This window comes from Bubalus bubalis, chromosome 16 (assembly GCF_019923935.1).
Source record: "Bubalus bubalis isolate 160015118507 breed Murrah chromosome 16, NDDB_SH_1, whole genome shotgun sequence".
Taxonomy (NCBI): Eukaryota; Metazoa; Chordata; class Mammalia; order Artiodactyla; family Bovidae; genus Bubalus; species Bubalus bubalis.
In genome coordinates, this window is record NC_059172.1 from 898,499 (window position 1) to 1,025,775 (window position 127,277).

Here is a 127,277-nt window from a genome sequence, read left to right on the forward strand (position 1 = left end):
TATACTCCATGGGGTCGCAAAGAGTCAGACACAGCATAGCGACTGAAGGGCAACAACAACCTTATCGGATAGAAAGTATCTAATGAATATTTTTTCTCCCATTCTCTAGGCTGCCTCCTTATTTTGCTGATGATTTCCTTTGCTATGCAGAAGCTTCTCCGTTTGATATAGTGCTGCTTGTTTATTTTTCTTTTTACTATTTATGCTCTTGGTGTCATATCCAAAAAGATCACTGCCAAGACAAATGTCAAGGAGCCTCTTCCTCCCTGTGTCTCGTGTACATCCGCCAGGGCTGTTTACCGGTTTCATTTGGTGCTGTCGTGTTTGCTGGCTTCTTTGGAAGCTCAAGTCCGTTTCCTTTGGTTTGCTTTCTCAACACAGCCCTCCTCAAGGACTCCACTGGGGTTTTACAACATCCCACCTGAAACCTAAAGTTTTCAGGTGGGAACTTTTGTCCATGAATGACTGCTAAGATTACTATTTCTGTGGGGGGATATATCGGAGAGTTTGTATTCCACCACCTTGCTGACCCTGAGCAAACATTTTAAAGCCAGAGTATTCATTAATAGTTTTTGGACATTTCTTACACGTAGCATGTAGCATCCTTCCTGGCACACTCAAATTCCACATCTGATGTATATCTCAATGTTTTCCTCCTGGGCCAGAAAACTCTCAGGGAAAACTCTTGGGGAAAAAAAGAAATCTTAGGTCAAAAACCACTATGCCTAAAATTTAAAAAAAAAAAAAAAACTATGCCAAAGACCTTCCCATGTGCCAAGCTCCCCCATCCTGCCTGCTCCAACTTCAGAATTACAACTTCTGCTTCCATTTGTATATGTTGTAAGTCCTGCCCCCATCACATTTAATCTCTTAGGAAACATAATTTGCTTATACATCTAGAGTGAAATGGGAAAGAGGGAACATTACTGAAAAGAGTCATTCACATAATTTATTCTCATTGGACTGAAGGGAATTTGAACCCTAATGGTTTAAGATGGGAAACAAAGAAATATTATTTCCTCATTCTCCCTAGCCATATCTTTCAAGTCTTCCCAGTTTATTACGTTATTTGGGCAAATGCACCTGACCACACCTCCTGACATTACTCAATATTTGCTTGAGTAAAAGAGACTGAGGCAAACGGAAGGAGGAGCTCCCAGTACCCTCTGTCCATCACCCATAAAGAGCCAGCCCAGCCTCACCATTCCTGAGCACGGCTGGAGAGATGAGACCATCACGCCACCTCCCCCTAACGGGGCTGCTATTCTTTTCTCTTATTCCAAGTCAACTATGCCAGATCTGTGGTGAGTATGCTTTGAGCTAAAATTGCTCTAAACTTTGAGCATTTTGAGCTATGAGCTAAACACAGCACGGCAGTCTCCTGGAGGCTACCGTGTACTTACCTGAGAAAAAGACCCGGTTCCAACGCTGGATGTCGTTGGATTCTGTGAGTAACCTACAGGGTGGCGGGAGATGCGGAGGACAGTTCTACGATGCATGTTGTTCTAAGAGGGCTCAGAGATTCAGTATTAACTTGTTTCACTCTTCTTCCTAGGCTAAGATCCTTTCTACCACAACAGCCCTGTCAAGAAACTGTCTTTTCTCGTTCATTTTTAAGAACAAAAAATTCATGATCTCAGAAAAGTTTTCAGATCATGGAAAGATACTTTGTGACTTTGAGATACAATCTATTTTTAGGAAGTTCAACACAGAGGTTTTGGGTTAACTCCTTTGTAACCACACAGAAAAAAGTAATGTTAATAACGTCTTTCACATAATGAAGATTGCTCTCTTGTCCTTACTGAGTTTAGATATTCTATGCTGTACATCTTCCTCTTTTCAACTCTTCCCCACAGGACACAGGTAAAAACCCATCATCTCTCCTTTGGGTAGAGGCTCCAGAGAGTGTGTGATTCTATTAAAAAATACTAAGTGAAAAAGGAAAAGCTGGTCTCAGGTCTAGTGTGACCCCTTAGTAACTGAATGAACCAATGCTTTTTTAACGTTTATTTATTTGTTTATTTGGCTGTGCTGGGTCTTAGTTGTGGCATGTGGGATCTAGTTCCCTAGCCAGGAATCGAACCTGGACTCCCTGCTTTGGAAGCACAGAATTTTAACCACTGGACCAACAGGGAAGTCCCATGAATCATTTTAGCTTCATCCATAAATGAAGAATAACCAGAGAAGGTTGTTGAAACAGGTGCTTTTTTAAAGTATTATATAGCTCACAGGTTCATGATTTCTCTATTAGAATTCTTTACCATGGAATTGAGCTTCAAACCAGGCCAAAGGTGATGCTACTCTGTGGTACCAGCTGCGGCTACATCTCCCTGGTCTCTCTAGCCTACAAGAAGAAATCCATCCCACAGCGGAAAGATGAAAGCTTAGAACCTGCCAACTCTTAATTCTTTCTCCTGGCCTGTCATTTCCTCAGTTGTGGCATAAGAACAGGGGTTCTCCATCGAGCTTTTGAGGTTTCATTCACAGTGCAAAATAATTAACTTTGCTTTTAGTAGTTAAGGAAGTTGACCTGAGTTGTTCCTTTACCAGGAACTAAAGAAGTCTATTTCAGTGCCAAAAAATCTGCTGAGCCGAATCTCAGAGGTGACTCACAATTGTCCAATTATGCCCGTAACAAACCATGACCTTTCTCAATCACGCCATTCAGATCTTCCTGACTCTATTAAAGGCAGGTGGGCAAGAAAAACAACATTTCCTGGAGTCGCTAAGGATAGTGACAGAAATTTGAGTTGAGCTAGAAGTAATAATACAAACAATATCTTATAGCTTATTTGGTGGTTACTTGTCCATTATCTTTGGCTATTTCTTGACTTCTTGAAGTCAGGAAAGTTACATAACTTACCCCCAGTTGTAAGCTAAGGAATGAAGACCCCAGGAAAGATCTTCCTGAGCCCAAGGTTCACATTCTTTCCACTATTCCCCAAGCCCATGAGACAATCTGAAGATGGGAAGGATTTTCTTAGGTGATGGTCAAAGTATGCTGAGAAATATTTTCAGTGATGGTTAACTCTTCTCCTCCTCCAGGTTTCTTGGGAGCTCTGGATTCTCTTTTTAATTCCACAGTGTAGAAGGACTCCCTCCATCCTTGCCCCTGGGACTTGGACACACTGAGGGCTAAAACTGGAAGGTTTTTCAAAGGGTCCTCCCTGCTGAATAATGCCTTGATCTTGATGCCCGGCCAGTTGGGCAATCAGACAATGCAGCTCTGGGGTCAATCACTAGTGACACGTAGAACTTTTGCCTTCTTCCTCTTCTCTCTCCTTCTTGTCAGCATTAACCCAGCTGAATAAGAAGAAGATGGAGGAGAAAATGACTGAATCCAGAAAGCAGACTAGGTTACAGGCGGGGACTTGGAAGATGTGCATTGCAGTCTCAGTTAAAGCTCCAATTACCAAGGCCCCTTAAGGACACCCTCTGGGCCTTAGTGGCTAACACACATGCACACACGCACACACGCACACGCACACACACACTAGAGCTACCAGGCAGGACACAATGGTAAGGCTGATCCAGTTGTTTAAATATTTAACACTTCCATGCTGGCTGGCAAAAAAATAATACATGGCAGAGTGGGGCTCCAGACCGCCCTTGTATCATTCCAGCAACATTGCCAGGGGCTACCAAGTGGGTCTGTGTCTGTGCCAGATCTGTTACTAAATATTTTAATATCATTCTTGTTCTTAGCCCTAATATTCTATGCGTTTCTTATGTCCTCTCTCCCCTCCATAGTGGTAAATGAAACGAACTTCTGGCGTCTAGAACCTCTGATAAACAGGATGCTAAATGCAAACTACCCCAAAGGAACCCTAGGTCTCAATGTTCTGTTGACCTTCAGACTTGTTGGGATTAAGAATCAAAGCCTAGAACAACAGCTGAGGCAACAAATCAAAGAAGACATAAACAGCGGAGGTGAGTGCCTGTATTCCCCGGAATATTTAGGGAAAGACTTACCCATCTATAAAGATGATCTCCAGTGAGTCCTAGAAATTGTGTGTCCAAGTCATCCCTGGTACATCCATCTTAGCTGTAGAAAACTTGAGATGAACAGAAGTAGAAATAAAATATTGTACACGTGAAACTTATATAATGTTATAAACCAATGTTACCTAAATTAAAAAAAAAAACTAGTTCAAGTATGTAGTGGTGTTTTTTAAAAATAAAGTTCACATAAAATTTTTTTTAATTGAGGTGACAAAAAGGTACCTCAAATCCTCAACCCCCTGCCACTTACTGTAGAGTGAAGCTTTCCTTCTTTGGGCCCTGAAAATAGGAAAAGCAAAAGAAATCATACACTCTCATCCATTAAGATTTACATCATTGAGTTGAGTTCATGACCAGACAAGAGCGTGGGCCACAACCAAGAAAGCTGACGGCAGAGAGGTGACCATAGCGTTGTGGAGACATGGACTGGAATCGAGACCAGATTCCACACTGAAACTTTCATTTCAACACTGAGCTTTCTAATGAGTATAAGGGGAAAATACAGCCACCCCTACCTACCCAACAATATTATTGTGAGGATAGGAGGAGCCTGAGAATTTGGATATTTTAAATACAAGTCGATTATTCCTATCCTGGTGAGATGGTGCCCTCAAGGAGGAAGATCCCAGGGATTTATTATTTATCTATCTCTATTCTTTGTTTAAGGATTTCTTGATTCCAGAAAGAGCCTGCAGCTTCATGGGAAAGACCAAGGTCTAGGTTGCACTCATACAGTACCGCTAGAAAAGGCTCTGTTTCCAGGGACGAAGAAGAGGACAAGAAAACATTAATAAAGAGTAGAACAGGACAACAAAGTGACAGCAATATAAATCGCAAGGGAGACAAGAGGCAAAAAAATCGTACGCATGTACCTTGTTTAACTTGAATACTTTTCTTTTCAGAGATGGAGTTAACCTTGGGAGAGCTTGCCTTGGGTATTCTGGGTTTGGGAGCATGTGAAAATCAGGATGAAGAGTTTATACATGGTGCTCGTCTGGTTAGCAAACTTGAAGCCAAATTCCAAGCAGAAATTCAGAATATGGGTGAGAATCACATGCTCAGAGGCCCTGGATGTCTTTGTCTCTCCTCCACTGATTCATAACTGTATGAAGTTTCTACCTACTCGTTCCTTCTCTTTTTCACTCCACTCATCTCACTATACCTTTGAAGACCACTTTCCCTTCTTCTTTCTTTCAGATGCGTCTTGAGTTTTCTTTTCCAATATGTTCAATTAAGCATTGACCCTACATCAAGCTTACCTTGCACTGGATGATAAATACACACACCCACACGCAAACACACAGGTCACAGGTCTCTAGTCCTTCAGAAGCTTGGCTTTTGGACAGATTACACCAGAAATAGCTGATCAAGATGAGACATTGTGTCATAAGCACCAAAGTGCACACTTAATGATTGTAGTACAAGAACAAAGATGGCAAAAGCACTGAAACATAGGTTGATCATCACGGCTACTAGTGAGATACATTTCTGGGTTCTAGTTCTAGCTCTGTAACCATCTGAACATCAGGATAGTATTTTTTTCATTTTTATTGGAGTGTGGTTGACTTATAATATTGTATTAGTTTCTGGTGTACAGCAAAGTGAATCGATTATATATTAGTAGCCATCTGCCCACTCTTTTTTTAGATTCTTTTCCTCTAGAGGCCATTCCAGAGTGTTGAGTAGGCTTTCCCGTGCTATACAGCAGGTTCGCATTAGTTATCTATTTTATATACAGGAGTGTGTATATGGGCTTCCCTGGTAGCTCATATGGCAAAGAATCTGCCTGCAATGCAGGAGACCCGCCTTAATCTTGGAGAAGGAAATGGCAACCCACTCCAGTATTCTTGCCTAGAAAATCCCAAGGACAGAGGAGCCTGGAGGGCTACAGTCCAGGGGGTCCTGAAGAGTCAGACACGACTGAGCGACTGGGCACATACCATGTGCCAGGCCCGGGTGCAATCTTGCTGCTGCTGCTCCATATGCTTGCCTGGAGAATTCCACGGACAGAGGCTACAGTCCATGGGGTTGCAAGGAGTTGGACGTGACTGTCTATATGTCAATCCCAGTCTCCAATTTATCCCTCCCCACCCACTTATCCCTTGGTATAGCCATAAGTTTGTTTTCTACATCTATGACTCTACTTCTGCTCTGTAAGTAAGTTCATTTGTACCTTTTCCTCAGATTCCACACATAAGTGATATGATAATGCTGTTTGTCTCTCTGTGTCTGACTTAACTCAGTATGATAATCTCTAGGTCCATCCACGTTGTTGCAAATGGCATTATTCTGCTCCTTTTGATGGCTTAGTAATATTCCATCATATGTGTGTGCCGCATCTTCGTTATGCACTCCTCTGTCAGCTTGCTTCTTGTCCTGGCTGTTGTAAATAGTGCTGCAACGAACACTGGGGTGCACAGATCTTTTTGAATTAGTGTTTTCTCAGGATACATGCCCAGGAGTGGGATTGCTGGGAGAACAGTATTTTTATCTCTTTAATGCCGAATTGCCTCAGGCATAAAACAAAAGGAGTTGAGTTGAATTTGGTGGCCCTAGAAAGTGAAAGTGTTAGTTGTTCAGTCGTGTCTGACACTGCGAGCCCGTGGACTGTAGCCCGCCAGGCTCCTCTGTCCATGGGATTCTCCAGGCCAGAATACTTGAGTGGGTAACAGTTCCCTTCTCCAGGGGATCTTCCTGACCCAGGGATCGAACCTAGGTCTCTTGCATTGCAGGCAGATTCTGTACTGTCTGAGCCACCAGGGAGCCCTTGGTGGACCTTAAAAGCCTTTAAGTGCCTCAAGTTTGCAGTTTCTCTGAACAATCTCTCCCCTCTCTTATTCACCTCTCTTTAAATGTAAAGAAATGGAGACAGAGTAAGTAGAAATAAGCTTTAAATGTACTGTTCCAGGACCACCTGTGTCAATAAGGTGTCGCTTCCCTCCCTGACAGAGGCGCACGACGGCAACCCACTGACCAACTACTACCAGCTCAGCCTGGCCCTGTTGGCCTTGTGTCTGTTCAACGGCAGCTACTCAATCACCAGTGTTACTGATTACTTCACTCCTGAAAATAAGAACTATTATTTTGAGGACCAGTTCTCAGTAGGTAAGTCATTAAACCCAATTCCCTTGGTTTCAAGGACATGGGCACCAGGAGGCCTTGTCTTTTATATTTTTCTACCAATAAGTACGTGAGTTTTTTCTTTCCTCACTACCCTAGTCTTCTCAGAAGAGGATTTTTTTAGAAGAATGGATATTGGATGGTTTCTAGGCCTCTTTGTAGATGTGCAGTACAGGAAAAGGGCCCAGTTCCTTCTCCCCCTTTTCTCTGAGTAGCCAATGGATGTTAGCTCTCAAGTTTAATTTTCCCACTTGTAAAATGAGGATAGATCATGGGGATTATCAGATAAGACATCTTAGGAAGCATAAATGTTACAGAAAGGGAATGTGGTGGAATTCACCTATCTCAACCCTGCATCTTTCTCTAACCCACTGGGATCATTTGGATGTGTGAGCTCACTTGAACAGTACACTCTCTCCAGGGGTAAGATGCAATATTTTGGTCAATAAAGTGTGTATCCATCATGGGAAAGGACCAGAAATTTCCCACTGGATCAGCTTACACGTCCAAAAAGAAGGCCCTTTTTGATAGATCCACAAACTCATTTTTCTCCAAGAAGCTCTAAGAAAGTCACCATCCAGTGTCTCAGAGTAAAAAGGAGAATGTGAATTTCCTGTATTTCTCTTTCTATGAGAGGGAAGGCACCAGACCTAAAGAAAACAGAAGGAACCAAGAAATGAGCCAGAAAAACAGGTCTTATCCTCATTCTTCTAATATCTCACCATATCCCCCCCATTAAGGATGTTTCTTGAATAAACAGTTCTCCTAAGTGCTATTTTCAAATCAGTCTAATGAAAAACTTGGAAATTTAGAGACATTTTTGTTTGGTATATTATCCTCGGTTTTCTCATTTTCTTTGCCAACGTGGCTGAAAGACAAAAAAGATGAGAACACCCACGACGTAAAAGCAGACTGTTTCTGCGTTTGCACCGACAAATCGATATGTGTTTCTATGACCAAGATGTGAGTTCTTGCAAAGCTCGTGATTATCACATAAGGAAGGAATCTCAACATACTTGAGAGGTCAGGGCGAGAGGATGGCTACTGTATCTGGAAATTCTTCTCTTGCATCATTAACTAGCATGACCAAGCACCCTGTTCTGCCTGGAGTTCTCCTATTGTTAATTTTTAAAGTCCCACATACCAGGAAACCACTCAGTCCAGGGGGAACCCAGGAGGATTAGTCACTCGGTCACCAGTGTTTTACTTCCTGACAGATACTGGAGCGATGGCTGTTCTTGCTCTAACATGTGTGCAGAGGAATACACAAAAGAAGATGGATGTGAATACAGAGGGTAAAATCAGTAATTACGTGGCATCACTGGCAAACAAGATCCAGGCTGAGGGAAAACAGGGTCTCTTTGGAAACATATTTAGCACGGGAGACGCTATGCAGGTAAGTCAGAAGGCAAACCAGGAGACAGAGAACGGGGTCATGGCAGAAAGCAGCATCTTCCTCCTTCCCTCTTGGTCTCCTGAGGACTTACGATCCACCTGACTTTGTTTTAATCACGTGATTCCCTCCCTGCCTGAAATGTACCCCCTCTGCTTTACCCTCCACATCCAGTGTTTCTGCGCAGCTTTTCCTGCCTGCACTAAGAAATTCTGGTGCCTACTGCAATCTATTTTGTTGTTCTTTAACATGTCATTTCCTGCTTTACCACATACCACTGTTCAGTGTTTCTTCTAACCTCCCAAAGTAGGTTGTTGTTATGAAAATATGAAGTAGCAGCGGCAGTAACAGCAGCTGATAGTTATTGACATTAAGTCACTAAAGCACAACCACCCAATGGAGAAAGAATTATTACCTCCATTTCCTGGAATAAGAGCATGAATCACAGAGTACCAGTCAATCGCCTAATAGAACAAAGCCAAAGAGTGATGGAGAGGCGATGGGTCCAGAATAGTTGGTGTCAAAACTCACACTCAGTGCTTGCACTGTCCTATATATGCTCTTTGAAGACCAAGAATTTATTCCTGAGTTTAGTCACTGATCAGCTCAACTCTAAGGCGTAGATACAAGAAGAGATGAGGAAAAGCACATGGGGGAAAAAGGGATTTCACCAAGTCTTTGGTATGATTGGGGTCTGCCAGGCTGACCCGGGATGAGAGGATTTTCACAGGGAGAGAAGCAGCAAGGACAAAAACGCAGAGGTGCGTCCCGCAATTCAGGAAGATCAGCGTGTTCAGCCCAGCTGGCACAGGGCTCCTGAGGAAAACAACAAGACGATGACCACGTAAATAAGGGTCCAGTCTTAAAGACTGTCCGTGTTGCTGTTCCTCTTTATACTTGCTATGCTAGACATTAATATAAAGCAGTGGTTTCCTGTTCTGGGTGCCCATCTGATTTACCTAGAGGAGAGGAGCTTTTAGAAAATGCTAATGTTTACATCCCACACCAACTGGTTAATATACAAGTTCGGGTGCAGAGCATGGGCTTGGTCTCGGTCAGCCTACAGGTGGTATTCATTCATGGCAGGATCAAGAGCTGCTTACCCACCACATTGTTTATAAAAGAAGATATAATGTGATGAGTGTTTTTAGGATGACCTTTTTAATTTTTATTTATTTTTTGGCCATGTCCTAAAGTATGTGGGATCTTAATTCCCAGACCAGGGATCAAACCTGTGCCCCATGCATTGAGAGCATGGAAGTTCAACCACTCCACCCCATGGAGTTTTAACCCCTGGACCACCAGAGAAGTCCCTAATGAGTTTTCTTTGTGTGTTGTTTTTAATAACTCACGAAAAAAAATTAATAAATAAACCTGATTGACCACTTGGTTACCTTTAAGAGTCTTCAAGAAAAGATGGAAAGGGGAACTGTCCTTCCTCGAGAAACTACAGAACAATATCTTCAAGTTCAGTCCATCTGAGTCCTTGTCTTACTCTTGTTGTTTTTGTCTAGTCATTGAATCCTGTCCAACTCTTTTTCGACCCCATGGACTGTAACCCCCAGGCTCCTCCGTCCATGGGATTTCCCAGGAAATTAATTAATACCCTCTTAAATGTTCCTACCCTGTAATGCTGCCCCTTGAGTCCAGTTTACACCCGCTGCCTGGAGCGTTTCTGTTCAAGAACCTCTTAGACTTCCCACTGTCCAGAAACCACCCCAGGACCTTCCAGGGCTGCCAACCCGGCTCCAGCCCTCTTCTCCAGGCTGGCTCCCGCCATGCTCTGCATGTCCTCTCTACACCGGTCCTCCGAAGCCAGGAGGCATCCTCTGGGGGTCTTACTGAAACTCAGACACTCTCACCACAAAGAGGCCTGGCCCTGGCCATTCCTACGTTGTCCCCTTCAGTCACATGCTCACCTCCGCATGTTCCTACTGAGATGCCATCGTAGTTCCGAGCCCTGTTTACCTATCACCTTCTCTGCCGAACCTTCCTCTGTCTCACTAATGTTTAAGAGCTCTTCCCCTTCAGAAAGACCATGCTGCTAGACGATTCTCTTAGGCTTGTGCTGTGCTTAGTTGCTCAGTCGTGTCTGACTCTGCAACCCCATGGACGGTAGCCTGCCAGGCTCCTCTGTCCATGGAATTCTCCAGGCCAGTGGGTTGCCATGCCCTCCTCCAGGGGATCTTCCTGACCCAGGGATCAAACCCAGGTCTCCCACATTGCGGGCAGATTCTTTACCAGCTGAGCCACCAGGGAAGCCCAAGAATACTGGAGTGGGTCGCCTATCCCTTCGCCAGGGGATCTTCCCAACCCAGGAATCGAACCAGGGTCTCCTGCATTGCAGGCGAATTTTTTACCAGCTGAGCTACCAGGGAAGCCCTTCTCTTAAGGCAGAGGTCCCCAACCTTTTTGGCACCAGGGGTCAGTTTCATGAAAGACAATTCCATTTTTCCATGGAAGAGGGTGGGGGAACAGTTCAGACAGTAACCCAAATGGAGGTTCAGGAGGTAAGGTGGGTGATGGGGAGGGGTAAGGGAAGCTTCCCTGATTTGCCTGCTGCTCACCCCCTGCTGTGCAGTCCCCAGGGTGGGACTGGGGATTGGAGACACTGGTCTTAGGGCCTTCATCTTAGGGACTCCTTTACAAGAATCTGTTAACACTATTTGGTTAACACTATCTCATAGTTAAGACTCTCGTATGGTTTCAGTGTCAGCAATAAAATAAAGAGTAAATATGGTAGAGAAAGACTGTTCTCATTGATGCTGTGAAAGCTTGAATGATTAAACAATCCCCACCTCCCCACCCAAACTAGCTTATAAGCTTCTTAAAAGGTACCTTAGTGGTCTAAGGTGGTTCCCATGTAGTCAATGTCCAAGAAAGATTTACTAAATTAGATTCAAGCTTTCCCATGATGTGAAGTCTCTCCCATTCATTCTCATTTTCTCCCCTTCTCTCTCTCTCTCTCTCTCTCTCTCTCTCTCTCTCTCTCTCTCATACACACACACACACACACACACACACACACTAGGCTCTCTTTGTCTCATCGGACTATTACAAAAATGAAGCAAATTGCAGAGAAACTCTACGTGCAGTATTTGACAACATTTCTCGGGGAGCATTTTACTCACCGATTTCTGCAGCCCAGATCTTACCTGCCTTGATGGGAAAGACCTATCTGGATGTCACCAACCCTTCTTGCGGCCACAATTCAGGTATAGCACTAATGAACAAACTGTTCTGCCTTTCAGCATAACACCCAAAGTGTGTAAGACTGAGATGTCCTCAGGAACCAGTTAAACATGTCTGGGAACAGTATAACAGGTCCCAGACAGAGCTCAGTCCTCCATGCCATCAGGGACCATAACTGCCAGAGGACTTGTCCTTATTAGGGTAGTAGACGCTGTTCTTGGTTCAAACACTGACAGGGCAGCGTTGATTAACGGATAAGCATGCTTGCTGAGTCGTGTCCCACCCTCTGGGACCACCTGGACTGTCCCAGCAGGCTCCTCTGTTCATGTCATCTCCCAGGCAAGAATGCTGGAGTGAGTTGCCATTTCCTGCTCCAGGGGATCTTCCCTGCCCAGGGATTAAACCAGCGTCTCCTGCGTCTCCTGCATTGGCAGGTGGATTCTTTGCCATGAAGCCAGCTGGAAAGTGACTAAAGGGTGTCAGTCTCTCAAGCGGAGCTTTCTGATTGCTGGATGCAGAGAGATTTTCTGAGCACCATTCCCAACCCAAAAAGTATAACGTCTCTGGCTTTTCATTAGGCTCGATGCATGAGCACCCAGAGACGTGACGTTAATGGGGAAAGAATGTGGCAGTGTTATAAGAAAATTACACCTTGAACCATTAATCAAACCACTAATTTTGCAACAGGTATAAAGAGAGGAGACTTTTCCTTCTGTCTTGGTCATTTCTGGTTCAGCCACATATAGGTTTAGGGAACTTGGACAAAACCCTAAGCTTAAAAGTTTTCTACTATAAGAAATGCCAATGATAATGGTATGTAGCAGGCACTAACAAGGACTGAAGAGGATAATTCATGCAAAATAGTTAGCGCACAGTGCCTGGCACGTAATGTTCTCCATAAATGCTAATAAATAAAAGGGCAGGGGTTGGGAAAAATAGGGGAAGGATGCTAAGAGAGACAAACTTCCTGTCATAAAACAAATACTTCATGGCAATATAGTGTACAGCGTCCAGAACATAGTCAACAACATTGTCGTAGCTTTGTATGCGGACAGATGGTTACTAGAGTCACAGTGCTGATCAATTCCTCACGCAGATAAATGGTGAATCGTGTTTTACATGTGAAACTAACATAAGGTTGTGTGTCAATACTTCAGTAAAAAATTAAAAGGCCCAGGGGCTTCTCTGGTGGCTCAGTCATATGGGATCCACCTGCCAGTGCAGGAGACACGGGTTCAATCCCCAACCCGGGACGATCCCACGTGCTGAGGAGCACCCACGTACCGCGACTCCTGAGCCTGCGCTCTCGAGCCCGGGAGCCGCAACTCCTGCAGCCCGCACGCCCTGGAGCCCGCGCACCCTGCAGCCCGCGCGCCCTGGAGCCTGTGTCCACAACCGGAGGAGCCACAGCAAGGAGCAGGGCGCGGTCTCACCTGCGACTGGAGGCAGCCACCCCACTCACCGCACCTAGAGGAAGGCCCGCAGGAGCAAAGACCCAGCACAGCCAAAAACAAGCACATTAATAAAAATGACTTATCTTTTAAGACCACAAAAAGGAAAAAAATCAAAAAGCACACAAAAAAAAGAAAAGAAAAGGGGGAAGCATTATTGTATGCTGCACCAATGCAAAAAAAAAAAGAGAGAGAACAATCAGGAGCCTCTGTGAGAAATGGGAAATGGGGCAACTGATTTGCCGCAACAGCTGGAAGTTGAGGCAAACACAAGCCTTCACAAGCCGGCGAGTATCTGGTTTTAATTTGTACTTTCGTCGTCTGCGAGATACCCACTCACCCCCACCCCCCGATTGCTGATCCGGGCTTCTGGTATAAACCCTCTTCCTCATTAACGGGGAAAGAGTCGTTGCATAGCCTTGGAGAGGTGTGCAGACTCGGACATAGTTTTTATTCTTCTGAATAATATTTCTCCTCTACTTTTCTGTCTCTGCCAGTCAAATTCAACACCTGCACTGAAAAGCCAGGTACTGTGGCACCCACAAGTGCACCCGGGAACATCTTAGTCAAATACTCCGTGCGAATCAATGAGACGAGTCACACCGAAGTCACCGTGAGAAAGGGTTCCGTCTTCCTCGACGTGATGAAGGCTGCTCAGGAGAAAAATGAGACCCTATTTCGGTATGTCTATATAGTCCATGGAATTCTCCAGGCCAGAACACTGGAATGGGGAGCCTTTGCCTTCTCCAGGGCATCTTCCCAACCCAGGAATAGAACCCAGGTCTCTTGCATTGCAGGCAGGTTCTTTACCACCTGAGCTATGAGGGAAGCCCAATAGCTAACCTAAGGTTGAGGAATTTAATGTGATTATGACTCAGCAGGAATACATCTGCACCAGAGTGCAATGTACATTTAAAACACTTCTCAGTTAGTAGCTTTGCTGCTCATCCTCATGGCACAGCATGGATTTTAAAAAGGGAGGTGAAATGCTTCCTCTTCCAGCACATAGCAGATATTAATAGATAGACAGTAAATACCAGGGATCTCTCTTCTGTCAGTAGAACTCCTTCAATTAACAGAATCTAAGTCAGACATTTTGTGTCCAGAATAGTGGTTTTTAATTGGTTTTTAATCACTGACCCCTTTGAAAGTCAGATGAATGGAATTCTCATCCCAGAAAATGAACAAATGCATAAAATGTGTCATTTGTTGTTTTTTATTTTATATTGGCGTACAGTTGATTAACAGTGATGTGTTAGTTACAGGTATACAGCGAAGTGATTCAGATACCCATAAAAGTATTTACTTTTTTTCAAACTCTTCTCCCATTTGGGCTCTTCTAGACTGTCGAGCAGAGTCCCCTCTGCTGCACAGCAGGTCCCTGTCGGGTGTCTGTTTCACATACAGCAGCATGTACTTGTCGATTGCAAACTCGCAGTCTATGCCGCCCACCTCCACCAGCCACCATTTCCCCCTGGTAACCATGAGTTCATTCTCTAAATCTGTGAGTGCAAGACTTGTCATTTAAATCTGAGGTTTCACAGAGACTGGGGAGCTTCTCCGGGCCGCTTCCACCTTAGAGGAGATTCGGGGACTCAGTCAAGGCTCCCTGGCCTAGAGAGGTTAAATATTAAAATGAAAATATTGACTTCACCTCTGAAAAATATGGCTTAAATGGGTCCTTAAGCCTAACTGGCATTTATTGTGTCTAATAACATGCTCTAAGATGCAACAGAGAAAATCATATACAAGAAAATATGTATCTGTGTGTATATATCATTATAAAGCCTGTTTTCAAGTGTTTCCAGGAAGGTAGAAAAATCTGACTGAAGAATATGAAACAAATATCAATTATGTCACTTCTTAATCAGTAAACATGAACCATTAAATGAGCCTTTCCTTTTTTCTGAGAACCTCTAGGACAACCGGTTAACACTTTCTAGTACTGTTAGCGTCTTCAAACCGTTACTGTCTTGGGTAGAAGATTAGGAACCATTGATAGCAAAGTGTCTACTATGGCAGGAGAGAGGGCAGAAACCTGCCGGGGTCCAGCCCCAGCTGATCCAGGGTATTCGAAGGAGAGACGGCATAGGCGAGGGTCAGGGAACAACTGCTTAATTAAACGTTAATTAAGGATATAAAGAGTAATAGAATGAGGATAGCTCAGTAGGAAAATTCAGTGGAGAAAAGAGGCTGAGTAGCTTGGTTTACGCGGGGGACCAATAAAACTTCAAGACAAGAAGCTTGCACCACTTACGTAGGCCGCAGGCGTCCTTCCGTTCTCCCGAAGGAGAGGAGACACTGAGGCCTCCCCGGTCGGATCTTAGAAGCCCAGGCATAATTAGTAAGCATGGTGGGTTCCGCGCTCCAGATGGAGACTCAACCAGAGTGAGAGAGAGAGAGACATGGGGAGACCAGTCTTTCGAGAAACTGATCCCAATTCTTTATTTTCCATGGTCTACTTTTATACACTGAGATGTTATGCAAAAGTCACGCAGGGTCAGCAGTCCTGACTTTTATCAAAGTCAGGTGCTTCATACAAATGTATACAGAGGTCTTAGGGGTGTTACATCATCTTCTGGCCGGGGGGCCTGCTGACAATTTATGACCCTCTCCTTGTGACAGCGGTCAGTCAACCAGGACACTTATTTCTCCAGGGGTGATTATTCTTAAAACAGACGCCACCCAAATAAAGTTACATTCCTATAGGGTGAGGGTGTAGTGGGTTTTAGTTAAGGAAAGAATTTACTTAGCCTAAGGTCTAACGTGATTTATATCAAAGGTTAATACTTATTTCTTTTATATATTCATTAATGTGTGTAAGGGCAGGGGATATGGAGACTTAGCAACAAACATTGGCTCAACAAATGAAAAACCCTTCACCAATACAATTTCTAATCAGCCCACTATACTTATACTAATGGTTTTCTAACTTCTCTAAAGAACCTGTTTTTAGAAGGTTTAAAGCATCTCGTGCCTCTCACAGTTGGGAGGCTGTGAGCAATCACATGTGGCCGGACAAGCCTGTCAGGCAGGCTAGAGAACCTTCAGAGGAGTTTGTAGGTTGAAACATTCCTATCACACCCAGGAATTATTATTAACTGGAGCTCTAGGTTAACTCCTTCTCCGAAAGAGGTGGTGGGGGACAGCCCCCCGTAAAGTCAGAGGTGTAGGTAAGAGCACAAAGTAGTAAAGTAGGCAGGCTCTGGTTATGGGGGTAGATGCTCGAGGATTTCCAGGGGGACTCCTGAGGCTCGATCCCGCCTTTGCGTATGTCGAGCCTCCTTCCTCATGACCTTTGCCATGGGCGGAGTGCCTCACGCTGGCCCCCAACAGAAACCACCGGCACTGTTCCTGTAATTTGCATGGATTGTAGACTGCCTGCCTCAGAATGACCTAGAATGTTGATAAAACATGCAGATTCCTGGTTCCAGCCCAGATCTCCAGAATCAAGGAATCTGGGAAGAAGGCCAGGCGGTCTGTGTAATGTCTTCCAGTGATTCTTAGGTGCATAAAAGAAGTGCCCATGGGAGAGCTGCCTTTGAACATCCTGAATCCATGTACCAACTCGCTGTTCCCCACAGCTTCACAGTGGAGGAGACCATGTGGGGCCCCTACGTCACCTCTGTTCAGGGCATAAGGGCCAACAATAATGACAGAACCTATTGGAAACTTCTGAGCAATGGCCAGCCACTGAGCCAAGGTAAGGAGGAGGACGAGATACAGCCTTGCAGAGTGAGGCGCCTGGAGCGATCACGTGTGAGTGTGCGCTTCGGGGGGGAATGCGCCAAGGGTATGAGAGCGTACTCAGTCTCGCAGTCATGTCTGACTCTCTGTGGCCCCATGGCTGTAGTCTGCCAGGCTCCTCTGTCCGTGGGACCTCCCAGGCAAGAACACGTGGTGGAGGGGGTTGCCTTTTCCTTCTCCAAGGGTCTGGGAGAGCCAAATCCATTATTTGATGATTTGATGATCAAATCATTGGACCCACATCTCCTTCTTCCTTTTCAGGAGCTGGGAGTCATGTTGTCCAAAATGGAGACAATTTGGAGGTTCGTTGGAGCAAATACTAATAATTCAAACCTTCCTCAGCTGGGTCTGAGCCTTTTGTGGTACAGTTCTATGTGGAAATTGATCTTACACGCTCCTTTTCATTTATATCTCAATCCTCACAGCACATCAATAACCTCTACTTCTCTCTTTGAGTGTCCAATAAAAGACCAACAGCTACACAAAAAGAGCACGTTCTAATCACTTAATACCAAAGGGAATTACTATTAGAGGGAAGACTACCTCAGGAAGAAGCGAAGTGGAAAAGCTTAGACCCACCTGTCTAAGAAGTTGAGTTCTGCTCACGGTTCCCCTGCTCGCTCTCTGGGTGACCTTGGGCAACTGGGGGAGGTGGAGAGAAGGTTCTAAGTCAAATGGTGCAGCAGCAACCAGCGAGGTCCAGCAGGCGTCTCTGGGGAGACTGAGCTCTCTGAGCCCCGGGGGCAAGGGAGGAACTGAGGAGGCACATTGGCCTCATATAGGCAGCGGGTGGGTAGAGAAAAATACTGCCCTAGACGAAGTAAAATGGGAAGCCTATCCATAAAAGTCAGCACACAAGGTTTGAGGAAGCGTTTCATCCCCATCACCAGCTGCCTCCCGGAGGTCCCACCTCTCTTATTTCACCATGAAAATCACTCTCATAGGCACATTACCAAATCCATATGCAAAAAAAGAAATGACTTCAATGTTCAGTTCAGCAGAGCTCACCTAAAAAAAAAAGTTGAATGATGTCTAAGCATGAACTGGATTACACCGTATACTGAGTACCTGAGCTATGGGCACATCCAGGTACGAACCAGAGACGCCTTCGAGATGCCAAAGGTGCTTCAGATGAAGCACAAAGCAACCCACTTAAAGTCACCTGCACGGGACGTCCCTGGCGGGCCGAGGCTGAGACGTCACCTCCCAGCGCCGCGGTGCAGACTCGATCTCTGGGTGGGACCTAAGGCCGCCCATGTCTCACGGCCAAACAGCAAAAACAGAAGCGGCATTATAACAGATTTAATAAAGACCTTACAAACGGTCCACATCAAAAAAAAAAAAAAAATCTTTAAAAAATGTGATAATAGCCTCCAAGAGGAAGAGGCCTGCAGGTCGAAATGTGAACTCGGTGCGGCAACATCTCCCTCATTTCTCCTTGTGTTTTCAAGATTCTCTTCTTTCCTCCCCCTGACCAGCAACCCTGCTTCACAGTCAGGGGCTGAACACTCCTCCCGCTCACTGCTTGCGGGCACTGATCGTCGACTCTCAGGTCCAACCCTGCCCTGGTCTTCACAAACCAGATGTGAAAGAGTTCTTCTCAGCTGGACAGCAATGGATTCCATCCTCTGGGGTCTGCGTGACATCCTGAAAACTCAGTTAGAGGCAGGGGGACTTCCACAGTTCTGTGACCAGGTGCCCGCTGTCAGATACCTTTATAGACTATACAGTCTACGTGAAATTGGAGAATAATGGCTTAAGATTGTTGTTGTTCAGTGGCTCAGTCGTGTCTGACTCTTTGCAACCCCACAGACTGCAGGACACCAGGCTTCCCTGTCCTTCACTCCCTCCCTGAGCTTGCTCAAACTCATCTCTGTTGAACCATCTTATCCTCTGTCATCCCCTTCTCCTCCTGCCTTCAATCTTTCCCAAGATTCAGGGTCTTTTCTGATGAGTCAGTTCTTTGCATCAGGTGGCCAAAGTACTGGAGCTTTAGCTTCAGCATCAGTCCTTCCAATGAATATTCAGGACTGATCTCCCAGGACAGATTGGTTTGATCTCCTTGCAGTCCAAAGGACTCTCAAGAGTCTTCTCCAACACCACAGTTCAAAAGCATCAATTCTTTGGCGCTCAGCTTTCTTTATAGTCCAACTCGCACATCCATACATGACTACTGGAAAAACCATAGCTTTGACTAGACGAACCTTTGTTGGCAAAGTAATGTCTCTGTTTTTCAATATGCTATCTCAGTTGGTCAAAGCTTTTCTTCCAAGGAGTAAGCGTCTTTTAATTTCATGGCTGCAGTCACCATCTGCAGTGATTTTGGAGCCCAAAAAAATGAAGTCTGACACTGTTTCCACTGTTTCCCCATCTATTTGCCATCAAGTGATGGGACCAGATGCCATGATCTTCATTTTCTGAATGTTGAACTTTAAGCCAACTTTTTCACTCTCCACTTTCACTTTCATCAAGAGGTCCTTTAGTTCTTCTTCACTTTCTGCCATAAGGGTGGTGTCATCTGCATATCTGAGGTTATTGATATTTCTCCCAGCAATCTTGATTCCAGCTGTGCTTCTTCCAGCCCAATGTTTCTCATGATGTACTCTGCATATAAGTTAAATAAGCAGGGTGCCAATATACAGCCTTGATGTACTCCTTTTCCTATTTGGAACCAGTCTGTTGTTCCATGTCCAGTTCTAAGTGTTGCTTCCTGACCGGCATATAGGTTTATCAAGAGGCAGGTTAGGTGGTCTGGTATTCCCATCTCTTTCAGAATTTTCCAGTGTGTTGTAATCCACACAGTCAAATACTTTGGCGTAGTCAATAAAGCAGAAGTAGATGTTTTTCTGGAACTCTCTTGCTTTCTCAATGATCCAACAGATGTTGGCAATTTGATCTCTGGTTCCTCTGCCTTTTCTAAAACCAGCTTGAACATCTGGAACTACATGGTTCAAGTACTGTTGAAGCCTGATTTGGAGAATTTTGAGCATTACTTTGCTAGCTTGTGAGATGAGTGCAATTGTGAGGTAGTTTGAACATTCTTTGGCATTGCCTTTCTTTGGGATTGGAATGAAAACTGACCTTTCCCAGTCCTGTGGCCATTGCTGAGTTTTCCAAATTCGCTAGCATATTGAGTGTAGCACTTTCACAGCATCATCTTTCAGGATTTGAAATAGCTCAACTGGAATTCCATCACCTCCACTAGCTTTGTTTGCAGTGAAGCTTCCTAAGGCCCACTTGACTTCACATTCCAGGATGTCTGGCTCTAGGTGAGTGATCACACCGTCATGGTTATGTGAGTCATGAAGATCTGTTTTGTACAGTTCTTCTATGTATTCTTGCCACCTCTTCTTAAGATCTTCTGCTTCTATTAGGTCCCTACCATTTCCATCCTTTATCGAGCCCATCTTTGCATGATATGTTCCCTTGGTATCTCTAATTTTCTTGAAGAGATCTCTAGCCTTTCGCATTCTATTGTTTTCCTCTATTTCTTTGCATTGATCACTGAGGAAAGCTTTCTTGTCTCTCCTTGCTATTCTTTGGAACTCATCATTCAAATGGTATCTTTCCTTTCCTCCTTTGCCTTTCACTTCTCTTCCTTCCTCAACTATTTGTAAGGCCTCATCAGACAACCATTTTGCCTTTTTGCATTTCTTTTTCTTGGGGATGGTCTTGATCACTGCCTCCTGTACAATGTCACAAACCTCCATCCATAGTTCTTCAGGCACTCTGTCTATCAGATCTAAACCCTCGAATATATTTCTCACTTCCACTGTATAGTCATAAGGGATTTGACTGAGGTTATACCTGAATGGTCTAGTGGTTTTCCCTACTTTCTTCAATTTAAGTCTGAATTTGGCAATAAGGAGTTCATGATCTGAGCCACAGTCAGCTCCCAATCTTGTTTTTGCTGACTGTATAGAGCTTCTCCATCTTTGGCTGCAAAGAATATAATCAATCTGATTTCAGTACTGACCATCTGGTGATGTCCATGTGTAGAGTCTTCTCTTGGGTTGTTGGAAGAGGGTGTTTGCTATGACCAGTGTGTTCTCTTGGCAAAACTCTGTTAGACTTTGCCCTGCTTCGTTTTGTACTCCACGGCCAAGTTTTCCTGTTACCCAATTTCTTTAGACTGATTTTTCCGAAAGTGGCATAAGAAATTAATCTCCTCAGTATATCAACATGGAATCAAATACTATGCCGTCACAGCACGAAAGCCATTTTCTTTGCAGTTCTCTTTTAGTTCTGCGTGGGTGAAGTGTCAGACCTCGCCTCACACACTCTGCTTTCCAACACTTCCCTGGAGCACAGCTGGCCTCGGTTTCTGGCAGATAAAGATGCGTTTCTTCCAGTCAGTGGTCTCCAAGTAGAAGGCAGTAACACTGCTGTCTAATAGAAACGGCCTCAGTCTCAGAAACAGACAAGAAGGTCAGTGGAATAACATTCCTTTAGCATTTCACTAATATTGGTAAGTGAAACCTAATTCTGGCCACACTTGCATTCTGAGAAGCTCTTATAGTTTGGGATTATATCAGAACCTAGATTGAGTCTGAAGGCAGAAATTTATGCCTGCAAAGAAGTAATTAACACAAATAAACCTTTCAGATATCCAGAGAGACCCTGGGTACTTTGATACCAAAAAATGAGGCACAGGAAAAAACAAAGAAAGAAAGAAGTCCAGTCAAGAGTTAGCCAAAGACTGTCAAAACATGCTGCTGAAGAAACTGTAGACTCTGTGGTTCCTGTTTTGGAAGTTATTTGCAAATGGAAACAATTGTGGCAACATGAAGCAACCATGGCTGTAAGAGGTAATGTACAAGAAAGTGGATGTTCAAAGAGAAGATGCATCAAGGGTGCATGGGTTATCTCAGGATGGTTATGGCAGGCTCTGGGACCCAAGGTCAGCATCTTGCTGGCTCCCAATCCTGTATGAGATTCTTACTGCTGCTGTTACAAATTACCACAACTGTTCTGGCTTGCTCCTGCTGCTGCTGCTAAGTCGCTTCAGTCGTGTCCAACTCTGTGTGACCCCATAGACGGCAGCCCACCAGGCTCCCCCATCCCTGGGATTCTCCAGGCAAGAACACTGGAGTGGGCTGCCATCTCCTTATCCAGTGCATGAAAGTGAAAAGTGAAAGCGAAGTCGCTCAGTCGTGTCGGACTCTTCACGACCCAATGGACTGCAGCCTACCAGGCTCCTCCATCCATGGGATTTTCCAGGCAAGAGTACTGGCTTAAGACAGTATTATTCTCACAATTCTGGAGGTCAGAAGTCTGAACTGGGACTCTCTGAGCTGAAATCTAAGTGTCAAAAAGGGCTGTGTTCTTCTAGAGCTTCTAGGGGGGAATCACTTTCCCAGTGTGTTCCAGCTCCCACAGGAATCCTGCGTTCCTAGGCTCTCAGCCCCACCATCTTCAAAGTCAGCAATCGTATCATGCTGACCTCTGCGTCCTTCATCACTTCCCCAACTCTAAGTCTCCTGCCTCCCTCTTCCACTTACAAGGACCCCTGTGATGATTCTGCGCCCATCAAGATAGTCCACAATAAAAATAAGGAAGCTCAAGCAAAAAATACAAAGAAAATATAAATAATTACTAACCAGGGTTCTTGGTCTCTTTAATCAAAAGAAGTTGATCAGAGGCCAGAAAAGAAATGCAGACAAGGCTTTACTGGGACTCCTGCAACAGCAGGGGCAACGGGAACAAAGAATAGAGTCCCCCGCTAGCTGGCACCCCCAGCAGAGGCGAGCTGGTTCCTTACGTGGGGGTGAAGGTGGTGGTGTGTGCCCACGGGCCAGGCGGGAGGGGCAGCGCAGGTGTTTGGCCCACCTCCTTGTGGAGGGGCACAGAGGGGCCTACACAGTGCCCTGCTTTTGCTCCCAGCTCTTTAGAAGTGCGAGCTGAGCTTTTTTGATCTTTATGTATCTTTCGTCCAGAATTTGTCCCAGTTGTGCGTGCACACAGCTATTTTCAGTCCTTTACAGTTTCTTTGTATTTTGTGGCTTGAGGAGACTTTGTCCAGGCTCAGACATCGCAGCAAAGGGTCCCAGGGCCCAGGCTGTCTCACCTTTACCACCTGACCTAATCCATTCACAGGTTCCAGGATTAGGACGGACACATGCTAAAGGTGTGAGGACGACTACTCCCTCACATGGCGGACACGGCTCTCCACCATGCAGCCCAAAACTGCTTCATCACCACCAAATGCTGTGCATTGGTTATATATCGCTGTATGACAAGTCACCCTAAAACTTCATGGCTTAAAACAACAACACGTTATCTCACAGTTTCTCTGGGTGAGGAGTGGAGGGACGGGTTGCCTGGGTCCTCTGGCTTTCATGACCCTGCATCAAGATGTCAGCTGGAGAGACTTTTGGGCCCAGTGGCTGGGTCTCCGAGCTTCCACTGCAGGGGCCACGGTTTTGGTCCCTGATTAGGGAACTGGGATTTAGCATGCTGTGAGGCAGGAAAAAAAAAAAAAAAAACTTGAACTGAATAAAAATTAAAATATAACATATCAACTTTAAAAAATAAACTAAAAAAATAAAATTAGAAAATATACTGGCTAGGTCTGCCTTCATCTCAAAGCTCAGCTGGGAAAGGATCTGCTTTCAAGCTCTTTCATGTGACTGTTGCCCTGCCTGGCTGTGGGCTGGAAGATGCTCTCAGCTCTTCCCCACACAGGCTCTTCCATAAGGAAGCTCACAACACAGCAGCTGCTTCATCAGAGCAAGAAGCAAGAAGAGCCAGGGACTGCAAGCCAGATGGAGCTGGTCTTCTGCAACCTCATCCCATCACTTCTGCTGTATTATAATTATCAGAAGCAAGGTCAACTCATACGCTAGAGAAGTTCAGTTCTGTTCAGTCGCTCAGTCGTATCTGACTCTTTGCGACCCCATGGACTGCAGCCCACCAGGCCTCCCTGTCCATCACCGACTCCCAGAGTTTACCCAAACTCATGTCCATTGAGTCGGTGAAACCATCCAACCATCTCAAGAGGACTGATTATATAAGGGCATGAATGCCAGGAGGTGGAAACATAAGATGATGTTAGACATGTATCACACCCTAATACGTGTCCTGTGTTCTCACCCCACACCACCACCGACATTCTCCAAGAAAGAAAAGAAAATGCTTTATCACCTATGCTATATTTTTGTTCTTAATTCACTCATTCAAAAAGTGTTCATTTGATAATGCTGTTTGTAGCAACATGGAGAGATCTAGAGATGATCACACTAAGTCACAAAGACAAATAGCTCGTGAGATCACTTATGTGTGGAATCTAAAATGTGATACAAATAAACTTATTTACAAAACATTAACAGATTCACCGACTTAGGGAACAAAAGTACTATTACCAAAGGGGGATAAGGGGTAGGGGAGGGACAATTTAGGAGCTTGGGATTAGCAGATGCACACTGCTATAGATAAAACAGATACAGGTCCTGTCGTGTAGCCAGGGAGCTGTATTCAACATCCTGTAACAAATCAATGGAAAAGAATACGAAAAAGAACACACATACGTCTAAGCTCTGCCCTGCACCAGGAACTAACACGATATCGTTAATCAACTACATTTCAACAAAAAGACAAAACTAAAGAATTGTAAAGGGTCCCTTTGATTCCGACTAGGAGCTAGGTAGCATCTCACGTACCTGCGACACAGCAGTGGACAGAACGGAGGAAGCCCCTGGCACTAGGGAGCCGACACTCCCGTGGGGAGGGAGGCAGACAGGAAGCGAGGCGCACAGTGTGACGGAGGGTAGGACCTGCGGCAGACGGGCGGCGGGTGTCGGGGGAGGCCGCCTCTCACGCAGGGGTCTGGGAAGGCGTCTCTGAGAGCTGACCTTTGACAGGGAACTCCACTCAGAGCTCCGTGGTGACCTGTGGAAGGAGACCCCAGGGTGGGATGTATGCACACACGTGGCTGATTCGCTTTGCAGTACAGCAGGAACGAGCGCCTTGTAAAGCAACTATACTCCAATTCAAAGTTTAACATTAAAGGAATAAAAAATGAAACGGAAACAGGAAAACAAATAAAAGCTGGCCTTCGGGCTTCCCTGGTGGCTCAGTGGTATAGAATTCGCCTGCCAACGCAGGGGACACGGGTTCAATTCCTGATCCGGGAAGATCCCCCACATCACAGAGCAACTAAGCCCACAAGCACTGAGCCCGCGTGCCCCAGAGCCCGCCCTCCACAAGAGGAGCCGCCACAGCGAGGGGTCCACACGCCAGGAGCAGCGAGCTCCCCCACCTGACGCAACAAGAGAAAAGCCCACACATCAACGAAGATCCAGCACCGTCAAAAGTAAAAAAATAAATAAAATTAAAACCAAAAAAACCTGACCTCTGAGCAGAGTAATGAAAGAAGTGAGGAGCCACCGTGCCAGTATTTGGAGTAAAGATGTCCCGGGCAGAGGGGACAGCAAGAGCTAAGGGGACCGACAGGTTCGAGGAACAAGAGGTGCTGCAGAAGCTGCCAGGGCAAGGGAGACAGTGGGTGGAGGTGAGGTCCAGAAGGCAGCCAGGGGACAGATCTCACAGGGCGGGAGGTTGTTTGAAGGCCTTTGAATCTTAGTTTAAGTTGGGAGTCACTGGAGAATAGCCTCCTAAAAGAAGCTACTTAAAAATAGGTCATTAGAAAAAAAAAAAGGTAGCTCCCTCCTCCATAACAACAGACTGGTTCCAAACAGGAAAAGGAGTACGTCAAGGCTGTATATTGTCACCCTGCTTATTTAACTTCTATGCAGAGTACATTATGAGAAACGCTGGGCTGGAAGAAGCACAAGCTGGAATCAAGATTGCCGGGAGAAACATCAATAACCTCAGATAGGCAGATGACACCACCCTTATGGTAGAAAGTGAAGAGGAACTCAAAAGCCTCTTGATGAAAGTGAAAGTGGAGAGTGAAAAAGTTGGCTTAAAGCTCAACATTCAGAAAACAAATATCATGGCATCCGGTCCCATCACTTCATGGGAAATAGATGGGGAAACAATGGAAACAGTGTCAGACTTTATTTTTGGGGGCTCCAAAATCACTGCAGATGATGACTGCAGCCATGAAATTAAAAGACGCTTGCTCCTTGGAAGGAAAGTTATGACCAACCTAGATAGCATATTCAAAAGCGGAGACATTACTTTGCCAACAAAGGTCCGTCTAGTCAAGGCTATGGTTTTTCCTGTGGTCATGTATGGATGTGAGAGTTGGACTGTGAAGAAAGCTGAGCGCTGAAGAATTGATGCTTTTGAACTGTGATGTTGGAGAAGACTCTTGAGAGTCCCTTGGACTGCAAGGAGATCCAACCAGTCCATTCTGAAGGAGATCAGCCCTGGGATTTCTTTGGAAGGAATGATGCTAAAGCTGAAACTCCAGTACTTTGGCCACCTCATGTGAAGAGTTGACTCATTGGAAAAGACTCTGATGCTGGGAGGGATTGGGGGCAGGAGAAGAAGGGGATGACAGAGGATGAGATGGCTGGATGGCGTCACTGATTCGATGGACGTGAGTCTGAGTGAACTCTGGGAGTTGGTGATGGACAGGGAGGCCTGGTGTGCTGTGATTCATGGGGTCGCAAAGAGTCGGACATGACTGAGCGGCTGAACTGAACTGAACTCTTTCATAATCTCATCATTTTCAGTTCTCCATGATAGGGAGGCTTACTTTGCTTTATTATACAGCCACAATCCTAAAAAAATTAATATATACATATTGCTTAATATAATTCATTGATCCCACGTTTTCCAATTACTTACTTTAAAAGACAATATCTGAAATCCTTGGTTGTTTGAAACTGCTTTCTTCCCTAGGTAGGAAAGAGAAATTAAAAAATAAAAAATTCTGGGGAACTGCAGTCTGTTGTTTGCCCATGGGCTGGAACCCAAGTCGTGACAGCTTAGTTCACTGCATAAAGCCAGCCCTCACCTGGCCGATGCTACCTGAGAGCCTCAGACCACTTCTCGTAAAACAAGTGCCTCCGACTGTAAGTGGGGTGTTGCTGTTCATCACCAAGTTGTGTCTGACTCTTTGCAACCCCATGGACTGCAGCGCGCCAGGCCTCCCTGTCCCTCACCACCTCCCAGAGTTTGCCCAGGTTTCCCCTCCGTGGATTACTGCCTCGTTGTGACGAAGGGGCTTGCATAACTCAATGAAGCCACGCTGTGCAGGGCCACCCAAGACGGATGGGTGATAGAGGAGAGTTCTGACAAAATCTGGTCCACTGGAGGAGGGAATGTCTAACCACTCCAGTGTTCTTGCCATGAGAACCCCATGAACTGTGAGGTGGGGCCTTAGGAACCACCCCAACCTCAATGAAGTGGTTGCTGAAAAATAGCCAAGAGGTTTCTGGGTATGAAAAGGCTTAGGAGAAAGTTCCCTTAAGACTCGCACACTAGCCAGCCTCCCGGGACTTTAGTAAAGGACACTTGGCCTTCATCGCATACGAAGTCCTGAGTGTCTCCTCTGACCGTGCTGCCAAGACATGACCTTCAGATGTCTTGGAGGCTCTGGAGTAGGCAAGCTTGCATCAGCAAATGGAAATCAGGATAAGCACTCAGGAGTGGCTGGGCTGGGGAGCAGGCAGACTGCTTTACAAAGAGCCGCATATATAAGGGGAAGCAGGAAAACACGAAGCCTGCACACGTCGGGACTCGGGAACAGGGGCCGGGGACACACCAGGAGACAGAGGCATGGCCCGGGCTGCCCTCCAGCTCCTGACCCTTCTCTGGGCTGTGACGAGGACCAGCACCCAGACCCGAAGCTCGTGCTGTGAGTAGGGCATTTTTTTCCAAGGAGGTCAAGGAAGCGGTTACCCTGGGGACAGGCAGAAAGCTCAGACACTGGCGTCTAATGATGAGAGGCCTGAAAGCAGCAGTCGTTGACAGGGGCTCCCGTACAGGGCGTGAGTCTGTACGGTTCATCGCTCCTGACCTAATGGCATGAGTTCTTGGGGAGGCAAGTCTCTGCACTTTACATTAAGAGAGATTGAAATACTGTTGCGGGAATGATGGTTGATGATTCGGGGGGAGACCCTCAGTGACTGTTCTGACCATGTGCCCCTGGTGGTGAGAAGGTTGGGTACCTGCTGAGGATAGGTCGTAGCCCAGATCCTTCTTACATCTCATGCAAAAGTGAGAAGAGATGGACGCAAGGCGATCAGTGATCTCTGGGAACATGCTAGAAACAGCACAAAATGTCTGTGAGCGCAGCGTGTGATGTCGCTAAGTAAAAAATCACTTTCTTAAAGATCAGAGTTCTTTGGAAAGATGTAGGGACTAACTGGGGTTCCCTGAGGGCTCAGATGGTAAAGAATCCGCCTGCAATGCAAGAAACCCAGGTTCGATCCCTGGGTCGGGAAGATCCCCTGGAGGAGGACATGGCTGCCCACCCCAGTCTTCTTGCCTGGAGAATCCCATGGACAGAGGAGCCTGGTGGGCTACAAGCCATGGGGTCACAGTCAGACACGACTGCGTGACTGAGCATGCGTGCAGGGACTAACTGGCCTCAAAAGGAAATCTCAGCGTTTTCTCCATTTCTCTTTAATAATCACCCCAATGGGGGCATCCCCAAGGATCCCCAAAGCTAAGAGATGCAAACGTTTCTGAGAAGAGAGCATGAGGATGAGGGGTTTAGCAAATGGCTTTGCCCTTCGCAGCCGTTCCCTCAGCAGAGCAGCCCTGGGTCGATGGCATCCAAGTGATCATGGAGAACTCGGTGATCAACTCCACCTTCCCAAATCCCAGTGTCCTGATCGCCATGAACCTGGCAGGAGCCTACAACGTGGAGGCCCAGAAGCTCCTGACTTTCGATCTCATGGCCAGCGACACAGCCGGTGAGAAACCAGAGCCCCTTAGCGGGCTCCCTGAATCTCCACTCCCAGACCCCCTCCCCAAGTCCCTCCACCTCAGCGCTACCTGTGACGGTGCCTGAGTCACCCAAACACCTTTCCCTGCATCCCCGGAAGGACGGGACTGCGGGTCGGCGCATTCACATAGGAGGGCAGTAAAGCAGAAACAGCTCTAGATTAAACGTAAATGAGCAGGCTTCCAGGTCTGACTCCGCCACCTACTAACTCTGTGACCCTGAAGGGCTCACAGATTCCCACCAACCTCACCTCTGTCATTCACAAAATGCAGGTCACTCGAGTAACAATAACACTAATAGCAGGATTTCCTTGATGGTCCAGTGGTTAAGACCAAACTTCCAATGCAAGATGATGCAAGTTCAATCCCCGGTTGGGGACGAACCGAAGACCCCATATTCCATATGGCATGACCAAAAAGAATAGATACATTAAACAGGAACAGCAATAATAACAAAAGCAATAAAATCTGTTCTGCCTACCTCACAGGAGTTGCCTGAGGTCCAAGTTAGAGAAACTTGAGTAGAGTTAAAAGTGTCTTGTAACTAGACATGTTTCCATATGAACTTGCAGAGGTATTCTTGCTGCTTTTCTAAACAGATACCAGGAAATCCAAAAGAGGTGTTCAAACCACATAGAGGTCACCAGGTTAAACATTCCTGCAGTGTCTTCCAACACTTCTTTCCCTAAGAAAGGTCAAAAAACTATCTGATCACATTATTTAAAAAAAAATCAAAATGATCTGGAAAGAAGCACAGAGCTCAGCCTGACCGCTGGAGCTCTCCCCTCTGAGAATGCCTTTGTTTAATGGTACTGTTCTCTCCTCCACAGACCTGACTGCTGGTCAGCTCGCCCTCACTATCATGGCCCTCACCTCCTCCTGCCGAGGCCCTGGGGACAAAGTATCGACTCTGCGGACCCAAATGGAGAACTGGACACCTTCCAGTAAGACCTCATCAGAAGGGAGTGGGGAAGTGAGGCAAATGGCCCTTCCTGAGAATTCTAAATCTGTAAAGAGAAGGAGGGGAGGGTGGATGTGGAGGGAAGAGACCCGGTGTTCCTCCACTCAGGTCACTCTGTTAATCCCCACGTGAGATCTCCACTTCTGGTCCAACAAACTGGAAAAGACCGCCCTCCTGGGAGGACACGATTGCATGCCTTCCCCTGAAGACAGCAGCCTCCCTTTGATTCCGTTCCCCTGCCAGATGCCATTCTTGTTCTGAGACACAGGAAGTTATCTCTTGCCAATACAGTATCTCTCTCTTTGGACAGGATTTCTAGCCGTGTCCATTTCCAAGCTCTGGCTTTTCCTTTTTCACAAATGTCTTCCTTATGGAGAACGTTAGTCTTACGCAGGCTCCTGTCCCCTCTCAAGGCCTCGATTCCTACGCTTCCACCTTCTACGGGCCCAGTCTGGCCATCCTGGCTTTGTGCCAGAACAACCCAGAGACGACCTTACCCATAGCAGCCCGCTTCGCCAAGACCCTGCTGGCCAACTCCTCTCCCTTTGACGTGGGTAAGTCACTGGTTTCAAACGCTGCTCTGAGCTTGGAACACCAAGGTCACTAACGGGTAGAGCTGGGGGGACTGTGGCAGGGGGTGCTTTCCATGGAGGAGGGGAGGGCCAGGAAGATGTCAGCAGGTGAGAGATGCTGGGCAGACACTTGGTGGACATGCGAGGGATAAATGAAACGTAAGGTGCACATGAAAGAGAGAAGGAAAACAGAAAACCAGGACAAACCTTGACGTGCCTGGCAGTTCCAGAATCTCCACTGGAACCAATAAGCATGTCATCCAAGTCACGAGTCGTTCCCAAACAGCAGTTAAATTATTAAACCAATGTCTAGACTCAGCCCCACCAAGCCTCCTCTTTAATCCCTACTGAACTCCAGGAGTTGGTGATGGACAGGGAGGCCTGGCGTGCTGTGGTTTATGGGGTTGCAAAGAGTTGGACACGACTGAGCGACTGAACTGAACTGATGCGTCCACGCTCTATTCTTCTCAGTGCTTCTCTTCACAACGTCCAAACATTCTCTTGATGTTAAACAGCTCCTCTCTGAACCTTAAAGCCATGATGCTCTCTTTCAAGGAGGCACTGGAACCTTCTTCTTCCTGCATCCTGCGAGGCTGTCTGTGAATGGACACTCTCTCCTCCACCCCATCACACATAATGACCACTTTTCGGCACGATGCCCTCTGTGAGGTCCCTCATTTGTGGTCACCTTTTCTCCTCCGCCACTGTCTAAGCAACAGCATCAGCTCACGTTTTTACCCCTTAAGAATGCAGCTTCAGTAACCTCTCTCATTTCAGTCCCTACTAAGCCAACACTCAGGTCAATATTCGCTCAGGTATCTTCCCTGCGGGTCAAACACAGACTAGCTTCTGTTTCTCATCAGGGGCCTTCTCGTGGCTGGGGTGTCTCTGCCACTTCAGGAAATTGGGGCTTCTTGGCCAACACTGTCATCCTCAGCAAGATGATGCAACTTTGGGGTGGAGATTAGGGTGGAAAGGAAAAGATTAGTGAGAAAAAAAAATGCCATCCGGTGAGTCTCTGGTTTGTTCTGGTCTCACTGTGCCAGAGTTTGCCCATTTAGATCACACATAATAAGAAGGAAAGGGCTGAGGACCCCTGTACGGGGTACCCAGGAGGAGACAGGCCCCACCCGCCCCCTCATCCAAGAGCTCCCCGCCGAGGACCCCTGTACCAGGTACCCCGGAGGAGGCAGGCTCCTCTTCCCCCTCATCCGAGAGCTCCCCACCGAGGACCCCTGTACTAGGTACTCCAGAGGAGGCAGGCCCACCCGCCCCCTCATCCGAGAACTCCCCAAAAAGGACCCCTGTACCAGGTACCCTGGAGGAGGCAGGCTCCTCTTCCCCCTCATCTGAGAGCTCCCCGCCGAGGACGCCTGTACCGGGTACCCTGGAGGAGGCAGGCCCCACCCGCCCCCTCATCTGAGAGCTCCCCAGCAGGGTGACAGGAGAGAGGGCAGAGAGGGCAAAGCAGGCACAAACACCGGGTGCTGGAGGAGCTCAGAAAAGAGGCCGCGCCTGCTGGGTGGGATGAAGAGGAGGCTTCGCTGAGAAGTGACGACGGCTGGGACTTCACCAAGCGCTGACTTTTGACAGATAAACGCTGGGACATGTGAAGTGGGGTTGAAAACGCTGCCAGTCAGCTTTCATTTGAGGCGTGAGCCTTGGCGTCCTGCGGAGCCGCTCTCAGGTCCTTGCTCCTTACTAGCAATGCCTCCCTGGGCAGTTCTCTAAGTCTCCATACCCTCATCCCTGAAATGGACACAATCAGAGGTCCTGTCTCACAGGCTGTCCTGAAGGGTCAGAGAGGTTACTGAACGCAGTAAAGTGAAAAACTGAACTTAGCCCCACCGTCGTGTCCGACTCTGCGATTCCATGGACTGCAGCCTGTCCCTCTCCTCTGTCCATGGAATTCTCCAGCAAGATTGCCAGAGTGGGTTGCCATTTCCTTCTCCAGGGGATCTTCCTGACCAGGGACTCAAGCCCGGGTCTCCTGCACTGCAGGCAGATTCTTTACCAACTGAGCCACTAGGAAAGCCCCCATTGAACGCAGCAATCCAACAGTAAAATGTTGGTTGTTCATACTGTGGAGGGGGTGGTCTTACCCTCTGCTGTGATTCACAGACGCAGGAGCAGTGGCGACCTTGGCTCTGACCTGTATGTACAACAGGATCCCCATAGGTTCGGAGGAAGGGTACCGCGCCCTGTTCACTCAGTTGCTAAAGAAGATCGTGGAGGATATCAGCACAAGGATCCAAGGCAATGGCCTCATCGGAGACATCTACAGCACCGGCCTCGCGATGCAGGTAAACGCGCCCCGCAGGAGAGGCAGGTTCAGTCCCTGGTCAGGAAAAAAGACCGTGCATGCCGCACAGCCTGCCCCCCCGCCAAATGCAGGTAAGCCTTAACTCCCCTCTACTTCACAGGCAAAGTAGAAAAACAAATATACATGAACTCGGTTTCCTTGGGGAAAAATAATAAATCCAAGAAATGTATTCATTTACTATTAATAATGATCAGTTTGTTCATAAAAATTCCCAGGTGGCCCTAGTGGTAAAGAACCCACCTGCTAATGCAGGAGACATAGGGGACCCAGGTTCAATCCCTGGCTTGGGAAGATCCCCTGGAGGAGGGCATAGCAGCCCACTCCAGTATTCTTGCCTGGAGAATCCCATGGACAGAGGAGCCTGGTAGGCTCGGTGCATGGGGTCGACAAGTGTCTCGGACACAGTTGAAGTGACTTTGCACAGGAGTTTGGTATATTTTTTAAAATAAGATTATTTGAGTAAGTCCTCAAATAACACTGACTTTTCTGATTCCATCTTGCCAATCAAATCTTCTTTTATCAGCCTTGTATCATGATCCAAAAAAAATGTGGGATCATATTCAAAAGGATTAATGAAAATAAGTCAAAGCTGCCTAGACATCTAATCTTTGTCAAGCTGTTTTACTCTCTCGATGTCAATTCAGCCTCACAAAGATCCCTACATGGCAAGGCCAGATGCGTCTGGTCATCCAGTCTATAGTCTGTGCAGTGTTCCCCTGGGTAGAGTCTCAGGCTCGGATGCTGTAAGATGCTGCTTGATAGAGCTCCAAATACAACCACACACACACACACACACACCTCCCTCCACTGATTAGAGCAGCAGCCTCCTATAGAAAACACACCAATAAAATAGCAGGGAGAGAGAGAACCAACTAGAATCAGAAATTAAAGGGTCACCTGCAGCCAAATCATCTCAAAATGCCCTATAAAGTGAAGTGAGGTTGCTTCAGTTGTGTCTGACTTTTTGTGACCCCATGGACCCCATGGAGCCCCCTGCCAGGCTCCTCTGTCCATGGGATTCTCCAAGCAAGAATACTGAAGTGGCTAGCCATTTCCTTCTCCAGGGGATCTTCCCAACCCAGGGATCAAATCTGGTTCTCCCGCATTGCAGGCAGATTCTTTACCGTCTGAGCCCTATAGGAGTAATAGAAAAACTACATCATGACCTTGCCAACATGGAATGGCCAAGAACCAGAGACTCATAATATTATGCTTAATGAAATTAAACAGGCAGAAAAAGACAAATGCTATACGATATCACTTACATGGAGAATCTAAAAAATAATACAATGAAGGTATATGCAAAACAGAAACATTCGCGTAGATATAGAAAGCAAACTTGTGGTTACCAAAAGGGAGAGAGAAGTGGGAGGACAAATTAGGGGCATGGGGTCAGCAGATACAAACTACTAGGCATAAAACAGATAAGCAACAGGATGTGCTGTGTCCACAGGGCTTTATAGCCATTATCTGGTAATAACCTCTCGTGGAGTATAATCTGCAAAAACACTGAAGTACTATCCTATATGCCTGAAACTAAAATAATACTATACAGTCCATGGAATTCTCCAGGCCAGAATACTAGAGTGGGTAGCCTTTCCCTTCCCCAGGGGATCTTTCCAACCCAGGGATCTAACCCAGGTCTCCCACATTGCAGGCAGATTCCTTACCAGCTGGGCCATCTGGAAAGCCCATAAATCAACTATACATCAATAAAAAATAAAGAAACAGAATCATGGTGTTAGGATGCCAGCCCTAAATCTAATTTAGTTCTGGATTACTGCTGTAGGATGTACAGAACGGTTTGGTGTTCTGCATGCTAAATTAACAATGCAGTGTATAGCATGGTGACTATAGTTAATAATACTATATTATATATTGAAAAGTTACTAAGAGAGTGAATCTTAACTTTTCATCACAGTATAAAAACTGTGAAACTATGTGTGGCAATGGGTGGCTAGACTAGACTGCAATCATTTGACAGTATACACAAGCATAAAATTAACAGTACACCTGAAACGAATATAATGTTCCATGTCAGTTACATCTCAATTTTTAAAATATTTTAAAAATTAAGATAAAAAAATCGCAAAGGGCATAAATAGACTAGAAGTCTTTCATGTTACACATAAGAGTGGATAAAAATCCCCAGTGTGCCATGGAATAAAATGAAAATAAAATCAGTTTCTACATCATGTTGCGGTCAGTGGAATTTTGCCAGAGAACTTTGTTTTACTGTAAAAACAGAACACTGTTTTACTGGCTGAATCACACAAGAGTATTCCCAGGGCTCTGGTCTAGAAAGCTTTGTAGTGGAACAAAGGAAGCCTGGAAGAAATCCATGGTGTTTTGTTCATGACTCACTGAAAATAACCTTGCTGTCCTTAGTGCCAGAGAGAGAGGTGTTTGCTTTTGCTAATTTGGTTTGTCAGTTCTGCAAGGTACACTGTGATAAGCTGTACCTGAGAATTAAAGTTTTCCTTGGAAAAAGGCAGGGCCTCATTCATATCCAAATATCAAAGGCCAGGTGGATTTCTCACCTCTCCTTATCCAATCATGCCAGAGTTTCTTACCCAGGCAATCTGAAGTCTGAAATCACCAGGTATCTACTATATAAACTTGTTCTAATCTAAAATATTCTGGTGTCGAAAGCCAAGTGTTTCTGTTGCTGTTCAGTCCAACACCATGGACTGCAGCACGCCAGGCTTCCCTGTCCTTCACCAACTCCCGGAGCTTGCTCAAACTCATGTCCGTTGAGTCGGTGATGCCATCCAACCATCTCATCCTCTGTTGTCCCCTTCTCCTCCTGGCTTCAGTCTTTCCCAGCATCAGGGTCTTTTTCAATGAGTCAGTTCTGCGCTTCAGGTGGCCAAAGTATTGGAGCTTCAGCATCAAGGTTTCTAAGGCTCTAACAACTTGAGCTTGAATCCCAGATTGACCACAATCTTGGGCAAATATGGGAAAATGACTCTCTTGGGATTTCATTTTCCCCATCATAGCAAACGTATAAAAGAATCACAGATAAAGGTGCATTTTAATAATTGTGGTCTCTCCCAAGGGAATAAGGTGAATTAAGCTTCCTCTGCAGCCTTCACTCACCTCTGCTTGCTATCATTGCCCTTCAAGTGACTTAGGCCACTCACACTGCTTCCCAGGGGCACTCATGGGGCCTTCCCTCTGTTCCTGAATCCCTGATCTTTCTTCCATCAACATGCCAATGCTTTCAAGGTTCCTCTGGCAAGCACTTAACTTGGAGAGGTAAACTTCTGCCAAGCTATTACTGACTTATAACAATTAACGGATCAATGTTGCTGTTCAGTCACTGAGCCGTGTCGGACTCTGCAACCCCACGGACTGCAGCACCATGCAATGCAGCAGGCTCCTCTGTCCTCCACTATCTTCCTGAGATTGTTCAAATTCGTGTCCACTGAGTCAGTGATGTTATCTCACCATCTCATCCTCTGCCACCCCCTTCTCTTTTTGCTTAATGCATCACTCCTTTCTAAAGAGTTGGTGTTTGCGATGTTTTACCCCAAAGGGATACAGATCGCTTAGCGGGGTCTGGGAGGGGAACATGGCTAGTGGACAAGATGTGGTTGCTGGGAAAACCTAACTGATGGCCTTTAACCAAAGAGCCCAGTAAAGTGGACTCTGGGAAGAGCCACTGTCATGGTTGTGGAGGTCAACAGTGCCTGTCAGAACTGTCTGTTTGCTCACACTGTTCTCTCCAGCTCACATCCATGTCTGGCTCCCCTCTCCCATCTCCCATTTTTCATTTGAAGCTTCAGGTGAATCAGTTGTCAGCAACCCCAGCACATTAACACACTCTGGTGGCTGAGGTCAGTACAACCCTAAAGAGAGGGAGATGGAAGGACAGCTTCCGCATCATACATTACAAAATGCTGTTGCAGGGACTTCCTCAATAGGCCTGTGGTTAAAACTCTGCGCTTCCACTGCAGGGGGCACCGATCCCATCTCTGGTTGGGGAACTAAGATCCCAGGTTGCTGCTGCTGCTAAGTCGCTTCAGTCGTGTCCGACTCTGTGCGATCCCATAGATGGAAGCCAACCAGGTTCCCCCACCCCTGGGATTCTCCAGGCAATAGTATTGGAGTGGGCTGCCATTTCCTTCTCCAATGCATGAAAGTGAAAAGTGAAAGTGAAGTCACTCAGCCATGTCCGACTCTTAACAACCCCATGGACTGCAGCCCACCAGGCTCCGCCACCCATGGGATTTTCCAGGCAAGAGTACTGGAGTGGGGTGCCATTGCCTTCTCCCAAGATCCCAGGAGACTTGGTCAAAAAAAAATTTTTTTTTATAAAAAAAAAAAAAAGCTTTTGCATAGCATCCCAACTGAACCTCCAATGACCACTCCAAAGGTAGGGCAGGAGCTATGGTTTCTATTTTACCCATAAGATAGAAAACTCAGTAGCGTGACTTGCACAGTGTATTCATCAAGAATCATTATGCAAATAACAGAAACTCCAACAGTTTTTGCTTAAGGAAAAAAGCAAAACAAAACTGAGATTTACTATTTCACATAAACTAGAGGATCCAGGTGATTTTAGAATTAATCAGAATAAAGGTCTCAAATAAGATATCAGGGATCACTCTATCATCATCTCTCAGTCCTGATTTTTCTGCTTCTCTCCTGCTTCTTCAAAGTGTCTGAGAAAGATGGTCACCAGCGCCTTCAGTTCAGTTCAGTTCAGGTGCTCAGTCGTGTCCGACTCTTTGTGACCCCATGGACTGCAGCACGCCAGGCCTCCCTGTCCATCACCAACTCCCAGAGCTTACTCAAACTCATGTCCATCAAGTTGGTGATGCCATCCAACCATCTCATATTCTGTTGTCCCCTTCTCCTCCTGCCTTCAATCTTTCCCAGCATCACGCACGGTCTTTTCCAATGAGTTGCTTCTTATCAGGTGGCCAAAGTATTGGAGTTTCAGCTTCAGCATCAGTCCTTCCAGTGAATATTCAGGACTGATCTCCTTTAGGATGGACTGGTTGGATCTCCTTGAAGTCCAAGGGACTCCCAAGAGTCTTCTCCAACACCACAGTTCAAAAGCATCAATTCTTCGGCCCTCAGCTTTCTTTATGGTCCAACTCTCACATCCATACATGACAACTGGAAAAACCATATCTTTGACTAGACAGACCTTTGTTGGCAAATGTTGGTAATGTCTCTGCGTTTTGATATGCTGTCTAGGTTGGTCATAACTTTCCTTCCAAGGAGTAAGCGTCTTTTAATTTCATGGCTGCAGTCACCATCTGCAGTGATTTTGGAAACCAAAAAGTTAAGTCTGTCACTGTTTCCACTGTCTCTCCATCTATTTGCCATGAAGTGATGGGACTGGATGCCGTGATCTTAGTTTTCTGAATGCTGAGTTTTAGGCCAGCTTTCTCGGTGTCCTGTTTCACTAGCGCCTTAGTGATTACTAACCCGGAAGGGGAAGAGAAGAGGCTTCTCCCTCCGGGTGTCTGTATGTCAGGGAAGGACTCTGATTGGCGCGTGCGTCCACCAATCACCGACACCAAGAGGACGCACGCGGCGATTAACCCCACCCCTGCATCCTCCGCTGTGGCCCGGGCCACGGAACCTCTGGCTGGCGGTCCTGTGTGATCAAATGAGGGACCAGTCCCCCGAAGGGTGTGCAGAGCAGAGAGCGGAAGAGGTCTCCCACGGTGAGACGGCCAGGTTGTCCTAGACGAGAGGTCCCCAGAGGCTTGCTTTGCCAGCTCTCCTCTCACTTCTACATCTAAGAACTGTGAGCAAGTGCAGCCGCCCTGATAGCACTCCCTGGATAAGGACTCCCTGGAAGTCGTGTCCAGCTCAATGTGACCCCATGGACTACAGCCCACCAGGCTCCTCTGTCCATGGGATTCTCCAGGCAAGGATACTGGAGTGGGTTGCCATGTCCTCCTCCAGGGGATCTTCCCGACCCAGGAATTGAACCTGCGTCTCCTAACTCTCCTGCATAGGCAGGCAGGTTTTTTACCTCTGAGCCACCTGGGAAGCCTCAGTCTCAGTGTAGCTCAGATATTTATTGAGGGACTGCTCTGTGACAGGCACTGCACTGAGCAGTGGGGACATGGCTGTGAATGAGACAGACACTGTCTGGAACCTCTGGTTGATCACAACGATTAGTGATCGAGTCTAACCCTTACAGGACTTATAAAGGCCAACTCTCAGCTATACCTAACCTGTGTGTGTTTGTGTCTCTTCCCGCTGGCCCCAGGCTCTCTCCGTGACACCTGAGAGACCTAACAAGCAGTGGGATTGCCAGCAGACCATGGATACTGTACTGGACGAGATCAAGGAGGGGAAATTCCAAAACTCCATGTCCATTGCCCAAATCCTCCCTTCACTGAAAGGCAAGACCTACCTAGATGTGCCCCAAGTGTCTTGCAGCCCTGGTAAGGACTCTGAACATCTGTCTCTCCCTATAACGTGGTGTCTTATGCCAGGAGTGACAGGTGGCCCTAAGTGGTATACATAGTGACAGGTGGCCCTAAGTGGACCAATTGTGAGGGGCATAAGGGCTTGTCACACCTGTGACTTCCAGGCGGGCAGAGCACAGCTGGCGTCCAGTCCCCCAGAGCTGTGTGTTAGCATGCAGCCATGCTGTCCTCCCTTGGAATTCAGTCCCATGTCCACTTTATTCAGCACACGTTTATTGAGCACCTGCTACAGGTAAGGCATTTTGTGGGATGGCTGGTGGAGAGAGAAGGTCCATGGTCCTAACAAATTAACATGACTTCATTCATCCATTTGACAAGTGCACCAAACATGATGCAACGCCTTGTCACATCTGCTCTTTACAAAGCAGGAGACGAAAGGCACACAGAAACCACAGTATTTGGAAGAGTGAAATAAATACTAAGTAGGGACTTCCTGGCACTCCAGTGGTTATGATTCCATCTTCCAATGAAGGGGGTGAAGGGTCGATCTCTGATTAAGGGACTAAGACCTCATATGTGTTCAGTCACTCAGTCATGTCCGACTCTTTGCAACCCTCTGGGCTGTAGCATGCCAGGCTTCCCTGTCCTTCACACCTAGCAGCCAAAAAACATAAAATGAAAGCAAAATTGTAACAAATTCAGCAAAACCTTTAAACAATGGTCCACATCAAAAAAATCTTTAAAAAGAAAGAAGTATTGAGTAGAAATAGAAGCATCACACGGTGCAAAAGCAAAGAAAGTCTGACCAATCATTGAGTTTTCCCAGGAAGCTCAGGAGAGGAACAAAGTTGACTTTACAGTCAAGGCTTAGAGATACAAAAATACGCTCACAGTGCACCACAGGGATGGGGTGAAAACCTGGCCCCGAGATATTATATATTTCTTTCTAATCACATACTAACATAAAATATGGTTCTTCTTACATTGCATGGACTTCCTGGCACAAGCAGTGATTAGCAAGCTCCTTGTCAGCCTCAGTACAGAATCTACAGAGACCACAGTAAAGCAATCCAGTCCCAATTGTACCAAACACAGCCACACTCACCTAACGCCTTAGGCTGCTTACCGAAGATTTCCCAACTTGAACAAGGTGGCCAGAGAGTCCTTCCTAGGACTCCACACTGGTTACCCAGGTATTCTGTTAAATGGTCTGAAACATATTACCTTTGCTTCCAGATTCTTCGGGTTAACAGAAAGCCCCAAGTGAACATGGAGTGCCATGTACAATATGTGACTTAGGGCTCACAATCCTCCCTTCAGCTTAAAAATTCTTTTAACAAAAGAAATGTTCATTATTAAGGGAGCTGTTGGTTCTTCAGCTGTGACCATTTCTCTAGGATGGGAAACAGCTTCATAGATCACACCAGTTTCTCAGAACATCTCACAAACGACACAGAATCATTGTTATTTCTTGAAATCCTTTCTGGGATGCTCTGCCAATAACAGAGATTTTGCACCTAGACTGTGAACTCCGTAATCTTTAATGAGTTTGACCCCTGTGGTCTTCGCAGATCAAGAGGTACAACCAACTCAGCCCAACTTTCCCAGCCCTGTCCCCACCTCAGCCTCCAACATCACTGTCGTCTACACCATAAGTAACCAGCTGAGGGGCGTGGAGCTGCTCTTCAACGTGACCATCAGTGTTAGTGTGAAGAAAGGATCCGTGCTGCTTGTTGTCCTAGAGGAAGCACAGCGCCGAAACCCCAAGTTCAAGTGAGTGCTCCAGTGACGTTTGCCGCTCCTTCCAAGTTCAGTCTGAATTCCCATTCTCTCTCCTTTGTGTTCTTGCTTTTTTCCCTTCTTACAAAGTAACCCATCTTTATCGAATAGCCCCTATTCAATAGGGGTGCCTATGATCTGGTAAGGAGGCAAGGCCCTCATAAAAATTAAATAGATGATGATGGAGTTTTCAAAACAGGAATTCAAAGGAGAGAGAGCACAGAGTGGATTAGAAGGGTCAAGGAAGTCCCATGGCTTTTGGATCCCCTCAAAGAAGAGGCCTCATACAGCAAGATATGAAAAGATGGTATTCCAAGAAGAGGGGATTTTATCACCCCAAAGTTAACAAGTGTTGGGTATAAATTCCTCTAACTCTTAGAGGAGGACAAAGTATTTGAGAGAGAACTGAGCAAGGAATTTAGGGTCAATGAATAAACCAGCTTGACTAGGGACAGAATACAGGACTGAACTAAGTGAATGGTGCCTGAAGGGATAGACTGAGTGATACCGCAGACAGCCTGAAATCCCAGGCTGAGGAAATGGGACTTCAGTTTGTGGTGAAGCATTGCAAGTTTTTGAGAAAGAAAAATGTTGCAAAATATAAATTGGGATGCAGAATGAATGACTAGGAGGAAAGCCAGGGTGTGACCACAGAAACAGAGCTGTTATACAATGTGAGGAGGACTTTATCTAGGAGAAACGCACTCAGGCCAAGGAAGATGCCTCAGGGCTTGTGGAGGGGCAAGAGAAAGAAGCTTCAGAACTATTGATGGGACTGTCAGGAAGAAAGAAGATCCTTCAGAGAAAAACAATCCCTTTAGACAAGTTCAGTTGCCTGAGTTTGAAACAGAATCATCAGGAAGTTTTTGGAGGTATAGAAGAAGTCCTAAAAAAAGAGGGCAGGGTAAGCAAAGGAGACTGGGTTTTCATCTGACAGAGGCGATGACGGAAGTTAAGGACAGTGTCGTAGGTGGCAGATACAATGCCTCCACTAAAACCTGAGACAGATAGAATTACTCCCATTTAACAGATAGAACCACTTAGATCCAACATTGTTAAGTAATGTTCTAAAGATCACAAAACATGTCACCAGTAGAGTTGAGATCTGAAGCCACATTTGACTGATTCCAAAGCCCATGTTCTTTCCACTGCCCAACTGGGGGAAAAAAAAATAAATAAAAAGGAGAACATTAAGCTTTGGGGAATGCTTATAGTTTGCAAAAAAGAAAACAGTAGGGAAATATGGAGAAGCTAAGCTGTAAGAGGAGGAAGGGGAAGATGCTAAGTCGTGGGAAGGAAAAGATGAGTTACTTTCAAAGGAAAGATGACATAATCCAAATTCTGCAGAGAGACGTGCGGGAGAAAGACTGACAAAGGCCAAGGAATTGATGAATGAGTGACACAGCAGCGGTTGCGCAGGGTTAGGATAAGTACACGTGTCTGCAGCCCGCAGACCAGCTCCAGAACTTCTCCAGCTTCTGTAGAATGGGTCGGGATAAAGATCACATTTCTAGAATACTTAATTTGCCAACAATCTTCTGAATATACTTTACTTCCTCTCCAATCTTAGCTTTAATTTTGCCTGAATTTTATTTTTCTAACTATAATGTAGTAAATATACATAGGAGAAATTTTGAGGGGGGAAAAGCATAAAGAAGAAGACAAAGCATCCATAGTCTATCCAGAACATAATCACTGTTGATATTTTTTATAATTTTACAGGTATTTTCTCCACGTGTATTACAAATAGTTGTGATCCATATATACACGAGATAGATAAATATTTCTCATCTGATGTGTACCCCACATTTTCACTTAATATTATTGCATGAGCATTTTTCCATGTCACGGAAAAGTATTGAGAAATACGAATTTTATAACTGCCAAAGAGTCAATCTTGGATATTTATTCCATCACGCACCTAATTTTTTGGCCCATTGTTGGACATCAGCATTTTTTAATTTGCTTATTGATAAGTTTTTTAAAACCCATTCATATTTTTATTTAATTCCAAGTGAAGTAAATGATTCGTTCATTAGTCATTTGCACTTTCTCTTTTAGACATCTTTTTCTGATTTTTGAAGCATTTAGAAGGTCTCTGGCCCTTCATCTTTTCTTATTGCCTGACTTGGAGTGAGGCATTAATCACGTATGATATTATTCTCACAGGTTTGAAACCAGAATGACATCCTGGGGACTTGAGGTCTCTTCAATTAACAATATCGCTGGAAATGTTAATGACAAGACATATTGGCAATTCCTGAGTGGGAAAACACCTTTAATAGAAGGTGAGTGAAGAAAAGGAATGTAGGCACTTTTTCCACTGTGTGAAGTCTAAATTCTTTCATTTCCATATTTAATTCATTCATTTATTTAGTCAATAAATAATTGTGAGAGTACGTGTATATACAATAGTTGTATATTTAACAGCTTTGTATGTACATATGCACATATATCATGAATATACAGTAATGTTAGACAAATAGATAACAAATGAGTAGTTATTTAAAATAGTGTTTTTAAAAAATCAAGAATCCTGGGACGTCTCTGGTAGTCCAGCAATTAAGACTCCACACTTCCACTACAGGGGCTGAGAGTTTGATCCCTGATCAGTGAACTAAGATCCCATATGCTATGTGGCTCAGAAAAAAAAACAAAAAAAAAATCAAGAATTCTAACACCACTCTGAGCTAGTGGAAAAAAATATTCAGTGAAGAAAAGTGGATTGACCTAAAGTAATAAGAGCTAAAGAAAGAAAAAGCAAATGTGAGAAAGACTTAAACAAAAAAGAACAAAAAAAACAAGTGTGTGATCTAAGAAGATGGTCACTTTGGGGTTAAAAGACACGTATGCGTGAAACGAAAGAACAGCAAACTCACAGCCAGAGCAGATCCATGAGAGGGATAAAAATAACAGCTATCAATGTCCTGACATTATTTTATTTCCTGTTCACATCAACTCTGTAGGTATTAGTGACTCTCCTTTTAAACAGAAAAAACTATCTCAGAAAGAAAAAGAGACTTCCCCCAGGCACATATGTAGTATGTGATGGAGCAGGAATCAAGTCCACAGCTTCCCTCAGAGTCCATTTTTCACCTTCTTTCATAGTGGTGTTTTTTAAAATCTCCAAAATGAAGGATGCTTGCTTGGAGAAATTGCGAAGAATGAAACTCAGACTCAGCAAAAACCTTAACTATCTCCAAAGTGTTTGCACAAATGCTAAAATGTTATCTGCCTTAAAGAGCACTCGTCTACTTTGTGTAAGGATGATGCTACGTTAACCCGACGTCCACAGACACGTGGCCATCCCTTCACACAGTGGTGAAGTCAGTAGACTCATAGCAGAGTCAGACTGAAGCTTTGTCAAGATGCTTCATTGTCCAGGATAATAACGAGAGAGAGCTTTCCTAGCCCCTGTCATGAATTTAACAAAATCTGGCCCGTCAGAATTTGTGGAATTGCAGCCAAGCATATAAGAAAGATTTTAGAGTCACATAAGCCTTGGTTTGAAACCCCTTCTCTCTCTCTCTTTTAGCCACGTAGCCCAGCTTGTGGGATTTTAGTTTCCTGACCAGGGATCAAACCTGGGCCCTGGCAGAGCACTGAGTCCTAACCACGGGGCCACCAGGCAATTCCTAAAGCCCCTTTTCTTATTTTCTAGCTACGCTAGGTGGATAATGACTCTTCTCTGAGCCACAGTGCCCACAGCTATCAATTGGAAATAGCACTACCCTTTAGGTTATTGTGAGGATTAGAAATGAGTAAGTTCACTGCCTTTTGCATGGTGTTTGTTCAAAAATGTGTATCACTATTGTCATTATTTCTCTTACAATTTTCATCTCATTAATTGCCCTCGAAACTTAAGTCAGGCTTATTCTCCTGTCTGCTAGTTACTTCTCTTCTCTTGGGAGGAAAAATGTCCTCTGAGATCCAAAACAATTTGGGCCTGGAATTGTCAAGCTTTCTGACGCCTGGTTACTTCAAACTTAATCATCAATTACGTCATAATCTGTGTGTTCCCTGCCCAGAAAGACAAAATTCTCAACCAACGGCCCTTCCTTAAGTCCTCCAAAATGTATGAGTTCCCAACTTGAATGCTCTAAATTTGGCTTACGTACGCCATTTTAATAGTAACAACTTTCCTGCACATTTATTATGTGTTAGATATTGTATTAGGCACTTTGCAGTCATTATTTCTAATACTGGAAATAATTCTTCAGCATAAATACTAGTGTCCAATTGTGTATAGGAGGGAAGGAGGCTGGCACAATCTAAGGCTTGGCCAAAGATTTGCTCCACATGGCAGCTGAGAGCCTGAGAAAAAAGACCTCAAAGTCTCAACTCCATGCTTCCTTCATACTAGTCAACTCAATCTTGTTCCCCTCAGTTCAGTTCCGTTCAGTCGCTCAGTCATGTCCGACTCTTTGCGACCCCATGAATCGCAGCACGCCAGGCCTCCCTGTCCATCACCAACTCCCGAAGTTCACTCAAACTCATGTCCATCGAGTCAGTGATGCCATTCAGCCATCTCATCCTCTGTCATCCCCTTCTCCTCCTGCCCCCAATCCCTCCCAGCCTCAGAGTCTTTTCCAATGAGTCAACTCTTCGCATGAGGTGGCCAAAGTATTGGAGTTTCAGCTTTAGCATCATTCCTTCCAAAGAACACCCAGGGCTGATCTCCTTTAGAATGGACTGGTTGGATCTCCTTGCAGTCCAACGGACTCTCAAGAGTCTTCTCCAACACCGCAGTTCAAAAGCATCAATTCTTCGGGGCTCAGCTTCCCCTAACCCTACCCAATTTAATGGGCTTCCCAGGTGGCGCTAGTGGTAAAGAACCTACCTGCCAATGTAGGAGACGTAAGAGACGCAGTTTCCGTCCAGTCCCCGGGTGGGGAAGGTCCCCTGGAGAAGGAAATGGCAACCCACTCCAGTGTTCTTGCCTGGAGAATCCATGGACAAAGGAGCCTGGTGGGCTACATACAGTCCGTGGGGTCACAAAGAGTTGGACACGACTGAAGCGAGTCAGCAGCCCACTGGCAACCAATGTAAGGGTGGACCCTGCGGGAGGCGGGCGTGGCCACGAGCACCGCGGTCACTTCCGATTGTTCTCTCCCTGTTTCCAGGAGTCGCTGACTACATACCCTTCAACCACGAGCACATCACAGCCAACTTCACACAGTACTAAGAGAAGGTGGACTGAGCTTCTATCAAATGTCCCCAAAGGATGGCTGGAATTGTTTTTTCACATCGTTTGAAATCTATGCCAAAAAAAAGTGGGTATTTTCAATGCTACCATACTACTGGTTAAAATATGGAAACCACAATGTAAAATAAATGATGCAAATCGCTGGAGTCTCAACGTCTGTGACCCATGAAAGAAGTCTGGTTTTTCACGACCATGATGGTGAGACAGCATTTAAATGTAGGGTGAGGGAAAAGGGGCCCCTGGCTGATATATTGGAAGGTCATTCCGATCTTTTTTTGATTGTTTAACTGACACAGTCTTTTATTCTATAAAGGAAATCTTAAAAAAAACACTGTTTTTATATCTTATACCAAGTACTCCTTTTCAAATCACCTATTATAAACACTGCTGCTGCTAAGTCGCTTCAGTCGTGTCCGACTCTGTGCGACCCCATAGATGGCAGCCCACCAGGCTCCCCCGTCCCTGGGATTCTCCAGGCAAGAACACTGGAGTGGGTTGCCATTTCCTTCTCCAGTGCATGAAAGTGAGAAGTGAAAGTGAAGTCGTTCAGTCGCGTCCGACTCTTAGCGACCCCATGGACTGCAGCCTACCAGGCTCCTCTGTCCATGGGATTTTCCAGGCAAGAGTACTGGAGTGGGGTGCCATTGCCTTCTCTGATAAACACACACACACACACAAATACATTCATCCATACATGTGACAAAAATTATTCCATATGAAACTCCCAGAAGGTTCAGAACTAGATCAATGATGTTATATCACAACTCTCCCCTTCCATTTCCAATATTTATTCTGGGTGAATCACATTTCAAATATATTTGATATAATTTATGCATAATTATATTTAATATTAATATAAATTTAGCATATAATATGTTTCATATATTAAAGGTAGATATATATCTGTAACTGTGCTCCATAAATAATACATATAATATTTTGCATGTAAAATATAGGTATATATCGATAACCTCACCCTATTCTACATATGTATATATATGTACACACATACACACACACGCACACATGAAAAGTGAAAGTGAAAGTCGCTCAGTCGTGTCTGACTCTTTGCAATCCCATGGGCTATACAGTCCATGGAATTCTCCAGGCCAGGACACTGGAGTAGTTACAGATCTTTGGGAGGAAAATTTAAGACAATGAAACTGTAAACTCTGCTTGTTGGAGTCAATATTGGTACAAACTTTCTAGAGAAGAATATGAAAACGTGTATCAGAAATCCTAAGATATACTCAACTTTGACCCCCAAAATTCCCAATTCTGAAATTTATAGGAAGGGGAAAAGCATAAGAGGACACAGATATATAAGAATCAAAACATCAGCTGGGTGTGACTCAGGGAACTCAAACCCGATTCTGTAACAACCTAGGGGGTGGAATGAGGAGAGAGTTGGGACGTTCAAGAGGAAGGGGACAGGTGTATACCTATGGCTGATTCATCTTGATGTTTGGCAGAAACCAACACAATTCTGGAAAGCAATTATCCTTCAATTTAAAAATAAACTTTTTAAAAAGGCAGCTGGGACTATTAGAGAATAAGCCTTAGATGTGCACCCTCAATAGACTTCCTAAGACTGAACCCAGACGTGGACAGACTTAACTGCCGCATCACAGGCCACCCCTCCTGGCATCTCAGAGCAAGCACCTGCCCTCTGGCAACAGTCTGGCCCCCAGGAGAGAAGCGTGGCCCACAGGCCAGGTCCCCACCCCCTCACAGCTGTAAAGTTGTAAGCCAGGACCGGCACCGTCATGGAAGAAGCCTTCAGGGAGTGGCGAAAAAATGCACTTCCCAGCTGGCGCTGGTGGTAAAGGACCCGGAAGATCCCCTGGAGTAGGAAACGGCAACCTGCTCCAGTATCTTGCCTGGAGAACCGCATGACAGAGGAGCCTGTTGGGCTACAGACCATGGGGTTGCGGAGTCAGACAACTGACAGGACCTAACGCGCATGCACATTTCTTCTACACTTAATTTTATGAGTTTGATCCTTAGGTCGGGAAGATCCCCTGGAGTAGGAAACGGCAACCCACCCCAGTGTTCTTGCTTAGAAAATTCCATGGACAGAGAAGCCTGGCAGACTGTGGGGTCTCAGAGAGTCGGATACAATTGAGTGCGCCCACACACACGACATATCATAGCATTTGTAGCGTGGGGAAGTGGAAGCCCTCTGTATATCCAACAATAGAGCAAAGTAGGCAAACCCTGTGGATCTATATGACGGGATTCTAAAAGTCACTAAAGTTCATGTTGAAGATAAATGCTTGATAACATGAAAAGACATCCATGCATAGCCAAGGGAAGAAATTAGACTACACAACACCCCAATATCATCCATCCCAGGGTGTGATAGTGGTTACCTCTGCATGATAGAATGATTAGTGATCAATTTTTGTCTGTTTGTTTCTCTGTTTTCTAAGTTTTCTCCATTCAACACATAATAGTTGAGCAGTGAAAAATGGGGGAAAATTTTAAACAAAGATGACTTTGGGACTTCCTTGGTGGTTCAGCAGTTAAGACTGCATACCACCAATGCAGAGACCACAGGTTCAATCCCTGGTCGAAGAACCATTAGTAAGATACCACATGTTGCATGGCACAGCCAAAAAATAAAAGTCAGAGCAAGATGATTTTTTCTCAACAATTGCACGCACACACAAAGGAAAGAGTGTGTGTGTGTGTGTATGTGTGTGAGAGAGAGAGAGTCCCGCATCCAACATTTGCTCTAATGATTGACATTAAAGGAAAAAGAGGGGCATGGAAGGCAAAAAGCAGGGATCCTAGGCTGGTTTCACGTATGAAAACCTCATTTTAACTACCTGCCTAGTAATTGAGTGGGCTTCCTAGGTGGCACTAGGGGTAAAGTGCCTGCCTGCCAATGCAGGAGACATAAAAGATGTGGGTTCGTATGGACACCTTATCTTTGACAAAGGAGGCAAGAATATACAATGGATTAAAGACAATCTCTTTAACAAGTGGTGCTGGGAACTCTGGTCAACCACTTGTAAAAGAATGAAACTAGAACACTTTCTAACACCATACACAAAAATAAACTCAAAATGGATTAAAGATCTAAACGTAAGACCAGAAACTATAAAACTCCTAGAGGAGAACATAGGCAAAACACTCTCTGACATACATCACAGCAGGATCCTCTATGACCCACCTCCCAGAATATTGGAAATAAAAGCAAAAATAAACAAATGGGACCTAATTAACCTTAAAAGCTTTTGTACATCAAAGGAAACTATTAGCAAGGTGAAAAGACAGCCTTCAGAATGGGAGAAGATAATAGCAAATGAAGCAACTGACAAACAACTAATCTCGAGAATATACAAGCAACTCCTACAGCTCAACTCCAGAAAAATAAATGACCCAATCAAAAAATGGGCCAAAGAACTAGACATTTCTCCAAAGAAGACATACAGATGGCTAACAAACACATGAAAAGATGCTCAACATCACTCATTATCAGAGAAATGCAAATCAAAACCACTATGAGGTACCATTTCACACCAGTCAGAATGGCTGCGATCCAAAAGTCTACAAGTAATAAATGCTGGAGAGGGTGTGGAGAAAAGGGAACCCTCTTACACTGTTGGTGGGAATGCAAACTAGTACAGCCACTATGGAGAACAGTGTGGAGATTCCTTAAAAAACTGGAAATAGACCTGCCTTATGATCCAGCAATCCCACTGCTGGGCATACACACTGAGGAAACCAGAAGGGAAAGAGACACGTGTACCCCAATGTTCATCGCAGCACTGTTTATAATAGCCAGGACATGGAAGCAACCTAGATGTCCATCAGCAGATGAATGGATAAGAAAGCTGTGGTACATATACACAATGGAGTATTATTCAGCCTTTAAAAAGAATACATTTGAATCAGTTCTAATGAGGTGGATGAAACTGGAGCCTATTATACAGAGTGAAGTAAGCCAGAAAGAAAAACACCAATACAGTATACTAACGCATATATATGGAATTTAGAAAGATGGTAACAATAACCCTGTGTACGAGACAGCAAAAGAGACACTGATGTATAGAAGAGTCTTATGGACTCTGTGAGAGAGGGAGAAGGTGGGAAGATTTGGGAGAATGGCATTGAAACATGTAAAATATCATGTATGAAATGAGTTGCCAGTCCAGGTTCGATGCACGATACTGGATGCTTTGGGCTGGTGCACTGGGACGACCCAGATGGATGGAATGGGGAGGGAGGAGGGAGGAGGGTTCAGGATGGGGAACACATGTATACCTGTGGCGGATTCATTTTGATATTTGGCAAAACTAATACAATTATGTAAAGTTTAAAAATAAAATAAAATTTAAAAAATAAATAAATTTCACAAGTAAAAAAATAAAAAAATAAATAAAAAATACATGCAAAAAAAAAAAAAAAAAAAAGATGTGGGTTCGATCCCTGGGTTGGGAAGACCCCCTGGAGGAGGGCATGGCGACCCACTCCAGTATCCTTGCCTGGAGAACCCCACGGACAGAGGAGCCTGGTGGCTACAGTCCATAGAGTCACAAAGAGTTGACATGACTGATGCTACTCAGCACACTAGTGATTAACTGTGTTCATCTGTATTGGCAGGGGTAGGGGACAGGGGAGTGAGGGTGACGATGGGTCTGCTATGAGGAATCACAATTCCACTTTGAGAAAATACCTTAATTAAATGCAATCTATATGGGTTTATTTTTGCATAACCGCTAATGCTCCAGACTGCATTCCGGTGTTTCAGTGACTATATTAAGTGCTTTTGTGACCTCTAGTGGTCATGGCTGGTAAAGGCTGAGCTTGCTTCCCACAGGAAGTGGTCAGTTCAGTTCAGTCGCTCAGTCATGTCCAACTCTGCGACCCCATGGACTGCAGCACGCTAGGCTTCCCTGTCCATCACCAACTCCCAGAGTTTACTCAAACTTATGTCCATCAAGTTGGTGATGCCATCCAACCATCTCATCCTCTGTTGTACCCTTCTCCTCCTGCCTTGAATCTTTCCCAGCATCAGGGTCTTTTCAAATGAGTCAGCTCTTCGCATCAGGTGGCCAAAGTATTGGAGCTTCAGCTTCAGCATCAGTCCTTCCAATGAATATTCAGAGTTGATTTATTTTAGGATTAACTGGTTTAATCTCCTTGCTGTCCAAGGGACTCTCAAGGGTCTTCTCCAACACCACAGTTCAAAAGTAAGTCAGGAAGGGGTCAGTTGTGCCTAACTACTTTTGTGAAGATGCAAGGGAAAAAAGAAGGAAGATTAGTGCCAAATACTACCCCCGATTTTAAAATAATATGGAATCAACAAAGTGGAAATAAGGGAATATACCTCAATATGATGAAGGCTATATATGACAGTCCTACAGCCAACATCTTACTCAACCATGAAAAGCTAAAAGCATTTCCTCCAAGCTCAGAAAGACAAGGATGCCCATCCTCGTCCCTTTCATTCAACGTAGTACTGGAATCTCTAGGCAGAGCAACACTGTAAAGCAATTACCCTCCACTTAAAAATAAGTAAACTTGTTTTAAAAAGAAAAATAAATAAAAAACCTACCCTTTCATGTTTTCGAAGGACCTAACAATATACCTGGAGGAATAAAACAAATGCGAAATAAAAAAAAAGAAAAGGACAGTCTTAAATTTTATCTTGAAGACCAAGCATGCAAAATGTGCCATAATATTTTTTTGCAGAGTAAAGTGCAAAAGTGAAGAACTTGACCGGATGTATGTAAAAATGTGTAATAAATAACAATAATTAAAACTGCAGCACTGGTCTCAGAACAGAGAGACTATGGGAGTGGAGTGAAATGTTAGAAGGAACCCAAAAAAGTAAAATGTGGGAAGTTTAGTACATTATAAAGTCACATATCAAATGAGGATTTTTCAACTTGGAAAAGAATTATGTTAGAGCCTTACAATCTGTCCCTTATAGTCATATGATCAGTCTCAAAAACTCTTAAAATTACTGGTAGATTTTACTGCTTAAAAAATTATAATCATCATGCCTCAAAAAAAATTAAAGGACGTACTGAAAGATGAAAAAAATCAAAACACATACCCCTGAACAGGAGTTAATATACACAAGAAGCAGCTTTGAATCTGGAAGGAAAAAAATGCACAGTGTGATTGAAACTCAAAACACACAAGAAAGCAAATCACACATACAGAAAAACAGACAAAAAGACATGAAACCAAAAAGATGAGAAAAGTTCATCATCTCTAGTAACTTTTTAAATTACAAACTAGGGACTTCCCTGGTGGTTGAGTGTTTAAGACTCTGCGCTTCCCAGGCAGGGGGCCCAGGTTCAGTCCCTGGTCAGGGAACCCCCGAACGCAGCAGGGTGCAGCCAAAAATAATATGCAAAGTGTGTAACCAGGATGCAAGCAAGGCCACTACGCAGAGCTCAGAGAATGCTATGGGAAATCAGCTACAGCGTAGCCTGCTACTGCTGATCCAGACTCACGCTGGAAGGCTGTTTTGTTGCACTTTCTCCTCACTCCTTGATTAAAAACAAAAGTTATGTTGTCACTTCCAGTCCCAGAAAACATATTGACTTCAGTAACTAAAATGTCCAAAACTGTGTAATAACTGAAACTTGGAATCGCATTTAAAAGTAAGGCTGCTCCCCTCTTCCAGTTTCAGCCAGAGAGAGAGCGGTGAAAACAAAAATGGAGGCAAGGGGAGGGGTCTTTAGTTCTCATTTCTGCACATTTACCAACACTGAAGACCTTTCCTGCCCCGACCCCTCACCTCTGATCCCTTTGGGATGGCTTACAGTCATGGCACCTGCTAGGAGCTGACCTGTACCCTCCTCTCCCCCTAGTAAAGGTAAGCGGGAGTCCTAACCAGCAATACCTAAAAATGCCTTATTTGCAGTGAGGATCTTCACAGAGGAAATCAAGTTAAAGTGAGGTAACCAAGGTTATGCCCCAATCCAATAAGATTAGAGTCCTTATAAAAGGTGGGGATTTGGACACATGACAGACCAACGTAGAGGGAAAAGGATATGAGGAGACACAGGGAGAAGACGGCCATCTACCAGCCAACAGAGATGCTTAGAGCAGACCCTTCCCCACAGCTCAGGAGAAACCCATGTGCTGACACCTTGACTTCACACTTGGGCCCCCAGAACAGCCCGGCAGTAACCTTCTATTGTTTCTGCCACCATCTGGGATACTTTGTTACAGCACCCCACTGGGTCCGAGATAGTTGTTTCAAGATTTTTTTTTTTTTTTTTAATGTGGATCATTTTCAAAGTCTTTACTGAATTTGTTACAATATTACTTCCATTTTGTGTTTGGTTTTTTGGCCCGGGTCACATGTGGGATCTTCCCCCCCCCCCCCCCCCCCGACCAGGGATCAAACCCACACCCCTGGCATTGGAAGGCAAAGTCTTAACCACTGGGCCACCAGGGAAGTCACCCAGGGTACATTTTAAAGCATCCTCTTTCTCCTCCGGGAGCTTCATGGGGTTTTCAGGGGACACACATACTCACTGCAGAGGACATCGCAGGTGCCTTGATGCGGGCACATCCATCTCTGCTGAACAGTTGACTGTTGCCTGTAACTCTTCTCGCCGGCCCTGGCCATCCATCGGTACAACTCCTCTGGCTTCTTTCGCCTCGCCTCTCCAAGGGGTCCTGCTGGCCAGGACACGAGAAAACTGCGCCCTGCACGGGGGTCCACTTCCGGTCACCAGCAAAGTCACACCTTTGACTTGACATCAGTGCAAACGTGGCTACTTCCTTCTACTCTGAAGCCACAGGCTGCTTTGGTCAGCCTCCACACACAGACTTCCCCAGTCCTGTGTCAACGAGATGACCTTGAACTGCCTCTCACTGAGCCTCACGGAGCACTTCATCCCTGACCAGCCAGGAGGAAAGTGAAACTCACAGAATATCAACTCTGTCCAAAGAAACCCTTATTGTCATCACCAGTTTCCCCTGTCTTTTTTAATTTTTCCAGTGCTTCTTACAGACTGGGGCTTCCCTCGTGGCTCAAGTGGTAAAGACCCTCCCTGACTGCAATGCGAGAGACCAGGGTTTGATCCCTGGGTTGGGGAGATCCCCTGGAGAAGAAAAGGGCAACCCGTTCCAGTGTTCTCACCTGAAGAATCCCATGGACAGAGGAGCCTGGCGGACTACAGTCCATGGGGTCCCAAAGAGCTGGACACAACTGAGTAACGAACCGCACACTAGAGGAGAGTGGGTAGCTGAGAATAGCAAAGCCAATCCCTATCAGCTCCTTTATATTAATAAGTCCAGGTTAGGAAGCTCAACTCCTCAATCTGAATTACAGCAATTATCAGGCCAAACTGAGCCAGAAGCAATTCTGTGTTAAAGTCCTGTTATAAAGATAACATTGGATGTGGTTTTTCACCTGTCATATTGGCAAAGCTCTAAAAGAACTTTCATATCCTTTCTCAGAAAGGGTGTGTATAACAGTCATGCTCATACATTGTTGGTGAAGGCTAGTTTTATGCAATTTTATGAGGCAAAATGATTTTAAATAAATATCCCTTTGATCCAGTGATTTTTCTTTGGAATTTGCCCAATAGAAATACCAAAACAGTACCAAAATTGTATGAATAAGGATGTTTATTATAGCATGGTCTATAATAACAGGCTTGTAAATAACTTGACTAAGCCACAATAGGGATTCATTCACTATGGTGAAACCATTCATAGAAACACCATGGATCTCGCCTGTAAATTCCAAGACAAAAGCAAGAACAGTACTTGTCATTGTACCCTCTTGTTGGTCCAACAATTAGAAGTTGATCCATTCTTTGTGCCTGTTGACTCACTCCATGAGAAATGCTGGAAATAACTCCTTTGTAAAACTCTAGTAACCCCCCAAGAGTCTGACTGACTCTAATTTAGCTGGAGAGCTCTGGGACATGTGGAGACACTCTCATGCCTCTCAGGGCAGTAAGGGAGATACTCAGTAGATACACATGCAATGAAGGGAGACTTCTCTGAGCCTTGTTTCCACCATCATCTACAGAAAAAAAGGACTCCAATACGATAACCTATGTGTGTGTGAGAGCGCTTGGTAAACAGCAGGTCTCTCCAGTTATGTTCATTATTAATACTGTGTTAGAGCACAGCGTGTCTTTAACCTACCTACTTGTTTTTGGCTGCGCTGGGTCTTCCTTGCCGCACACGGGCTTTCTCTGCTCACAGGGAACAGGGGCTGCTCCTGGTTGCGTGCGCAGGCTTCTCACTGAGGTGGTCCTCGCGTTGCAGAGCACGGGCTCTAGAAGTTCAGGCTGTAGCAGCTGGGGTGTGATGGCGCAGATGCAGCTCGCGGGCTCTAGAGCACAGACTCAATAGTTGTGGCGAACGGGCCCAGCTGCTCCGAGGCGTGTGGGATTCTCCCAGGCCAGGGATCAAACCTGTGTCACCTGCATCAGCAGGCGGATTTTTAACTCCTGGATCACCAGGGAAGTCGCCAGTACGTTGTTTTTGTTGTGGAAAAAACTAGGGTACCACTGCCCTTTTGGAAATGCTCTACACCATATGGAAGCTAAATGGGTTTATTTTTAAAAAGCTGATATTAACTACCCCTTGAGAAGGTTCTGTGGGCTTCCTGAAGTGGAGACTGCATGGTTATTTATTACATTATGATATTCTGATTAGAATCTGATAAGCAAAAATTCAATATTTTTATTAAAATGAGAGCATGTGCGTGCACACGTGTGTGTGTGTGTGTTCCGTGTGCCATGCATGTTGTGTCCAGTCAACACCTGGACCTGGGACTGGGCTACAGATCTGTCATCTTCATCTCTGGAGTTTAAAATAAGACATTAAAAACTGAGGTGTTAGATAATTTTTATACAGATAGGAAAATTATAAATCTCAGTGCATACTGGCCTGGAGAATCCAGAAACAATACCTTGTGCCTATACTCTACTCTTTAAACTTTCGAAGTGCTCGCAGAGCACAGATTCCCAAACTTGATTAGGTATCAGAATCACTGGGAGGGCTAGTTCATGACAGGAATTCCTGAACCTCATCTTTAGAGTTTCTTAATAAGTAGGAACCAGATATTTACATGTTTAACGAAGGCCTGAGGAAAGTCTGAAAACCAACTTTTGGGAGATGCTAGCAAACATTCCAACAAAACTAAGTCTGTCAAGATTCCCTATTTTGCACCATACTAGCTGTATAGTAAATCATTTAATCCCTGAACCTCATTTTCCTACAAACAATTAGCCCTGAACTATCAGAAGAGAAGTGTAAATAAACTGCTGTGAAAATTTTGAGGGGAAAAATCATTTTCTGTGATCCGGGAAGACCTCAGGTCCATGATTCCATTTTTCACACCCTTTATTTATTCTTCTCATATCTCCATGTTAGCTGTTTATATTCCCATCATATCCTCTCTACATAAATTCATAAAGATAGGATCACTGGATTTTCATATTTGTAGCCTCCATTGTACTTAACTCTTACAAAGAAAAAATAGATATTACAGTTACTACTTAAATGCAGAAATATGAGTTAATGTTTAGTTCTTTTAAAATAAGTAATGAGGTAGACGTTTCAGGGCACCAAAAGACTTAAGAGTCCAATCAACGAGTGCCTGTACTGCAGGTTTATTCTCCACCCAAAACAATATTATACAGCATTCAGCTTGAGACTTTTAAATGCCTGAGCACGTGGGAATCGCCTACTTTTTGTGGAGAGGCAAGGAGAGCACAGAAGAGCTGCCCAAAATCTGACCCAGGCCAGGCAGCTGGGGGTGGGGGGCAGTTTAACCCTTTCAGAGCTGTTCTTGGGACAGAAATGAGTGGCTGCAATAAAACCCACTAACTCATCTGATACAGATTCAGCGTGCAAACAGTCAAGAAGTATATAAAACTGTGGGAAGGGAGGGTTCTCCCAACAGCTCTGCGAGATTACAGGTTTTACTGTTGCCATTTACGAAATTAATCCTTGGAGAAAAGACCACGCGTGGATTTAGCAGGACTTAAGTACAGTAGACTTGGAAAGAAAGTTATGACCAACCTAGATAGCATATTGGGAGAAGGCAATGGCACCCCACTCCAGTACTGTTGCTTGGAAAATCCCATGGATGGAGGAGCCTGGTAGGCTGCAGTCCATGGGGTCGCACAGAGTCAGACACAACTGAAGCAACTTAGCAGCAGCAGCAGATAGCATATTAAAATGCAAACATTACTTTGCCAACAAAGGTCCGTCTAGTCAAGGCTATGTTTTTTCCAGTGGTCATGTATGGATGTGAGAGTTGGACTGGGAAGAAAGCTGAGCACCGAAGAATTGATGCTTTTGAACTGTGGTGTTGGAGAAGACTCTTGAGAGTCCCATGGACTGCAAGGAGATCCAACCAGTCCATTCTAAAGGAGATCAGTCCTGGGTGTTCTTTGGAAGGATTGATGCTAAAGCTGAAACTCCAGTACTTTGGCCACCTCATGTGAAGAGTTGGCTCATTGGAAAAGACTCTGATACTGGGAGGGATTGGAGGCAGGAGGAAAAGGGGACGACAGAGGATGAGATGGCTGGGTGGCATCACCGACTCGAGGGACGTGAGTTTAAGGAACTCCGGGGGTTGGTGATGGACGGGGAGGCCTGGCGTGCTGCAATTCATGGGGTCGCAAAGAATCGGACACGACTGAGCAACTGAACTGCACTGAACTGAAGTACAGTAGACATCAGCCTCAACTGGTAATCCCATTTTCCGTCTAGAAGCTTGGGGAAAGAGCCTCTTTCTAAATATGAAAAAGCTTCGGGCGCATAAAGATGACTTGCCCAACCTTCTCCCAGAATAATCACACCGTTTTTCATTTTAACTGGATACCGGGTTTTGACATTGTGCGTTCTGTGGGTTTTGGAATCACAGACTAAGCTCAAAATCGGGTTGCACCACTTTCCCGGTGTGGGACTTGGGGAAAGTTAAACCTTTGGCCTTGGAGAAAGTTAAACCTTTGGCCTTGGAGATGGAATCTGCGAAGTGGGTGTAAGGACGCGCTTGTCGCAGAGATTTGTTGAGGGCTCAATGCCAGGACGTGGCACCCCACTCCAGTACTCTTGCCTGGAAAACCCCATGGACGGAGGAGCCTGGTGGGCTGCAGTCCATGGGGTCGCTAAGAGTCGGACACGACTGAGCGACTTCACTTTCACTTTTCACTTTCATGCACTGGAGAAGGAAATGGCAACCCACTCCAGTGTTCTTGCCTGGAGAATCCCAGGGACAGGGGAGCCTGGTGAGCTGCCGTCTATGGGATCGCGCAGAGTCGGACACGACTGACGCGACTTAGCAGCAGCAGCAGCAGCAAAGCCAGGACGAGGCGCAGTTTCCCGGGAAACGTTAAGGTAATCATGCGTCCGTCGCTTTTTCCCACTGTCCCGGGAGAGAGGAGGGACGAGAGGCGGTGGGTTGCAGTGAACCGCACGGCAGCACCTCGCCACGCGCGCCCGGCCCTCTCCGCGCGGTCCTCCGCGAAGACAGCGTCCGTCCCCGCCGGACCCATATCGGGACGGACCGCCAGCCCCCGCGGGCGCCAGGCCGGAATCCAGGTGCCGAGCCTCCGGTTTTCTCCACTTCCACCCGGGACTCTCTGCGGCCTGGACCGGCGCGAACGCAACTTCCGGCCCTACGGCCCGGCGGCTGGAGCAGCTTGGGACTGGGCTCCCGGGCGTCGCCTTCGGCGGCCCCGCGCGCGGACCATGTGGCGGCTGCTGAGTGGCGCCCGCGCCCCCCTCCTGCGAGCGACCCTGTCAGGTCAGCTGTCCCCTGTCCCCCAGGCTTCACCCCCACGCCCCCCGTCGGGTGTCTGGCATCGCCTGAGGCCCCCTCGCGGGTGCTGAAGGGCAAGCGAGCCTGCCGCGCCCTTCGCCCCTCACGCGGAGAGACTCGTGCAGAAGCGTCCGCGCAACGTGGGGTCGCCCCCGAGTCCCCGGCCGGTCCTTCTCGGGGGCCGAGCGCCTAGGGTCTCCCAGAGTGGAGCCCGCGGCCCACAGGACAGCTCTGTCAGGAGCGTCAGGCGCAGAGCGCGTCAGGCCCTGGGCCTGTCGCCTTCGGGGTTTAATCTGACCTTTCTTTGTAGATTCGTGGGCAGCGCCGCCCGCCAGTGCCGGCCTGAAGACGCTGCTCCCGGTGCCAACGTTTGAAGGTGAGAGCTTATCTGGCTTCTGGTTTATAAGCCTTTCCGGTGATGGAACCTAGCGGGGGGTGGGTGAAGAGCCGGCGTTTCCTTGTGCCCCCATTCCCGTTCATCCATTCAGTAGTCATGTATTGAAGGCACACTCTATGCCAGGCGGTGTTCTAAATGCTAAAATCGTTCATGGATTATCTCCCCTATGGCCTACCACTGGTGCGAGACCCGCAGCCCCCTTCTCAGCTGCACCTAATCGGCCTCCAATTTAGACTTCTGATGTCTGCTCCAAATGAGGTCACATATGTGCATGTACCTATTGTGTGAGAAGCATTAATTAATATAAACAGTCAAGGTAAGCCACAATTTGATAAATCTTACACTTCCTAAAATATATTGGAAATCTCAAAAATAGATGCCTGGACCTCTGAAGGCCTCCTCTTGGACACATAACTTTGAAACTTCTGCACCCCTGGAGTGCATACAGCCTTGGAGACGGGAGAAAATGTTACTAAGTTTCTCTGTTGTGTGCTCAGCCGTGTCTGACTCTTCTGCAACCCCTTGGACTGTAGCCCACCAGGCTCCTCTGACAATGGGATTTTTGCCATTTCCTTCCCCAGGGGATCTTCTTGACCCAGGGATCAAACACACATCTCCTGCATTGGCAGGCAGATTCTTTACCACTGAGCTGCCAGGGAAGCCCAAGACACATAGAAATGGCAGGGGGCAGTTTTTGTAGTCCTTAAAGTCTCCTGTTTTATATTTGACTCCATCACAGACCCATGCTTATTTTACTATGGAAATAACTGTAAATGACTTACAAGTTACTTTTTTTCCATATTGTCAAAGTGACAATATGTGTCTTTATCAGACGTACTGTGTGTGGCCTGGGTTTCAGCCCACCTACCTTCACCGGGCAAACACATGGTAGGATATATACAGCTCTCAGTGTGAAATGCCCTTGAATAGATAAAGCAAAGAGCATTGATCAAAGGAGTACTAGGTTGTAAGTCTCCCAGTAAAGATGTGGCAAGCAGGAGAACTTAGCTACTTTTTTGTACAATATAGTATCATACTGTCTAGCTTTGCTGTTTTAACTGGATGGCCCAGATCAAATTATAAAATGTCTCCAGGCCTGAAGTTCCTCTTCTATAAAATGGAGATTAAAAGCACTACCTTCCATTTCTTTATCTGGATGATAGTTATGTGTGTATGTTTGTGTGTTCACTTAGTGATAATTCACATTTTTTATTGGACCTTTTAATATACGTGTGTTAAACTTTTAAAAGTTTAAAAAATTTAAGAAGGAAGTCCTAAAAAAACAGGGCTGTAAAGTTGTTTTGAAGATTAAATGAGATAATGCATGTAAAGAATTCAGCTTAATTCCAGCACACAAAACATTCACATACACAAAAAAATGTTACCTCGTGTTATTTTGTGACTGTCTCATATCTCTATACCTTCCCTAACAGTCCCTTTAGGGTAGGCATTTTAAAAAGGCATTTTGGTTGTCAATTTAAAACTTTGCTATCTTAAAAGGTTCAAAAACATTTCTATCAACAGCTGTCATAGTCAGAAAATTCCAGTGTCAATGAAAGCACCCACAAGGTAAATCTTGTGGAATTGTTGTTGAGTGGTAACTTTAAGGCTTTGACCTGGTGGTTATGAATCTTTCTAGGAAAAAAATGAATCCTTCAACATTGACCAAAGTCAAATCCTTTGGTTTGACTTACTCTTGGTTGTCTATGCTCCGTTTAGATGTCTCCATTCCTGAAAAGCCCAAGCTGAGATTTGTCGAAAGGGCACCACTTGTGCCTAAAGTGAGAAGAGAGCCTAAAAACCTGCGTGACATACGAGGTCCTTCCACTGAAGCCACTGAGTTCACAGAAGGCAATTTTGCAATCTTGGTGAGTTCAGCGTCAAACGGCTACAGGACGGAAGCCAGGGACTAAAACAGACTCCTTGGGCTCCTTCTGGTCTCTTCCTCCACAGCTTTCACAGGAACTGCCAGCAGCAGCTCTTTAAACTGATGTGCAGCACCCAGTAAGCACTGAGTCAGAAATGTTTTTTAATGTAGAGTGAAAATAATGTAAAAGCAGGAGACGGAAGAGGTTACCTCATTTATCCCATAGTCAGACCGTGAGATCTACTCAAACCTCTGATCAAGATTATCCATGATTTAGTATGTGGGATGTCTAGACATATCCTACTCATCAGGTAGTGTCTGTGAAAACTTGACGTCGTCACCTACACAAATGGCTGTGGACGCCGGTTTAGTTCCCACCAGGCAGCCAGAGGTTTTCAAGTCCGCTTCCCAAAGCCTGTCCAGCCAGCGCCTGCCAGCCTTTCAGCACCTCGGTCTGCTCCGCGTTCCTCTCTCCGCCCAGCCACACTGGCTTCTGCTCTGGCTCACTGTGGGCTTGCTCATCTGTTTCCCTTGGCTGGTTCGTTCACTTCTGGTGTTAGCTATAAACGTCACCTCCTCAAAGAGGTCTTCCCTGGCTGTCCGTTGAAGTGGGTCCACACTTGTTCTCAGTTATTTTCATACCCTAGGCTTTTCCTCCACCGTACTGATTAGAATTTATATTTTTACTTTCTTATGTATCATTGAAGCCACAGTTTCCATAAGAGACATAAGAATAGCACCCAGGCGTGCTAAGTCGCTTCAGTTGTGTCCAACTCTTTATGATACTGTGGGCTCTAACCTGCCAGGCTCCTCTGTCCATGGAATTCTCAAGGCAAGAATATTGGAGTGGGTTGCCATGGCCTCCCCCAGGGGATCTTCCCAACCCAGGGATCGAACCTGTCTCTCTTATGTCCTCTGCATTGGCAGGAGGGTTCTTTACCACTAACGCCACCTATTAAAGCACAAATGAAGGATATCTAAATTTCCATGTGTTTCTAATGTTTCCATTCACTTCTAGGCACTGGGTGGCGGTTACCTCCACTGGGGGCATTTTGAAATGATGCGCCTGACAATCAACCGCTTCATGGACCCCAAGAACATGTTTGCCTTATGGCGAGTACCAGCCCCATTCAAGGCCATCACCCGCAAGGGTATGGGGCAGCGCATGGGGGGCGGCAAGGGTGCCATCGACCACTACGTGACTCCTGTGAAGGCGGGCCGCCTCATAGTCGAGGTGGGCGGGCGCTGCGAATTCCAGGAGGTACAAGGCATCCTTAACCAAGTTGCCCACAAGTTGCCTTTCCCTGCCAAGGCCGTGAGCCGTGAGACTCTAGAGAAGATACAGAAAGACCAAGAGGAGCGAGAACGGAACAACCAGAACCCCTGGACCTTTGAGCGCATCGCCACCGCCAACATGCTGGGGATACGGAAGGTGCTGAGCCCCTACGACCTGACCCACCGGGGGCGGTACTGGGGCAAGTTCTACATGCCTGAGCGCGTGTAGTGAGGCTCAGGAGCAGGAATCCGCGCCTTCGTGCCCCTAAGCCAGTCCTTCGGGTCGTTGGGTACCTCTGATGTCATAACCGAGGAGCAGCATATGAACAGACGCTCTGAAAAACTGTACATCACCTGTCGGATTCTTTTAAGTGCATTATATTAAAGTTTGAGCGTCAGCTCAAGATGATGTAACTTCTCATTGGTCACTCAGTCCCTTAAAGGATTAAGAACCAGACCTGATTGACTGGTTCTCAACGGGAAGAGGAATGTCTTCAAGGCTAAATCACGTTTCCTTTTCCACCTCTGATACAAGTCAACCTTTTACATACACACACTTCAGGAGCTAGTTTTTATGCCACTTGACTAGTTACAAACTTTTACTGTTTCTGGAAAAAACAGAGAAAACAGCAGTGCACAGAGTAATTGACAGCATATTTATTTATGCCCAGCTACCCATCTCCTCTCAGTCACGGAAGCGGGGATGTTGGACAGTGTGGCAAGAGACATGCCCTTGCCTTTTAGTGAAAGGAACTGATAGAAAAGCTGAATGCTGTGGTCTTTGCTAGGCGGGAAACCCTCTGAGGATGGAGGGTGTTTGGCTCTGCGTCTGTGTCCCTACAGGTCCTAGCACAGTGCAGGGGCCGCCTGGTAGATCCCTACTGCTGAATGAGCAAGGGCTGGGTCACTCAAAGGCCCACGGTCCCAGCTCTGTATTTGCCTTGAACAAAGTTCATCATCTGTTTTTCAGAGCTAGCTAGCAGTGGTTGCTATCCTGTATGCAAACCAAAGGAGATACAGATTGATAGAGAGATTAAACCATTTGCTTTGAAAGTGGGCAGAAAACGGCACACTGACTAAAGTGTCCATTTTTTCACCCCACTTTCTTAAAAAGTTAGACTTGATGGCAGAATAGTTTACTTTCCAAAGTACAGACTCATCTAAGCAGTTGAGTGGCCCTCAAGAATCGCCTACTGTGATTTTTAATGTATTTTTAGTGAATCTCTTGTACAATAACTAATCGCTGAGTTGCGTTAGAACACACCCGAACCTTGAACAGAGGACAGTGTTGGGAACAGCTTGTTGTACACGCGTCGCTGGCCAGTGCTGCCCGTTTCAGCTGGCAGCATGAATCAGAAGGAATGGTGACGGGTGCGTTTGGCCTTCTGACCTAACATCGTCACCTCTGTTAGGGCTCACGGAGCAGTGGTGGCGATGACTGTGGGGCTTTCAGTCACAGCATGAACCTGTTTCTTTCAGGGTCCACATTTAATTACAGAACCACAGTCCTGGGGCACGCCATCTCCGCAAAGTAACAGGCTATTGACGACTCTCCTATCCCCACCTCCCGTAGATAAAGGACTTGAAAGTGTATGTTGTGGAAATGGGGGGTGAGGGGGCGCTCCTGTACTTTTGTGTAAGTGGATCAATCCACTCCGGGGTATTTTTATAGACTTGTGATATAGATCATTTCCCACTGATGCCTTAAAGTGTTGAAGAATCAAATCCAAGGATTTGTCCATAGCAGAAATCAGCATAGTAAAGTGGACAGACAGCAGCTGTAAATGGCAGGTGCTGTGCTAAGCACTGTGGACACAGCAGTGAGGAGCCATGCTCAGGGTCTATCACTGGACAATCGCCTCAGAGACGGAGGCTCTGAAGAAGGACAGGGATGCAGGGTGGGTCAAAGGTGGGAACCGGAAGTGCAGAAGCAGCAGCGCCCAGATCTGATGACCCCCTGCGCTGAAGTCCTGCCCCCAACAGCTGACGTCAGGGGACTCCAGCTCTGAGTCCCATTTCCTAACCGGTCTCCTTGCTATGCATTCTCCTCCGTGAACCGCCTTCCTAACCCGCCACAAAGTGCCATACTCCCCGCCCAGTCGCCCTGCCTGCCGCCCAAGGCCATATTCTCGTAAGTCTCCCTTTGCATCACTTTGGGGGAGGTGGTTGAGGTCCTGTGTCATACGAGGTTTCACAATGGAAAGAAGAACTCAGGAGGAGTCTGCGGCGGCCCCACAGAGGTGGAAGAAGGACTGAGAAAGCAGGTGAGGGTCCATCTGTGAGGGCTGAAGGGACGACAGAAACGGAGGGAGATCATAGATCACACGGCAGGGTGGCCGCGGCCAGGGGCACCACTCCCGTATACAGGCATGAAGGATGACTCAGGGCTGCAAAACCTTCCTGACCTCGGAAGGGAAGAACGTTACTTACTCTGGGTTCACCCTGTGGCCCTCTTCCAGCGTTTCAGGGTGCTTCTAGTCATTAACGAATTTGTTCTCCACCGTTCCCATGTGCCAAAGCCTTCTCTACAGGAGAGCCTTCGCTGCGGGAGAGCCCTCACTGTGGGAGGGCCTTCACTAAGGGCCTTCGCTACAGGAAGCCAACACCCTTAGGCAAAGGATTCCCAACAAAACCCTCTGCTGCCAGACCTGCTTACAGGACAGACCGCCTCTTTCTGCCTCCTCGTCCACCCATGCTCTACCAGCTCCCTCTTCACTCATGTCCCTGTTTCTCAGTTTTCTCCAACCATTACTCCAGCACCCAGTCCCACGCAGATTAAGGCACGGGGTGACAAGCCTTCAGGACACAAGCATCTCAGGTGAAAACAAGCCTGACCCCCTCCCCACCGCCGGCCCCCAGAGATGGCTCACCTGTTTGGTTCTTTTCAGGCAAATATGCCCCCAATAGTAGAAGCTAAGATGATCGCAAGGATAACACAGCAGATCATGATCATGATCTTCTTCTGTTCTTCCAGACGAGGAAAGAAAAAGCACGTGAGAAATGACGTCACTGCACAGAGGGTTGCAGAGGAAGGCAGACGGGGATGGGTCTGGGCGTGGAAGCGGATGTGAAGGGAAAGGAAGATGGATCTGGCTTCTAGAACCCAGGATGCTAAGAGACATCACCTCTCAGTGAGCGAGTCACAGATCTGAACAGCAAGCTCAGGATCGTTCTGCCTTGCGGCATCAGGCTCACCCCACTTACCCCAGAGCCACGGATACTCTTAGTGAGTAAGCCAAAGTCTTTTGGGGGATCCCTTGAAATCGAAGACCCAGTACGTGGAGCTTTACAGTGCGTTCTTTGGTAGTTAAAGCGTTTTCATCATTAGAACTTTGGATCCACCTGCTCTAGCACGCGGTTAAAATTTTTTCACCCCTTTCCAAAACAAACACAAGTCACCACCTGGGGCAGCCCATCAGCAAGTGTTTCACAGGGACCTGGAGCCAGAACTCTTCACAGTCAGTATATAGAGTCATTTATTTTTAAATTAGCAATTAAAATTATCCAGTTTACATTAAAAAAACAAACAAACAAACCCTTCACTTGTATCCAAATGATAAGCCCCAGGCCCAAGTCTCAGGAGAGCAAAGGTCTGATTGGATCTTGGCTGCCTGCATTGCTGGAGCCAGGCCTGAGTCGGACATCACAGCCACAGGCGACGGGGGCCCCTCGGCTCCGTCCAAGTGCTGGGCGCTGGCTGAGTGGCCCTGGCACAGGAAGGCGGGGTACCTGGGTCAGGCTGCTCCCCTCTCCTAGAAAGCACTAAAGTCAAAGCTGAAATACGAATCGGGAGCTGGCCAGGACCAGCCAGGAGTCTCAGGGGCTCACACTGGCTCAGCACAAACTACGCTTAAAAATTTCCTGGCTGTTGTTTCCTCCATGACGGGTGGGGGCGACAAGGAATCTATCAAGTCCACTAACCTGGGAGCAGGAAGAACTGCTGAGTGGACCTCGGCTTCCCGAGCTGGCTTAGTCCTGGACACAGGACAGCCCCACGGTCGCGCGAATGAAACCAGACTGCGATGTGGTGTTCTCAGGACAAGCCCAGCCCCGGCAGCAAGCGGGGAGGGGTGGCGAGCTCGTCCCTCCTCCTGTCTGCTAGCGGGGACCCGCCTGGTGCCCACCCCAGCCATCTGGGTAGTCTGACTGCCTGTGCAGAAGACAGCAAGTTTCCCAATGACATGAGATCATGTTTCTACTATGATTCCTGATTTTTAGCCTAGCTCAAGTTATTCTTCTGAGGTTAGAAAATCCTCATTTGCAGTTCCCTACTTCCTGAGAGACCCATGCATATATGCACATACCTGTCACACACACGATTATCAACACATCTGGACACATGAAATGCCTGAATACTCACAGCAGCTCCCATCTGAAAGCTCCCCAGAGCCTGAGCCTCGAGCACCTCAGCCCCGGCTGATTTTACAGGCCTGGTTACTCTGGGCCTCCCCGCAGTGGCTTCTCAGCCATCGCTCTCACAGTGAACAGCCAGCTCCCAGACCCAGACATGGGAACGGTGACCCCACAGCCCAGCCTGCACAGACAGTAACCTCAGATGACGGTCTCAGGCAGTGCGTCCCTGAGCCCACGTGAGGAAGTACAGCAGACAGAGGTGGAAGGTCGCCATGGAGCTCAGCACACTGAGAGCTTCATTTTAAGGCTGCGCTTCAGAGAAGTCAGCTTCCGAGACCACAGCGACCTCTGCCCATGCCTCCTGCTTTCAGACAAGGACAATAAGCTGGGGGGACTGGGATCCTGCCAGGCGGGAGACTCAGGCCCGAGTCTTATGTTGCCAAACTTGGAAGAATCCCCTTGTTTTGTTAAAGATATCCCACTCCAAAACAAACTGTTACAATGCTGGGGAGAACACTCCATGAGGTAGACAGTACAGCACCTTGGGGAGGTCTCAGGTAGGCTCTCCAAGGCACAGGACACAGTTTGACACATCGGAGGGGAGACAGAAGCTGGCTTGGTTCCTACAGTCCAGGATAAGGTGCTTCAGAGCCGGTGGGGCAGGAAAGGCGGTGAGGGAGCTCAGGCTCCTCCCGGGCGAGACTGTTTGCGGGTCGGGTCCAGGGGTGGTTACAGGGAAACAAAGGAACGGGGCTCACTCTCTCAGGAAGGCCATTCACACTGCTCCCATCTGAAGGCAGGGGTGGCGGCCACACCAGGCTGGGGTGAAACCAGGCTCTACAACAGGTTGGGGGGGAGATGCTGGTCGGGTCAGCACCCCGGGTGACGGCGAAGAGCGACAGTAAGACTCAGCCACACACCTGGAAGGCGGAGAGGAGAGATGAACTGCAAACAGAATCGTGGAAGAGTCAACATTCACCCGACAGCCGACGGGCATCCGCGACAGGGCCTGAAGTAAGCACCCAGCATGCGAGAACCCGAACGTCCTGGTCTTATTGAGTCGCTCAGTTGTATCCAACTCTGTGTGACCCCACGAACTACAGCCCGCCAGGCTCCTCAGTCCATGGGGTTTCCCAGGCTAGAATACTGGAGTGAGTTGCCATTTCCTTCTCCAGGGGATCTTCCCGACCCAGGGATTGAACCCACATCTCCTGCTTGGCAGGAGGATTCCTCACCACTGAGCCACCTGGGAAGATCCAAAAGCCCTGTTACAAGAGAGAGAGGGGAAAAAAAGGGAAACCCCTGGGCCTCTTAGAACCCTTCCCAGGGGCTGTCGGCTCTGTGGATGGACATGTGGGTGGAGAGGCACAGTAGCTGGAGAAAGACACTCGTGCTGTGTGCAGGACCCCCATCAGGTCCTTCTGAATGCAGCTCAGAGGCTTGCTGGTACTGGAGTCTTCTCACGCCCTCTGTGCCCACCCAGTCTGTCTTAGAAGCAGAAAGGCACAGCGAACAGGACATGGAAAAGTCCTGGAGGCCTGTTACGGCTGCTCTACCTTGCGAGCTGAGCAGGCTTTGGGCAAGTTCCTAACTTCCCTGAGCTCCACCGAGATTCCCCGATGAAAATGGGGGTGATGCTGTTATCCCAGAGCACAACTGGGGAGCACAGACGTAGGGTATCTGCTTTTATGAGTTCTGATTCTCGAGTCCAGGCCTGTGTGCCAGTTGGCCTGGACTCAGTCTGGGAACAGGGAAGCAACCCAGCAAGGGCTCAGCAACTTAGCATCTTAGAAGTCGGGTAAGTCAGCTAAAAACAATGGATTGATCTGCCTCCTCATTTTACAAAATGATTTACATTCTGAATTCCTGGAATTAGGAATGGTGAGGGGCCCTGTGAATTTGAAAGACATCTTTCATCCGTGGATTTGGAGAGATACTGACTATTATACCTTTTCTTAATGTTAATATCCTTTCCAGGGGGATTGTGAAGAGTCAGAACAAAATTTTACAAACAAAAAAATGTCAAGGACTAGAGTCCAAGTACCAGGAGGGGGAAAAAGCAAATCAATTAATTATTTATGAGAGATCAGTCACCTGTATGTCTCAAGAAGTTGAATGTTTATGGTTAAAAATAATAATCGGACTTTGAGATCCTCTAGTCACATGGGAGGAGGAGGAAGGAAGAAAAGGCAAACTGAGGCAAAAAGTGAAGGGTCAGCTCTGGCGTCACATCTATGTATCTGTTACCTCAGTGACCCACCTTCTATGAACGTGTAAGAAAGGGGAAAACGTGGAAGTTAACCATACTGTTAGTCATAGCAAAAGAATAATAGCAAACCTCCAACGTTGGGAACATGTTGAGTAATTGAGAGTATATTCACAATCTTGTTGAACATGAGATTCCCAAAGAGATTTGAGTGTTGTGAAATGATGCTTGTGACCTTGTAACTGGGGACCACACTGTGGATACCATAGTCTGAATGATGTAAAACCACATCCGAGTGTGTGAATACGAGTGCCATACGATTATCAGCAATAATATTACAAGTTAATTCTGTCCACCTTTTCAGTGTTTACCAGTCTGTTTTTAACCGTGCATAATGCTATGTTTTAGTCAGAGAAGTACTTCAGAAGTCACAGATGTCTTCACAGTCCCAGTAACACTTGCCATGCCACTGCTACATACATGGAACCCTGAGTCAGTGGTCAGCTCTATTGTTTTTACCAGATTTTTTTACAAATCAATATCCTAAATTTTAAAGTCGCCATCCTCTGAGGCTCTCTAGACTTTACAGACGATGATAAATGCCCACCTTGTTTTACGAGGAGTAGCTCAGACATAGAATTCCCCTAGGTCCACTATTAGCTGTGTGCTCAAACTTGGCCCTGTTACTTAACTTCTCTAAGCCTGAGCATCTTCACCTATAAAACAGAGATGATAACAGCGCCTGTCTCCTGAAGGTGGTGTGAGGAGCCAATGATGCCTGTATTAGGTGTTGGCACAACTGCACACTCAAAAAACCTTAGCAACTGTATCATTCGAGATCTAGCCAGTCAGCCACTCACAAAACCCTACAGCCATGAATCCCGATTCAAAGCTCCATTTATAAGGAAAGGAAAGGGAATGCAAAGCCCAACAGCCCTGAAAGACAGCAAGAACTCAGAGGACATGCCCCAGATCCCAGCTGGAGACCACACCCAGCTGAGGAGCAGGCTTGCTTGGGATGGGGAGTGAAGATGAGGTGCTCGGGAAATGAAGAACACATTGACACAGGAGCGAGAGCAGGGCCACACCCCTCGGGGTACAAACCAACGAGAGACCAAGCCCGGCTGCAGCCAGGACCCAAGAAGAGGATGAGACGGAGGTAAGAGCAGGCATGGGACTGACAGTGTGGAGCACTCGGCGTGTCCACAGACCACCGTGAGAGGAGACGCAGAACCAGAAATCCCAGGCTAGGTTCTCAAGAGTGAGCCGGTCCAGAGTCCCGAGAGCCTCCCCTTTACTTACATGTCAGCGCGGCCGCCCTTACTTCAGCCCAACGGAAAGTCCGATAATCAACGCTAAAATGCCCAGCAACACAACTACTATCACAATGATAATTACCAATTTCTGGAGAGAGGGAGAAGAGAAATAAAAACAAGTCATTATTACAAACCACCAAAAAGCTGGAGTCAGCCATCCAAAACCCACCTCTGCACCGGAAGCCTCTTATCACCCCAGATAGAGTGAAATGAAAAGCTGACGTCGCTACATAAAGACGTTCCACTGGGATCTCTTGTTTAGGTTGCCTCTGCACTCGCAGTGCCAGCAGGGGAAATACGGAGCCTCCATCAGCTCCGAGCTCACACTGCAGCCCTCACGTGGACAGACATAGCCACAACCGTCACGGGGCCTCTAAGCAGCAGTAAACCGAGATATAACGTGACTGAGATTTTCCTTTTCAGGGGGGAATATGAAGACATATTTGACACAGTCCTCCTAAATGCAAACTCCCATCCATCTCTCCCCCAAAGAACACTCCCACCTGTCAAACCCAGGACAGTGACTGAGAGTCTGAAAGTACAGGTCCTGTTGTGAACAGGACAGGATTCATCATGTGAAATAACTTCGTAGCTCCCTAGGCACCTGCCCAAGAAACAGCTAAAGTTGGAAGAAAAAGAACTGAAGAATGAAAATATCAGAGCGCAAAGTCAGAAAAGAGCAGGCTAAAAAGCAAACCCCACCAGAGCTGGCTACTGCAGTGACTGGGCAGAGATGCTCCAAGCAACAGGGGCACCAGAACTAGAGGTGGGGGTGGGCAGTGGAGCAGGATGAGGTGACGGGAAGAGCTGGGCTGGAACCCGAATTTGAATCCCAGGTTCCTACGCTTCCTAGGTGGCCAGGGACTTCAGTGATTCCCAACTGTTTGATCTATCAAGTAGAAAACACAGGCGTGCCCTGAGAGAGAGTGTTCACATAGCCATCAGCACATAGCTGGGTTCACTATGTGGGCAGGGAAAAGAGATCAAAGAGGACAGGTGTGGGCTTTCAGAGTGGAAGGCAGCGCAGAGCAAGTTTCCGAAGGGCAGAGGAGCCACGTGTAACACAGGATGGACCAATAGCTCTGTCCATCGGACCAGCAGGAACGCTGGGCAGTGACGGGTCCACCCTGCAGAGCTGCCTGCCAGCGTGGGCTCTTGGGTGGAGACGGTGGGAGCCAGATCCATGCGGGACACGCTGGGGAGGGAAGGGGAGCTATTCTCTAAGGACAGCTGACGAAGGCTTTTGGAGGAGGCCAGACAGAGGAAGGCAGGGAGATCTCAGGGACATGGATGGGGGCGACCAGGGAGAAGAGAAGTCGGCTGGTCCCGCCGAGACACGGGGCTCACCCTGCGAGCTTCACTCTGATACTTGACTGCCTTTTTGGTGTCTGCCACGGCCCGCTCCACGAAGCCCACGGACTGGTCCATGTTGTTCTCAATACGGTCAATCATGGCGCCCTTTCCCCGGATGCAAGAGGTGGTAGCAGCAGAGACAGACACAGGGAGAGGGAGGAGACAGCAAGAGAGCGCACACGATGGACCCTGTCCTCTGGGGGCGGCGGGGGGCTCACCTTCCGGGCCTGACTCTGGTACTTGACGGCTCTTTTGGTCTCCTCCCGAGCCTTCTCCACATGGTCCACCGTGTGCATGACATTCAGCTCTATGTTATCTAACATCTCCCCCTGCGGAGGACAGACTCCTGTCACGCCCTGGACATGCACCCCAGGATGGTCCCAGCTCGCGTACAGAGGCCACAGGGACACCTGGAAACCTGCCCGTGTGGCCTTCCGCGGGGTAACCCCGCACACCTCCCCGTGATCGCCAGTGCTTTCCCAGGCCGAGGCGGCGGTCACCCGGCCCCCAAATATTCACTCAGTTATTCTCCGTGCGAGACAGCGCCTGCACGCCAGGAGCACATGGTCTAGACGCCTGGGATATCCTGAAGGGTCCCCCGCCCCCTTTTTTTAAAAATGAAACATGTGAGAAGAGAAGCCAGAATACATCTCTCTCATGTTGCCAGGAGGCTGGCCTCTTCCTGGTCACTCAGATCTGAACCAAGTTCGTTCAGCCTGAACCGAGTGCCCGCTACTACAGAAAGTGCCTGGCGCACGGTGGGTGCTCAGTAAACAGCTGAGGTGGGGACGCTTGCTTTCTCTAAGGTATCCCCAGGCCCTGTAAGTAACAAGACATTGGTTTTACCTGAGTTATCTGGTTAAGAGATCACGGTTTCTTCGCAAGATTCCCGACCCTTCCCCAGCTGTTACTTCCTGACCGGAAGTTTGGTCTTTCCAATTGACTTCTGTGCATCTTAAGATGGGAATTCCCTCCACCCACCTTGACCTTCATTCCACGCAACCCCTGGCTTTCTGCAGAGAGAACGGCACTTACCATCACTTGACTCTCAAACCAGTTCCTCCGCAAGGCAGTGTGGGGAGAAAAAACAAGAGTGCAGATGGAGGGACAGGAGGAACAGTCTCCAAGGGCGGAAGGGGATGGAGCAGAGGTGCCCGAGCCCAGAGCAGGAAACGTGTCAAAACCAGCCACGCGGCGCTCGGGCTCCACTAGGATTCCTGCTACACGGGAAGCAGGTTCCGATCCTTTCCAGGTGGCAGAGCCCCTGGGAGCTCATGGTGAGAGTGGCTCCAAAGCGTTACACTTTAACTGCGTCCTAAGAAGCGGGAGCCACGAGATACGTGACACTGACCCCACAGGCAGGGAACAGAGCCGTCCGTCCCTGGGCAAGCTGGCCCGGAACAAGACAGGCTGTCAAGCTCAGCGCCGTGAGGGACTCGAGTTTTCCCGCTGGTATTATCTTTGCTGTCCCTTTGTTGTTCCTCAGCAAAAAAAACAGTCAACATTTTTGGAAAAACTCACACAGAAGAAAAAGCAAAAATGGGAAAACACACAAGTCTCCGTCACGCCTGACTGTTCACCATAAACTGGGGAGGCCCCATGCTCTCAGTGTCACCAGTGAAGCGCCGACAGTTCCCATCAGAAGAGCGTTGTAAGGCATCACCACTAAGCACCCGTGTCACTAATAAAAAATAACGATGATGGTCCCAAGGCCAGAGGGAACAGGTATGTTACAGAGCACTTCAAACCTCACGTTACTTAGACATGACTTCCAGGCCAGAGTAACCAGCAGGAGTAACGAGGCTGCAACCGCCCCAAGTGTCAGCATCCCGGTGCCTTCCTTTATCAGGACACTGGGATTCTGGGACTCCACGACGCCAATTCCCGATGCTTCTCTCTCCCCACTCAACCCCTGAGGCTTTCTCAGAGCCCCCCCGCCCTCCTCAGGAAGCCCCCTCCCCGCCCCCGCAGTACCCAGCCCCTCACCTGGTTCTCCACCAACATGGCGATGTCCATGAACATGTCGTGAAGCTCCTTGATGCTGCTCTCCAGCCTCACGATGTCCTTGTGCCGGCCCTCAATCTCACTGAGGGCTTGCTTGGAAATCTGAGAGTCGATGATCTATGGCGGGCCGCAGAGAAATGGACCATTGGCCCCCAGGCCCACCTCAGCCCCCCGGGGACCCCTGTGGGACTCCCACCCCCCAACCCCGCACCATCACTCACCCCAGAGGTGAAGATGGCAGGGTTCCCACTCTCCAGCATCTCCTCCAGCTCCTCGTCGGTGGTCTTTTTGCCAGCTTTATAACAAAAGAAGGAGAGTGTCAGATGGATGATCAAACCTCATCATTTCAAAAGTTTCCTGAAAACGGTCGTGTTCAGTCACTCAGTTGTGTCCAACTCTTTGCGACCCTGTGGACTGTAGCCCACCAAGCTTCTGCCCGTGGGACTTTGCAGGCAAGAATATTGGAGTGGGTTTCCAATTCCTCCTCCAGTGGATCTCCCCAACCCAGGGATCGAACCCACGCCTCCTGTGTTTCCTGCATTGGCAGACAATTCTTTATCACTGAACCATCTGGAAATCCCAGTGGGAGCACAGTAAGTTTCACTCTAAAGCCGTGGCCTTTATAAGTCTGCTCGCCTTTCTCTGATGTCTCCCCTAACCCAATCCAGCCTCAACCTTATCAGCAATTACCCTCCTGAAGTCCATGTCTGATTATATTCCTTTCCAGCTCGGAACGTCTCCTGGCCCCCTTCACTCTGCCGTGGGGTCCAAAGTCCTCAGGATGAGGGGTCAGTTCCCAGGTGAGCCCTCCCTCCAACCGTCTTACCCCCACCCTGCTCCGCCCAAGTGCGCCCTGTCCCCAGGCCCTGGCCGGCCTGCCCTCCCTGCCTGCGACCACGTTCATTCAGTTCCTGCACTCAGAGCATGTTCCCCGCTGTGGGGCCCTGATTGCTACTGATTCCTAAAGTTACTGATTCCTAAAGGGTGAGGCTGTATTAACTCCTTTACACAAACAGGGCAACCTGCACCATTCTCTGCTGTCAAACAGGCAGCAAAGATGCCATGAGCCCCAGGAAGCAGGGCTGTGTAGCAGGTATTTCCCTCCATGGATGCGGGAATGCTGGTTCCCATGGCAACCAACGCTTGGACCTGGTAGCACGGAGCCACCCTCTTTCAGCCTAAGACAGGACATCCAGGCGGCAGGGCAGTGCCGTGAGGCCCATCCTCGGCTGGCGCGCAAAAGGGAAGGCAGAAGCCACCCGGAGGCCCCGTCTCCCTGGGCCTGACCACTGGACAGACCACCGCCCGACAGGCCAGGAGGGGGGCACAGAACACGCTGCAAACACGCACTGATCTCGAGTTGCCGCTGGATCCGCCCTTTGCTGCGCTCACGAAAGTCCACCTGGGCCTCGTTGTACTTGGTCATCACCTCCACAAACTTCCGGGACAGGACGGAGTGCTGCGGGGACAAGGTCAAGGCCGTGAGACCCCAGGAGCGAGGGGCACAGGCTCAGTGCCCCGGCCCCAGCCTCGCTCACGGCAGCACCGGACCTGGTACTGCGAGGCCAAGGGCAGCTCTTGGTGGGAAGGCAGACTTGTGCAGCCACTGGGAAACTGGAGATTTCGGAAAAAAAAAAAAAACTAAAAACAGAGCTACAATTTGACCCAACAATTCCACTCCTGGGTGTGCGTGTATGTGTGTGTGTATGTATGTATAAAATATGTGTACATATATATATATATATGTATAAAAAATACGGATTCAGAATGATACAGGCACCCCAGTGTTCACAGCAGCATTATTCACAGCTGCCGCAAGACGGGAGCCCCCCAAGCGTCCATCAACAGAGGACTGGATAAAGAAGATGTGATACACACACGTACACGTGCGTGCACAAAGAAATACTACCCAGCAAGTAAAAAGTGAAATCTTGCCATTTGTGACAACCTAGATGGGCATAGACGATATTTATGCTAAGTGAAATAAGTCAGAGAAAGACAAATACTGTATAACATCACCTTATATATGGAATCTAAAAAATACAACAAACTATGAACATAACAGAGAGGAAGCAGACTCACAGATACAGGGAATAAACCAGCGGTGACCAGTGGGAAGGTGGAGAGGGGACAGATGGGTGGGGGTGGGGGAGAGGGAGGTACAAAGGCCTGGGGTCAGATAGGTTCGAGGATGCATTTTACAACAGGGGGAATATAGCCAAGATTGTGTAGTAACTGTAACTGGAAAGTAACCTTTCAAAATTGTAAAGAAATTAAAAAAAAAAACCCAAAGACCAGGTACAAGACTCAGTGTTTTTGGCTTCCAAACTTTACACCATGGGGAAAGTCAGCTCACCTTTTCAAAGCATGTTTTCAGTTATCTGTTAACCTGTCTTGCTGAACTCACAGAGTAATTGAGGCCAAAGGAGATACTCAGGGAATGTCAGAGGCCTTGCCCGACTCCCCTCCACATCCCAAGACCCTTGTGTTCTTACTCAAACTGATCACCCAGCTTTTCCTGCTTCAAATCTTGCGTCTGACTCAATGCATTCCATCAACAGCCCTGGTGCCTAAACTCAAATCATCATCATTTTTATTCCTTGCCCACTTCTCAGCATCAACACCCAACAAAGGTTTTTCCTTTGCCAAATCACCAATATCTACACTTTTTTTAAACCGACCATCACCAGGCAAATTCAGACCAAAATCATTGCAAAAACCCAATGAGACCCACGTGCCCCATGCTGAGCCAGTTTTCAAATGGCTACCAGATTATCCTAACAGACTGCAACCCAAAGCAAATGCACACCAGCTAGCTGATCAGATCCCAACTCCTGAGACCGCAGTCACAGGCCCCTGGAACATGGCACTGGGTTCTCTACCAAAAACTCCACGCCCACTATCCTGTGACTAACTGCTGTCTCTAGACAGACTGTTCTCTTCATGTCCGCCCCACCCCCCTACACCACCCCTACCCCCTACCCACCCTACCCCGCCCTACACCGCCCCTACCCGCCCTACACCGCCCCACCTGCCCTACACCGCCCCTACTCTACACACACCACTCCTGCCCGCAGGCCTCCAAGGGCAACCTCTCCCTGAGCCTGCCCATGCCGACATCCTGCCCGTCCAAGGCCCAGCCTCCTCTGGGCACCTCAGTCCTTCCAGGCTCTTCCAATGCTGGGAGCACAAGGGTTTGGTCCCGTCTTCCTGCCCTCTCTCCTGTGGCTCCTGTGCCACAGCCTGCTTGTGACACGGGGCACGTCATGCCCGCTCTTCAATGACAAGGATCACATCTTTGACGACCGCCAAACAGCCTGACTCCAAGCTGGACAACTGACGCCCAACAGTCTCCAGAGAGAAGACTTCGGTTTCCTCTCCTGTAAACCAGGGAGGCTCACTACACCTTCGCCTGTGCTCTGGGAACCTCAGGCGCCTCCTGAGAGGACGGTGTGAGAGGGACCAGCCCTGTCCCCCACTTTGACCTGGGCAGCTCCCCTCTAACAGTTCTTCACATTGAGTTCCAAATAAGTGAGAGAGTCAGTTCCTAGGCAGGTAGATAGGGAGTCTAGGGGTCCCCAAGGAGAGAGGGGTCTGGAATTCTCAAGAAGGAAGAAAGGACAAACTTTTTTTCTTTCTCCACATTCCTTAGGATTATATAACAATAATGTATCCTGCCTAAGGACAGTCTTTGGATTCAACCTTCTGTTATCTTAAAATGTTAATTATGGGAGTAGACCTGGTCTTTACAAGGATGTATCTTGCCAATTATGGGAGTAGGTCTGATGAGGTCTTTACAACCTCCAGATATTCTTTGGATTATATAACTTCATTTTTAACACTAGCAAGCGGGTACTCTTTTTGCCCCCTTCTGATGCCTATGTCAGAAGCTTTCTCTATCTCCTTTATACTTTAATAAAACTTTATTACACAAAAGCTCTGAGCGATCAAGCCTCGTCTCTGGCCCCGGATTGAATTCTTCTCCTCTGGGGGCCAAGAATCCCGGTGTATTCGCCTGATTCAACAACAACCTTTCATAAGGTCTGTTTGTTTTTAAAGATCCACAGCTAGAAAAGGGAACTCTCCTACACTGTTGGTGGGAATGTAAATTGGTGTCATTATGGAGAACAGGAGGGAGGTTCCTTAAAAAACTAAAAATAGAGCTACCATATGATCCGGCAATCCCCCTCCTGAGCACAGATCCAGAAAAGATGAAAACTCTAATTAGAAAAGATACACAGACCCCAGTGTTCACCGCAGTACTACTCATAAGAGCCAAGAGATGGAAGCAATCTGTGTCCATCAACAGATGACTGGATAAAGAAGACGTGACACATATATGCAATGGAATAACGCTCCGCCACGAAAAAGAATGAAACATGGCCACTCACACAACGCGGATGTACCCAGAGAGCATCTCACTTACATGCAGTAAGTCAAAGACAAACGTCATATAACATCACTGGTACTAAGTATGTGGAATCTAAAAACTAATACAAATGAATGTATTTACAAAACAGAGAGACAACAAACTTATAGTTACCAAAGAGGAGGTGGGGGAATAAACTACGAGTATGGGGGTAACAGACACACACTGCTATATATAAAACAGGGTTTACTGTGTAGCACAAGGAACTATATTCAGTATCTAGTGATAACCTACAATGGAAAAGGATCTGAAAAAGCAATATACATATGCGTGTGTGTATACGTCATAACTGAATCACTTTGCTGTATATCTGAAACTAACACCATATTGTAGATCAATTCTACTTCAATAAATATTTAAAAAAAATAAAAAAGACTCCACAGCTAAGGGAAAAAAAAAAACTAAAGGATTGGGATAGATGGTTGTTAGGCCAAGAATCTCACCTGGGATTTCCGAATCCGAAGGTCTGCCGACGACTGCACCTCGTCTTCCTCAATGTGCCTCTCCATGCCTGGAAGGGAGAGAAGGTTATTCCAGCAACGCAGCCCCCGCTCCCCTCCAGAAGCTCACGGTGCAATGCAGCCTCCTCTCGCAGACACACACACCGGCCAGGAGACGAACAGCAGGCAGGTCCTGTCTCAAAAGCCGTCTCACATCAGAGCCCCAGGACACCTTCACTCCAGGCTCTCCCTCGGCCACGTCTCAGCGCGGCAGTACAAATCCCTGCCCTGCCACGCCCCGGCGTGTCTCCCTGGAAAAGCCACGTGCCCTCGGCGCTCCTGTTCTCTGCTCTGTAAAATGGGTGCACTGCAGGGCCCCCCTCGCAACGTCAACATGAAAATCAAACACGAACATGCAGACAGTGGGCACAGGCTCACTGCCGGACTGGAAGCAGCCACCGAAAACCTCCACTCCGCCCCCATGAAAACAGGCAGTACGGTCCGAAGCGGGCGAAGAAATGATACCTCAGGCTCGGCAACGCCGCTTTCTCTCCCTGACCAACAGCATGCACTCATCACCAAAGACAGTAAGTGGGATAAGAATGCAGATGACAGCCACGGACCTAAGGAAGCTTCTGGGCTCCCAGCCGAACTGAATCTATGAGAGTGGCTTCACAGAACACTGCCCTAACTGAGGGGGGGGAGTGGGCGTGAGGGAGGTGATACACCCGGTCCCCAGGAGATGCCTGCAGACGAGTCTATCTGGCATCCTCACATCTCTAACATCACTGTTCACACGTACGCAGGTGCTGCGGGAGGACACGGGACCAGGACAAGGCGAGGGGCTGAGCTAAGGGGCCCGAGCCACCAGTCATTCACCAGCTGAAAGCACACTTCCATTCCCGTCCCCAAATTCCAATTCCCGCCTCGCTCAACCAGACACAGTTCTGGGGTATCATGCATCATGCCGGAGACAGAGCCCAGATCACGAGCAAAGACGCCACGTGCGATGTCACCCCCATGAGGAAGCGTTCTGCTCCAGGAGGGCTGGACCCCAGACGTGGGACGGTTGGGGGGCTGGCTGCTCCCTTAGCCCCTTACTCTTCAGTTTGTTCCGGACATTGTTGGCCCTCTTCTTGATCTCGGTCGTGAGCTGCTCCAGGTCATCCTTGGTTTCTGGGTAAACAAAGGCCGGCAGCATCAGTTAGAAGAGACTGAACGCTTTGTCAGTGACAACAATCGACGGAGGAGGTGTGGTGCTTTCTCAGGCGTCCAGGGCAGTACATATCCCCAGGGGCTCCCCAGACACCCGTCATCAGAACACAGGGAGCTTAGTTTTTAAAAGCATTTTTCCAGGCACCCTGCCCTCGACCTACAGTGTAAAAACACCTCGTGGAAAAAAGGAGGGACTGGGGAAGCGTTTCAAGCAGAGAAAACAGCACAGCTGCGCCTTCCAGAAACCCAAAGCGGGGGCAGAGCTGAGACACGCCAGCAGCAGCCAGAGTCCCCGCCAGCCACGAGAGGAGCTCGTTGGGAAGGAGACGTGAGTCTGGCCAAGTGGAGCCACAAAAAGCAGAGGTGATGGGGGCGTCCCTGGGGTCCAGTGGCTAAGATTCTGCGTTCCCAATACAGGGGGCCCGGGTTCGACCCCTGGTCAGGGAACCAGATCCTACAGGCCCCAACTAAAGAGTCTGCATGCTGCAACACAGAGTGAAGATCCCGCGTGCTGCATCAGAGAGCTGGCGCAGTCTAATAAACAGACGTTAACAGGGCAGTGTGAGCAGGAGAGGGTGAGGAGGGCGGGCGGTGACCCGGCAGGCACGCGAGTGTGAGGGAACACGCCCTCCCCTGCTGCTCTGAGGGGGACCCGAGGCCCAGCCGGGCCCAGAGGGTGACTGAGCCCCGTGTGGCACTCACTTGGCTCGGGGATGGGCGCAGACAGGATGACACTGTAGAGCCTCTTCGCTTCCTCCACGTGCTCAGAGATCTTGTCAATGTTGACACGGGTCTCCTCGATCTGTAAGTAGAGAGACCACAGCCTTGGCGTCAGGAGGGAGAGCCTGGCCGCAAATGAGGGGAAACGCTCAGCAGAGCTCCCCACCCAGCGTCGGGGCTCGTGCAGAGAGGTGGTGACTCTGGGCAAGCCTTCTGAGGCCCACCGGCCCCAGGGAGCGCCCCGTCCACCCATCCACAGTCAGAGAAGGGCGTGCTGACAGCCGTCCACGAAGCTCCATCTTCACTGCTCCCTGAAGAGGAGACACTTGCCCACCTTGGATGGGGGGTCCCGGCTGGAGTCAAGAAGAGCCAGGAAAAGCCCAGGAAGCGTCAGCGGGAAGGGTCAGGACACCGGGCAGGTCTTCAGCTGCTCCGGAAGCGGGAGCCACAGTGAGTGAGGAGGACAGGCAGGGAGAAAGGAAAGGGGACGGGGCGGGGGGAGAGAAACGAGAGGAGAGGCGAGGAGCTTGCCGAAGCAATGGCCGCGCTGGGGCCGGAGCCGCCCAGCGCCCCTGGACACGCCTCCTACCAGCGGACCGCCACAGACGACCAGGACCCAGGAGCTGAAGCCAGGAGCATGTCTGCTCTGTTCTGGTGCTCCTGACTATGCCAGGTGTGTATGGGAAAGTCCTGGGGGCCTCCCTGGAGGTCCAGCGGCTACAACTCCCTGCTCCCAGTGAGGGGGGCCTGGGTTCAATCCCTGGTCGGGGAACTAGAGCCCACGGCCTGAAACTAAGAGTCTCCACACCACAGCTGAAGAAGCTCCAACATGCTGTGGCTAAGACCCGGTGTAGCCAAATGAATAAGAAGAAAGCACTTGGAGGCGTGCCTTGACCACATGGATTCTGCTACCCGGATGTGAAGTTCAGCCGCAGCTCCATCTTCACAGGCACCAGGTGCCCCTCCGGGGGTGGCTGCAACGTGCAGGGCACGGCTCGTTGGAAGAGGTCTCGAAGCCTCCACATCGACCTGCCTGCCCTCCACAGTGAGGGGCACGCCAACACGGCCACAGTCAACAAACAGAAACCTCATAAGATGCCACACAGGAGGGTCTTAGCCCCTGAGATGCAACGGAAAGACAACTCACGATGCAGCTTCCAGCAGCCCTTTCCTCCAGTGAATAATCCACTTCTTAAAAAAAAAAGAAAAGAAAACCTGATCACAGCTCTGCAACTGGTGAAGAAAGCAGGGGAAAGAAACTTGAGTTCTCTTTTTTATATTTACTCATATTTCTGGTTGCACTGGGTCTCCGTTGTGGTGTGCAAGCTTCGCACGGCGGTGGCGTCTCTTGCTGTGGAGCACCAGCTCTAGACGCAGGGGCATTAGCAGCTGTGCACGGGGCTCAGCAGTTGCGGTCCTGGGCTCGAGGCGCAGGCTCAGGAGTCGTGGCGCATGGGTCAGCTGCGCCGCGGCACTTGGGGTCTCCCAGACCAGGGGTCAAGCTGGCGTCCAACCATCTCATCCTCTGTTGTCCCCTTCTCCTCCTGCCTTCAATCTTTCCCAGCATCAGGGTCTTTTCCAATGAGTCAGTTTTTCCCATCAGGTGGCCAAAGTATTGGAGTTTCAGCTTCAGCATCAGTCCTTCCAATGAATACCCAGGACTGTTCTCCTTTAGGATGGGCTGGTTTGATCTCCTTGCAGTCCAAGGGACTCTCAAGAGTCTTCTCCAACACTACAGTTCAAAAGCATCAATTCTTCGGTGCTCAGCTTTCTTCACAGTCCAACTCTCACATCTATACATGACCACTGGAAAAAGCATAGCCTTGACTAGACGGACCTTTGTTGGCAAAGTAATGTCTCTGCTTTTTAATATGCTGTCTAGGTTGGTCATAGCTTTTCTTCCAAGGAGCAAACATCTTTTAATTTCATGGCTGCAGTCACCATCTGCAGTGATTTTGGAGCCCCAAAAAATAAAGTCTGACACTGTTTCCACTATTTTCCCATCTATTTGCCATGAAGTGATGGGACCAGATGCCATGGTCTTCGTTTTCTGAATGTTGAGCTTTAAGCCAACTTTTCTCTCTCCTCTTTCACTTTCATCAAGAGGCTCTTTAGTTGTTCTTCACCATAAGGGTGCCATAAGGGTGGTGTCATCTGCACACCTGAGGTTATTGATATTTCTCCCTGCAATCTTGATTCCAGCTTGTGCTTCATCCAGTCCAGCATAAACAGAAACTTGTGCGCACCAGGACCCAGGTGAACGGAGCAGTGACCGCACAAGAGACTGATTCAAACTTGCCTGTGAGTGTCCAGGAGTATCTGGCAGAAGCGTGGGTCGGCGGTGGCCTGCTATGGGGTTGGGGGCATTGAGTGTAGCAGTGCATGCATGGGACCTTTTGACAGAGGTCCCCATTGTCCTCATTACTGCCAACATAGTTTGGCCCCAGGTCAGATAACAGGGAGGGAAACAGCCCCGCCCATCAACAGAAAATTGGGTTAAAGATTTACTGAGCACGGCCCCGCCTATCAGAACAAGATCCAGTTTCCCCCTGGTCTCTCTCCCATCAGGAAGCTTCCATAAGCCTCTTATCCTTCTCCATCAGAGGGCAGACAGAACGAAAACCACAATCACAGAAAACTAGCCAATCTGATCACACGGACCACAGCCTTGTCTAACTCAATGAAACTATGAGCCATGGCATGTGGGGCCACCCAAGACAGATGGGTCATGGTGGAGAGTTCTGACAGAATGTGGTCCACTGGAGAAGAGAATGGCAAACCACTTCAGTATTCTTGCCTTGACAACCCCATGAACAGTGTGAAAAAGCAAAAAGATAGGACACTGAAAGAGGAACTCCCCAGGTCGGTAGGTGCCCAATATGCTGCTGGTGGTCAGTGGAGAAATAACTCCAGAAAGAATGAAGGGATGGAGCCAAAGCAAAAACAATATCCAGTTGTGGATGTGACGGGTGATGGAAGCAAAGCCTGATGCTGTAAAGAGCAATATTGCATAGGAATCTGGAATGTTAGGTCCATGAATCAAGGTAAATTGAAGTGGTCAAACAGGAGGTGGCAAGAGTGAACATCGACATTTTAGGAATCAGTGAACTAAAATGGACTGGAATGGGTGAATTTAACTCAGATGACCATTATATCTACTACTGTGGGCAGGAATCTCTCAGAAGAAATGGAGTAGCCATCATGGTCAACAAGAGTCCGATATGCAGTACTTGGATGCAGTCTCAAAAACGACAGAATGATCTCTGTTCATTTCCAAGGCAAACCATTCAATATCACGGTAATCCAAGTCTATGCACATATGTGCAATCTAAAAACTGGTATACATGAACCTATTTGCAGGGCAGGAACAGAGACAGAGACACACAGAAGGGACCGGTGGACACAGCAGGGTTGGAGAGGGCGAGCTGAACTGGGAAAGCAGCACTGACGTGGATACACGACACGTGTGATGCAGACAGCGGGTGGGCACCTGCTGCACCGCACGGGGGGCCAGCCCAAAGCTCTGTGACGGCCGAGAGGGCTGGGCTGAGGCGTGGGTGGGAGGGAAGTCCAGCAGGAGGGGGACATGTGGACCCAGATAGCTGATCACTGTGTTGTACAGCAGGAACTAACACAACATCATAAAGCAATTATACTCCGATTTTTAAAAAAAGAAGTCAAAAGCCTAAGGTTTTGATGACTCCTAAGGACTGGATGACTCGAAAAATATCTCCTGGAATATTATTATTCCATAACGTAAAGAGTATCCTGACTCAAAATCTGTTCAAGGTAGGAAGTTGTTGGTAGGATGAGACTGTTGGACCCCAAGCTCAGAGTCGCTCTAGACACTTGACTAGACGGCCCAGCGGATGGGAGAACTGGACCCCAGGCTCCGTCCTCAGTCTGTCTGCAGAGCTTTCCAGGTCAGGGGCCTCCACTGCCGCCTCCCCTCATCCTCCACCCACAGAAGCTGCCCCTCCCTCTGTCCTCAGTAGCCTGCCCATCTGGAGCTGCTTCGGGGACTCTGACTGAGTAATCCAGCGATTTAGTCAGCTCACCAAGGAATTGCAGAACAACTTCAGGACTTCAGGATGGGCCACTGGCCAATCGCAGAGCTTTTTTGTTCCTTCTAACTTTGTGTCTGTGTTTTCCTGGAAGTGTTAGTTCTTTTCAAAGGTGACTTTCTGAGTACTTCAGGGGAGCAGGTACATGCCGTTAACTTCCTTTTTGTGCGTTTGCCAGATAACCAAAGACTGGGAAGGGCAGGGCGAGCAGGAAATCTAAGTGCTGAATCGAAGCATTCAGTGCTGTTTGTCTGTGTGTTCAGGTTGTTTGAAAAAGACTGACATTACCCCGCACAATAATGTTATTAAGAACTCAACCTGAGTTAACGCACACCTGCCCCATAAACAAGGCTCTTCCCTGCGTGGCTGTGACGTCACCATCACCACCCTTTTTACGCACGAGCTGCAGCTCAACGCAGCCGAGGATGTCATCAAGGCCGTAACGGCAGGAAGAGGTAGACGCGAGGTCTGAACCCGCATCCCTCAGATCCAAACCCGTCTCCTGGACCGGGTGAAGGTGCAAGAACCGCCTCCCTGGCTCATCTTCTCCCAGGTCCATGTGAGTCCAGCCTGTGTCAGGTGGAGGGCTGGAATCCACTCACCATTCCGTGAGACGGCTCAGTGACCTCCGACCGGTGTCACGGGCCTGCTTTTCTCTAACCAAAACTCCCTGGAAGGACCTTTTCTCCAAGGAGTGCTCAAGAAATGCTGTTGACTGAAGGAAGCAATCCAAACGTTTTTCTTTTTTTAATCACCATGCTAAATTTGCAGCTAACACATCCTCAATGCCTATTTATTGTATTGGTAAGACTCTGAGCTCCCAATGCAGGGGACCCAGGTTCGACCCCTGCTTGGGGACCCAGATTGCACAAGCCACAAACAAGAGTTCACGTGCCACAGCTAAGACCTGGCATGGCCAAATAAATAAAAATAAATACTGTTTTAAATGCGCTTTTCAACGGTTTGTCAGGAATGGGGTGATCTGGACAGCACAGTTTAAGACATAAGTTAGGATCAGACGAGGTGCACATTCTGGCTCCACCCTTAGCAGTCAGTGACCGTGAACAGGCCGCTTACCCTCCGAGCCCCAGTCCTCTCACCTGTGGACGAGGGTCATCCTGTCTCCCGCCTCCCCGCGTTGGTGTGAGCCTTAGGCGAGGTGAGACATGGCGCACTACGTGCTCAGTGAACGCCGGGCGGTGCTGCCGGCAAAGACGCGGGCAGCCAGCAGTCCCCGCGCTGGCACTGCCCGCCAGGCTCCGCTGAGCCTTTCCCAGCAGGTCTCCAAGCCCCACGGCAATCCCGACGTTAACAGAATGCTCTGTGACGCCAGCAACCCCCAGGGAAATCCACGAAGGACAGCAAGTCAACTGCCCTTCACGCTGGGTGTCTGCTCGCGGAACTAACCGTAATTACCACAGTATACAGGCCGCTGTCTGTATCCTCAGGTTCTGTGTGTATGGATTCAACGCAAAAATACTCAAGGGGAAAAAAAATTCCAGAAAGTTCCAAAAAGCAAAACTCAAATTTGCCAACTATTTGACAACTATTTACATAGCATTTACACGGTACCAGGCATTCAGAAAACTAAGATCATGGCATCTGGTCCCATCACTTCATGGGAAATAGATGGGGAAACAGTCTCAGACTTTATTTTGGGGGGCTCCAAAATCACTGCAGATGGTGATTGCAGCCATGAAATTAAAAGACGTTTACTCCTTGGAAGGAAAGTTATGACCAACCTAGACAGCATATTGAAAAGCAGAGACATTACTTTGCCAACAAACATCTGTCTAGTCAAGGCTATGCTTTTTCCAGGGGTCATGTATGGATGTGAGAGTTGGACTGTGAAGAAAGCTGAGCACTGAAGAATTGATGCTTTTGAACTGTGGTGTTGGAGAAGACTCTTGAGAATCCCTGGGACTGCAAGGAGATCCAACCAGTCCATCCTAAAGGAGAACAGTCCTGGGTGTTCATTGAAAGGACTGATGCTAAAGCTGAAACTCCAATACTTTGGCCACATCATGGGAAGAGGTGACTCATTTGAAAAGACCCTGATGCTTGGAGGGATTGGGGGCAGGAGGAGAAGGGGACGGCAGAGGATGAGATGCTTGGATGGCATCACCAACTCAATGGACATGGGTTTGGGTGAACTCCAGGAGTTGGTGATGGACAGAGAGGCCTGGTGTGCAGCGATTCATGGAGTCGCAAAGAGTCGGACACAACTGAGCGACTGGACTGAATTGAACTGAGGCATCATAAGTAATCTAGAGATGATTTAAAGTGATTTAAGGTAGTCAGCTATGTGTAGATTATATGCAAATACTACGCCACTTTATGTAAGAGACTTGAGCACCCAGGGATTTGGTATCCAGCGGGGTCCTGGACCCAACCCCTCCCCACCGAGAAGGACTGTACTAATCACCACCATCTGACTAAAAGGAGGGAGCTATTTTCACAGCATGGATGGCCTCTTCCCAGTGGATCTAATTAGCCAGTGGACTCTAATCTCAAAGCAGAGATAGGACTACTCTGGAGACTGGCAGGTACTGCGGGGTAGGGTGTAAGGCTTTGTCTATTCTACCTAGGGGACTCGGACGGTAAAGAATCCACCTGCAATGCAGGAGACCTGGGTTCAAACCCTGGATCAGGAAGACTTCCCTGGAGAAGGGAATGGCAATCCACTCCAGTGTTCTTGCCTAGGAAATCCCATGGACAGAGGAGCCTGGAAGGCTACAGTCCATGAGGCTGCAAAGAATCAGACACGAGTACACTACCACCACCACCCATCATACTGCTAAGTTAGGTGTTAAATCTTTCCTATTTATTTACTGAACTTTATTACATGCCACCTTTTTAAGGCAACAAAAGTAATAGGATTGTAAGGGTCAAATAAATTACTCTTCCTCTGTCAATGCATACACCTTTCTTCAAAAATCATATAATCCCCAAAAGTCTTTGTATTAGAAGGCAAGTCCTCTGATTTGTTTGCTTCTTTGCTTTGGGAAGCAAACAAACATTGACAGGAAGGGACAGAGAAAGGTCTCAGTCAGCCAAGCATCAGAAGTCAAGTCCATCAGGGGGTTTTACCAAGACTGTGAGTGGTGTTTCAACTCTCCGATTATGAATGAAAAGAGAAGCATGATCTCAGAGCTATGCTGACCTGTGACAACTAGTATTCTCGGTCAAATCGGGTAAGTGGATTTGGGCTTTGTGCCGCCCAAAACATGGTCAAGAAAATAGAAATCTATCGAGTTATTTTAACTGAAGTATCAAAATACAGGGAATTCTTGACAGAAATGAGCTGAGGGACGTGCCTGGGGGCCAGTGTTTAAGAATCCACCGCCAATGCAGGGGACATGGGTTTGATCCGTGGTCAGCGAAGTGAGGTCCCACATGCCACAAGGCAAGTAAGCCCGCACACTACAACTCCTGAGCCCGCGTGCTCTAGAGTCCTCACACCTCAAGAGAAGCCCAAGCAACACAACCAGAGAAAGCCCGTGCCCGCATCAAAGACCCAGGGCAGCCAGAGAGAGAGAGGTGCACGAGCTGAGAAGCCAGAGGACGCTGAGGCATCCTGGAAACGGGCACCAGCCGGTTGCAGGGACAAAGAAGGCAGGCATGGTCCCCAGGGCACCTCTGATGGAGCCAGGCCTTGGTGGTCAACCAGCAGAACGGGGACCACAGAGGCAGGGCTGATGGAGTGAAAGCTGAGGTCACGGAGGAGGTATGTCTGGGAGGAAAACCATGGCCTCATTCCCACCACCTTTAATCTTCTGAGGTGCCTCCCCTGGGTCAGACACAGCAAAATCCAGTTGGCAAGGGACCTGGGGCAAGGAGTTCCTTGCAATACAGAGCAGAGCACAGGAAAGGTGATAAATGAAGCCAAGAGCAAACAGGCAAATGACCAAAAAGGCTTCCTGCCTGCGTATCAAGCCCAGAAACACAGAACCTTCCAGACCAACTAGGCATCTGAAGGTGCTACTTCAGGCATGAGGTGAAGAGTGTTTAGCCTCCTAGATCTGACTTAATACCTAGATTTCCAAGTTACACCCACTTTGAGGATCTTCGTTTTAACAAAAGTCACAAGACTGCACGCCTCCTAGCTTCTCTAACCGGCCACAGCTCCAGTGGTCTTGTTCCCTCGTCCACATGGATCCGCATCACTGTGCTAAGCAGGTGGTGTCCCTCAGTAGACGTTTGTTCAATAAATAAAGAAATGAATACATGTAACTCTGGGGACACGCTTGCTCCATAAACCACTGCGAAACTGACACCCCCTTTTTAAGCACATCCAAGAAAGAAAAGTTTATGACAGCATCCTCGGCAATAAGTTCATTCCTCTCGTTAGCAGAAGTTACACGTCAGGAAGGGTTCCAGGAAAAAATAACTGTTAAGACAGGCAACTTAACCAGGTTTCTTCACTGTAGGGCTCCTCAGAACCTCTAACAAGTTCATGTGCATTTCCAATCTCCATGGGAGGAAAAGAGTATGATGTGTTTCTCAAACATAATTGAAGTCTTTGGGCATCTCATACCGCAATCCAAACAGGCATCCCCACCTGGCCCCGCCCTTCCATGTTAACAGAACTGATTTTCTTTGGGCAGAGGGGTTGCCAGGTCTAGAGGCTGGATCATGACTGGTTCTATGGTAATCCGGACAATCCTGCCCCTTAGCCGTTTCTCACTTTTCTGATCTCCACTCTAAGCGAAGGGTGGCCACGACCATGGGATCCGTCGCCAGCCAAAGGGCCACAAGGAAGGGCAGCGTGAAGGATCTGGGTAGTTTTCCTCCCTGAGAAGAGGATTTCCGAGCTGTTCTCACGGCCTGTGACTCTGGTGTGTGTGTTCAGTCACTCGGTCGTGTTCGACTCTTTGCAACGCTATAGACTGTAGCCCACCAGGTTCCTCCATTCGTGGGGGTCCCCAGGCAACAATGCTGGCGTGGGTTGCCATGTCCTCCTCCAGGGCATCTTCCCGAGCCAGCGATCAATCCCAGGCCTCCTGTGAGGGGATGCTGGTGTAGGGTGATGCCACATGGAGCCATGACTCTGGTGGTTTTAAAACATGGCATGGGGACTTGCTTGCTGGCCCAGTAGTTAAGGATCTGCCTTCCAACGCTGAGGACATGGGTTTGATCCCTGGTCGGGGAACTAAGATCCCACATGCCACAAGGAAACTCAGCCTGTTGTGCTACAACTACTGAGAAGTCTGCACATCATGACGAAGAGCCCACGCGCTGCAGTGAAGGACTCTGCGTGTGGCAGCTGAGACCCAGTGCAGCCAAATGAAGAGAATAAGCGGTGCACCACATGGTCATGGCTGAGAGGGCTATCTGTGTAGTCCCCTCTTGAGTCAGGCAGGCTTATGGCTGCTTCAGCAGCAGCTCACAGTACAAATGATGGCGGTGCGACTTCCACAGCTTCCAGGCCTGCCTTGGAGCCCTGAGCCGCCCCCCAAACCAATGACCCTGATTCCATCATGCTGAGAAGCCCAAGCCACAGAAAGAGGTGAAATACAGGTCTCCTCTGAGACACCCTGGCGTCTCCTTCAGGCACCAGACGCCTGAGTTAAAAGCCTCTGAGATTCCAGACTCTGGCTGGTCAAGACCCCAGAAACCATGCAGCAAAAATACACCACCTCTGGGAGTTCCCCGGTGGTCTAGTGGTTGAGGCTCAGTGCTTTCACTGCCGGGGCCCAGGTTCAATCCCTGGTCAGGGAACCGAGATCCATAAGCCACACAGCAGGGCCAAAAAGAAAAAAAAACAAAAACCTCCAGTGGGCCCTTGTCTGAACCCTAAATCCCTAATCCACAGAATCCATCAGTATTACAGAAAGGTTACTCTACCCCACTAACTGCTAGAGTGATTTATTATATAAGCAGATACAATCAGAATAGACGCCATCTCTCAGGTAGGTCCTGTTTTCTCTAAAACTTTGTACTCTCTGCCAGCTGAACAAAAAGACCAAGGCAAATATGCAGACAACTGCAAATTAGACAAAAATCTGAGGTTTATCATTTGCTAGACCCTGGCTTAATCAGCCTGTCAGGCCTCAACACCCAAGGGTCAATTCTTTTCTGTGGTAACTGGGAGGTGAGAGAAATCATGGGTTTCACAGGGCAAAGGACATTTGGAAACCTCCTGGTCTTCTGACAGCATCTGCACCTTGCAAGTGCCTCCCTGACCATCTGTGATTCACACGCCAGGCCTCGCAAACAACCAGGGGTGACCTATTTGCTGGAAGCAGTCCAAAAGTCCAAAAGATAAAAGTCTTGTGTACTTTTTATCACAAGAGCACACTCACAAGCAAGCTACTCTGCTCCATCCTGCAGAAGGCACTGGGTGTGTTCCTCAGACACGTGAAGAGGGAAACCTTTTCATTTCCCCAAACCCCCATTATCTGGAATGCACTTTAATCCACCTTCGAGGATATTTCCAGACCACATTCTCTAAAGTAGACTTCGTGATATATATATATGCATGCATGCTAAGTTGCTTCAGTCATGTCCAACTCTGTGCGACCCTATGTACAGCAGCCCACCAGGCTCCTCTGTCCACAGGATTCTCTAGGCAAGAATACTGGAGTGGGTTGCCATTTCCTTCCTACATATATAATGTGCATATATATATATATATACATTAACAAATATACTAGGGAACAGAATGGTGCAAAAACTTAAATTTACTGAAGACAAACTTACCATAGGTCACTCTGTGCAGGTATATCCATTACTTTCTCATTTTATAACAACCAGCAGGAAATACTGCTGGTTATTATGAACATAATAATCAAAAAAACTTTGATTATTATACAGTCAAAATCAAAGTTATTATAAAATCAAAATCACTGTGGATGGTGACTGCAGCCATGAAGATGCTTGCTCCTTGGAAGGAAAGCTATGACCAACCTAGGCAGCATATTAAAAAGCAGAGACATTACTTTGCCAACATAGATCAGTTTAGTCAAAGCTGTGGTTTTTCCAGTAGTCATGTACAAATGTGAGAGTTGGACTACAAAGAAAGCTGAGCACTGAAGAATTGATGCATTTGAACTGTGGTGTTGGAGAAGACTCTTCAGAGTCCCTTGGACTTCAAGGAGATCCAACCAGTCCATCCTAATGGAAATCAGTCCTGAATATTCATTGGAAGGACTGATGCTGAAGCTGAAGCTCCAAAACTTTGGCCACCTGATGCGAAGAACTGACTCATCTGAAAAGACCTGATGCTGGGAAAGATTGAAGGCAGGAGGAGAAGGGGACAATAGAGGATGAGATGGTTGGATGGCATCACCAACTCAGCGGACATGAGTCTGAGCAAACTCAGAGAGCAGTGGAGGACAGAAGAGTTGGCGTGCTGCAGTCCTTGGGGTCACAGAGAGTCACATACCACTTAGTGATTCAACAACAACACTGCTAGGCCTGTTCTAGAGGAAGTGGGGTTGAGAGCAGTTGCACAACTTTTCCAAAGCTACACCACTGTCATGAGCAGAGCTGAGATGCAGACCAAGACCTGTGCACCGGCTCCCTCCTGTCTCTGCCCAGAGACAGACCTCCAACACGGACCCTCTCTGCACCCTATTAGATGTGAAGGGACGGAATTAACCTTTACCGAGGTCCCTTGTGAGCATTTTCTGAGTGTTGGCTCCTTTCACCCCCAACTTATCAGGAGATGAATATTTTTCTCCCCACTTCACAGCTAAACCCACAGAGACTTAGAGAGGTTAAGACATGTGCCCGACAGCAGAGCTTCTAAACAGACATTTCTCCAAAGAAGACAGACAGATGGCCAACTAGGCAGATGCAGAGATCTGCAGCATCGCTAGTGACCAGAGACGTGCAAATCAAAACCACGAAGAAAGGTCATCCCATACCAGCCAGAACGGCCGTCACCGAACAGCCACAAATAAATGCTGGAAAGGATGTGGAGAAGGGAACCCGCCTACACTGCTGGTGGGAATACAGATTGGTAAAGCCGCTATGGAGGACAGTATGGAACTTCCTTAAAAAACTAAAAATAGAGCTAACGTATGACCCTGCAATCCCACTGCTGGACATACATCTGGAGAATACGATTCGAAAGGATATATGTACCCCAATGTCCACAGCAGCACTGTTTACAGCAGCCAAGACACAGAAGCAACCTAGACGTCCATCACCAGAGGAATGGATAAAAAAGATGTGGTACATATATACGACGGAATATTACTCAGCCATGAAAAAGAATGAAAGACTCTGCAGCCACATGGATGGACCTGGAGAGTGTCACACTGAGTGAAGAAAGTCAGACAGAGGAGGAGAAATATTGTATGACATCCCTTATATGTGGAATCTAAAAGGAAACGATACAAATGAATTGACTCACAAAACAGAAAGAGATTCACAGACTTTGGACCAAGCTTATGGTTGTCGGGAGAATGGGGGGAAGGGGTAGTTAGGGAGTTTGGGATGGCCGTGTATACCCTGGTGTACATATTTAAAATGATAACCAACAAGGACCTACTGCGCAGCACATAAAACTCTGCTCAATGTTATGTGGAGGCCTGGATCGGAGGGGAGTTTGGGGGAGAATGGTTACATGTATATGTGTGGTTGAGTCCCTTCGTTATTCCCCACAAACTATCACAACATTGTTAATCAGCTATGAAAGTGAAGTGAAAATTAGTCATGCCCAACTCTTTGTGACCCCATGGACTGCAGCCTCTGTCCACAGAATTTGCAGGCAAGAATACTGGAGTGGGTACCCATTCCCTTCTCCAGGGAATCTTCCCAACCCAGGGACTGAACCCAAGTCTCCCACATTGCAGGCAGATTCTTTACCCTCTGAGCCACCAGGGAAGGCCATTAATTAGCTATATCCCAATACAAAACAAAATGTTGAAAAAAAACATACAAGTGCCCAAGATCACACAGTTAGTGGCAGATAAGGAATTAAGTCCAAAAGAATCATGCTCTTCCCAGCCAAGCATGCTGTCCTCTTCTCTACCTTAAATATGATGGGGCCTTTTTTTTTTTCTTTTAATGATAGAAAAGCATTTAACAAAGAGAAAGCAAGAAGAAAAGCGGCAGCCCCAGAGACCTTGTTAAGTCTCCAAAAATAACTCCCCTCCATCTGGCACTTCCCGGCTCAGATAATGCTTTCCAGATGTACGATCCTCACGTGATCTCAAGGGATCCTCGGGCCAGGCTTGAAAGGTAAGTTCTGCTGTTCCTGATTTCCAGAGCAGGGATTAAAGCCCAGCTGGGTTCAGGAACCGGCCCAAGGTTAACTGCTATTTAAAGGCTTGAGGGCAGACTCAGACCTGGTCGTGGAAACCAAGGCCCACCCATCTGCCCACCTCCCAAGGAACACTGCCTCTCAGGTCCCCTCTTACTGGGTTAAGAGAAAAGGAAGGACACCGTTACTGCAGAAAGTCCTGATCTTAGGAAAGAACTCAATGTAACTGGTTCTCTGAGGCAAGACCAGGGCGACGAGCTGCAGAGACGTCACCCAGCTCCTCACACCTACGCCCAGCGCTGAACTGAAAGAGCTCTTCGTTCCAGGGTCCACACCTAGAACAACACTGGACTCGTAAATAACTCGAGCATCGTCTGATCTCATTAGGACTCCTGCAGCAAAGGCACGGGCCCAGCCACGGGAAGGGTGGGGCGCAGCCCGGGCTAACTTCCCGGGCAGGCGTGCACACGCTCACGCTCAGCCTGAACCCGTTCTGACCCTCACAGATGGGTGGCCGGGGCCATCGCGCCCGGCTCCACTGAGAGAGGGACCAGAGGGTGCTTTTCCACACCCACAGCCCAGAGGCCGAGAGGAACCCACACCTGCGTGCAGAGAGAGCAGGACACCTCTTTAGATACAGCAATTAAAAGCCTGAATAAAGAAGCGTGGTATGGCCGCAGTGCAGCTGGAACTGGAGCGCTTTGGTTTGGTCTTGTTGCAACACGTACAAACACGTGTTTATATGGCAGGTGCTACATGAACGTTTCAGAAACGGGAGCCTGCTTAATCCTCCTAATAGTCCTTTGGGGAATTATATTATCAGTCCCAATGTACAGATAAAGAAAACAAGACTGTGAAGGAATGTTCATAAGAATGGCAGCTGTCAGAAGCAGGGCTGAGATTTTTTTTATATGGGTCATTCATTTTTAAAGCCTTTATTGAATTTGTTCCAATATTGCTTCTGTTTCATGTTTTGGGTTTTTAGTCATGGGGGATGTGGGATCTTAGGTCCCTCCCGACTGGGGAGCGAACCCATCTCCACTGTGCCGGAAGGTAAAGTCTTAACCACCAGACTGCCAGGGGAAGTCCCCAGGGCTGAGCGGTGAACCCAAGCTTCCCTGGCTCCAGCGCCTGTGCTTCTGTCCGTGAGACATGCACCCCTTCCCCAAGCTCTCCATCACTCGCGTCTCCCATAGCGCCTTCCAGCAGGACCCTCGACCTCAAAGGCCATGTGAATCTACACACGGGCCACTCATTTCTGCCTCTGCTGAATTTCAAAAGACATAAACTGGCAGTTTCTTGGCTTGTGAGTTGTTACCAGAATTAAGTCAAAGGGATTGAATTTTTGGTAACAACAATTCAGATCTATCCCAATTACAGGCCTAAAAATGCCATGAAATGCTTTTTTTTCCCTTACATTCATGGCTGGGTCCCCTGGCTTGGTTCCCTATTTAAATTCTCTACTGTAGGCAAGAAAGGATACCATGAAAACATATCACGAGCATAGGACTTTAACAGCATCTCTTTGATGTGCATAGTTTACCTTCTGCTGGGTTTCTCAGTGAGATTAGAAGCCCACGTCCTCCTCAGTAACGGGGACTCTCCTTGCAGCCTCTCGGCCTGGCCCCCCTCCCCCAGCAGAAGACTGGCTTTCCTCTGCTGCCCCTGAAAAACCTATGGGCTTTATTGTTGCCTAAGGAAGCTGTGGTTCCTTACATCCATTCAGAAGAAACACACCGGAAGGCACCCACCTCGGAGAAGAACTCGTCCATGAAAGCTGTGTTGTCAACAGCGATCTCGACCTCATCGGTATCGTCATCCTGCGTCAGCTGCTTCTGTGAAGGACAAAAAGGACGAGGTGAGACCAAAAGCCCCAGGAAACCCGCAAGCACTGAGCGCGTGCCAAGCACCGGGAGCTGCACCCGTGCGCGTCTCACACATGACCTGCAGATCTCAGAACGGCTCTGCGATGCAGCAACCTCTCATATACTCTGAGTTCAAATCCTAGCTCCCAAAAGAATGTATATATGGCTGAATCACACCAGAAATTAATGCAACATTGTAAATCAACCACAGGGAGCTCAGCTGGTGGAGAATCCACCTGCAGTGCAGGAGACCCCAGTTCGATTCCGGGGTCGGGAAGAACCGCTGGAGAAGGCAAAGGCTACCCCACTCCAATGTTCTGGCCTGGAGAATTCCACGGACTATATCACAGAAAGTCAGACATGACTGAGCGACTTTCAATTAAATATAGAGAGAGGAAAAAAAGAAAAACACCAATCAATCGACTGACCCCAGCTTTCCTCATCTATAAAGTGCTAATCATAACACCACTTGAATCACAGGTTTGTTTACAAAATAAGTGACATGATGAACATGAAACACTTCCACAGGGCCTGGCATACTGCAGGCACTCAGTAGACGTCATGTTTCGGGGAGGAGGTGACGATGGTGCTGTTACTGTAACTGATTCCAGCTGGAGACCCTAAAACAGAGAGGCCAAGACACACAGCTAGTGCTGGAGACGAGATTCCAGCCCGTCCTTTGGGTCTGGATCCCGTGTTTCTAACCTGTTCTCCACAACGTTCGGGCACATGACCTACCCCACCAGGGATATATGCATTAGGACAGTCCCGATTCCTCCAAAGCACCAGCTTCAAATCCTCATGGTGGGAGCAAACCTTTTCCTGTTTTCAGCAACTACCCGTTGTAAAGGGAATGGCACCGCGAGAGCTCCCGGTCAGAGCTCGTGTTCATAGCAAACAGGAAGCCCTCCCACAGGCTCCAGCACCCCCGGCGACGCCAGCTTTCTGAATCTCATTCAACCACCTCTGCAGGACCACGAAGTGGCAGCGAAAGGAAGTGTCCCATTCCCACCCACCAAAGGGCCCGAGCTGCTTCTGCGTTCTTCCCAGACGTCCCCCGGACGGCTGCAGTGCACACAGCACCCCATCTCTAGCCACGGGGGAGAAGGGCTTGCAGGGGGTGGAGGCGGTGAGGGGGATGAACCTCCATACCGGCTCTCCACGCACTTCAGGGGCCCGTGGCCTCCTAAGCCAAGACGTGCCACTCAACACAGGACTCCAGGAGCAAGCAAGGCCACCAGGGCCCCCGTTCCCTCCCCAGCGACCATCCCAGGAATGGTCTACTCCTGATGGAGTTCCTGGAACTGCCCCTGAAATGTGGGGCTCTCCAGTCCTCTGGGGAGCCGCCTTTGACTACCGCCCCCGTCATCTCAGGCTCCCCCGAGAGCTCGGTGGGTAAAGAATCCGCCTACAGTGAAAGAGACCTGGGTTCGATCCCTGGGTGGGGAAGATCCCCTGGAGGAGGAAACAGCAACCCAGTCCAGTATTCCTGGCTGAAAAACCCCGTGGACAGAGGAGCCTGGTGGGCTGCAGTCCCTGGGGTCGCAGAGAGGCGGACACAGGTGAGGACTGAGCGCCCCCCACCTCGTTCTCTGGCGTGGCTGCAGCCCTCAGCAACCCGAGGGTCACAGCTCGTGCAAGGACTTGGACGTCGAGGACGCCGCTCCAGCCCCACGAGCACCTTCCTAACATTTCCCAGGATTAAAAGTCCCAAAGCTTAGTGGCCCTGTGCCCAGGAAGGATGTTTCCTACCTAGAAAATCCCAGGCCCTTTCCTGAAACCAAATTCATTCCTTAAGAACTCAGTTAAGTACTGTTAGGTACTTAGATATTGTCTGATCAGGTACTGTCACCTCCTCAGTATTCTTTAAGATTTTGTGTTCAAGAAAAGGAAAATAAAAGAGGGGGAAATGCCCCCAAAATGGTCTAAGGGGAAATAAGAAGTCCTGAAGCCTAAGAGAGCACACGGGCCCCCTAAGATCTGGCTCCCACTCACAACTTCTTTTTTTGTTTGTTTAATTGAAGGACAATTGTTTTACAGAATTTTCTTGTTTTCTGTGAACCCTCTGCATCAGCCAGCCACAGGCGCACATGTCTATCTTCTCTATGATGCGTCTGGGCCAGGCGCTTGGAACCCCTAACATGTTTCTGGACACACCATGCTTTCATCTTGCTGAACTGTCATCCGAGAACTTCTTCCTGAAATGCATTTATCCAGCTGGCAAAATTTCGTTGAACCTTTAAAATTCAATCTCGAACAAACTTCTCTGTCTGCCTGATCTGACACTCCCCCCCCCCCCCCCAACCCCCTGCAACATTTAAAACCTCTCTGAGCTCCCAATGCATTCTGTGCAAACCCTCTTCAGTCCCACCTCGCCCATATTAATCACCCCATCACCTACCGATCCTTCCCCACTGACCTGAACTCCCGGAGGGTCAGGGCTGCCTTGGGCTTCGCCTGGAGACTTGGAGTATGTGCCTGCCCAGAACACCTTCCTTCAGGAAGGTATCTAACCTCCTCCACCTTCCCCATATGATGGGAAAGTTATCGGTGCCCACCTAGGCTCCCTGAGGATTCTGAATCATGAAATGAAGAGAACCAAATCGCCCTCTAGCAACACGCAACAGAGACACTACCCTCATCTCCACCTTCCCAAATCCACTCCTTGGCTCAGAGCAAGCTCTACAGATCTTCCGCAGTCTTCTTTCAACAGTATTCTTGTAATACTGCTTTTTACTTGTTTAGCCAGAAGCTTCTGTCACTTGCAATTAAAATCACTTGGACTTCCCTGGTGGTCCAGTGGTCAAGACTCCGTGCTCCCAACACAGCGGGCACGAGTTCAGTCCCTGGTCAGAGAAGATCTTGTAGGCTACATGGCAAGGCCAAAGGAAAAAAAAGTATGAAATGAAATGAAATTACTTGCGGTGGTAGTGGCTTAATCGCTAAGTTGTGTCCAACTCTTGCAACCCCATGGACTGTGGCCCACCAGGCTCCTCTGTCCATGGGATTTCCCAGGCAAGAAGACTGGAGTGGGTTGCAGTGCTCTTCTCCAAGCGACCTCCCGACCCAGGGATCAACCTGCCTCTCCTGCACTGGCAGGTTTGGCATCTTTGCCACTGAGCCACCTGGGAAACCACCGCCCCCCATGCTACTCACTGAGGCTCAATGACTATTCACTTACTTGGCTCAGCATCTCTGAGCCTCAATTTCCTTACCTACAAAACAGGAGCGACAGTGTCCACCCGGGCTTTTGTGACGAAAAATAAGATAATCGCTTTGAGTTCCTTACACGATGAACAGCACGTGGTTGCTGCTGTTGTTCAGCTGCTCAGTCGTGTCCGGCTCTTTGCGACCCCATGGACTGCAGCATGCCAGGCCTCCCTGTCCCTCACCATCTCCCGAAGTTTGCCCAAGTTCATGTCCCTTGCATCGGTGATGCCATCCAGCCATCTCAACCTGATGCCCTCTTCTCCTTCTGCCCTCAATCTTTCCCAGCATCAGGGACTTTTCCAATGAGTCAGCTGTGTGCATCAGATGACCAAAATACTGGCACAGGTAACATCTCAATAAAACAACTATACACAAGATCTAGCAAAGTCATCTCCACAGATTTTATCTGGATCTAAGTACTCTTAAACAGGAAAGAACCAAAAAAAAAAAAAAAAAAAAGATACAGAACGTTAGAGCTGAAAGTAACCTTACAGATTGTATCATCAAATTCTCTCACTTAAGAGATGGGCAAACCAAAGCCCAAGACCAAATCATGAGTTATCGGAAGAGCCAGGAATAGAACCCAGGTTCCTTGACTCCCATCTTCCCAGGATGGGAAGTTTCTCCTACAGTTTTTCCCACTGCAGCGAGCTGCCCCCAGAATCAACAATAATAGCAACAAAGTTCAGTCCGGATGAGACAATTCCAGGAAGCGGCCTCAGCCCAGGTCATCTGAACCATGTGACACTGGGTCAGGGTTTCCCTGAGAACAGATCCACCGGATCCTGGGCGGGGGTGCTTCCCTTCGGACACACCCGTGCTCTCACGGGGCCAAGGGGCCTCGGGAGCCCCAGGGCCAGCAAAGCATGTGATGCGCCTTATCTGGGCCGGCGGGACTGCGCACCGCCTGGAAGGGCACTGGGGCATCTTTATCGAGGCGTGTGGCAACAGGAACGTTACAGCAGCAGCCGCAGCTGAACCGCCCGCCAGCACCACGCGCCGCCGCCGCTTCCTCTCCCGACTCCTGCGCCTCGCCTGCCAGGAGACTCGGCCGTGGCTCAGCCGCACTGAGCTCACCTCTGCGCCCCACCCCTGCGCCCCCCGCCCGGGCCCCCGGGCCCCTGAGGACGGCGGGCCCGTGCCACCCTCTCTGGAAACGGAGGGAGGAGGACGCAGACCCAGGACTCGGCGCCACCCGCAACCCCGCCACCCAGCCTGACCGCGCCTCAGCCCCTCTGTGGGCCTCAGCCTGCGGCGCCTTCATGGGCTCCTCTCATAGGACATTTCCCACCCACAGAGCCTTTGTCGTTTCAGTCGTTCACGTCCGACTCTCTGCCACCCTGTGGACTGGACCGTAGCCCGCCGGGCTCCTCTGTCCAAGGGATTCTCAGGCAAGGATACTGGAGAGGGCTGCCATGGCCTTCTTTGGGGCTCTTCCCGATCCAGGGATCGAACCCGCATCTCCTGCTTAGCGGGTTTGCCACCTGAGGAGCCCCTGGGAGGTGCTAGGTGGCCACCACCCTCTGGCTGAAAGCAGGCTGGACAGGGGCTGTGGGGGCCTCAGGCTGGCGCTGGTCCCCACTAAGCCTCGGTTTTCTGACCAAGTAAGGGGCTTAGCTTTCCAATGTGACTCTGTGGACCCCCAGGAGACTTCAGAGACACCTCAGAAACCCTCCAGGGAATTTGGGTAGGGGCAGTCAAGCCTGCATCCCCTCTTCCACCTGCACAGCTCCACCTTCATCTGCTTTTCACACTGAGGTTGAATACACGATTTCACTTTCAGAACCAGGCCTCTTGCCAAGAGAGAAAAAGGAAGGAGAGAGAGAGAGAACGAGAGAAAAAAAGAGAGGCACGCTTAGCCAGCAGAAACTGCACCAGAGCACATGAACGGAGCTTTCTAAAGAAAAGGGAAGAAGACAGAGTCCCTCCCTCCTTTCCAAGGTAAAGCATGGCTACAGTGTTCGTCCAAATCATCAGCAACTCCTGAAGGACCTTTACAAATCAGAGCGTCAAGGTGGAAGGGACAAGGAAAAGGACGGGAGAAGGCCACCCCAAATGCAGAGGTCTCTGTTTACAGGCTCTCTGATGACCCTCCCGCAGTGGATGTCAGACCGAGGGAGACTCAGGAGTGCTCAGGAAAGTTTCGGGGTGAAGGAGATAATAACAGAAAGGGGGGACCAGTAGTCTGGCCTGGGGAGGCGCGTCTGGTCCCGATGTCCCCGCTGGGGAAGGACCATGGTCGGCGGGTCGGGCCTTCCAGTTGCTTCCTCCTCTCCACATGGAAAGAGCTCTGTGCTTGGGAGACTCCTGTTTACAGACCCAGATCTTCACCCACTAAATCTGGTTCAAAGAGACAAGGACGTGTGATTCTCCTCGTCCTTACTGCCTACCTCCCCCACCCCCCGAGCCTCCTTTCCAGGATGAGGGGTTGTGGATTCCCAAGGACAAACACCAGCACATCCAAGGACTCCAAACACACACACACACCCCTGCCTGGGCCCAGCGTCTGGTTTTTCCAGTCTCTCTCCTCCAGTGAAGAGAGCCAGAAAGTCTGAGTAAGTGTCAGCTCTCAGCAGGCACTCAGGGCTCTCTGTTCCCCATCTCAGGGTCCGCGAGAGCCCCGTCAACGCCCCTTTGCCCTCCTAAAGCGAAAGTCTCCCGGACGAGATGTTCCCCTTTCTGCCTCTTCCTAACACCCCCCCTCCGCTGAACCAAGAGGAAACCACGGGAGAGCGGCTTCCTGGGTGAGCCTCATGCGCTCGCCTTCAAGATGTGGTTCTGGCTGAACAGTCTGAGCCAACAACTGGCCCCGTTTGGAGATGAAGACGCTGAGGAATAAACTCATTACCAGATTAGCCCAAGGCCACCGAGTCCCTGGACAACTGGACAAGAGCCAAAGTCCCAGCTGACCGAGCCCCAGGCGTTCCACCATCACGATGATAATAAGGGTATTTTGTTGCAGGCACTCTGTGGTTCCAAATGTAATATTTGCTTCTCATGGCAACCCCAGGAGGGACACGTATGACACCCCATTGACAGCTGAGACAACTACTTCATTTGGTTAAATGGCTCATCCCGGGTGACCCCGCTAATAAGGAGCAGTGTCAGGGCCCAAATGCAGGGCTGCGGAAGCCGGGGCTCCCGGCTTTTACCCTCCACACTCTGTCTGAAGACGCCCTCCCCAGGCCAGCTCAGAAACACGTCCGCATGTATTTCAGGGACGCTGCAATGTCAGTGAAACTGAACTGGACTCGTGTACGTGCAGGAATGAAAAAGATACCAGTGTAGGGACTTCCCTGGTGGTCCACTGGCTAAGAGTTTCAGCTCCCAATGCGGGGGGCTGGGGTTCGATTCCCGGTCAGGGAGCCAGTCTCCATGAGCTGCAACTAAGAATTCGCAGGCCACGTTAAAAGATCCCACCTGCCGCAACTAAGGCCTGGGGCAGCCAAACAAGTAGTATTTTTAATTTTTTAAAGAAACATACCAGTGTACATAAGCCCACAGACATGTGGGTTTGTAGAGATACCCATGACTGCCTGCGCTGAAGACCCAGCTCTGCCACCTGAGCACCTGTGTGACCTTAAGCGAGTGACTTGACCTCTCTGAGACTCAGCTCCCTGAGTGCAGCAGGAGTAATCTGCCCCTGGAGCTGCTGTGAGGATTAAATTAGTGAATGTGTGTGAAGAGTTTAGAGCGACGAGGGTACAGAGTAAACTCCCAAGACCATGCCATGCTATCAGGTTTCACTAAACTGAGTTTCTGGTAAACACGCAAGTCTAATGCCAATTCTCAGAAGGTGACAGGGGGTCCCTCAGACTGGACTGACATGCGGTTCACTTATTCATCTCTCTACATATGCATTTAAAGAAATAGAGCTCTCTGTAAATTTTGCTTCTGCTAATTCTCAAAAATGTTGACCTTTACTACTCATCATTCATTTCTAAACAGTTTTGTCATTTCCATTTTGGTTTCTTCTGAGCCCACGAGTTATTTAGAAAAGTAGGCAAACTTTCTAAATCAGCTCAGTTCAGTGCAGTTCAGTCACTCAGTCGTGTCTGACTCTCTGCGGCCCCGTGGACTGCAGCACGCCAGGCCTCCCTGTCCATCACCGACTCCTGGAGTTCACCCAAACTCACGTCCCTAGAGTCGGTGATGCCATCCTACCATCTCACCCTCTGTCGTCCCCTTCTCCTCCTGCCTTCAATCTTTCCCAGCATCAGGGTCTTTTCCAATGAGTCAGTTCTTTCTAAACACATTAAGAATTTAAACCTTCAAAGTGGGTAGACCTAAGGAGAGCTATTACTGCATAGTTAATTGCTAACTTTATTATATCATCATCAGGGAACAAGTCCTATATGACTTAATATTTTGTGGAATTTAGCATTTTATTTGTGTGTTAGCACATGGTCAGCATTTTTTAATCGTTTGTGAAGCTTGAAAAGATCCTGCAGTCCATTTGCTGGACACAAAACTCATCGAAGCTTCACCCCCACATGCCGCGTTCACGCCTCTGCTTTTGTTGGGCAGGCCTTGAGCAAGACACAGAGCAGGAGTAGTGAAGAGAGATGGAAGTTCATCTAAAGAGAGGAAGGAGGAGAAAGCAAAAGCACCGTGCGGATAGACGTCACCTACACTGACGAGCAATCTGTGACCAGGGAAGTTAATTCATCCAGAACCACATGGCCAATAAGGAACAAATGGACCCCTGCGTGGTCCAACCCCTGGGTCACAGTGGATTATTTCAGACAAAGATCTGGGGTCTCAAAACCAAGGGCCTCGCCCACGCCCACAACGTTCTTCTCATTCACCACAAGGTCCCATCCGGAGTCACAGATCCATCTGTCCACTCACTCAGCCAGCGGCACTGATTGAACATCTCTCATCTCCAATAGCACAGACCAGACTGGGCAGCCTGCTCCCCCCGGAGCCTCGCAGTCTCAGATGGGAGGCACCCAGGCCATTCCATCACCACGTCGGGGGAGGTGACAGGTCTCGGTCCAAGGGACCGACGCCCAGGCGAGGATGGGGCATTAGAGACGGATGGCCAAGTGACTCCTGGGGAGATGGCGAAGGATGCCTGCAGGAAGGCATCTGGGTGGGAAGGCCACACCCTCTTCCTGCTGTCCCTCTCACCCCAGGAGCATTCAGGGACACTCAAAGATGGACCCTCTGCTTCCTCTCCCCTACCCTAGGCTTCTCCACACTTCCCAGGCTTCCTCCCCTCCCCCAACCCCATCAACACCCCATACCCCTCAGCATCCAGCTGCCAAGGATACGGGAGAGAGGAAGGAACTTACACTGTCTGCCTCCCTCATCCTCAGCCTCCTCCCCAAGTTGCTTTCAGCCTCTGTCCCCCAAGCACCCCCCTCCCCGGCTGCTCCTAGAGGACCGCACACTAATGGCTGTGAAAGTCCCTCAGTTACAGCCGACTCTTTGAGACCCCATGGACCATACAGTCCATGGAATTCTCCAGGCCAGAATGCTGGAGTGCCTAGCCTACCCCTTCTCCAGGGGGTCTTCCCCAGCCAGGGGTCAAACCCAGGTCTCCCGCATTGCAGGCAGATTCTTTACCGCATTGCAGGCAGATTCTTTACTGGCTGAGCCACCAGGGAAGCCCAGGAATGCTGGCAGGTACTGAGCAGCCCACCTGCGAGGAGGACTCTAAGACTCGGGCCTGTAGCTTCCCTGCTGGTCCAGTAGATAAGACTCCGCATTTCCAGCGCAGGGGCTTCAGGTTTGATCCCTGGTCGGGGAAGTAAGATGCCGCAAGCCAGTGTGTGGTCATAAAATAACTAAAAATAAGACCAGAGCCTAAGACATGGGTTTTAAATTTACCAAGGCGTTTAATCTCTGCAAGAATATTCTGGGGACCCTCCCCACCTTACAGCTGAGAAAACCAAAGCATAAAGGCGCCAAGCAACCTTCCCAGACCCTGAAGACTGAGTGCCAGAGCCGGGAGGAGAGCGGGTCACTGGACGTAGATCCCTGAGGTCCATTACCCTTGAGAGACATGTCTTAACAGCAACTGCCGCTGCCCAACCACAGCCCTGGTCCCCCAGAAATACAAGTCCAAAGCGCTAACACACAGAGGCTTGTACCAAAGAGGTCGAGATGAATGGAAAGACTGAGAAACTGTCACAGTTCAGAGGACGCTGCGGGAACTCAACACAGTGTGTTACCCTGGGTGGGATCCTAGACCAGCGAGAGGACCATCCGTTGGAAAAAGAGTGGAATCCACAAAGTGTCTGGAGGTGAATGACGAGCAATGTACCAAGGTCGGTTTCTCAGTTTAGACACGTGTCCCATCACAACGTAAGACGTTAACAATGGAAGAAACTTTAGACAGGAACTCTCTGTACTATCTTTGTAACCCTCTGTCGGTCTAAAATTAGTCCATAAAACACATATTTCTACAAAAAGCAATCCCACTGCCATCCTTCGGGTTCCCTGACCCAGGCAGCCAAACAAACCCAGACAGCATACTCTCCACTGATCTCTTTAGGTGGGGGGTGAGCCTCACTCAAGTTTCCACATGCAGACAGGGGAACGTTGCCATGGAAATGGCCCAGCAGGAAACAGGCTGACCCAACAGCAAAGAGGGGAGGAAGTTGCAAAGAGACCTGATATAAAACGCTGGAGATAAGGCCCCCTCGGGACTGCCGAACCTCCCAGAAAGTTCATCTGTTGTTGCAGCTCAGTTGCTCAGTCGTGTCCGACTCTTTGCGACCCCAGGGACTGCAGCACGCCAGGCCTCCCTGTCCACCACCGACTCCCGGAGTTTACTCAAACTCATGTCCATCGAGTCAGTGATGCCATCCAACCATCTCATCCTCTGTCATCCCCTTCTCCTCCTGCCTTCAATCTTTTCCAGCATCAGGGTCTTTTCCAATAAGTCAGTTCTTCACATCAGGTGGCCAAAGTATTGGAGTTTCAGCTTCGACATCAGTCCTTCCAGTGAATATTCAGGGTTGATTTCCTTTAGGATGGACTGGTTGGATCTCCTTGCTGTTCAAGTGACTCTCAAGAGTCTCATCCAGCAGAACAGTTTGAAAGCATCAATTCTTCGATGCTCAGCCTTCCTTATGGTCTAACTCTCATATTCGTACATGACTACTGGGAAAACCATAGGTTTACAGTTTCCTGGGCTGTGGGAGTGTGGTCTGGACTCTCACAGAGGACTTCACTGGCAGGCAGCTTCTAAAACCGTAACATTACATGGCTGCTTTTACATATCAACAAAAATAGAGTTTGTGGAGGCTCTGGGAAGGCCTGCTGAATGCCGTCAGCTCAGATCTGGAACTTCCCTGCAGCGATGACACTGGAAGTGAGCCTTCAGGGATGCGTGAGATTTTCCCGGGGAGCAACGAGCTGGCTGGATTCTCACTGTGATACCCACACGTTCTCCTTTGTGGTCTTCCTGAAAGGGGACAACCCTCCCTGAGGAGTACAGCTGGAAGTTTCAGGTACAGGTAGGAGCCTTGGAACTCACCCATCCTCATCCTTAAAGGTGGAACCATTGACCTCTGGCTCCATTAGCAAATCTACGGGTCCCAGAGTAAATGCACTTCAAGCGGGTCAAGTTTCACTAACCCAGAGGGGATGAAGCCAGAAGGGTAAGTCGCAGTGAAGAATAAGGTGTGTAAGGGCCAAGATGTTAGTGATCAGTTGACAGACAAGAGTTTACCATGCGGAAGGGCACGGGTCCCGTCTGCCACTGTGCCAAGGGGCACAGAGGGCAGCTGGGGAGGCGACCAGCAACAGCAACAGATGAGCAAGACGGGCTCGCTCAGCTCCTGGTCTCACCACTCGAACCTCAGGCCCATCTGAGCCTCAGTTCCTTCACCTCTAAGATGGGAATACTATAACACCAGCTGAGCCTCAGTTCCCTCGCCTGTAAGATGGGAATACTATAACACCGCCTTGCCTTGCAAGGTGGAGAGGATTAGACAGACGCGCGCCCTTTCCAACAGGAAGCGGCAGCTCAATCAGTGACCACTGTTACCACAGTTGATGCGGTGAGGTGACACCAGCAAGTCACAGACCCGTGGATCTGAGAGACAACAGGACTCAGGACACCAGAGTCCAACTCATAAAAGACAGATGGAAGCTGCTTTCAAGCCCACGCCACGCTAAGGAAAAAAAAAAGAAAAGAAAAAACCCACTGACAATAGAAGAGAAATATTTTGCTCTGAAGCAACATGCAACCCACCAGGGCTGCTGGCAGGCACGGGGGCAGCTCCCAGGCTGTGTTTCAGGAGCGTCACCTGTAAGGAGCAAGCCTGGGAAGACGGGCAGGAATTCTGCCAAACGGGGAAGGGACCCGGAAGGGAGGGAAGACAGCACACTCGAGCATGTCCCCCCCAACCACCACGGGAGTAAAAATAGAACTAATCGCCTTCCCCCAGCCCCGAATTCTCTCTCTGACCTCTGGATGCTGGGTCTGTAATCCCTCGCAATCCCTGTCACTCCCGTCTCAGCTCCACCGCCGTCTGCTCACCCGGGACAGCTCTCCCAACCCTGGGGCAGCTCTCCCAACCCTGGGGCAGCTCTCCCAACCCTGGGGCAGCTCTCCCAGGGAGCGAATCTGGCCAGGGAGACAGGGGAGGCAGGAAGGAACCACGACCATTAGAAACCCACAAAGGGGAAGCACGGCCCCCTGTTCTGACGGTTGTACATCCGATGTTACTGTGCTCCTGGGGCACTCATATGGGGAACTTCAAAATGTGGAAGGAGGCCAGGGACAAGCCCTGCAGGACACAAGATGGAACAGAGAGAGTGAATAAGTCGGTCTGGTCTTTAGTGCCTCAGGTGTCGATTTCATTAGCGCATCCTTATTGGCTCTCTGTGGAGGAGCTGGTAAACCCCAAGATGTTTCCAGCTCTCTGGACATGCATCCAAAGTCCGTGACCTCCATTTGACACTTTGCTGCCTCTCTGTGAGCATGATCAACTTTAATGTTGCTGTTGTTCAGTTGCTCAGTTGTGTCCAACTCTTTGTGACCCCATGGACTGCAGCACGCCAGGCCTCCCTGTCCATCACCAACTGCCGCAGTTTACCCAAACTCATGTCCATCCAGTCGGTGATGCCATCCAACCATCTCATCCTCTGTTATCCCCTTCTTCTCCTGCCTTCAATCTTCCCCAGCATCAGGGTCTTTTCCAATGAGTCAGCTCCTCGCAGCAGGTGGACAGAGTACTAGAGTTTCAGCTTCAGCATCAGTCCTTCCAACAAATATTCAGGGTTGATTTCCTTTAGGATTGACAGGTTTGATCTCCTTGCAGTCCTAGGGACTCTCAAGAGTCTTCTCCAACACCACAGTTCAAAAGCATCAATTCTCTGGTGCTCAGCCTTCCATATGGTCGAAGTCTCACATCCATACATGACTCCTGGAGAAACCATAGCTTCGACTAGAAGAACCTTTGTCGGCAAAGTGGTGTCTGCTTTTTCATATGCTGTCTAGTTTGGTCATAACTTTTCTCCCAAGGAGTGAGCGTCTTTAAAGTTCATGGCTGCAGTCACTGTCCGTGGTGATTTTGGAGCCCAAGAAAATAAAGTCTGTCACTGTTTCCATTTGATGGGGGGTCTGCTTTTCATGGACCACATCCCTTTGTTTTCCCTATACGACCACGTGTTCTTTCAGACCAGGGCTTTGTATAAGAACTCTGCCTAGAATTCCCTGGCGGTCCAGGGGTTAAGACCCGGCGCTTTCACTGCTGTGACCTGGGTTCAATCCCTGGTTGGGGAACTATTATTAATAAGACCCCACACACCTTGTAGAATGGCCAAAAATAAAAAAAACTCTACATATCAGGATGCCCAGCAGCGGCAGGCAGAGGTTAAAAAGCACCAATAGCGGTGTCTCCATGAAGCCCAAAGGGAGAATGGGTGAGAAGTTTCAGGATCTTTGCGCTTCTTCTAAGGAGCCTCTCCAGCCTCTGAACAGAGTAGATTTCAGTTTCAACAAGGACTCAAGCGGAAGCATCACTTCTGGGAACAGCCCCCGGGCCCTAAAGCCCCAGCACCAGGGACCAGCCCACGGGGTCTTCAAGGAGTTGTTTCCGTCTCAAGGACGGGATCATCCGTCTGTTCCTCGTGTGCCTCGCTCGCTGACTGTGATCCCCAAGGCCCAGTAACTTGTGTCCCTCTGCATCAATTCCCATCCCCGCCCCAGAGCCTCTGGGAGGGCGGGGACATAGAAGGTGCTGGCTGAACACTGGCTGAATGAAACCAGGGCCGGGCAAGAGGCTCCGGGGAAGGGTCTGGACTCAGCGGATCCAAAGTTCAGCGCCTGAGATCTCGGCAGGAATCGCCTGGTGAGGCAGGCTGGGCGTGGGCACCACAGCTCCCTGCCAGCCTGACGTCACCAAAGGCAGGCTTCTGGGCCGGCCCCGCCAGGGGAAGGGCAAGAGACGGATGAGTCGGATGAGTTGCGGCAGGTGACCGCGGCAGCAGGAAGGGGCGCCCTTCAGGGAAGGGGCTGCTCCCAGCCCGTCTGTTTGGGGAACTTGAGTTGACTGCAGTGGGTGATTATCAGGGATTATCTCATTTCACCCTCGGTGACCCTGAGGGGAGGGTGCTGTGATCCACTTTCCGGTGGCCTCAGAGTGCTTGGGACAGGCTCCCAGTGAAGCCCTTCTAGAAACACACACCCTCAGGGTTGATGGAGACTTTGAACCTCCTCATGGGCTGCCCCCCTTTCCAAGAAGGCTCAAATTCCTACAAGAGTCAACATCCCACCAAGCCTCCCTCCCAGGTCCCACCAGCCTGGCCCCACCTTGGGCAGCTCTGAGTATCACAAATGCCTTCCACAGGGCTTCCCTGGGTGGCTCCGGGGTAAAGAATCCACCTGCCAATGCAAGAGACACAGGTTCAATCCCTGACCCAGGAAGATCCCACAGACCTCAGAGCAATGAAGCCTGTGCACCGCACCTACTGAGCCTGTGCTCTAGAAGCCGGGAAGTCACGATACTGAACCCACACGCTTCAGATACTGGAGCCCACGGTCTGCAAGAGAGAAGCCCGCGTACCACAGCGGGAGAGGGGCCCCTGCTCACGGCAGCTCCCAGAGAGCTTGGGCAGCAACAAAGGCCCAGCACAGTCAGTAAATAAGCAACTAAAAAAAAAAAAAAATGCTTTCTAGAGTCATCACGTCTGCCCATCAGCCTCCCCTCCTCCTATATCTACATGGAGCAGCACTAACGCCCCGCACAGGGCGGCTCTTCAGCTGTCTGGGGGCAGGTCACACTCCGCTGGCCCCAGGTTTAGAAAGATCCCCACCCACAGAGAGGGCACTGCCGCTCAGGCTGAAACCGGCTCTGAGCAGGTTAGCAAAGCCTGACAAAAGGATCAGAGAGCGAAGATGGTAACAGTGTTGCCGTGAAGGGGCGCGCGCGCTCTCTCTCCGGGAGTAAGGAGGGGCTGGCTAGGGGAGGTGAGCCAGAAGCCAAAACCCACCTAAACCTTAACACTAGTCTTCAAGGAAAACGTTAACATTGCTGGAAGGGACTCAGAGATGCACCGAACTCCCTGTGTTACATAGTGGCGTGAGAGGAGCAGTGAGGCGCAGTGACACCGAGGAGCAGGCGCTGGGCGGCAAAGCCACAGTCGGAATCTCCTGAATCCGAGCCTAACCCTAACCCTAACCCTAACCCTAGCCCTAGCCCGTCCTCTTTGCACGGCGCCGTCATCCATCTCCCTGCTCCACGAGGCCGCACCCCCAGCCTCACAGCTCCCTCTACAATCTCACTCCCGCCGCGCTCCCGGGCGGAAAAGGGAACGACGCAGCATTGGCGCCATTTTACAGATGATAACACTGAGGCTCGGAGAGGAAAAGGGACTTGCTTGGGTTCCTCCCAACAAGCTGAATTTATACTTGGGACTCAGAGCTCAACTGAGGCTCTCTGCTGTCTGTTGAAAGGGCATCTTGCCCTGGAAATGGACTTCCTCACTTAAGGAAGGGCACTGCCTCTCCCGCCGACCAGCTCTGCACCGCCCCATTACTGAGGATTGTGCTGGAGTGGCAGGTCTTCAACACCACGCTCTGCTTTGCTCTCTGCCTCCGGGGCAAAGGCTCAGGGAGAGGCCAGGAGCCTGGCTCCTCCCTGGATCGGGCTGCCGTCAGGCCTGTAACCTGGGGCATCCGTCCTCCCCAGGCTGAGCTCTAGTCTCCCGCTCTTTACAAACAGAGGCAGCCACTTCTGCTCTGTCATTTCAGGGATGTTGTGAGGCTCAGATGACAACGGGCAAGGAAGCGGCAAGGCGGCTGACACCCACCACCAGTGACCGTCCCCTCCCCTGCCTCCAACGCAGTCCTACTAGGAGTGGTGAAAGGGTCAGGAAGGTCTCAGCTCAGGCGAGGGCGGGTAAAGAAAACAACAGTGACATCAGCCCAGCACTCCCTCACGCTTGCCCAAGGCTTCATTTTTCCGAAGAGATTTTACAGTGACTAGCGTGAGATTTACCAGTGCTTAGTCCTGGGTGCGCCATGCAAAATACAAAGGGTTGTGCCAGCGCTCTTGGTTTTAGTCCTCAGGAATACCCATTTCACAGATGACAAAACTTAGGCTCCAAGGTCACGGGCAGAGCTGGTAGGCAGTGGAGCGGGGAGGCAACCCCTCTATCCAGACCCCTGTTGCTCAGACTTCATTCAGTGTGCGCATGATCACCTGGAGAGATTTATGGATAATCAGATTCTGATTCCCTCGCTCTGGAGGCAGGCCTAAACGGCCGCGCCTCCCACAAGCTCCCAAGTAGATGGGACGACGTTGCATCCAGGGCTAGATCTTAAATTCCCCTAAGATAGAGCCTGAGTCACCCAATCACCAGGGCTTAGCACTGGGTTTGCCCCATAGAGAACACTCAGTAATTATTCAACGAGTCAATGAATATTGCACGTAAAAACCCATGCTTTACCCCTTCTCTATACTTAGCCCGATTACATCATCCGATCTCAACAAAAATCTCTAGGGTACCATTAACCTTCCTTCGACAGATAAGGAAACAAGTTCAAAAGAGTAGGTTGCCTAAGGTTTCACCGCTTTTACGCAGCAGGGCTGGAAGCCGACTCCCTTCAGATCCTTGGCCCTGATCACAGCCGTCCCACGAATGGGGGTCGCGGGCGGGGGGGATTAATAATTACAGACAGCTGGGGGTGCCGAGGCGCTGAACATCCGCTAGACCAGATCAGCTCACGGTCAGGCGGTCGCCCACGGGAGCTGCTCTCTCGGGGGCGAGGGCAGCGGGCTCAGCGCCCAGCAAGGGAAGAGAGACGAGGGGGCGCCCGGAGGAGGCGGGGCCGGGCGCAGCGCCCGGCAGCGGCGAGCAGGCGGTGCGCGCCCCCGACCTTCACGGGGAGCCCCTCTGGACGCCCCCGCGGACCCCAGCTCTCGACAGACGCCGTCCAGCCGGGCGGGGCAGGGGGCGTCCAGGGAGAGCGCAGCCCGGCGACGCATAGGCGGCAGGCGACCCGGGAGGGGGCTGCGCGCGTCCGGCTCGAGGAGAGCAGGCCTGGACCCGGAGTCGGAGGAAGCCGCCCGCTCGCCCGCCCGCCCGTGCCCGGACTCACGGCCTTCAGCTGCTCCAGCCGGTCCTTCATCCTGGCGCCGGCCGGGGCCCAGGTGAGCGGCCGGAAGAGGCGGCGGCCCGGCGAGAAGGAGCGTCCGCGGCCCCGCGAGGCCCGCCCGCGCTCCCGACGCGGCTCCGGGGGCGCGGCTCCGACCGGCGGCCCGCCCTCACCTGGGCCGCGCCCCGCCCTTAAAGGGACCGCGCCGGGGCCGAGGGGCGGTCCCGCCTGCGTACAGGCTCTCAGTCGCATCCGACTCTCTGCGACCCCATGGACTGCAGCACGCCAGGCCTCCCTGTCCATCACCAACTCCCAGAGCTTGTTCAAACTCATGTCCATTAAGTCGGTGATGCCATCCAGCCATCTCAACCTCTGTTGGCCCCTTCGCCTCCCGGCTTCAATCCTTCACAGCATCAGGGTCTTATTTCAAATGAGTCAGCTCTTCGCGTCAGGTGGCCAAAGTACTGGAATTTCAGCTTCAACATCAGTCCTTCCAATGAATATTCAAGACTGACTTCCTTTAGGATGGACTGGTTGGATCTCCTTGCAGCCCAAGGGACTCTCAAGATCCCTCTCCAACACCACAGTTCAAAAGCATCAGTCCTTCAGTGCTCAGCTTTCTTTATAGTCCAACTCTCAGATCCATACATGACCACTGGAAAAACCATAGCCTTGACTAGACGGACCTTTGTTGGCAAAGTAATATCTCTGCTTTGTGATATACTGTCTAGGTTGGTCGTAACTTTCCTTCCAAGGAGTAAGCGTCTTTTAATTTCATGGCTGCAGTCACCATCTACAGTGATTTTGGAGCCCCCAAAATAAAGTCTGACACTATTTCCACTGTTTCCCCATCTATTTGCCATAAAGTGATGGGACCAGATGCCACGATCTTAGTTTTCTGAATGTTGAGTTTTAAGCCAACTTTTTCATTCTCCTCTTTCACTTTCATCAACAGGCTTTTTAGTTCTTCTTCACTTTCTGCCATAGGGTGGTGTCATCTTCATATCTGAGGTTATTGATATTTCTCCTGGCAACCTTGATTCCAGCTTGTGCTTCATCCAGTCCAGCGTTTCTCATAATGTACTCTGCATAGAAGTTAAATAAGCAGGGTGACAATATACAGCCTTGACATACTCCTTTTCCTATTTGGAACCAGTCTGTTGTTCCATGTCCAGTTCTAACTGTTGCTTCCTGACCTGCACACAGATTTCTCAAGAGACAGGTCAGGTGGTCTGGTATTCCCATCTCTTTCAGAATTTTCTACATTTTGTTGTGATCCACACAGTGAAAGTCTTTGGTGTTGTCAATAAAGCAGAAGTAGATGTTTTTCTGGAACTCTCTTGCTTTCTCAATGATCCAACGGATGTTGGCAATTTGATCTCTGGTTCCTCTGCCTTTTCTAAATCCAGCTTGAACATCTGAAGTTCACTGTTCACGTACTGTTGAAGCCTGGCTCGGAGAATTTTGAGCATTACTTTGCTAGCGTGTGAAAGTGAAAGGAAAGTGAAGTCACTCAGTCGTGTCTGACTCTTTGCGATCCCATGGATTGCAGCCTAAGAGGCTCCTCTGTCCATGGGATTTTCCAGGTGAGAATACTGGAGTGGGTTGCCATTTCCTTCTCCAGGAGATCTTCCCAGCCCGGGGATCAAACCCGGGTCTCCCACATTGTAGGCAGACACTTTACCGTCTGAGCCACCAGGGAAGTGCAATTGTGCGGTAGTTTGAGCATTCTTTGGCATTGCTTTCTTTGGGATTGGAATGAAAACTGACGTTTTCCAGTCCTGTGGCCACTGCTGGGTTTTCCAAGTTTGCTGGCATATTGAGTGCAGCACTTTCACAGCATCATCTTTTAGGATTTGAAATAGCTTAACTGGAATTCCATCACATATGCTAGCTTTGTTCGTATCAGCGGAGAAATAACTCCAGAAAGAATGAAGAGACGGAGCCAAAGCAAAAACAACACCCAGTTGTGGATGTGACTGATGAAGGAAGTAAATTCCGATGCTGTAAAGACCAATATTGCATAGGAACCTGGAATGTTAGGTCCATGAATCAAGGTAAGTGGAAGTGGTCAAACAGGAGATGGCAGGAGTGAACATTGACATTTCAGGAATCAGAGAACTAAGATGGACTGGAATGGGTGAATTTAACTCAGACGACCATTATATCTACTACAGTGGGCAAGAATCCCTTAGAAGAAATGGAGTAGCCATCATAGTCCACAAAAGAGTCCAAAATGCAGTACTTGGATGCAATCTGAAAAATGACAGAATGATCTCTGTTCGTTTCCAAGGCAAACTATTCAATATCGCGGTAATCCAAGCCTGTGCCCCAATCAGTAACGCTGAAGAAGCTGAAGTTGAACGGTTCTGTGAAGACCTACAAGACCTTCTAGAGCTAACACCCAAAAAAGATGTCCTTTTCATTATAGGGGACTGGAATGCAAAAATAGGAAATCAAGAAATATCTGCAGTAACGGGCAAATTTGCCCTTGGAGTACAGAATGAAGTAGGGCAAAGGCTAATAGAGTTTTACCAAGAGAACCCACTGGTCATAGCAAACACCCCTCTTCCAAGCAGTCACTTCAGTCGTGTCCAACTCTTTGCTACCCCATGGACTGTAGCCCACCAGGCTCCTCTGTCCTTGGCATTCTCCAGGCAAGACTACTGGTGTGGGTTGCCATGCCCTCCTCTGGGAGATCTTCCCGACACAGAGATTGAACCTGCGTCTCTTGTGTCTTCTGCATTGGCAAGCGGGTTCTCTTTACCACTAGCGCCAACTGGGAAGCCTCCCAATAGATGGGAGAGAGAGCTACTAATTCTGCCTGGAGGAAGGGCATTACAAGTAAAGGAATGTGTAAGGTCCGGGAACTGCGGGTTGGAGCCGAAAGACTCTTCTTCGTGAAAATTACTGGGGGTGAGGCAGGGTGGGGAGGGCTGGGACGAAGAATTTGGATTTTACGATGTCGGCCATGCGGATCCGTCAGAGAAATGTCCGCACTTCAGTGATGCAGTCATAACACCTGCCACTCACCGTGTGGACGCCTTTGCAAAACTACTGCTTCTCTAGGGGGTGAAGCAGAGATATTACAGCTTCCCAGTTTGCTGTGAGGCCTGCTGCCAGAGGAGGAACGGCTGACTCGTCTCCTGTGGGGCAGAGCAAGAGGAAGATGTTTGTACTGGAAACCTTAAGCTGTTATTTCCTATCTGATTTCCCCAGGTGGGTCAGTTCAGTTCAGTCCCTCAGTCGTATCGGACTCTTTGCGACCCCATGGACTGCAGCACGCCAGGCTTCCCTGTCCATCACCAACTCCCAGAGCTTGCTCAAACTCCTGACATCGCGTCGGTGATGCCATCCAGCCATCTTGTCCTCTGTCGCTCCCGGCTCCTCCTGCCATCAGTCATGCCCGGCCGGTGTTCCCTTCCGAGAGCTGGGCGTATTTTCCCCCTGCCCCTCCGTCTCCCCACATACCCCCGCGCCCCCGCACCTCCACTCTCTTTCCTCTTCCCTGTCCGTCTTCCTGCTCGGGAACAAACTCTATGTCCCGCAGATAAGGAGTGGAGCTCAAAAAATGGGACCGGCGGTGGTGAGGGTCAATTCTCAATTCAGGGAAAGAATCTGCGCTATCCACCCAGATTAAATGCTGTGAATATTTTCCTGGCTCTGTGGTTTCCCTTCCGTGGTTAATACTTCCCCTTTACATGGGGGTTGAGGCGTGCAGTGTGGGTTCCATCCCTTCTCAGGAACCGAGCGACCAAAACATGAAACAGGAACAGTATTATAACAAGTTCAGTAAAGGCTTTTAAAATTATCCATATTTTAAAAATTGTTTTTTCCCATAATCCTAGCAGAATTCGGCCTCCGGTGCGATCTCGATGCGCCTTCCGTGCTGGCGTGCTGGCCTCCCGTGGAGGCGGTCTGCGGCGGGAGGACGGTTTGCACCCTCGCCTCGCCCCGCCCCGGTCTTCGCCTCGGTCCGCGTCCCTGCAGCCTGCGATCCGGGGTCGCAGTCCTGTCTCGGGTCCGAGGAAGGCTCGTGCGCCCCCAGGTGGTCAGCAGTGGGAAAGGCGAACAGGTCAGAAATCGCGTTCCACCTTCTCTCCTTGACACACGTTTGTTAATGAGGATGGCGAAGCTCAGCGCTCTAGAACAGTCTTCTGAGGACGCAGACACGTGAACAGCCCTCTACATTAGAAGTCTGAAAAGGACCTAGGAGATGATCAAGGGTAGCCATTCAGCCTCTGCCTCAACGTACTGTAATTTTTTTTTTTTTTACGATTATTCTAAACACTCCCATACACTTTCTCTGGTTGAACAGTTCCACCTATTGTTTAAAAGTTTTTTGTTATGCAGAACAAAAAATTTCCCTCCCTATAACTTCCACCATTCTTTCTTGCTCCTTACCTTTGTCTGAATACTTAAGGAATTTTCCTGTCACCAGATGGGTTCTCCACTAGGGAGCGCAGCTCTGGGGCCCCGGAGCGATTGCTGATACAGGGCCAGGAGGACTGCACTCTGGACACAGTTTCCACCGCAAAGCAGCTGCCACCTGACATCACACAACCTGTGTCCTTATCTGTGAGATAAGGAGTTGATTAAAACTGGTGCGTCTCAACCTTTTCTCCTTTTTCACTTTTTTTTCTTAATGTATATACTTTATTAAGGTATAGTTGACTTACAATGCTTCAGGTGCACAGCAGCGTGATTTGGTGGAACATATATTATTTTTTCAGATTATTTTCCATTACGGGTCATTATAAGACATTGACTATAGTTCCCTGTGCTATACAGTAAACCTTTGCTGTTTGTTGCATATCTTTTTTTTTTTTTTAATTAGAAATCTAGCATTCTACTCTTACTAAGTCAAAGATCCAGAACATCACACATTCTTTATTTTTATTTGTGGATATTGTGCTTGAATGATTCTATAACACTTAGAAAATACATTTACTAGATAATCAGACATTTGATTTCTGCAAACTGATAGATACAGAGAACAGATGATTGCCAGAAGTGGGTGCTGGGGAGCAAAATGGGTGAAGTGGGTCAAAAAGTACCATTACAAAATGCGTAAGTCCTGGGGACACAACGTACAGCATTACATGTAGTTAACAATACTGTATATGTATTTAGAGTTGCTAAGAGAATAGATCTTACAAGTTCTCATCATAATAAAAATCAAATTGTAACTGTGTGAGGTGATGGATATATTGTGGCAATCATTTTGCAGAATATGCATTTATCCAGTCATTTGATGTAAATGAACTTATTTCCAAAAAAGGAACACTAACAGGTTTTGAAAACAAATTTATAGTTACCAAAGGGGAAACATGGCAGGGACAGATAAATTAGGAATTTGGGATTAACATACACACCCTACTGTATATAAAATAGGTAACCAACAAGAATAGCATAGGGAACTCTACTCAGATTTATGTAATAACCTACATGGGAAAAGAATCTGAAAAAGAATGAGTATTCGGATAACTGAATCACTTTACACCTGAAATTAACACAACATTGTAAATCAACTCTACACCAATAATTTTTTTTAAACCCATGTGGCACCCCTTAAACTCATGCAATGTTATGTGTCAATTATATCTCAATAAAACTAGGAAACATAAAGAAATCTGGTTTCCTATGAAAGGATATTTCTGTGAAGAAAAATAAAATGACCTTTTGGTTATCCTATGAGGCCATAACAGAAATGACTATTTGATTTTCTTTAAACTTTTAACACATGAAAACCAGAATAAAGTGCCCTCTTGACACTTCCCTGGTGGCCTGGTGGTTAATACTCCACACTCCCAATTCAGGGCACAGAATCGATCCCTGGTTTGGGGACTATACGCTGCACAGCATGGCCAAAACAAACAAAAAAATTATTAAAAGTTTTTATTACAATTTTTTTAAAGCCTTATTAACTGCACTTGGGAGTCCAGGAAGCCATGAAGCGAAGCATCATCAGAGATCTTATGACATTCTATTTAAAGGTCGTTATGACAGACTTCAAGCTTTTTTAAAACTCCTATGAGGTGTGAACCCAATTTTGTTCATCTTCTATTAATATTTGCTCTTCCATGACAGGCAGAAGTCTGGATTCCAGAAGCTAGTTGTGTAAAATAAGCTGAAGAAAGGCAAGTTACTGAGGGACAAGGGACCCGGCCAAGGGGAGTGCAAAGGCTGGTGAGGAAGACTCGAACACAGCCCAAGTGGACTGCAGCGCCTCCAGGTAGATGCAGAGAGCCTTGGCTTGACACTTTGCAGGCGCTCCTTCTCGCTGACGTACTTAATTTTCCTGCTCTGCCGTGGTGCTGGGCTTCCCGCCGTGTCTAGTGTGTAGCTGCTTCCCCACTAAAGAAGCAGTGCACTACTCAGTTTCACCTCAGTGTGTCCGTCTCTTTGAGACCCCATGGTCCATAGCCCGCCAGGCTCCTCTGTCCGTGGGATCTTCCCATCAAGAATACTGCAGTGGGTTGCCATGCCCTCCTCAAAACACTGTGTGTGGTGCATTTACTGTCTGGTTTCCCTGGTGGCTTAGATGGTAAAGAATCCGCCTGCAATGCGGGAGACCCGGGTTCAATCCGTGGGCCGAGAAGATGGCCTGGAAAAGGGAATGGCAATCCACTCCAATATTCTAGCCTGGAGAATCCCATGGACAGAGGAGCCCCACAGGCTAGTTCAGTTCAGTTCAGTTCAGTTGCTCAGTCATGTCCAACTCTTTGTGACCCCATGGACAGCAGCATGCCAGGCCTCCCTGTCCATGACCAACTCCCAGAGTTTACCCAAACCCATGTCCATCGAGTTGGTGATGTCATCCAACCATCTCATCCTCTGTCATCCCCTTCTCCTCCTGCCCTCAATCTTTCCCAGCATCAGGGTCTTTTCCAATGAGTCAGCTCTCTGCCTCAGGTGGCCAAAGTATTGGAGTTTCAGTTTCAACATCAGTCCTTCCAGTGAACACCCAGGACTGATCTCCTTTAGGATGGACTGGTTGGATCTCCTTGAAGTCCAAGGGACTCTCAAGAGTCTTCTCCAACACCACAGTTCAAAACCATCAATTCTTCAGCGCTCAGCTTTCTTCACAGTCCACTCTCACATCCATACATGACCACAGGAAAAACCATAGCCTTGACTAGATGGACCTTTATTGGCAAAGTAATGTCTCTGCTTTGTAATATACTAAGTTGGTCATAACTTTCCTTGCAAGGAGTAAGTGTCTTTTAATTTCATGGCTGCAGTCACCATCTGCAGTGATTTTGGAGCCTAGAAAAATAAAGTCAGCCACGGTTTCCACTGTTTCCTCATCTATTTGCCATGAAGTGATGGGACCAGATGCCATGATCCTAGTTTTCTGAATGCTGAGCTTTAAGCCAAGTTTTTCACTCTCTTCTTTCACTTCATCAAGAGGCTCTTTACTCTATGGGGTCTCAAAGAGTCAGCCATGACTGAGCGACTGACACTCACTTACTTCAACCATTTGGTCTTCCCAGGTGGTACAGTGGTATGCAGGAGATGCTGGATGCCTGGGTCAGGGATGGAGGAGGAAGTGGTGATCACTCCAGTATTCTTGCTTGGGAAATCCCATGAACTGAGAAGCCTGGTGGGCTACAGTCCTGTTTGTGACTCGGGTCACAAACGAGTGTAGTAAGATTAATTGAAGTATTTGCATTTTGGCTATAGATGACCAATAGTTAATTTCATTTCTGCAAACAAACCAAAAAGAAGACGCTGGGGTCTGGGTCTCTGCTTCCCTCTCTCTTCCCTCTAAGCCTGTCTCTTCCCCACAGGAGGAAAGACCTGAGGCTTAGCCCGTCCTGGCCCTCAGGGCTGCTATGACCCTTGTACTGGAGGCAGCCCAGCCGGGCTGTGTCGTTCGGTCAGAGGAGACACGGGAACCAGAGAACTGAAGGGGAAGATCCTCTCTGCTCCTCCATGGCAACTCTTCCCCACCGCAGGGAGGGTGGAGAACACACTTCCTGAGTCGTGCTTTTCACCCCCTTACCCTTTGCATTAGTTATCTATTGCCACGTAACAAATTGCCCTAAAACAGAATGAAACAGCATTATCTTTATGCTTTCTGTGATTCAGGAACGCGGGTGCAGTTTAGTGGGGTGCCTCTGCCTCGAGACTGTAGTTACGGTGTGCCTGGGGGCTATGCCTTATCTCAGGGCTTGTCTGGGAAAGAACCTGCTTCTGAAGTCACTCACATGGTTGCTGGCAGGACTCGGTTCATCGGGGCTGTTCCTAACCCCATGGGCCCCTTCCTAAGGCAGCTCAAGTCCATCAGACCAAGCAGGTGAGATGGAGAGAGAGAAGCCAAAACGTGTTTAGAACCTAACCTCACTGTGACATCAGTTTAGCCGTATTCTATTGATTAAAAGTGCATCCCACCTCCCAGAATGGTGGAAATAAAGACAAGAGTAAACAAGCAGGACCTGATAAAACTTAGAAGATTTTGCACAGCAAAGGAAACTATAACAGGGTTAAAAACACAACCCTCAGAATGGGAGAAAATAATAGCAAATTAAACAACTGACAAAGGATTGATTTCCAAAATATACAAGCAGCTCATATAACTCAATACCAGAAAAACAAACAACCCAATCAAAAAGTGGGGAAAACACCTAACCAGACATTTCCCCAAAGAAGACATCCAGATGGCTAGCAAACACATGCAAAGATGCTCAACATCGCTCATTACTAGAGAAATAAAAATCGAAACTACAATGAGATATCACCTCACACCGGTCAGAATGGCCATCATCAAAAAGCTCAGAAACAGTAAATGCTGGAGAGGGTGTGGAGAAAAGGGAACGCTCTTGCACTGTTGGTGGGAATGGAAACTGATACAGCCAGTATGGAAGACAGTGTGGAGACTCCTTAAAAAATTAGGACTAAAACCACCATATGACCCAGCAATCCCATTCCGAGGCATGGGATTATCCTGAGGAAACCAAATTGAAAAAGACACGTGTATCCCATTGTTCATTGCAGCACTATTTACAGCAGCTAGAACTTGGAAGCAACCTAGATGCCCATCAACAGGTGAATGGATAAAGAAGCTGTGGTCCCTATACACAATGGAATATTACTCAGCCATCACAAGGAATGCATTTGAGTCAGTTCTGATGAGGTGGAGCAATCTAGAACCTATTATACAGAGTGAAGTGAGTCAGAAAGAGAAAGGTAAACATTGTATACTAATGCATGTATACAGAATCTAGAAGGATGGTACCAAAGAATTGAGTTGCAGGGCAGCAATGGAGAAACAGGCAAAGAGAGCAGACTTATGGAAAAGGGAGGGGAAGGAGAGGGTGAGAGGCATGGAAAGAGCAACCTGGAAACTTACATTAGCGTGTGTAAAATAGATAGCCAATGGCCATTTGCTATATGGCTCAGGAAACTCAAACAGCGCTCTGTATCAACCTAGAGGGGTGGAATGGGGAGGGAGATGGGAGAGAGGTTCAAAAGGGAGGGGGATATGTGTATACCTATAGCTGATTCACAGGGAGGCCTGGCATGCTGCGATTCATGGGGTTGCAAAGAGTCGGACACGACTGAGAGACTGAACTGAACTGAACTGATGGCTGATTCATGTTGAGGTTTGACAGAAAACAGCAAAACTCTGTAAAGCAATTATCCTTCAATTTAAAAATTAATTAATTAAAGAAAAACTCAACATTCAAAAAACTAAACAAAAAAACAGTGAATCACTTGCTTCAGCCCCCACTCAAGGTGAGGGGATACACACGGGAATGAAGACCAGGAACCATCTCGGTAGCTGCCAGGAACACAGTTCAAATCCCAAAGGAATGCCAGCGCTGTGCTATTTCACCGCCTTAGAGCTCTCTTCTCTGTATCTGAACCGGACAATGCTGCCCATTCTAGGATCGTGTCCCTCAAACGTGCTTCAGTGACACACTGGGCTTCATCACAGCTCTGCCACTGTGCAGTTACCCGGTCAGCCTCCCACACCTTCCATGAGCTTCGAGAGGTCGGCTGCCTTGTGCCTCCTCGTCGTGGATGTGAGCCCAGCCCCGACCGTCAGGCCAGAGGCATGTGATGCCCTCAGCCTGCACGCTTGCCTAGTCGCTCCAGTCGTGTCTGACTCTTTGCGACTCTGTGGGCCACAGCCCTCCAGGCTCCTCCGTCCATGGGATTCTCCAGGCAGGAATACTAACCCAGAGATCCTGACCGGGGGATGGAATGTGGATCTCCTGCATTGCAGGCAGATTCTTTACCATCTGAGCTACCAAGGAAGCCCAGGCACTCAGCCACTGTATACCAAATTTACTAAATGAATCTTCCGGTAATATGACTCCATTATATCTTTCTTCTGATTGAAATTCATCAGTGGCTTCTCATTACAAGAATAGAGGGTCCAGAGTCTTCTTCAAATAGTGTTCAAGCCTTTACTCAGTCTGGCTCCAAGCCCCATGCCTCACACACACACACAGACACACATACACAGACCCACCAGCAGCCTCACCAAACTCTCACCTCTTCTCTGCACCCACTGTGCCCATGATTCCCACCTATCTCTGACCTTTCTGCATTTCATGTCTGGCAACCCCCTACTCCTCCTCAAGACTGAGGCCTTCTCCAGCTCACTTGGATGGTCTCCATGATCCTCTGCCCTCCCGCCCTCGAGAGTACTTGTTCAGATCTCTTGAAAGCAAATCCTGGCTTGTCTTGTACGCAGTTGCTTACATTTATGCTATGGCAGTGTTGCTGTCGTTCAGCCACTCGGTCGTGTCCAGCTGTTGGTGACCTCATGGACGGCAGCACACTAGACTCCTCTGTTCTCCACCACGTCCCGGAATTTGCTCAGGTTCATGTCCACTGAGTCGGTGATGCCATCCGACCATCTCATCCATCTTCTCCTCCTGCCTTCAATCTTTCCCAGCATCAGGGTCTTTCCCAATGAGTTGACTCTTCACATCAGGTGGCCAAAGTATTGGATCTTCAGCTTCAGCAATATTCCAATGAATATTCAGGACTGATTTCCTTTAGGATTGACTGGTTTGATATCCTTGCTGTCCAAGGGACTCTCAAGAGTCTTCTCCAACACCACAGTTCAAAAGCATCAATTCTTCAGTACTCAGCCTTCTTTATGGCCCAACTCGCACATCCATACATGACCACTGGAAAAACCATGGCTTTCACTAGATGGACCTTTGTTGGCAAAGTGATGTCTCTGCTTTTAATATGCTGTCTAGGTTGGTCATAGCTTTCCTTCCAAGAAGCAATCATTTTTTAAATTTCATGGCTACAGTCGCTGTCCGCAATGATTTTAGAGCCCGAGAAAATAAAATCTGTCTTATATTATTCATCTTCCAGGGCTACCACAAGGTAGGCACACTGCAATTATTTGGAGGCTAAATCAAAGCATAATTGCTGACACACACACACACACACACATACACACACTCCCTGCAGATTCTCCTCTCCTCTCCCTAAAAAAAATTAAAGGACCTTCCTGCACCTTAAAACTAAATGCAGTTGTTGCTCCATGCTCCACTGAAGGATGAACTATGTGTCACTGACCTGCGTCTAAAACAATGTATTGTAAAAACATAGAGAGCAGACTTGTCAGATGAGGGGGAATGGACTAGGAGTTTGGAATTAGCAGAGGCAAACTATTATACATAGAATGGATAAGCCACAAGGTCCTACCGTATAGCACAGGAAACATATTCAACATGCTATAATTAGCCATAATGGAAAAGAATATGAAAAAGAATGTATAAATATGTATAAATGAATCAGTTCACTGTACCGTAGCAATTAACACAACATTGTAAATCAACTACACTTCAATAAAATAAATTGTTCAAAAATAATGTGTCTTGTTTATAGGGTGTTTTACATCATGTTGTTCAGATGTTTTTTTCTACCCACCAATCTCCTTATACCACAAGACTATGCCTATGATTTGGCAATATAAATAATTTGTACCATATTCATTGGTTTTTATGTTTATATGAATGCCTCAATCCCTGGAGCCCCTAGACACACAGCTCTCCTCTGAAGAGCCTGGTAAGTGTGAGACGTAGTAAGGAAGCGTCTTGCAGAGAAGCGCCCTGTTACTCCTGAGCTAGAGAAGACAGGCTTGCTTTTCTGGGAAACAGCTGTCGGGAGTTAACAGGATAAGCACAGGGAAACCTCAGGTGAGACGCAACTGAACACTTATGTCTTTAAACATTTTGTAATCAAAACAATACGCCATCTAGTGTATTACCCCGCGCGGAGGTCTGCGTGACCGCGCTGCGTCTTTTATCGTCCTGTTATGTTTCGGAGTTCTTTCCTTGGAGACCTCACAGTAACTTAGGGAGACGGGGTAAATATTGTCGTCCCCGTTTTATTAGGCAATTGAATTGGATGGCATCACCAACTCGATGGGCATGAGTTCAAGCAGGCTCCGGGAGGTGGTGGTGGAAAGGGCAGCCTGGCACACTGCAGTCCATGAGGTCGCAAGGAGTCAGACACGACTGCCAGACTGAAAAGAGCTGAATGGCAGGAAAATGAAGCCGTTTCCCCAAGCTCTTACAGGGAGTCACAGATGCTGGGAGAGACAGCGCTTTTGTGCCCAGGGTTTGAAACCACATGGCCTAGGTCAAAGCTCAGTTCTACGTTTACTGGCTGTGTGACCTTGAACCAGATACTTACCCTCCCTGTGTCTGAGTCTCCTGGTGTGTAAACAGAGATCACAATAACACGCATCTCATGCGTTCTTGTGATGATGAATGCGTTGCTATATGGCAATCATTAACTCCTTATTCAGTCGCTAGAAAAGGCTGCTCACTCGCAACCACACTATTTGCTCAGAGGCTGGGGAACTGAAAAGTGCCTGGAGTATTTCAATCACTAGGGAAATCACCCTTTCGGTGTTCAGTCAGGATCAGCTATGGCAGCATTTTCCAAAGTGGGTTCAGCAGGATAAAACATTTCCTAAGAGATTCCAAGGAATAAGAGTTTGGTGGCGACAGAATTTAGAAACACGGCAACATAGCATCCCCGCCTTGAAGAGTCACGGCCCCAAGCTTGCACATGGCAGGCGCTGAACAAACCCGCAGCAAACAATTCATTTTATTTTGATCAGTACAGTATTCTTCATGTTCGTTTGACCGTATCTTGTTTATCTCCCCCAAACACCTAGTGTTGGACAGGACTGGGTCCTGCAGACACTGACCTCGTAGAGCATTGCAGGACAACAAACGAGGGGCTGCAAGTGAACCAAAGAAGACCCTTTCGGGTTCTTGTCTTTCAGCAGAATAAAATGACCCTTCAGTTTCCTGTCTCGTGAGTTCTGGTCATGGTTTCTGCCCTTGAGGCCTGTGATACGCGTCAGAAAAAACCAGAGAAAGCTGTTGCGGCGCCCCTTGCGTGCTTCGGCGGGCAGACGGGGAGCAGAGGCGCGGAGCCGCCCTGTGCCGTGCGCCCCGTCCCTGCAGGAGCACCTCCCCGCTCCCCTGTGCACACGCGGACCCGAGCCTGTCTCGCTGCAGCTCAGGTGCCCCTCCCCCTCCCAGCTAGCCCGGATGCCCGTCACTGGCCCTCCCTTGGTGGCTCAGAGCATTGTGGCGGTAGCACTTGGCCTTTGGTGTAATTGTGGTTTATGATCTTCTGTTTGTTTGTTACTCCAGGTCTTAGTTGTGGCACGGGGCATCCTCGACCTTCACTGCTGCTCGGAGATCTTTAGTTGGAGCAGGTGGGATCTAGTTTCTCCCCCAGGGATCGAACCCATGCTCCCTGCGTTGGGAGCTCACAGTCTTAGCCGCTGGACCACCAGAGAAGTCCCAGCTATGGCTAGACTTAGCTTCCTTCCAAGTTGGAGCTTCCTCTTACTTACCTTTCTATTTCCCGCTCTACCTACCGCAGGTGGGAGCATAGTACACAGTGAGTGAGTGAGTGAAAGTCGCTCAGTCGTCTCCGACTCTTTGCAACCCCATGGACTATACAGTCCATGGAATTCTCCAGGCCAGAATACTGGATTGAGATAGCCTTTCCCTTCTCCACAGGATCTTCCCAACCCAGGGATCAAACCCAGGTATCCTGCATTGCAGGCAGACTCTTCATTGTCTGAGCCATCAGGGGAGCCCATATCAACTAGGGATAGACAAGAGAGAATATGAGATAAGTGAATGTGTGTGAGAGAGACAGCAAGAGAGAGAGAGAATGAGGGGAGAAATGCACAGAGAATGGGGAAGAAAACGAACAGATGAGATGAAAGAAAGTGGCATTCAGAACTTCCCCAACCGGGGATCGAACCTGCGGCTCCTGTAGTGAAAGCATGGAGTCTTAACCACTAGCGAAGTCCAAACGAAGGGTGATTTAGAAGCAGACTAATACAGAGTCAGAGATAGAGATAGAGATGGTTTAGCTCCAGGTATAAAGTTAAAGAGAAACCAAAACTTTAAAATTCTAAGGCTTTCCCCATCACTTTTCCCTAGAAGACAATGTAGAATTAAAGACAAATCATTAAAAAATGCATAAACTTGGCATTTACATTGTGGAAATTATAATATGGGACGGCCCTAGCTTGATTTGTATCTTATTCCTGGCTCTGCCCCTGACTATATGTGCAATGTTTGAGTCTGCTAAGAACTGGAGAACTACATCTAGAGAGAAGTTCAAAGGGAAGAACACAGACTTTACGCGGCACGTGGCGCTGAGGACTGTGGTCCCGATGTACACCGCTTTATCTCCCTCTGAAAGTCGCAGCGGAGGGACTTCCCAGGGGGTCCACTGGCTGAGACTGTGCTTCCAGGGCAGGTGGCACAGGTTTGATCCCTGGTTGGGGAACTAAGATCTCACGTGCTGCATGGCAAAATAATAATAACAATTAAAAAAAAGCCACAAAGTACTTCCACTTATATCTTTTGATCTTATAACTACCCCAGAATTTAGGTCTTGTGGGTAGTTTAATCCCCTTTTTATGGATGAGGAATCTAAGAATGAATTTGGGTAAAGGCCTTCTTCCAGGTCACAGACTTCTCAT

General features: G+C 48.3%; 4 protein-coding genes and 1 long non-coding RNA gene across 12 annotated transcripts; 4 read left to right on the forward strand and 1 right to left on the reverse strand.

Moving 5' to 3' along the window:
• Window positions 1–1,135: 1,135 nt before the first annotated feature.
• On the forward strand, window positions 1,136–17,364 carry TCN1 (transcobalamin 1). Its single transcript, XM_006068063.3, has 9 exons — window positions 1,136–1,304; window positions 3,751–3,930; window positions 4,905–5,045; window positions 6,952–7,107; window positions 8,340–8,518; window positions 11,547–11,730; window positions 13,656–13,839; window positions 16,743–16,861; window positions 17,167–17,364. Exons 1-9 carry the CDS (start codon window positions 1,226–1,228, stop codon window positions 17,226–17,228), a joined length of 1,284 nt encoding a protein of 427 aa, XP_006068125.2. The 5' UTR covers window positions 1,136–1,225; the 3' UTR covers window positions 17,229–17,364.
• A 10,188-nt stretch (window positions 17,365–27,552) lies between these two features.
• On the forward strand, window positions 27,553–46,056 carry CBLIF (cobalamin binding intrinsic factor). Its single transcript, XM_006068064.3, has 9 exons — window positions 27,553–27,673; window positions 28,560–28,736; window positions 29,598–29,711; window positions 30,142–30,282; window positions 32,422–32,603; window positions 38,862–39,039; window positions 40,596–40,797; window positions 42,973–43,091; window positions 45,927–46,056. The coding sequence occupies exons 1-9, from the start codon at window positions 27,595–27,597 to the stop codon at window positions 45,986–45,988; spliced, it is 1,254 nt and encodes a 417-aa protein (XP_006068126.3). The 5' UTR covers window positions 27,553–27,594; the 3' UTR covers window positions 45,989–46,056.
• Window positions 46,057–58,604: 12,548 nt separating this feature from the next.
• MRPL16 (mitochondrial ribosomal protein L16) lies at window positions 58,605–62,729 on the forward strand. Its single transcript, XM_006068065.3, has 4 exons — window positions 58,605–58,766; window positions 59,092–59,157; window positions 60,898–61,046; window positions 62,064–62,729. Exons 1-4 carry the CDS (start codon window positions 58,712–58,714, stop codon window positions 62,547–62,549), a joined length of 756 nt encoding a protein of 251 aa, XP_006068127.2. The 5' UTR covers window positions 58,605–58,711; the 3' UTR covers window positions 62,550–62,729.
• A 233-nt stretch (window positions 62,730–62,962) lies between these two features.
• On the reverse strand, window positions 62,963–112,537 carry STX3 (syntaxin 3). Of its 8 annotated transcripts, none has more exons than XM_044929064.1 (11): window positions 112,274–112,537; window positions 95,386–95,469; window positions 80,339–80,438; window positions 79,523–79,597; window positions 78,425–78,492; window positions 74,903–75,011; window positions 73,774–73,847; window positions 73,535–73,669; window positions 71,543–71,653; window positions 65,191–65,282; window positions 62,963–64,605 (listed from the first exon to the last, which is right to left on the reverse strand). In XM_044929064.1, exons 1-10 carry the CDS (start codon window positions 112,520–112,522, stop codon window positions 65,205–65,207), a joined length of 1,083 nt encoding a protein of 360 aa, XP_044784999.1. In that variant the 5' UTR covers window positions 112,523–112,537; the 3' UTR covers window positions 62,963–64,605; window positions 65,191–65,204. The 8 variants fall into 8 exon arrangements, with proteins under 8 accessions (XP_044784999.1, XP_044785001.1, XP_044785000.1 ...); XM_044929066.1 differs by lacking the exon at window positions 71,543–71,653 and adding an exon at window positions 71,767–71,877; XM_025265992.2 differs by lacking the exons at window positions 62,963–64,605; window positions 65,191–65,282; window positions 71,543–71,653 and adding exons at window positions 65,779–67,593; window positions 70,278–70,283; window positions 71,767–71,877.
• Window positions 112,538–116,221: 3,684 nt separating this feature from the next.
• Window positions 116,222–120,823, forward strand: LOC123329580. Its single transcript, XR_006545143.2, has 3 exons — window positions 116,222–116,345; window positions 118,361–118,505; window positions 120,064–120,823. It is a non-coding gene; the product is annotated as an uncharacterized LOC123329580 (long non-coding RNA).
• The last annotated feature ends 6,454 nt before the right edge of the window (window positions 120,824–127,277 follow it).

Bases quoted from the DNA above. Each gene is read 5' to 3' on its own strand.
- TCN1 (XM_006068063.3), top strand. From the start codon at position 1,226: ATGAGACCATCACGCCACCTCCCCCTAACGGGGCTGCTATTCTTTTCT. The intron at 1,305-3,750 runs GTGAGTATGCTT...TCCCCTCCATAG, and splicing joins TCAACTATGCCAGATCTGTG to TGGTAAATGAAACGAACTTC. The intron at 13,840-16,742 runs GTATGTCTATAT...TGTTCCCCACAG, and splicing joins AAAAATGAGACCCTATTTCG to CTTCACAGTGGAGGAGACCA.
- CBLIF (XM_006068064.3), top strand. From the start codon at position 27,595: ATGGCCCGGGCTGCCCTCCAGCTCCTGACCCTTCTCTGGGCTGTGACG. The intron at 29,712-30,141 runs GTAAGACCTCAT...TCCCCTCTCAAG, and splicing joins GGAGAACTGGACACCTTCCA to GCCTCGATTCCTACGCTTCC. The intron at 40,798-42,972 runs GTGAGTGCTCCA...TTATTCTCACAG, and splicing joins CGCCGAAACCCCAAGTTCAA to GTTTGAAACCAGAATGACAT.
- MRPL16 (XM_006068065.3), top strand. From the start codon at position 58,712: ATGTGGCGGCTGCTGAGTGGCGCCCGCGCCCCCCTCCTGCGAGCGACC. The intron at 58,767-59,091 runs GTCAGCTGTCCC...CTTTCTTTGTAG, and splicing joins CCTGCGAGCGACCCTGTCAG to ATTCGTGGGCAGCGCCGCCC. The intron at 59,158-60,897 runs GTGAGAGCTTAT...TGCTCCGTTTAG, and splicing joins CCCGGTGCCAACGTTTGAAG to ATGTCTCCATTCCTGAAAAG.
- STX3 (XM_044929062.1), bottom strand. From the start codon at position 112,522: ATGCGACTGAGAGCCTGTACGCAGGCGGGACCGCCCCTCGGCCCCGGC. The intron at 80,439-95,385 runs GTGGGTGCCTTC...CTCTACTTACAG, and splicing joins TGGACGAGTTCTTCTCCGAG to ATCGAGGAGACCCGTGTCAA. The intron at 73,848-74,902 runs GTGCGTGTTTGC...TTTGTTATAAAG, and splicing joins CCAGCGGCAACTCGAGATCA to CTGGCAAAAAGACCACCGAC.